The sequence below is a fragment of the Lonchura striata genome, chromosome 3 (assembly GCF_050655825.1).
Source record: "Lonchura striata isolate lonStrDom1 chromosome 3, ASM5065582v1, whole genome shotgun sequence".
Lineage (NCBI taxonomy): Eukaryota > Metazoa > Chordata > Aves > Passeriformes > Estrildidae > Lonchura > Lonchura striata.
The window spans coordinates 56,433,183-56,574,382 of NC_140705.1; the positions used below are offsets into that span (position 1 = coordinate 56,433,183).

At 42.0% G+C, this 141,200-nt stretch overlaps 7 protein-coding genes and 1 non-coding gene across 24 annotated transcripts in view; 4 read left to right on the forward strand and 4 right to left on the reverse strand.

Annotated features, from left to right (window-relative positions):
* Nucleotides 1-16,500: 16,500 nt before the first annotated feature.
* PNLDC1 (PARN like ribonuclease domain containing exonuclease 1) lies at nt 16,501-27,876 on the reverse strand. Of its 15 annotated transcripts, none has more exons than XM_085575247.1 (19): nt 27,773-27,876; nt 27,232-27,289; nt 27,042-27,115; nt 26,097-26,130; nt 25,862-25,931; nt 25,150-25,238; nt 24,767-24,870; nt 23,348-23,427; nt 22,242-22,379; nt 21,602-21,671; nt 21,264-21,349; nt 21,002-21,057; nt 19,888-19,952; nt 18,996-19,049; nt 18,744-18,786; nt 18,125-18,224; nt 17,499-17,674; nt 17,235-17,333; nt 16,501-16,699 (listed from the first exon to the last, which is right to left on the reverse strand). In XM_085575247.1, exons 1-19 carry the CDS (start codon nt 27,846-27,848, stop codon nt 16,633-16,635), a joined length of 1,539 nt encoding a protein of 512 aa, XP_085431373.1. In that variant the 5' UTR covers nt 27,849-27,876; the 3' UTR covers nt 16,501-16,632. The 15 variants fall into 15 exon arrangements, 9 of the variants coding, with proteins under 9 accessions (XP_085431373.1, XP_085431372.1, XP_021396315.2 ...); XM_085575246.1 differs by having other exon boundaries at nt 19,888-19,955; XM_021540640.3 differs by having other exon boundaries at nt 25,862-25,985.
* Nucleotides 27,877-28,757: 881 nt separating this feature from the next.
* Nucleotides 28,758-31,964, reverse strand: MRPL18 (mitochondrial ribosomal protein L18). The gene is made up of 4 exons (XM_021540546.4): nt 31,834-31,964; nt 31,225-31,405; nt 29,499-29,733; nt 28,758-29,240 (listed from the first exon to the last, which is right to left on the reverse strand). Exons 1-4 carry the CDS (start codon nt 31,883-31,885, stop codon nt 29,169-29,171), a joined length of 540 nt encoding a protein of 179 aa, XP_021396221.1. The 5' UTR covers nt 31,886-31,964; the 3' UTR covers nt 28,758-29,168.
* Nucleotides 31,965-33,940: 1,976 nt separating this feature from the next.
* TCP1 (t-complex 1) lies at nt 33,941-42,525 on the forward strand. 2 transcript variants are annotated; one of them, XM_021540636.4, is made up of 12 exons: nt 33,941-34,091; nt 35,572-35,657; nt 36,393-36,521; nt 36,901-36,998; nt 37,319-37,429; nt 38,116-38,297; nt 38,884-39,010; nt 39,343-39,518; nt 40,239-40,362; nt 41,290-41,482; nt 41,794-41,957; nt 42,221-42,525. In XM_021540636.4, the coding sequence occupies exons 1-12, from the start codon at nt 34,019-34,021 to the stop codon at nt 42,435-42,437; spliced, it is 1,680 nt and encodes a 559-aa protein (XP_021396311.1). In that variant the 5' UTR covers nt 33,941-34,018; the 3' UTR covers nt 42,438-42,525. The 2 variants fall into 2 exon arrangements, with proteins under 2 accessions (XP_021396311.1, XP_085431377.1); XM_085575251.1 differs by having other exon boundaries at nt 33,941-34,075.
* Nucleotides 34,880-35,015, forward strand: LOC116183522 (small nucleolar RNA SNORA29). The gene has a single exon (XR_004148154.1). It is a non-coding gene; the product is annotated as a small nucleolar RNA SNORA29 (small nucleolar RNA).
* Nucleotides 42,526-42,710: 185 nt separating the features above from the next.
* On the reverse strand, nt 42,711-51,108 carry ACAT2 (acetyl-CoA acetyltransferase 2). The gene is made up of 9 exons (XM_021540637.3): nt 50,996-51,108; nt 50,774-50,908; nt 49,452-49,633; nt 48,501-48,618; nt 47,619-47,762; nt 46,474-46,596; nt 45,645-45,799; nt 43,479-43,589; nt 42,711-42,962 (listed from the first exon to the last, which is right to left on the reverse strand). The coding sequence occupies exons 1-9, from the start codon at nt 51,042-51,044 to the stop codon at nt 42,795-42,797; spliced, it is 1,185 nt and encodes a 394-aa protein (XP_021396312.1). The 5' UTR covers nt 51,045-51,108; the 3' UTR covers nt 42,711-42,794.
* A 7,254-nt stretch (nt 51,109-58,362) lies between these two features.
* Nucleotides 58,363-84,207, forward strand: WTAP (WT1 associated protein). 2 transcript variants are annotated; one of them, XM_021540635.3, is made up of 8 exons: nt 58,363-58,570; nt 62,552-62,589; nt 62,673-62,728; nt 67,492-67,550; nt 69,702-69,829; nt 76,143-76,321; nt 81,024-81,178; nt 82,986-84,207. In XM_021540635.3, exons 2-8 carry the CDS (start codon nt 62,560-62,562, stop codon nt 83,567-83,569), a joined length of 1,191 nt encoding a protein of 396 aa, XP_021396310.1. In that variant the 5' UTR covers nt 58,363-58,570; nt 62,552-62,559; the 3' UTR covers nt 83,570-84,207. The 2 variants fall into 2 exon arrangements, with proteins under 2 accessions (XP_021396310.1, XP_085431378.1); XM_085575252.1 differs by lacking the exon at nt 58,363-58,570 and adding an exon at nt 58,755-58,776.
* A 3,029-nt stretch (nt 84,208-87,236) lies between these two features.
* On the forward strand, nt 87,237-94,894 carry SOD2 (superoxide dismutase 2). The gene is made up of 5 exons (XM_021540634.4): nt 87,237-87,292; nt 88,432-88,634; nt 92,137-92,253; nt 92,862-93,041; nt 94,384-94,894. Exons 1-5 carry the CDS (start codon nt 87,264-87,266, stop codon nt 94,527-94,529), a joined length of 675 nt encoding a protein of 224 aa, XP_021396309.1. The 5' UTR covers nt 87,237-87,263; the 3' UTR covers nt 94,530-94,894.
* A 44,958-nt stretch (nt 94,895-139,852) lies between these two features.
* Nucleotides 139,853-141,200, reverse strand: part of LOC146767909 (uncharacterized) — a 1,805-nt gene continuing 457 nt past the window's right edge. The window contains exon 2 of the mRNA XM_085577291.1: nt 139,853-141,200. This exon is cut by the window's right edge and continues 212 nt beyond it. Within this exon, the coding sequence (XP_085433417.1) occupies nt 139,853-141,007 (1,155 nt within the window). The 5' untranslated portion in view covers nt 141,008-141,200.

Here is a 141,200-nt window from a genome sequence, read left to right on the forward strand (position 1 = left end):
ATCACAGGTGGTGAGAAAGAAGCCAGGGTAAATTGCAGGGAGTTTCCCAAATCAGAGAGAAGATCAGCAGCAAGTGAGGAACTCCTGGTGTTGCTGTGAGCTGGGGAAAACTTAATACAAAAGAACAAGGTTTCCTGATGCCCATCTTTATCTCCTCTGTCCTTGGGTTTCAGAGGCTCCCCAACAGTCTGCATACCAACCTTCAGCCATAACATGAATAGCAGGTGGTTGTTCTTACCTTGAAGACAGGGTTCTCAGTCTTATTGCCCCCTTGGTTTGGTCAGTGATGCCACAAAATACTTGCACCAAACCCAGGGTCATCACACATCAAAGAGAAGATGCACTGCACTTGTCTGCTGGCAGCCCCAACAGCAGCCAAGCATTAGGGCCACCACTGCTATGCAATGTAAGGATACAGGAAACAGCATTTTCTCTCTACATTTTCAATTTGTATATGTAAAATAATGCAGGAAACCACTGGGTAGACAACAGGGTAAGAATGGCAGTAATAACCTGGCATATATGATTAGAATAGGCAGCTTAAACCACTTTAGCTTTAGTTGTGCAAAGCAGAAGTTACACATTAGAAAATGTGACTGAGGCATGATAGAGATGAGTCAGAGCTTCCTATGATAAAATGTTGGAAGGAAAGCTCTGAATGCTGATTAGCTAGTAGTGCATATAGAGTAAGACATTTTGTATTACTGATAAAGTTAATGAAAGAAGGGTCGATACCATGGTACTCTCTCTTTCAACCCTTGTTGTTTTTGGATGTTCCCAGCAACATATGTCCAAATTCTTCTTGAAACAGTGTTGCTTGTCAGACTAAGTTACATCTGTCAGGTCCCTGCCCTCGTAAGAAAGATTACCCTGAAATAATCTTTACTCTTGATTGTACTGTCTTTTGTCTTTTACCCCTGTTTACTTTTAATCTGTATCACATATTTATCGGCTGCATGCATTTCCAACCTATCACAGAAATTAGCCATTATTCTTTATTTGCCCTATGTACTGCAGGAATAGGTGGTTAAGTAAGATGCTTGATGCATGGTACTGTGAAACCTGTGTCTCTTTTGGTCAGTTCACTGAACACTCAGGATTTTTCACCTGAAGTCTGGTGGCTCACCTGTGTCCCTGTCCTCTGCACAGGAGAAATAACTACACTGCTGAGGATTCCTTGTACTGGAAAACTGTTTAAAAGAATGATAACTGGTGTATGGAGGCACCAGGAGTTAAAAAAAAAAAATCATGTAGATAACACAGAAATTGTTAACAGCCCTTTCTGGACACTCTTTGGAATCAGCCAGGATAGGTCTGTAACTCCTTAGGGCAACATCTTTGCAAGTCATCTAATGACATGCTGAAAATGGAACTACTGTGTAGGACTGTAGTTAGATAATAAGCAGTAAACAACAAGAGCTTTATAATGACATGCCTGAATGAAGTGTGTATTACTATGTGTGGCTGGGGTTTAAAGAAGGAATTTCCATCAGAACTGTAAAAGTGGTCTAAAGGTCTGTGAATTAATTCAATATTTTAAAAATCAAAATTCCAGTGTTGTTATGGGTGCATGTATATCACATTGTGGTTCTGCAGGGAAACTGCATCCCAGTTTTCTCATGTCTCATTTCTCCTTTTTGAACAGAACCTCCCACTGTGCACCATGGAATATGACTTCATATTACAATCCTCTTTTCTCTTGGTCTCCAGCTGGGAGCATGACTAACAGAGAAGAACCAGAGCACAGTGCATCAAAATATCATTGCAGAAGGAAAATATTTCCTCCTGCTTTAGGATTTTTTCCAAATGCTGAATTTTTAAATGAAGACTCTCAAGTAGCTAGACATTTTCTTTGAGTAAAATTCTTCTGTTAATTCTAAATTGCTTCTAATACTCATCTCTTTCCAAAGACAAAACATAGAGATAATTTTTATTTTTCAAGGTGATGCATCTTGAACAAAAGTGCAAAACAAGCTCGTGCAATAGGTTTACTACATGAAGTCAGAAGGTCATTGAGTGAAAACACTGAACTGTCTCTTCTATCAAGTGTAGATATATAGAGAGAGTGCATCTAGGGTCCTAAAATATAAAAAAGGTAATTCTATTTTCTGAAAAATGAAATTGTTAAAGTGTAGCAAGACTACAAGACAAAGACTCTGAGGGTAGAAATCATGAAGCCTGGGATTACTCTGTTTCAGACTTCCTCAACATCAGCAAAATTCCTCCTCTGCAAAATGGGAGTAGCATGGGAACACTGGGAGGCCAGCTACAAATCTGTGAGACACTTATCTAATATAGTCATATAAATACTAAAAATACAAAGAATTTACCTTCTGCTTCAACCTCACAAAAACAATAACAAATTTGTTTGATTATATTACAGGAAAAACAAGAAAACAAGGAAAACGAGGTCTTGGCTTTTTATTTATATATTTCCACCTTTTTCAACTTGCTCCTTTATACCTTCAGCAAAAAATGGGACAAGATGATAAGCTGTGGTAGTCATCACATGGAAATCCATGTAATTAAACCAGGTAATAATTCAGGCCCTACAAATGCAAAAAGGCTGCTCTTGAGGACTTCAAGTTCAGGATTTCTGTCTCTTACAGTAATGCAGTGGTACATCTTGCCAAAGTTCCAGCATGAACACCTATATTAAACATGTCATCAGTTTGCTTTCAGAAACAGCATTGACTTGTCCTCTTTTATTCATAGTTTGATTTGGTAGCAAAGAATTCACCCTGCAGAGTTGAGATAATACTAAATAAGCTGTGTAGTGGACAACAACAAACTGAATTGCAGCTGGAGATAAAGAACCTGAAATGTTCCATGTTCTAAAAAACTCTGTGTTTTTTAGGCATTCTGCTACTTCTTCCTGCATCAAAACATAAGATTCTTTCTTCCTCTGAGATGGAGAGGTTAAAGACACCACTGCTTTCTCCCTTTCCTTAACAGGAACTTCCAACAATTAAAACATATTCAGAGTCAATTGAAGTTTCAGTCTTTATTAAATAGAAAATATTTTCCTTTAATTTAGGTGTTCCAGGGACTACTGCTGCCTCTATTTCCCACTGAACACATCTCCCAGGACTACATTTTTTATTCCTGGCCATACTTTATCTTTTGATGACAAGGACCTGTGATTCTCCTTGCCCTGTGAGCAGCACACCATCATCTCTGTGTGGCTCTGGGCCATGCAATCAGTGTTGCTGATCGCAGTGGAGGCAGGTGCAGGGAGGGCTCCAGAGCATGTCCCGGGTGGGCAGCTGTGTCTGCTTGTGCACCCACGGTGGGATGGAGTGGGCCTGAGGTAGCTGTGCAGAGTAGAAATGTTCAGGTTACCACCAGCCCCCAGGCCAACACAGTCCCACAGGATGTAGCCCTGGCAACAAAGCACTTCCACTGCACTTTCACTGCTCACAAGGCACCTACATGCAAAAGACTGAAGGCTGGTGGCTCTGTATCATCCATCCTGTTTCTCTTTCTCAATATCTGTTTTTTTCCTCTCTCTCTGATCCTGGCTTAATCTTTTAATGCCTTATTGTGGTTTATATGCACCCACATTCCCACTGACGAATACACATTCTCAGGGAGGTGGAGGAGCAGAGTTTACAAGCATGACTCAGGGCACACTTAAGTACACTTAATAAGTTTTCTGCAGCTATATTGTTATGTGGATTGGTCTACTGTGGTACAAAGAGATTAGACTCTAATCTGAGACATATTCTCAGCAAAGCTACTTCCTAGTCCTCCTCCAACTATGGGTTGATGGAAGGAGATAGAGAAGTGTCAGTCACAGAGCTATACAGCTCTTCCTCATCAGGCCAAGTGTACCAATCACCCAGATTACTGTGTAGCACAAAATATGCATAATATTTATACACATATCTTTCCAAAATTAAACTTAGTACTCTCTCAGGTGAAGAAAGGCTTGGTTTCTGGCATTGGGGTATTTTTTTGAGGGACAGAGATGGGGGAAGGAAGAATCAGCAAGAGACTAGAATACAGTTGGTTGTGTAGAAGCAGTATGAGTCAGAGGAAAAAGGTAGATAAGAGATTTGTAAAACAACCTGATAATCTCTAGCTCTTTTTTTCACTGGAATGTTTTGGAGACATTGTGATAGATGAAGACCAAAATCAGAGCTGTCTTTTGGCACGGCACAGAGATGGGGTGCCAGCATTCGGAGTTGGAAGGTAACTCCAGTGACAGAGCCCTGGAGCAGAGTCTCGCGCAGCAGCACGTCAGGATGGCAGGGCAGTGGGGCTCGTCCCTCCCGTGGCACATGGGTCACTGGAGTCCGTGCCCCTTGCCCCATGGCTGTTGGTTTGGTGACTCTGCTGGGACAGAGGAGGCCATATGAGTAGCTGCTGGCCAGAATCTGCAAACATGGGACATTTTTTTGTTACTATCACCTGTGATAGTCTCAGTGGGCATCTACTAATTCTGTTTTGGCAGAGTTAAGCTACACTACCGAATATGTGAGCCCAAAACCAGGGAATGAGCCTCAGATGCTGCCTGATCCCATCTAACTAGTTTTACAAGGGCTTCTTGCATCCTCTCAGCTACTTAAGCAAGCAGCTATCTACAGGATGGGATCAGGGTGCAGGCTCTGAATACAAAGGATTTCTATACAAACCACAAACTCTTCTGAAGGGCACGCTCAAGTCAGGATGGCATGAGAACATGCCTTAAATCCACCTAAATTCTAGCTTGTGTTCAGGCACTTTATTCAAACAAGGCTTAAATTCTTCAGTCTTCACATTTTCATCAACTGGGAAGAAACACCTGAGGGTGGTGCTGCCTGTTCCATAATTGCAAATGTAAATCTTTCTCAGGATGATCATTAAAGTGTAGGTGCATGGTTCCTGAAGGAACATTGCGCCAGGCAAAACAAGGCCAGGCTTTTCAAGCATTAACCTCCTTGTGTCAGTAGTGAGACAGACTTCCCTGATGGAAAACATGTGATTGATTAAGCCTAATTATCCCTTCTGGCTTTCAAGAACAGTCTTTATGTTAATGCAAGAGGAGATGCAGTCTCTGCCCTATTCATAGACAAGAGCACTTCCCCACTGCAGTAACTGGCACTACTCATATTCTCACTTGTTCCTCACACATCTCAAATATATCATTATATCACAGGCACATCACCCCCTGGTGCTGCTCTCAGACATGGCTGTTGTAGCACCGTGAGGCAAATTACATGTTTGTGCACTTCAAAGCCTTTCTTTCCATAGAAAGTATTGCTTAAGAGTCAGAATTCTCTGGAATAGGCGCAGGTGGCCCCCCTCTTCTAGGGTTATTTCTTTCTCATATATCCAAGCCAAACTCAGATGAGGATTTGGAAACACTTCTGGGGAAAGGAGGGGAAGCATTTCTTTTTTGGGCATTTGCCCTGGTCTTTTCTCCTCTTGGATAGCTGCACAATCTGATGGCTGTAGAAGCCAGAGATGTCCTCCTGGGGCTAAGCAAAGGCCTGGGCTGCTGAATCGACTGTTTGACAGCTGATTTGAAAACAAACAGACCTTAAAATAGTATTTCTGCCATTGCATTGGCTGCAAACTTTGAGCCCTATGTCGAACTGGACCAAGCAGAAGGAACAAAATAAGCAGTACTGAAATTACTCTTCTGCCACCTTTGTCCACCATATTACTCCAATGTCCACAGTTTTGGGTATTTCTATTTCCCTCTTCCTTCTTTATGGCTTTTTCTTGGTTTTTGCTTTTTGGTTTTTTTTCCTGGTCTGTCCTTTCTCTCATCACTTCTCCCTTGAGACGTTCACTTTCTTGTTTTGAATACCTGAAGTGCCAGACAAGACTTGAGAGACTGGGAAAATGGAAAGAAGAATGATGTAAACAAAAAACTCTGAGGCAAAGAGGCATGGGACTTTTTCCTTAACTTCAGTACAGACAGAGCTGTCAAAGCATGAGTAAAACCTATATAGAGAGTGCAGAGAGTGCAGACATCTTCAGTATTTCTCTGCCACATCCTTTCTGCATTTCTACTCAGCATAATATAACCTGCTTCAGACCCTTCTCCTGTCACACCACTAGCAATTAAAGTTCTCTGTCTACATGCTCTTTTCAAACTCACTTGCTGGCTCCAGGGGGCTGCCTTCACCCCTTTTTACAATGTGCTCCTTCTGACTCAGGGAGAAAATTTATTTTTGCCCAATTATTTATGTAGAGTCTTTATTTGGTAGAGGTCTTCCAGGACACAGACATACACACAAAACATGGAACCTCAGAAGTTTCTTCTCTTTCTAATTTAGGCAGAAAAGAAAACCTTCTCTGTCACTTTAACTCTTTAAACACACTGAGCATTGAAGAAATGTTACCTTATGGGAGGCATTATGCTGTCCCTCTAGTTACATCAGCCCCAGAGCTTGTCCAAGTGTATGTGGTGACTCCCCTCAGCTTTATCTTTCACTTTCCTCCCTCATGGCTCATCTACAGACTTGGAACACCACTAACACACTTGGAAAAGAAGTCATGAGCTGAACTAGCTGGGGGTCCCCTCACCATGAGCACAGTAGCTGCCACTAAATGTCTGCAATTCTTCACATGCACAAGTACCCATTATCTGCAAGAAGTAGCATGCTGGCATTTTTCAGGATAAAAATAATTATGTCTAACACATATCTTAAACATTTTAAATACCACAGCAGCTCCCACTGAAACTTCCAGCAAAGCTCATCCCTTGGCTTGACTGAGAGCAGGACCCAGCCTGACACTTGTTTGAATGTTGACTTACAGTTTTTCTCAAAAAAAACTGAGGAAAACTGCCTGTGAAGTACACTCTTTTCCTCCAGTTAGGAAATTATATGACTACTTCTGTCGGACATTATCTAGAAGTGTCAGAGTGACTTGGCCTGCCTGACAAGAGTGCATCACCTGTAGCATGACAGTGAAACTGGGCTTGAAATGGATCTGCTGGCAGAGGACTATGGCTTCTGGACAGCCTGGAATAAGAAGAGACAGAAAATCCCGAGTACTTTCAGTAAAGAATATGATCAGTTTAAAGATGGGATTTTTTGTTTTTTCTTAATTGCAGTAACAAAAAAATCATCTTTGCAAAGGGCTCCCTTCTAGTCCTGCATTCCTTTTTGAGCACATTAATGATCTTACTTCAGTGTAGTGCAAAAAAAAAGAAGTCAGCATATTCTCCTTTGTATCTCTTCTGCCCTTGGGAATTCTGGATTCAAGCACTTTTTGTGCAGGAGTGGGACTAATAAAGTCTGTTTATTTGGCTTTAATCTAGTTCATGAGTGTGTCTGTGACTTTCCATTCCTGTATGACCAGTGGAGCTTTCAGCACCTCATTTGTTTCACTTTTCATGTCTTGCAAGCAAGAGTTGTGTGAGACAGAAGGTGGCTGTCTCCTGTGAATCCCTGGAGACCAGAGCAGCCTCAAACAACTGTAATAGCAAGAATACACCCTTATGCCCACGGTTCCTCCTTCACAGGAAACAAAAAATGCATGAGGCTGCCACAAGGCTCACTTTCAGCCCCAGCAAGGAGGACATGGGATGGGAGGTGTGGGTACCCTAAGCATAATGCAAATCTTAGCAAATGCCTCTGAGCCACTTTGCTTAAAAGAGAAGAGAAATAATTCGAATTATAGTACTGGTTGGCTTATTGTTTTAAGTCAATGCCACCTAGTTGTCATTTTTTTTCCCTGTCTTTTTAAATAAATAGAGTACACAAATAAGTATTTTAACAGCCTAAAGGGCTTCTGCCATTTCATTCAAAACTCAGCGATCAAATGCACCAAAATAACTTCATTTTTGTAATAGTCTCATTTTAAAGAGCAATGGTAGGGTTTTATTCTTATGTATATTCTCCAAAAATGCCCTTGCATATTCACTGCTAGGTCTCTAAAAGCAGACTGATAAGGCGTTTGCCTTTGTTGACAGGAGATAACCCGGGACACACTGGGGAAGGTCACAGTGACAGAGCTGAGTATTCTGCCCTTCCTCACAACAGAGGCATTGAGGCCGAGTCTCCTTGCCTTGAGACAGCCTCAGGAAGCACAAGACCAGGACACAACCAAGCTCTCCCCTTTTCTGATGGATATAGAGAGCAGATTGAATTCAGCACACCGAAGCTGGAGAGATCAGTGCTGCACCCCAGCTGGGTCCTTGGAGGCAAATTACAACAAAGTTCATGACTCGTGGAAAATGTATCACCTATTCCCACCAAATTTTGAACATTATCAGCTGCTATTACTATAAATAGGGTAAAAGGTGCTTGGTATGTTGTACTTTTCCAGGTCTGTGTAAATATGAGCAAACTATGATAGATAGCAAAAGGTAAAAGATTGAATGATACCGTGAGTTATCTTTACATTATTTTATACATTTATTTATTAACATAGTGCATTAATTACCATTTTAACACAGAGAGACAGATCACTGATCAATGACTTTGTGCTCTCTAAAAAAATTACAAACTGTTCGGTTACATAAACAAGACCTTATCCAGATGTTGATTTTTTTCTTTGATGGTAGTTAAGATTTTATCAGATTGGTTTCCACATTAAGTACTTAGTAGCTGATGAAGCACATTATAATTCAGGTATTTCCCAACATGGTTATATTTCCTGGGTCTTTATCAAAAGAGGAGAAGCATCTTTCAATACTTTGGTTTCAGAGGGATGGAGGATTTCAGGAAATGAAGGTCTCTCAAACTGTTTGCTAAGGGCTCTGGGTGCAACAATGCAATCGGTATCTTTAGTCATTAATTACCTCATTTTTAACCCACTCATAGTTCTCTCCACTTTGATCTTGTTCATTGCTGTCTAAAAGTGGCTCCAAATGAGGCTTGACCTCACCATAGTGGTCAGTGCCAGGACATTTCTAATCTTTGCTGCGCTGTCAGACTCAAACCAACAAAGGTTTCCTGCATTGCTGCTGCTCAGGCTCGTGTACATTTCTGTTTCATTCAGCATCACCACCAGCAGTGCAAAACCCCTGGCCTCCTTCTGTGTCAGGATGAAAGAAGATGAGATGTGGAGAAACCATTTAGAGAGCCCTGCAGAAAGCCTTAATGCATGGGACATGGGGAGCAAGGTGAGAACAGAAACAGAGTCAGGGTGGGTTGGAAACCCAGAGTTACACTCTCTTGAAGGGATGCACCCTGCAGGTGGATGAGTTTTTCAGATTTTGAAGACTACAAAGACAGCAAATTGCACATTGTATTACCCAAGAAGAGTCACAGTCTTCACCAGAAGTGGATTTGAGGGGAGATGATACCAGTGGCCGGTGATGGTGTCAGATTTGCAATGTGACAAAGCCAAGCATTTTGCCATTGGCAAGGGAAAGATGTTTTTGAGGGGAAAAAAGGTAAACTTTACTTTTTCTTGTTTTCAAAAATAGTCACAGTTTTTGTGATGAAAACTCCATTTGTCAATGAATTTGAGATTTCTTGGAAAAACACCAAAACCCACTAAATCTTCTAAACTTAAATGAAATATAGCATTTCACATCTCACAAAATGGACCACAAGTGGTTACAGAACTGAAAGCTGATGCTTGGGTATTGCATGAATAAGGAGCGAAGGAAGGAATGCTCAATCCACCCTACCAGGTAGGCACCCTGCTCCTCACTAGAAAATTAAAATCACTCAGGGTCCCTGCCAGAATGATTAATGGGAAATTTCCTCCCAGTGAACAAGCCAGCTGAGCAGACTAAAGGGAGCAGAGAGGCCAGCTCAGCACAGAGGGTACTGGCACCAGTCCAGGCTGGTTCCTGCGCCTGTGACAAGCTGGGTGCAGAGTAGGACAACCATGGATGTATTCAGCTTCCTGGGACACCTGCCTGACAATGAGACCTGTGAACACAGAGCCAGAACCATCCTTACACTAGAAAGAGTGTTGGTGTCATGGGAAATCCATACTTACAGAGGAAGCTGCATTCGTTTCCAAACTTCAGAGCTGCAGGAAGAGAGTAGCAGGAAAGAAACACTGACCCTTCCTGTAGGTTGGCAGGTCCACACATCCACATCTATTGCTACAGCCCTCTTGCCCATCTCTGGTGGGATCTGTGGTGAATGTGGCAGATTAGAAGGGTCAGTATACAAAACCCTGAGAGAAGTGGTAACCTTCAGCAGGACAAATTCATGTGCAACTGAAGTGCCAAAATCTCCTGTCTAAAGACTGCTTTCCCCCTGAAGATGATCATTAGCAAAGCCTTTCACATCACCTCCAGCTCCCAGTCACCTATTCCTGCCCATTCTCTTCAAATCCAACTTTTTCTCCTAGTCCCTCTTCCTTGCTAAAGAGCAAAGCCCATCTCTCTCCTGTGCTTGCTGCTCTAGGGATATGGTGGGAGCCAAAAACCGGAAGAAGAGGGGGACCAGGGCTCACAGATTCCCAGGATATTCTGAGTTGGGAGGGACCCACAAGGATTATTGAGTTCCACTCTCAAGCAAATATCCCATACAGGGACTGAACCCACAGCCTCTGTGTTATCAGTACCAGCTGAGCAGCCTCAGGGTCAGAGTCCTCTTGCCCTAGTAGCAATGAGGCTGCTGATCCTGGCATGTGTGCCAGGAGCTCATGGCCACTGCTCTAGCACAAATGCTCATAGAAATAGCTGACAGGCAAGCACATCTTCCTCAGGAACTGCCCACAGCAAGGGGATGGGGCAGTGCTGTGTGAAGCCACAGCCACTGACAGGCACTATTTGTTCTCCTGGGTGCTTCCTTCTGCAGTTACACCACTGGAGGCATGCAGTTAAGGAGGGTAAGTTCAGTAGGGAGCAGGTGTATAATCAGAGGTGCCAGCCAGACTGTACAAGTACTTGGTAGTCTAAAGATAGTGACAGGTGCCTGTGGAACTGGGAAGAGCTCTGGTTGCAGTTCTGTTGCCCCATCATCGTGCAGTACCCTTGTGTTATGGTACATTTAGGACATTTATCAATGCAAGCCATGGAGCAAGAGCATCCCCCCTTACAGGGGTGCCTCTGGCTGCAGAGAGCCCCAAGACACTCCTCACTGAGCAGCCAGACCCAGTCCGTCCCCTGTGGACTGCCCAGCTTCTGGAGGCTGTGGGACCCCAAGGGAGGCCCAGGCATGTCTCCTGTGGCACTGCTTCCCATGACCCAGTGGCCCTGTGGATCAATTACATCAAGCTGCTTCTGTCCTGCATCCCAGGGGAGGGGGTAAATTTTGAGCACTGCAGGCAGCTGTGGGAGCCTGTGGGTTTGCAAATCCTCACAGGAATGGCATATGTAGGAATGGCAAAGTCAGTTATACATGTTTCATGCACAGGACAGATGAGCTCAGAGTGAGCAAATGCCTGTTTTGGTTAGGCTGGCTGCTCTTGTAAGCAAGCATCTCATTAAATGGTGAGGAATTAAGACAGCTGTGTTGTGAATGCAGGCAAACCCGATGGGAAGAGATGATGGTGTCTCACTCAATTCAGAAGGCTGAATGATTTCTTTATTATAATTATGCTAAAATACATTAATATACTATAAAAAGGAAGATACTAAAAACTACAAACCTACTTGTTCTAACTATATCTCTAACACAACTCATGACCCTCTCGTTTGAGTCCAGACACAGGTGGATTGGATTGGCCATCAGGCTCAATCCTCACCAGAATCCAATGAAGCAATCACCCCAGGTAAACAATTCTCCAAACACATTCCACATGAGAAAAACAAGGAGCAGAAATAGAAATAGTTTTCTCTTTCTGTCTCTCTGTGCACCTCTATGAAAAATCCTGAGAGAGAGAAAAATGTGCTGCCACACAGCTGTACCTTTGTTAACCAAAAGCTGGAGGCAAAGTAGGAATTTCTAGCAGCATCTTTTCAAGCAAGGTCAGAACATATTACAGATTTGTCCAAACACTAGTGCCAAGATTTATGGGGCCAGTAAAATAGTTTGCATTACTTCAAATTTCAAATTGAGGATTGCAGATTACTCTTCCACTGCTTATAAACCCAGGTAAACTCCAGGAGTGCTTGTGGGTAGACCAGGTCCAAACTTAGAAGTACTTTAGGGTTTCCTTAATTTTTGTGCACCTGGGTGATGTTCAATAAGCTGTCTTTAAGTTTTAAATAGCACTCTTTTTTATTTTCTTTATTTAACTGGATCTGTTTCCGCCAGGGTACCATGTGTCTCCCCTGCATAGCAGCTATTACCTTTCATGACTTCCATCCCGCAGATATTTTAAAAGCCAGCCTAACCTACATCACTGACATGAGACTCTTTGCCAAGACACTTGCTGTTGCCATTTTCTTTTAAAGTTTGGCCACAGAAGGCAAATGGATTAACACAGCCATCTCCAGAAACAGGAGAATGAGTACCAATCACTCCTGAGTCTGGAGGGGGTCCTTAGCTGTCCTGAATGGGGAGAAAGGGGTGCAGGTGTCCCGTCTTCATTTTACCTTTGATGAAACATCTGTCTGTTTATGTGCTCATTTGGCTGGAGAAAGTCCAAGAGGATTCAACTACTCATCTGCTTGTTAGCATGCTGATGGGATTTGAATCCACTTTCTCTGAGGATGTCTCATTCCCCTGCCCAAGGTGCAGGGCAGAGATCTGAATGTCAGGTGGGAGTGTTCCTGCATACTGTGTCCGTGCTTAAAAGGGAGCAACCCCAGCCCAGCTACCCCTCAGACATGGGACTGTGCCAAGATCCTTCCCAGAAGGCAAGCCCAAAGGCACTCCCGTAACACTTAAGCACTGGTTTTGTTAAAACTAGTTAAAACCACAAGCTTGAACAAGGTAGTTTCTGCAGCAAGAGAAAACATTGGGCATAAACTCTCCCTCATCCTCCATGCATCCTAACTACTACAACTCTTCTCCACTTTTCGTAGCTTCCTGCCTTGCAACAAACTCACAGCTCCTCGGGGGCCTCTGGAAAAAATCTTTTCATAGCTTCTGCCTACATACATTCTCCTTCCAGTCTGTGCACCACAGCAATCCTTGGCCATGTTCTGTGCCACAAGCTCCACCTGTCTCTGAGGGCACAGGTCCTGCTTCCCTCCCCACTGCTCAGCCACAGCTCTTGTAACACAGCACTGACACACACTCATGTGGGTCGTTCTCTGCCAGTGCTCCTGGGGATGTGTGGTGACAGCTCTGCAGGACAGCCAGCACAGGTACCAGCCACGCCACACCTCCAGCAGGACCAAGGGATCAGAGGTCTGGGCTCTCCCCAGCACCGCTGGTCTGTATGGCCTTTCAGGTGGCACTGGGCTGGTGCAACATTCCTCTTCCAAGGGTCCCTTGTGTCAGACTGGGTACAGTCACCCCCTCCTCCTCAAGCATAAGGGTTGTTGAAAGAAATACACCCATGGCATTTCATGCACTGCCCTTTCGCTCAACCTTCCTTGGGGGGATTCTCCAGTGCTGGGACTACAGCAACCAGTGGAGAGGGGGCTGTTGGGATAACCCATGGGAAAAAGGGAGATAAAAACCAGAAAATAAGAGTCAGATTTGTTGCTGCATATAAAAGAACACCACAAAAACATGTTAACAGAGCAGTTGCACAGTAGGGTTTTCCCATGTCTAAAGCATATGGAAACTCTGTCAGTCTCTTCATAAGCACACCAAGTTTGGCCCAGCTGTGATGCTGCAGTACAGCCAAAGCCGTTCTGGCTTATGAAGGAACCTCCCACCAAGGGGCTGAGCACTGCTGGCACTTGGCAGCAGGCTGTTGCACTTCATTCAGCCAGCAAGACATCTGCAACCTCACTGTTCCAAGGGTTTCTGCTATGATGTCTTTTGAATGAAAACATACTGTGAAGAACTGTTGGTTCATGCCATTTGGAAACAGAACTACAAAAAATTGTCTTCTATATGGAAAAATTATATTTTCAGAGAGGTAAATCCTGCTCTCCTGTCCTCCAGTGCCAGCGGGAATCTGGCCTATTACCACTGAAGCCATGAGCAGCAGCAAGAACAAAGGAATATTTGGAGTAGTTCTGCCTTTACCATGCCTTCTCACTAGAGACGTTATATCAAAACCCACATATTTAATCTTGAACACATTAAAAAATATCAATGTATCAAAAATCAAATTGTTCTTGTAAATAAATACATTCTGATCTGCAGTGTTCCATTTTCAGGGCTGTATTTTTAGCATACACCTTCACAACTTGAATTTTAACATTTTTTTCCTTGAGGGTTGGAATTATCCTGTCAAGCCTTGCAGCTGAAGTACAATTTTCTCACAGAGCTAAGAGGCAGGTGTGCTGTAACTGCTGCTGGGGACTGCTGTGGTTTTACCACTGTCTAAGGGAGACAGATTTGATTTTCAGAACTGCCAGCCCTCAGAACACCTCAGAAGCTCTAACAGGCATCTCTTCAGGGCCAGAGTCACAAGTCAGGTTGCACCACCATGAATTGGCTCCACAATAATCTAAATTATCTCCTACTGTCAAAATTATCTCCTCCTTGCAGGAGACAGGCAAGAACAGGCATAACCTGAAATACTTTGGATGCTTCCAGGTTCAATTAGTAAAACTCCCTAGTCTGGAGTAAAAGCAATGGCTGAGGTTGGAATGGCCAGATTGATGTATTCAAGAAGATTGTGTCTTGATCAACAGCTGCTCAGAAAAACTTGCAGCTCTGTTCCCAGGGCCAAATGTCTCTCCTCTGATTTGTTCAGCTAGCCCTCAGCTAACACATTTCATTGGAAGGGACTGCCAGTGCATCTCACTGAGCCCTCTAAGAGGCTCTACGCAGTGAGTGACCACTATTAGGGAAGGCAACTTGTTTCTGTAAATTTTTTCATTGGAAGATCAGAACATACTCAACTCGCTCTGATCTCTTCATGTTCTTACTCTGCATGTAAATTTAATTGATTTATACTAGGAATATCTAATAGTTCTACAGCAATTGTCACTTCCTTCTCCCAACTCTAAAGCAGGAAAATCAAGTCTCCCGATTCACTACACCACATTGCTACATGAGGTGTGTATTGTCTCTTGGAAATGGAAAACACATAGTCAGACCCATAGGCTATTTCTCCAAAAAGGGTGAGAGGATCTCTACTTTTGTCCACAGAGAAGTGTCTTCTCTAGAGTGTGAACCACGAGAGAGAACAGCACTGCAGAGAACTGAGTCATTATGTGTCTGTACGCCACTCTGAGAAGAAAATGGGAGGAACAAAATTTAGACAGAATTTCTTTGTTCCTTCAAAGTGCATGCTCTCTTAGAAACTCCTGGGCTTCTCACAGGTAACAGCACCTGTATCTTCATGATCCCCAGGCAGTAAAGAATAGATACAAGTGAGGCTTTCTCTCCCCACATTCAAATAGCTAGCTGAAACCAGATCTCAGAGAACAAGGGTATTGTTTCCCAAGAAGAGTGTTTTTATGTGAAAACACATGCTACTGTGTGTAACATCCAGTGAAAATCTTCCTAAACCTACACAACGCAAAGAGCCTGTGCTTTCCTTGACAATAAGGGGGGTGTCTAATGATGCTAGAAGACAAGCTAACATTACATAATAAGCAGGGAGACACACCGGTACTTGAAGGAACACTGTGACAGAGAACCACGTCACTAAAGAATTATAGAAAAGGTCATCAAGTCAGTTACTTGTCTTGTAGGAGCTCATTTATGAAACAAGAGGTGTAAACCACAGCTGTGCAGAACTTGAGAACCACATCTGAAGATGTGCTGCCATCCTCCCAAGAGCAGCAGGCCCTCAGCAGCAGAGAGCACGTGATCCTCAGGCACACCGCAGTGCTGTGCTGCTGCCTTAAGGTCCCCTGCAGCAACTCCCACATTACAGTCAATTAAAGGCAGATTCTGCCTATTAGATGAGCATGGGCCCCATCCAATTAAGTCTGACTAATGACATCTAAGAACCATTATATGAAAACTCTGGGTAAACAGGTTATTTTTAAGAAGAGGAGATTAATAATAAAAAAAAAATCTCTGAAGACCAAATTCCCTGGATTGACAAATACTCCATTTGTATCAAGAGAAACTGATCCACAAACCATGTCTCATGCTACTTTGGATAAAGGACTGCTCACATGCCTAGCACTAGAAGCAAGTAGAAATGTATGCTGACTCACCTGACCTCTGTATACTCCACAAATTGGAACCTCAGCCACACTGCCACTGAAAATACCACTGCATGATACTGCACTGACAGCACTGCAAATTATTTACTATTCCCCAGAACTGTCATGAGCCCCAAGAGTGGATTCTACATCAACTCTGCATGTTTTCATTTGGTAAACAGTGACATTTCCCCTGCTTTACAACTGAAACTAAAAATAGCATCTTTAATTTCATAACTTCCTGAACTTTTACAGAAATGTGTTTTATGCAGCAAGCACCGCCACTGGGAACAAACTGAGGGTATGAATAGCTGTGAAGAACCTACACAGGACCAAAGTAAATTAGGCATTGAAACAATCATCTCTCCCTTCAGGAGGAGATGATGCTTTGAGCAGATTACAAAATACCACAAATTGCAAAGCATCACACCCCCTTCAAAAAACAGATTTCCAAGAAAACAATTCAAACAGTATTCAGTTTTGGGGTTTTTCCTGTTCTTTTTTTTTTTTTTCTCATTTTATTGAATGAAACAAAACAAAACAGACAAACACAAGAAATAACATCAGTGCTTCTCCCATCTCATTTCTACAGTAGTCCTTTAGAGTCAACAGCTGCGAGTTCCTCCAAGCACAAAGGCCAAGAGAGACCACAGTGCCACAATACCAGAGATTCTAGGAGACAAGAATAATAAAATGCTGTTAGGCTACTTATGTGTATGGCTTATTTTTTTATTTATTAAGTGCTTAAATTCTTTTTCAAACTATGTCAAGGCAGAGCATCACTGTCACCACCTCACAAGAGCGGTGCACTTTGAATACGGAATTCTCTCCCACTACCAAGCTTTCAACTCAGCTGTAGAAAAAAACCCACATCCATCCCACACCTGAGATTCTGCCTCCCTCTCATTGAGCTTATTAGAGCTGCTACTACAGCTCATTAAGACTACCACCTCTCTGCTGTGACAACACATCCGTAGTTTTGTGCTATCCTCGGGGTAACATTCCTTGGTTAACCCTAAGAGAGATAAAAGTCCAGTCACCCAGGGCTGAAAGCTCACAAGCAGCCACCCAGCACCTGCTTCTGAGTCCCCTGTTCTTCTGAGGGGCTGGCAGGAGGACACTGCAAACACGAGACAGCTGTGCCAGGGCCTCGGACCTGAAAGGAATGTTCCCCCCGCCGCCCCACTCCCGTGCTCCCACAACTCACTGCAGCAGGCAGTTCACGCTCGGCGAGTGCCTCCAGTGGCGATAGACCGAGACCTGCAGGTGAGGGTGGTGCCTGTAATCCCGCAGGACGAGCCTGACGCTGCAATGAAAGCACGGCTGGAGCTCAGCCCGCAGGCTGCTTACAGCACCCCACAGCTCAGGGCAGGAATTTCTATCCAAGAGCTGTCACAGCAGAGAGAGGGTGGGACGAAGGCCTGGATCAGAGGAAGAGAGGACTGAGAGTTAAGGCTTTCTGATCACTTACTGCTTGTATTTGTTGGAGAGCAGAATGAACTGGTTCTTTGAAAGCCGTCTGACATCAAAGCGACAATGAGCTTTAAACTCTTGGTAAATCTGTTTCTCGGTCAGCCCTGGCCAGCCTCGGACATGGACAACCAAGGCAGGGGGATGACGGCAAGGAGAATCTTCCCCAGAAAAATTCTGGAAAATGTGCAATATTGAGACATATCTGAATTTGGAAATACTATAGAGGAACTATTAATATAATCAGAAAATATGCAGAACATTATTAATAAATTGCAGGTTGTATAATACTGCTGTTGGTGTAATTTTTTTTTCCCCCTAAATTTTTTTCTCGTCTAAATATTGTTATATAAGCAAACTGTCACGAATACCATGAACAAACTCTGAGAAACAGCAATGTAAACTGGCTAATGCCATCTTACAGAACAACAGCATAAATACATTTTGCAAAGCAGAAAATCAACTCATTGGCCATTTTAAAAGGTCCACTGCATCACCTGTATGATGACAATTTCTGCCAAGGTGGGCCCCAGCACCAGTGGATTCCTCTCCTCTAAGGAAGCCACAAGGTAGGCTACTGACCTATGCACCCCACAAACAGGTCACAGACCTGCAATTCATACGCACAATGCTTGAAACACCACCTCGGATGAAATTCACTTTGTTCACATGCTCAGCTAACACGGTGAGATACTGCGAGAAAGAAGGCTCAGCCTCCACCACATCACTAAATCAGAAAACAAAAGAGAACAAAGTTTTGGTTCTCCAGTGCTCCACTGCTACACAGCGTGAAGCTCTTCAACTAGTGATAGAATAGATATTTCAGATCTTAGTATCATCCGACAGAAGTCAAAAAGCTGCAAGAAAGGGAAGGGAACTTAACTGAAGGCACTGATTCACAGAGATTTCAAAAATGGAAACTAATGGAAAATTATTTGACCCTTACCCAAGTGAACTGAACTTGAGAGAGCTTGTTCAAGAATAAAGAAGTCACAATGTCATTTCCCGACCTCTGAGCCATCACATGGCCCCTGATTTCATTTTTAAAATGTCAGCTTTGACATAAAACTACTACTTTCAGATTTATAAAATAAAAATCTAATTAGAACATGACATTTCCAATAACACTTTCTTTTGTCCAAAAGGAAGGCCAGCCTACGAAACAAAAAGAGCAAACAGAAGACAGTTTTCCATAGGAGAAACATCCTTTGTAATGCAATTTTCAGTCAATACAAACATTACTCACTCTGTGGATCTGCACAGTAGCAAATGAGCTGACATAAGAAGAACTAGAGAAAGGAATAATGAGGTGGCATTAGAAGAAAGCTAGAGAAACACTGCTAAATACATAGAAAGCAAAAATGCATTGAAGTGTAGCTAAGTTACTAAGAGCAACAGACTGTGTATAAACAAATATTTCTTAGCATCAAATAGATCTAGAGAGAAGACTGCCAAATTCCAACACAAACTCTGAAGGAGTTTTTAAGAAGCATTTTACCTGAACCACAGAGAAATGCATCATAGCCAGCCTCATGAGGAGATTTCTTCTCAGCTGTAAGTGTACAACAAAATGAGGAAGAAGTAAACACATCTAGCATGCTGTGAAAACTACTACACTGCAGAGTCCTAATTCATAAGATCCACTATTCTGCAGGTCATTTTCCCCCTCCCTCAGCTCTATTTCCTTTCTCATCCTGAAAACTTTACACTCAGTAAAGTCTGTGCTTCTAGCATGCATTTTAGAACAACACCAAAAAAGCAGCAGCAGTTACATGAATGTCTGAAAAGCTTAGCAAGACGCACATTTTAAAAAATTTAACTTTTATGAAAGTCTAAACCAAACTGTGTCTTCTATGTTATCGATGGTATGGGAACCATTTCAAAACACAGGCGGTCCTGTGCTGCAGGACACGATGCTACCAGGAGAAGACAGAAAACATCTGCCTCAAAGCCAGTATCACACCATGTCCTGGACACAACCTCCTGCACAGGCATCACTTAACCCTGCACACCAGCCACCAAGCTCCTGTTACTATGCCATTAGTTCCTTCTACCTTCCCTTCTAAGACAACTGTTTCCCATCTCCCCTTGACCTTTCAAGGGCTCCTGACTTCACAGCCCATGTCAGGTTCAGTCCAGCCCAGCACAGTGTAAATGCTGTTTGTACTGGCAGCATGAGGCAAATCTGCCCTGCATTACCCTCAGCAGCTACCAGGGACATGCAGAACACAGATCTTGGGAGCCCAGGCTCTGGGTCTGGACAAAAATGCGTATCAGCAACTCTGGGCAAATTCAGCAGACCCACTGGCATTCCCTCATGCTTTGAGGTCACCCACAGAATACAACAAACCTCTTTTCATCTGTCTCTGAAGATTTGCTTAAGAACATACCGTATCTTGAGCATCCACTTGCAAGAGATATAACAGGGCACGGTGGACCTTTGGGATTCAGGTTGCTGCTGAAGACAAGTGGATGTGTGATATTTTTGTCTTTCCTCAATATGTTAGAGAAAAGTTACTGTTCTCTAGTGAGCTGTAGCTTCATTTCAGAAAAAGCTGCTGGAGACTTTAAAATGAACTTTGGTAGGCCTCTAGGAAAAGGCCAAAATACTTGAGTAATATCTACCAGTTTTCTTCCTGAAAACTAACTCCTAAATACTTTCTTAGTCTGTTCCCTCACTCAAAACTTGTAAGCAGCAAATCTGTTCTAATTGCTTACAAAAAGCAATGTGAACAGAACTAAAACAGGAGGGAAAGAGATTTACTAGATAGTTCTATTTGAATGGGGAACCCTGGAGGTTAATCAGATATCCTGGAATGACTGAAATAAAACAAAGAACAATCAAGCAGAATATGCAGTCTGAAATTGCTAATAAACAAACCCTCAGAATCCCAGTACTGTTTTTAAAAAAATATTAATTTTGCATCTCCTTCTTGGGACTAGATGGAAACAGGAAACAGGCAAAATTTTCACTTCCTTAGCAAAATTTGCATGGAAAAAAATTAATTCACAAAAGAAGCATGACATAAGTCTCCTACCACATCATGACTAAGCTCATGATGTTGAGATACAAAACCTACTCATGTGCTCCATTTGAACATTGTCTTTAGTTACTGCTTTGGGCTCAATGCAGCTCACACTTAGGACAGGCTTTTGAAATTAGGATGTATGTTCACCAAGAACTGCATCTTACTCATTTCAGAACATGACATAAGCAACATAATTCTCAAGCTGCGTGTATGGCTGTATGCAAACCAAATTTGTAACCAATGAAATAATGGCAATTCAATGTGAGAAGTGACTCAGTCAGAACAAATAATTTACTACACAATTCCTTTATAAGAAAGATGTGCAAATCCTTTGCTCTTAAATTTAGAAAGACAAAGATCCAATTGAAAAACATTTGAAAGGAGGGAAAGTATGAACACGAGAAATGGCTGACTGTGAAATATCTTTCCAAAGAAAACACAGGGATTGCTGAAAGCTCTATTGGCCACTACCTACCTGCATAAAACTGCATATGCCTCCATAAGACTAGATACTCGAGGAAACAGAAATTTCTATAAAAGAAGAATGTATTAGAAAACCAACCATGGCAGACCTTATGGTGAGTTCAATTACCTACATTGCTAATTTGTTAAATGAGATCTAAAATTAGAGAACTGCTTGCAGTTCTATTATTATCACAGGGCACTGAGGAAAGATATCCTCTCTCTTGGGTGAAAGACAAGTTTAAACTTCAAACAAAAAAACCTGTGCATCTCACCTTCTGCACAGATTTTGTTACAGTCTTGGTGTCTATGATGACAGGAAACAGATTGTGAATATTCCTTTTAAACTCCTCATAGCTTTCTGAAAGCAAAGCACACATGAAGAAAGACATCAGGAAACTGGGGAAAATCCAATGCAACTGCAAAGTAATAGAAAAGAGAAGTGACAGCAGGCAATGATGCCCTCTCCAGCATTTAGAACTCAGAAGAGGCAACCAGCCCTGCTGATAGCTAAATCCTACAGGTGTCTGTGGTGGCAAGTTGCCACTGCACCTCCTGTTCCACCCCCAGTGCAAAGATAGCAGCCTGAGACAGCAACTACGCAAAGCAGTACCTGGGAGGGGCCTGTAGAACTTGTCATGAAGATGCATAAGGTCCATAAGCATGTTGTGTCCCACCAGGGGCTATGGGAAGAATATAAACATAACAGCCCATTGGAGCACATTTCTGAAGAGAGCTCAGAGATGAACAACACAGGCACAGTCAAGAGCTGTAACCCTTTCCTCCAGCAGACAGCATCCACACACACTTGCACAGGAGCCATTCAGACTGCAAGGCTCACAGGAGGACTACTGACTTCAGGAAATCAGACTTGTGGACTCTCTGAGAGGCTATTGTAGCAGCAGCATTCTATATTCAGTGGGCCTAAGGAGCTAAGTGGATTCAGGGTTCAGCTGAACAAGATTCCAGCCATCAGATTTATATGTTCATGCGCAAGTCCTCTAAAGCTGAAATCCATTTGATAAGCTGCATACAAAACGTAAGAATTTCCACACAAAGTCAGACCAATGGTCCACATGGTCCAATAAACTGGTCTGTTGCATGCTGAAAAGCACAGCTTGCCCAAAAGGCAAGAATCTGCTCAGCTTTCTTAGATGGTGAGTCAAACTGTAACACCAGGATTTTTAAAGTTGCATTTAACACAGCAAAATTAAAAAGAGATTAATAATAAGAGTAGGGTTAAGGCATTTTACCTTCTTGACTTTAACAAGTATTTGGAAGAGATTGGTGAAGCCCCGAGCAGACAGGAGAATTAGCTTTTTCTGACAGTGGTCATCAGAAGAGTTCTCCAGAAGCCGACGATGCTCTGGACTCACTTTTTTCACCATCACCTGAAAAGAGAAGTCAGTATCTCAGCCTCCCATGTTAGTTGTATGTACATGGCTTACTGAGGTTCAGTAATGCTGAGGTCAAGTTCAGCTTCAAGCCACTGAAGGACAGAAAAATTCCATCCCCTGGGACCTTGGGACTGTCTCAGTTCTATATGGAGATCAGTGCCCCAGTAACTTAACAGGCTTGCTGAAAGTGAGTCTTAATTGTGCTTCTCTACTTAAAATGACAAAAGTGCTTTTTTGAGCACAAATTAACCTAATTCAATTTACTTGATACCAATATGGTAAGTTCATGGTACCAAAAACCCAGAAACAAACAGCAATCATACAAGCTGAGTCCCCAAAGGCAATGCTTCAGATGAGAAGGCTGGGTAAATCTGACATTCTGGGGGCATTAGTTATCAGACCAAAGTAGGACTAATGCAAAAAAAAGATTTCTGTAAGCTAATTCTAAACAACTGACTGATATCATACCAATAACCCATAGCCCATAGTTTGAGAAGTTCACAACCATAGTTTTAATACAGAAACTATTGCACTGAATGTAAAATACTGGTAGCAAAACAGCAAATCACAGAGTAAAAGTCTTCAAAGCAGCTTCATGGCAGAAGTCAGCAAAGGAAAACCACAGAAAACACTAAAACTGTACATTCTTGTAGAGGTATTGAAGGAGGGACTAAATAAAGTCTGAAGACACAGAGAGGGTGTCTCCAGAAGTGCTCCAAGGACAAGCACTTTGATTTAAAGGGATTTTGAGGTTACAAGACAAACAGAAACCAGAGTTGCTCGGTTTTCTGTATCCCTTTTCTTAGGATCCCACAATCAACATATCCTTTGTCATTGTCTCCTCCTCCTCCTTGACCCTACCATTAAAAGTACAAGCAACATTTCAGAGTCCCTGCAAGAATGCTGGTCCTATCTGCCTAGAGAGAAATCCTCCTTTCAAAAGGTCCACATTTCCATCTCACCTTCTTGTCTTCAAGAGGCTCTGTCCAAACATTTTCAAGAGCCTGCCTCAGAACCAGCTGAACTTCAATCATATGATAGCCTATGACACACAAAAAAAAGGCCTTAGAAACTTCAGAGGTGCAGACAAGCCCATTAAGGAAAACACATCATTCCTCTAGACAGACGGACTGACTTGTCTCCCCCCCAACATACAGAAAATATTCCTCAACATATGATCCTGGTACGTTACCATACACAATGACTGAAAGAAAACAAAACAAACAAAAACACACACACACACAAAAAAAAAAAAAAAACCAACAAAAAACAACAATAACAAAACACCACTACCAAAAAAAACCCCACAAACCCACAGAAATAAACAAAACACAAAAAAAACCCCCAAAAATCACAGTGAAAAAAATCAGGAAAATGAGCTTTTGTAAGGATACTGAGGAAAGGAAAATATTAATTGAAGAGGGAGGAAGGCTACTACTCTGAAAAAGACATTCTCTGGTTTTGGACAGTTTCAGAGCAACAGACCCAGAAGCCAAGCACACAAAGAATAGCAAAGCATTTTCCCCCACAGCTGACAAGGAACTAATCCAGTCCTCTTCTGAATAGAATTAAAAGAGACATCTGAATCAGTCTTCTTGACTACTTAAATAAATGTCTTTCTTAACACGTGCTAACCAGTGCCAGACTCTTAAAGTATCAGTATCATATCTAGCTGACAAAGCAGATAAAAAGCACAGCACACCACCCCTCCTATTGCATACTCGGCAAAAAAAGCCAACAGACAAAGCCTTGACTACTCCTAACCTTTTCTATATTTTATTCCATGACCCAGAAATTTTGGGTTCTGTGAGTAAACCTACAAATTATTCCCTGCAAAAATTCCCTGTTGTTCAAGTCAGCACAGAAGTTCCTCAGCTCTGCTAAAGTGCTCCCAAATCTTAACACACAGGGAAAGTGGCCATAGTGGCATATATGTGTCCCTGTGGGGCTTCCTCTTGCTCCAATGAGAGGGACTCAACTCTGAAAGGAGAGGAAGAAAATAAAACAAAAAACTAGATCACCCAGAATTTAAAACATGTAAAACATCATCCCAATTCAGAGTAACTACAAATTCTTCAGTTCAGAAGAAGCACAGAATGGAAGTCAATTACCACAAAGCATGCTCCCAGCATCCAGACATCCGCTTCAGCTTCAGAAAAACCCACCACCCCAACAGAGCAGTGCAGAAGAGCCCAGAGATGAACTCCTGACGGGAGCTAAAGTATAAACTGGGATAAAGAGTTGTAAAGGCAGGATGGGCACTGGTGCTTTCCCTCTCAATAGAGCAATTTAACAAAGAAAGGACAATTATAGCCCCAGAGGTTCACAAGAAATTATGAACCCAGAGCCCACAGATACCAAAGAGAGGCACTGTTTCATACCATTCAGATCCTGCAGAATCATAGTATCCTCTTCTTTAGCTGCAACTATCCAAGAGGTAACTTCATCAATAACTTTCTTCAGGACATCCCTGTCCACGTTAGTGCTGGATGAGGGAAAAGAGGCAGTGTGAGAAATGCTCTTTACAGGTGAAGCCTTGTGCCTTGCTGTAGGAATGCCAAAGCTTCATTTCCCAACAAGCACCACACAATTCTCCACATAATATCCTGTGATCTCAGTCTTCCTTCAGACACCATGGCATGCTGGAACAACTGGCAGCGAGGTGTTCAGACCAACAGTTTTCAGTATTTCTACTAAATGTGATCTGAGTGAAGCTGAGCCATGAGCACAGTACTGAGGAGACACCTCTTGGAGAAGTATTCACCTGCAGACTTTCCAGGTATCGGCTAAGAGGTGCTGCCTAAGGATCTCCTCCTGTACCTCATTCATGTATGGGATTCCATCTTTGAGGAACTGAGGGGAGAAAAAATGCCAGTTTGGATACATTCCCCTGGATTTTCTCATAGCACACTAGAGAATTAGCAAGTTAAGACAAATAAACTGCAGACAATCCAACAGGTATGGAGGAAAGAAAAGAATATTTGTCAACTGTAATCAATTTTTTTTGCTCTTCTTTTACCTTTCCTTTAATAAGATGCTTCCAAGAGTCAAGAAGTCATATGCTTCCTTCCCAGAACTGCAAAACAGTACTCTTAAGGGATGATAGAGTCTGAATTTTATGGGAAAAGTGGCAATACATAGGCTGCTGGTAAACTGATACTTCTGCACCTTCATGGATAGTAAAGACACTCACCAGGGTTTGTTTAGTAAATCCTCAGTTCACCAGATATAAGGTTTTTGGGTTTTTTTGAGGGAAGAGAATCTATCTGAGGCTGCCAAGGATGTGGTTATTGCCTTTACATTAATTCAGAAAAAACAGTATTCATTACCCCTGTTTATAACAAACTGCATGATGCATTCATACTTTAGGAAGATGCTATTTACCCCAGAAACATAACATTCAGGGATACTAATCTGATTTCTTCTGCATTTGCACAGATTTCCTCTGTTCTGCACTTCTGACAGAGATTACATACCTTGTTATAGTCAAAGCCATAATGAGACAGGAACTGAATACTAGATGCAGAGACAGTGAATTCGACATCCCTTATTCCCAGTGTTGAGGGAAAGAGAAAAAAGTTGTATGAATGCACCACATACCTAAAATGAAAAGTATCTCTAGTAATTACAAGAAATAACTCTGCCCAAAGGGAATTATAAAATCTCTACTGTATTTTCCTCATTGTAACAGAAAACTGCTTTTTTACTTACTTGTCTGAATTTTCTTTTGAGAATATTGCCAGCCCTGCAAGAAAGAAACCTCTGTTGAGATGGCAGCATTTAGCTGGATGTCTACTGATAGCGTGCAAATTAGATGAGGGATGTAGGGAACCCCTCAAGAAATACATGTTTTCCATTCACATATGTCACTATGCCAATCCTAGCAGCAACTGCCAGGCCACTCCCTGGATTCCTGAGAGCTGCACAGGACAAACTTTCACTGCTATGTGGGAAAATGAGTTAAATCTGAATTAAACAACAAATAGTCGTGGCAAGAGGTGAGATGGTGATGAGTCTCTGTGCATACACAGATGAGTTTGTCAGTCCAACTACACTACAATGGTGTTTGGAACAAGCTGGGCACCACAGATGACTGAAACATGGGTTTTACTTCTCAGGGTTTTTTTTTTTGTTCTGTTAATCTCTAAAAGGCACATGAAGATACCTCAAGACTTTCAACAATATTTCAGACTGTTTTCAAGCTTGCTTCTTGAGTCTTTACTGGTTCTTAACTGCCAATAGCTCTCCTCCACAGGTCCCTTCTCATGCTGATTTGTTATTTTAGGAATAACAGAAATAGCAGCTTTTATTTTCCTCATAGTCCCCTTACTCATAATGCGCTGTATCAAATGACACAGCTTTGAACAGGAGCTGTAGTCATACGCTTCTTGCTTGCATCCTCTGTTTCAAAAGCCTTGTATTTTTAACTGTGACCTTTAAATATGGTCAACTTTAGACCCGTAAAAACTATATAGCCCACCTGACTTTATTAAAAAGCTGATAGTGTCAAACATCAGAGGGGGGAAAAACCCAACGAGCAAACGTCTCTGGAATGAGTGAATTAAGGCCAGAGCCACCTGCAGGACGAACCTGTTAGCAAAAGCAATTACCTGTATGACCTCGGGAGATTACTTTCCGTGTCAGAGCTGCACTTACCAAGCTGAACAAGAGTGAAGCGCTGAACACTCTGCCTGGCCTTCACGTACCGCTCCGCAGGGGAGTCAAACAGGCTAGGAACAAAACCAGAATTGAGGAGAGTGGACACAAGAAGGGCTGCTATGCACAGGCTGTTCTCACAGGGCTAGAGCAACAAGTCTCCCTCACATTTCAAGTCCAACAGCTTTACCTGGGCTCGTTGTTTGGCAGGGAAGTTGAATGCAAACCAGTAAACTCCATATCAAGGGCTGTTGAAGTGGAGAGAACACAAGACAATCTGAATTTGAGGCATGCACTTCACCACCACCAGCACGGGGGTCTCTCACACACTTCTCTTCTCTGTAACCTTCGTCAAACCACAGGAAGCAGGCTCAAGAGCAAAAGCTGTGGGGCTCACACCTCCAGCTGCCCCATTCCTGTGGCAGGATGAGGCAGGGACATCTCCCCCACGCCCCTCAGGAGGGGCCTGCCTCACCCTGTGCTGTGTTCGTGCCCCCACCCCGAACCCCTAACACCCTGCCCCCCCGCCCGCCAAGCCGAGGCCAGCAGGGCAGTCGGGGTTCCCTTTCCCCGTTTGAACCCCCGCGCCTCAGCGCTCGCCGTTCTGGGCGCAGCAGCGCCATGATCGGCCGCAATACCCCTCACGCCGGGCAGGTGCCAGCCGCCCCGCGCACGGCCGGCTGGGGGCCGAGGGCAGCCCGGGGGCCAGGCGAGACGCCCCCGGCGCTCACCCACGAATGCGGCGCGTTGGATGCGGCGCCTAAGGCGCGGCAGCAGCTGGGCAAAGCCCTCCGCGCCCACATCCATCGCCGCCCGGCTCGGCCCGGCCCGGCCCGGCGCGCCTGCGCTGCCCGCGGGGCGGGCCCGAGCGCGGCAAGGGATGGGAGCGGGAGCTTCGAGCGTGACCCGAGCGGTGGGAACGAAGGACGGGGAGGGTTAGGCTGGAAATCGGAGAGGCTGCGGAGCCGCCCGGCACAGCCCCCGCTCACAGGGAGCGCATGGGCAGCTCCCACTGGGCGTCTGCCGAAAATATAGATCGCACAGAGTCCGTCACCATCTGAGAGTTATTATTATGGACCAACAACTAGGTAAAAATCCAGCAAAAGTGGGGTTTTTTAATTATTATTATGCCAGTTGAATACTGAGGATTTAATACAGATGCCAGAACCGGGCCGGGCTCACCCCGCATGCTGCTGAGCACACAGCCCCGGCGTTCCCTTCTCCTGCCCCAGAGCACGCACACCAGGCAGCAGGCACAGCCCCGGCGTTCCCTTCTCCTTTCCCAGAGCACGCACACCAGGCAGCAGGCACAGCCCCGGCGTTCCCTTCTCCTGCCCCAGAGCACGCACACCAGGCAGCAGGCACAGCCCCGGCGTTCCCTTCTCCTTTCCCAGAGCACGCACACCAGGCAGCAGGCACAGCCCCGGCACACAGGCACAGGAGTTGCACTGACCAGGCTGGCCTCCCTGAACTTGCCCATCAGAGGGTTCCAACACTTTCTGTGAGGATTTCACAGCCTGGTCGTACTCGGGAGCCCTGCCGAGCCATCAGGCAGAGATGCTGACAGCACCAGCCTGTGCCAAGCAGCAGGCAGACACACAAGGGGAGAATGGGGCTTCTTGTTCCCTAAAGCAGGAATTTTTTGCAGCTTCCCTTCTTGACCTATCCATGTGGTTAAGCAGTTAGAATCTCAGGATTGCAAGGAAAGTGCAAAGATGAGTTGAGGGAGTTTAATATTTTCACTAAGACTCTGCACATTATCACAGTTATAAACATTTATGTAATGACTACATTTTGCTAGCTTAGACTGGCAGTGTACAGGGATCAAATATCAAAGCATTTCCATAGTTCAGCCTGGAACAAACAAAATCAAATATTAAAAATAAAATACATTTTTAAAACATTGAATGATTAATAAATTCTGTCAGGGTGAACTAAGTAAGTTTATTCTAGCCTTAAAGGTGTTGATCATTTTAGAATTAAGAATATGACACATTTCTATCTATTTGAAAATATTTTATTATAAGATGACACATTCCAGCTTTTTCCAGATCTGGACATTGCCTCTGTCAATACAGTAAGAAGTGATCCTTGTTCCTTGGAAAAGTCTTCCCAACTGTCTCCATTTTACCGGTAGATTCTTCGTGGCTCACGTAGAACAACACCACCCTCCTCCATAGCTTTCTCAAATTCCTGAATCTTGTTTAAAAGACAGACACAAATAAATATTAAAAAAAAAACAGCAGGACTTAAATATCAGTGGGAACATGTTATATGAGGGGCAGAAGTTAACAGCCTCATGGAAGCCTAATACCAGGAAATTCAGCTTGTCAAAGCCCTTCTGAGTGTTGCAAGGAGGGAATGTCAAGCCACATAACAAAATTAAAGGTGAAGAGAAGTAAAATTAATGCCTAAAAAGGAAAGAAGGGCCAAGGGAATAAGTAGATGGGTACTTGCCGAGTCACAATGGCGTTCCCAGGGGATAATGGCTTTAAAGTTCACAAAGTTGATTCCTGCTTCCAAACAGCGCTGTGACATTACACGGCCAAGGTTTTTGCATGCAGCTACTCCCTTGGGACTGTACAAGTGTCTCTTTATGGCCCACTCTCGGGTAGAGGCAGATACCACAACATCCCCGTTGGAGCGCTCAACAAAGGCTTCCACGTAATGCTGTGTCCGCTCAAGCCGTAATCTGAGTGCAGGAAAGAAATAACACAAGATTATAATGTCTTTTCCAGAGAACAGAGTCAAATGCTTAAATTAGTCTCTTTATGAAATAGAATTCAATGTTATTAATATATTACATTCTATTACAGTTTTGCTAATTAAGACACAAAATGGGACTCATGTTGGGAGGAAAAGGTTAAAAGCAGAAAAACAGTGAGGAGGAGTGACCTTGCAGCTGGGAATGCCAAGTCCTGGAGAATAACATTGTGGGAAACCCCACATATTATGCCTACAGTTGTTTATCCTCTGACTGTTTTGAGAAATAGAATCTCTGCATAGAGATAACATAGGTGTTTGAAGAGCCTTGGAGACACTCTCATGGACATGCTTGAGCTCCCTATTTTGAAAGAAGATCAAAGGTCAGAGATCATAAAAAGCACAGGGGAGACCATAGCATGATGGTAAACCTAAACACCCCTAATAAATGGGTGCCAACAGCAGGCTCACCACCTGCACAGACTAGGCCTAACAATGCCTGGATTCTCACCTATGTCTCCACCTGGGTGTTGCTTTAGGATCCTTCAGTTAGCAAGGTAATGAAATTAAGTGTACTGTTTGCATTTCAGCCATAGTTTTGTGGTCACTCCAACTGCCTGTGTCAACACACACAACTCCTATTGCTAGCTCAGAAGAGTGAAATTCCAAGAACAACTTCTCATCAGTTACTCAGGACCACAGTCCTACACTGCCTTGGACCAGCACCCACTCCAAACCAAGCACTGTACACCTGCACAGTGCAGAACAGATATATATGAGGGGAACTGCTCCATTAGAAATGGAATTTTAGGATCACTATGCAGTCCCTTAAAAGCTTGAGCTGACACAGTAAGTGTTGAGATCTCACAGCAACTTGTTGAGATCTGCAAGTGGTCAGAAAGTACCTCATAAGCCTCCACACATAACAGTAGAATATTTATTCGCAACTATTTCTAATTGCACTGAGATAGTATTGGCTTTCCTGGTATGAAAAAACTGGATGGGGCTCTCCCCGCAAGAACAAAATAAAGACTTTAAAATGCTAGCTTAAAATGAACTTATTTTCCAGAGAACAAATAAATTAAAACAAAACAAAACCCACAAACATAAAACAATCCCAAACAGACTATTATGGTGCCTCAAATAAAACCATGAATCATGGTAAGCACAGGAGTGAGAGAATCCTGAGTTAAAAAGCTGTTGCTGAAGCAACATTACTGTTGCCTTAACAATATATGGAAAAATCTTGATCACATATGCTTTCACATGCTACTAGTCCACTCTTCCCTGAACACAGAAGATGCCTGCTGATTAAGAAATACTAATGTGCTAACTGATTCAGAAACCCAAAATACACATTTTGTATGTGGGTTTCTGGGGTTTTTTTTGTTGTTTGTGGGGTTTTTTGGGGTTTTTGTTTTTGTTTTTTTTTCTTCTGGAGTCTTAATTTCTGGCAGTAACTTCTTGCTTCTTGACTCACCTATGCCAGAACTCACGCTTTGGCCACGTTGTCTTCCAGCCACGCTCCTTCCTAGCAAGGGCCATCTGCTCCAAGTTCCGAGGATTTCTGTTAGTGAAATTTGGGGCAACAACCTCATTTTCACTTGTGTCCACTTCAGTCTCAGTTTTGAGACTGGCTGTAGTTGATGCAAAACGAAGACCTTTGAGGGGAGAGCAGATAAAACCACCACAGATTAAAAAAAACCACGTAGTTAGGATAATGGATACAGTACAGAATAACACAGCCTACAGAAGTCTTGCATTTATTTTTTAAGCACTTAACTGATGAATGATGTCAACATGCATCCATAATTTATGAGGTGAACTGCAAGTATACTAGGGTTTCTAAACTCTATATTAAAATATAAGCTCACGCGTGACTAGGAGATCCCTAAGTCCAAAGCTTTACAAAACACTGAAAGCGAAGTACACAAGAAACCAGAGACAGCGCTACCAAATAACAAGGTATAAACCCTTCATCCGTGGCGCAGCAGCACCGCCAAGACACCGGGCCGCCGGATGGCCCCGGCAGCGCGGGGGCCGCGGAGCCGCCGCCGGGAAAGGCCGGCACGGCGAGCCCCGGGCTTACCCGCTGCACGGAGCCCGCCGGCCGCCCGCAGCAGGCGGCTGCTCAGCGCCATGGGGACCCGGAGCCGCCACGGCCGCCGCTCAGGGACACCCGGGCGCCGCCATGCGCGGGGCGGCGCTTCCCGCGGAAGCGGCCGCGGGAATTCCGCCCGCCGCCGGCGCGCTCCGGCGGGAGCGGAGCCGTGCCCCTGGGCTACGCGCGTCTCGCAAAACAGAGCAAAAAACACTGCCCCCACTCGGGGGATCATGTTTTAACTTTTCCCCGTGGAAAAAGGGCTTTAGGAAATGCCGGCCTCCAGACACTGGGTCGGCTTTTCCTGGAACGGATGTAAGGAAGAGGGACCAAGGCGCGGAAAGGGAAGGGGAGTGGATAAGAGCAATAAAAGGTGGTTCGGGAGCTACTGTCATCCTGTGTTAGGCTTCTTTCCGACCTCTCCTGCAGCACACAGGTACAGCAGAGCTCTGCCTTCTCAAAGCATCCTCCTGCAAGCATGACCGTGCAGGAACATTACTTAGGAGATAGATGCATTTAATTGATGTAGTCCTGAAAATGCTTTTAATGAGCCATCTAAGAGAAAATGGTGTTGAAAGGAGGATGAAGGCCTGATGAGACCCTGGCACCACCTGCCAGGGGAACTCTGGACACTGCCAAGGAGCCAGGCAGTTTAGGTCGCTCCTGGCCACACAAGGTATTTGTTTGTCAAAATACAAGAAGTCTTTTTACATCATGCCTTACGAGTCATTACATACTCATCCTGAGCCTTGCAGGTTCTCCATCTCCCTATCACTCTCTGAGGTTTACCCTCAGACTGTAGCAAGTTTTTCCCTTATCCTACAACCATCTCTACTTAACCCGGCCATTGAAAAGGGGTTGGATAACGGGAACAGTCAGCTCAGAGACCTTCAAACAAGGCAATGGTGCCATTATCTAGTGGAATCACATTCATGACAGCGCAAATCTCATTAAACGTGTTTTGCCGAAAGTATTAGCTTGAATCACATTTTCTCCAGTGTGAAAAATGCATATTTTATGATTGGCTTTTCACAAATACTACAGTGAATATTATATGTGTAATGTTAGAAAGTTATGCTGTATTAATTCTTTTAAGTATTGTGTTAAAAATAGTTTTAAGTTCCAACATAATGTTAAAATAGAGACTATGTATGTGGGGGGAGTTGTTTTTTTTTTTTAGGAATGAGATACTCGCTTCCAGGAATACCTAAATCTTCCAAAGAAAAGGAATTTATGGTTTTCTTATCAGAAGAAACGAATTTCTTCAGGCCTTGCTCAGACTCTAAGACACCTTGGGGATTAAAGGAAACAGTTGACATACAAGAGAGAGTTCTTTTTTTAAATAGAATGTATGCATAAGATATATGCATGTATATATGAATGTATGAAAGATATATGAATATGCAACAGGCTATTGCTTTTAAGGTTATTCCTTTGTTCACAAGGTATACTTTTTGTGACTTAGTATCCAAGAGCATCTGGACATCCATAATTCTTTGCTTTTTATTGTCTTGCAATTGTCCAAACTATAAACTTTATTACTCTAATTGCACTACTATTTTTATAACCATTTTATTATTATTTAACTTTTAAAATTTTAAAAACCAAGTGATTGGCGTTTTTCACGTCCAGGAAGCAGGTCTTCAGCTTCTTCCTTTTTTACCATCTCAGAACCCTAGATTTGTCTCGGGTCTCTTTGCAGCCTTCCCCCAGGGATCGGGTACAATCCCGAGCAATGGGTAACGTGTTTGAGAAGCACAGTTACGACCACGCATGCCGAGGTCCCCACTTGAGGAAGGCGGGTCTTTCCCAGCGCCGGGCAGCGGGCGCCATTCCGCGCCCCCGCCTTGCCCCGCGGCACTCCCCGCGCCTGCGCGCCCCGGCCCGCGACACCTTCTAGAAGCCCGTGGAAGAGCCCCGCTGGCCCCGCCCCGTCTCGCGGCTCCTTTGTTCAGCTGCGCCCGCCAATCGCGGCCCGAGGCCGGGCGGTGCCGCGCCCCGGGATTGGGCAGGCTCGGGAGGCGGCCCCGCCCCCGCGGGGCGTGCCCCGCCCCGCCGCCCCCGCGCGCCGCGGGGCGCGTTCCCAGCGTGCCTCGCGCCGCCCCGGCCATCCCGCCTCTCGGCGCGCTCCCGTCCCTTCCCTGTGCGTGTGGCGCCGCGCCCGGGCGGGGAGATGTCCGCCATGGAGGGGCCCCTGGCCGTGTTCGGCGAGCGGACCAGCGGTGACACGGTCCGCACGCAAAACGGTAACGGCGGCGCGCCCCGCCGGGGGAGCGGCGGGAGAAGGGAGGGGCGGCGGGGAGCGAACATGGCGCGGCCGTGGTCACCTCTGCCATGTGCTCACCCGCCCCGGGCTGCCCGGGGACCGCCGCTCCTCTGGACAGATTCCTTCCGTCCTGGGCCGCTGCTGGCTGCAGGGAGGGAACAAAGGAGGGATGGCGGGAGGGAGGGAGGCAGGCGGAAGAGGAGCACACGCCATCCCATTCCATGAGTCTGAGTGGCGGCGCGGTCCCGCCTCCCCCGCCCTCCGTCCCTTGGGAGCAGCGAGCACCGGGCCAGGGCGGCTGCGGCTGCTGCTCGGAGCTCGCTCTGCCCCGTCCCGACCGCGTGGCGCCAGAGCCTGCGGGCCTGCAGGGGATGCTGCTGGGGGAGGTCCCCGCTGCCCAGCAAAGTGGGGACCAGCCTCCAAATGCGTGTCTCGAACTGTGGTTCTGAAACGTCTTACTCATTGCTCAGGATTGTACCCCCAGTCCTGGGAGAAGGCTGCAAATTCTGAGACCGATCTCAGATTCTGAGTAGACAAAAGACAAAGGAAGAAGCCAAAACATGCTTCCCAATGAAACTGAGATTATTTTCTGTAGCTCTAATGGTACTTCAGGCAACTACTTAAAATTGAGCCTTGCCTTAATTCACGAGTGAGATTCCACGTGATAATGGCACCTTTGGTACAACCTTATTTCGCCCAGAAAGCTGCCGTTAATCCTCCTAAGCAGAAGAAATTGTTGTGTTGTTTGACAGTCTCTGAGTTACAACTGTTCCCATTTAACTACCACTTTTTCAATTTCTAGATTAAGTGGCTATGCTTGTGGGATAGAGAAAAACTTGCCATGGTCTGAAGGAAAAGGTTGATTGTATCTTTTTCCTATATGAAAATGGCAGAACAACCTTTAAATGAGCCAGTGTTTTAGAGGCTTTGTGTTGTTTTAGTAGTGACTCAAAAGTCATTTTTAGGTGACTTAGTCGCAGAAATAAATGTTTTGTTTTATTGACAGGCCTGATAAGGACCAAAAGATGTTTTATTAATGGATGCGTGGTGATGCCGATGTCCTCTGTCTGCCCAGAGCTGAGAACTAAATGAGAGTGAAATCTTGTGGCACTGCTTGCTGCAGTTAAAAGCAGCAGTGCTACCAACCCTCTTAATGTTAACACCACTGCAGTTCTGACCTCAGTCCTGTCCTCCATCTTCCACGGACAGCAGAGAAAGCATTCTTTTTCGGGTCAGTCAGTTTTGCCAGGTTAGCTAGCTAAACCAGATAGGAAGAAAGAGTGAGGTTTGGTGCAGATTGTATTTTTTTAGAGCAGCAAGCCTAGCAAAGTGAGGTAAAGCTTTAGGTTAGATAGGCTGAAATGTAATACTAGGTTAGATCACTTGTTGTCAAATTCCTGAGAATGATACTAAAGCTGGGAGGATAAAACTTTTTTTTTTTACTCCTTTCATTTATTCAGTTACTGCTGCATCTGCTATTGCCAATATTGTGAAGAGCTCTCTTGGGCCAGTTGGTCTGGATAAGATGTTGGTGGATGATATTGGGGTAAGTAATGTTACTTTAAGAAGTGTCAGGAGGACTTGTATTCCTATGTAAAAGTGCTTCCATTTAGTGTGCTTCATAGGCCTAATGTGCATATGCCTGTTTTATCCTGAGAGGGATAGGAGAACTGAAGTAAAATTGAGTATTGTGTAATGTATGTTACATTGTTGTAGTTTCATCTATTGTGGTGGTAATATATGTGTTACAGTTATTTAATTTCTGTAGGTAAGTCCTTGTAACCACTTAAAACATGGGTCAGATTGCAAGAGGCGAGTTTTACCATTTAAGTCAGGTTTAACGAGTGCTGACTTGTATATCCCAGTCTCCAAATCAGGAGAAATAACAAAAAAAAATCATAACAAAATTTTAAGCAGTACTTTGTATTTTAAAATATTTAAAGCAATTGAAGAAAGTTTGTAATTTTCTAGGCTGACATAATAAAATACTGTGTTGGAAGGAAGTCATTGGGTGACTACTTACCCAGTATTTGCAAAATGTTTGAGTTTCTGTAACATAAAGGCTTTTCTGATCAAAAGACGGTGCAGATTCTGTGATGGTAACATTTCTATTGCTAGAATAGGACTCCTGGTTAAAAAGAAGCAGGGATGTTTTGTTATCAGTGGTTATTTTATGGGTAATGGTAAAGAATCATTATTTTAATTTTGTATGAACATTATGAAAGCAGTGAAAGTGTAATAAAAATATACCTCATAGGCACATTTGATTTTTGAAAATTAGGACGTGACCATTACTAATGATGGTGCGACCATTCTGAAACTGCTAGAAGTGGAACATCCTGCTGCAAAAGTCCTTTGTGAGCTGGCAGACCTGCAGGACAAAGAAGTTGGTGATGGGACCACCTCAGTGGTATGTAGCAAGTTTTACATGCAGATATATCAAAAGTCAGTGTTTATAGTTGGTATTTTCCATAGATGCTAGTTTCCATATGAAAAGTGGTACTCTGGAAGGGAATTGGCTCACCTCTGTTTCATTATTGATATTTCCTATCTTGAAGGGTGGTCATAGAGGCTGAATTTAGGTTTTTAATTTTTAACAACTGAAAGACTTGAAGTACAAACAAGGATATTGTGTGTTGAAAACTTGCCTGAGACTTTAGATACCTTGGTGGAGGTTGGAATTAGGTAGCTCTCACTTCATATCATAAACTGGTTTTAGTTCTATGTTGTACAAGGTAGTTATTTTGCTTATGTGGAATGCACATATTTAGTGTTTGTATTTCAAACAGGTAATTATTGCTGCAGAACTTCTCAAAAATGCAGATGAGCTGGTGAAACAGAAAATTCATCCTACCTCCATTATTGGTGGATACAGACTTGCCTGCAAGTAAGAAACTGATACAGTTGAATTTCAGCATTTTGTGACTGCATTAATACAGATCTTTTGGTGCCAAGCCGAATATGGTGTTTTTTTGCAGGGGTTCTGGGATTTTGGTTGGTTTGGGTTGGATTTTCTCGTGGGTTTTCTATTTTTAAAATTGCATTTGTGTAATCATGTAAAGGAATGACAGCCACGTTACTGTCCTTGGAGAGCAATTGATTTTACCCCTTTGTTCTTTGAGGTAACATTTAGAAGAGCTGAAATCATGTAACTTTTTCTCTCTGTGGGGGTGGTTCTTTACCAGTGTATTTGTCTTTATTTTACAGGGAAGCTGTTCGATACATCAATGAAAATCTTGTTATTAACACAGATGAGTTGGGCAGGGAGTGCCTGATTAATGCTGCTAAAACATCAATGTCCTCGAAAATTATAGGAGTGTATCCTTTAAATTGATCAAGTGAGTGAAGTGAGAATGGATGATTAGAGAGCTTCAGTAGCTAGGCTGTAATATCCGTGGCAGCAGTTTTTATGAACGCAACACAGTATTGAAGCTGTTGTGTTTATAACAGGCATTTTACAGGTATTGTGACCTGGCATGGGAAAGCATGTTCAAACTTTTCCCAATTTATTTAAACCTGGGTTGGCACTTCATGATAGCTTTTAAAAGGGTATTGTTTCCTAACAATTGCTTTGCTTGTTAGGGAGACTAGATAAAGAGTTGTATGAAGAGAAGAATGTGTTGCAGAAGTATCTGCGAGTGAGTCAGAGGAAAGAAAGTGGAATTTTACTACATGGGCATGGGAAAAACCTTCATTTTTAGCTTTTGTGCAGACTGACCATAGGATACATATTTTTCTTTAGCAACAAAAGGTACATAAAATGCAGGTTTCATACTAGTCTGTCATAATTTCCTACTAGTGTTTCAGCTTTTAGAATAACTCTTCTTTTAAGACAGTGGTAAGGAGAGCTAGTACGTACATGCCTTTCTGAAGCTCTTTTTTGGAAACTTAGTTTGGGCACTGTCAGTTATTTCTGTTCATGGTTTGTTTTGGGTTTTTTTTTTTCCCTTAAGCATAATACTAGTTTCCTTCTTCAGTTTAAACCTTAACAAACAGCCTTTCAGTGATGGTGATTTCTTTGCTAACATGGTGGTTGATGCGGCGCTGGCAGTTAAATACACAGACCAGAAGGGTCAGGCTCGGTACCCCATCAACTCGGTTAATGTTCTGAAGGCCCACGGCCGCAGCCAGAAAGAGAGCATGCTTGTGAACGGTTACGCTCTGAACTGCGTGGTGGGCTCTCAGGGTAAGAACAGGCTGTGTTTCAGAAACCTTTTGTGTCAGCCCAGTCCTCTTCATCTTTCTGTGTCACTCTGCTTACTGGCTGTGTTCCTTGCAAGTCACGTGGGTTTTCAGTTCCAGAAAAATTAAACGAACACAAAATACTACATTTCACCAGTGTTTCTTAGACTAGAGCCTGCCAGCTCCTCCACAAAGTGTTGGTGAGTTGCTGTAGTTTCCCTAGATCAGTGTCAGCAAAGTAGCATTGTGGGCTTGTGGTACTTAAATGCTTCCCTTGTGGGGAACCACTGCCAAGTTTGTGGGGAACTGTTCGATTTAATAGAACTGTGCTGTGTTTAGGTGACTTAGAGGATATGAGGCCAATAGGTCAGATTATCATGGTCATTCACATTTTGGGGAAAGGGTATGTAAAAAGGTAACACACTAAAGTCTCGATTGGCATTTTTCTGCAGTAGGGCAGAACTGAAGATGTAGAAGCAAACAGTACAAATCTGAAAGGTGAAAGTAACATTAGTTTTAATCTCTAATGCTGACTTGATGTTCTGTTCAATCAGTTTGATGAAATCCTTCTTGCTTATTTTTCTTAACAGGTATGACCAAGAGAATAGTTAATGCAAAGATTGCATGCCTTGACTTCAGCCTGCAGAAAGCAAAAATGAAGCTTGGTGTTCAGGTTGTTATCTCAGACCCTGAGAAGCTGGACCAGATAAGGCAGAGGTGTGTGGAAGATTGAATAACTGAGGCAGTGGGGGTTTCACAGGCTTGATTTGGTCTCTTCAGTTGAGGTGCCTCAGTGTAATTTTGGCTGAGTGCAAGAGGTAAAAAACATTTTGAATGTTAACATTTCCCACCAATACCAAATAGTAATGGAAGAAGCCTTCACTTTTGGAAACAGAACTAGTATTAAGTCAGTTTTCAAGAAATGCAAGTATGTTTTTGCAGTAGTCCATTCTTGCAGAGCTCTGCATTAAAGTTTCAGGAAGTTGGCTGACAAGATGTGATGGTATATTTTTTAATACCTTTTTATAACTTTGACGTTAATCTTGCAGAGAGTCAGATATCACCAAAGAAAGAATCCAGAAGATTCTGGCCACTGGTGCCAATGTTATTCTCACCACTGGAGGTATTGATGATATGTGTCTGAAATACTTTGTTGATGCTGGAGCCATGGCAGTACGAAGAGTCATAAAAAAGGACCTTAAGCGGATTGCTAAGGCATCAGGAGGTATGTCTGTATAAGAATAACTGGTTTATAAATGTATTCTTAAAAGTAGAAGCTGTTGTTAAGGTATTTGTTAATTCATTTTTAAAATTCAACTTCCTAACATTCAAAGCCAGGGTGAGTAAAGCTGAGCCACTTCTTTTTGGCTTTACTGTTGCTTTTAGGTAACCTTTGTCAAAGTAGTAGTATTGTAAGACTTGATTGTTGAAGATTTACCGTGGGAGGAGAAGAAGCTGCCTTGAACTGTGAAGACTGGCCTTTTGTGGAAATAGGAGCCATAATCTGTCTTTATTTAGAAATCTTTATTATGCGTGCATTCATAAGCCTCTGTTTAGACAGTTAAGTACATTGTTTAGATAGTTCAAGACGAATAAAGAACTCCTAAATCACTAAATCATACTTTTAAAAAAATCTGGCCCTGTACATATTTTTATATGACAGTTTTTAAATTTGGAAGAAAATATTTTCATTGTGGTAAAGCATAGGAACTTGGCTGTGAAAAAAGAAGTGCTGTAAAAGTTAAATAAAAGGAGTAGTCAGTTCATCAGTTGCAAGCAGAAATACTGAATTGCTGCCTGAGAACTAGGAGTGTTGTTTAAGAAAAATCTATTCAACACAGCTTTTATTTCTGCTTTTCTTTCTGTACACCTATTCTGAGAAGTGGGCAAAGGACGATGTACAGGAATTGAATGTTAACTTCACTTTTTTGTTTGTTTGTTAAAGCAACCATATGTTCAACCCTTGCAAACCTTGAAGGTGAGGAGAGTTTTGAGGCATTAATGCTGGGACAGGCAGAGGAAGTGATTCAAGAGAGAATCTGTGATGATGAGCTGATTTTAATCAAGAAGTAAGGAACCTTTTAAAAATACTTTTGTATATGTTCTCTACTAAGTTTGAGATAAAATTCCATTTATTTACTTCATGCTATCTGAGTTGTTGGAGTAGTTATACATATGGAAGAATAGTTATACACAAATCCAGTGCAAATTAGAGGTAAAAGTATTTGTATTTAATCTCTTCTGCTGCAGCTGGATGAATTTTGTGAACTGCAGTATGAGACAATCAGATTGCTAGGCAGTTTTTATTTAAATTTTTGTTTATAAACAAATGTTTCTAAACTGGCTTCCCTTTCGAGATGGTAAAGGGAAATAGGTACCATCTGAGTAATTTCATCTGAATAAAGAGGTGTGAGCTAAATCTTTCCATCTGTAGTGAAAGACAGTGTTCACTTGTGCTGCTGTCACTGCTGTCTGGTACCTGAAGACTTAAACATCAATTCATTTAACGAGAGCATACATTGGATAATAACTTTTCCAATTCTTCAGTGTGCCTTCTGGGTGTTCATGTTCCTGTGGTGTCATTTGGGCTTGAATGACACACTTTGCCCATGGCACTTTTGTGTCAGCTCCATGTGACAGCCTTTTCTGTAACAGTGGCAGTCATGAACTTACTTGAGGGCAGTGCAAAAGGGGTCTTTCTTACTATCGAACTTTCCCCTCTTTGATGGGAAAACATCTTGTCACCTTACTTTGACAGGTGGCTTTCTTTTAAAAGACTGAAATTCAAACTAGATGCATGCATGTTACAAAATAAAATGCTGACTAAGTTAAAATGTATGTATCCTGCAAGGGGACATAACAATGTTAAGATTTTCTTTTAAATGTTGAAATAATGAGGCTCAACTGAACTTTGCTTTAGAAGAAAAAAATTGCCAAGAAGAATTTTAATATAGATTCCATCCAACACAGCTGACTTCTGACTGCTTTTTTTTTAGTACAAAGGCTCGTACTTCAGCATCAATTATCTTACGAGGAGCCAATGACTTCATGTGTGATGAAATGGAACGATCTATACATGATGCTCTCTGTGTTGTCAAAAGGGTTTTGGAATCCAAGTCTGTTGTTCCAGGCGGCGGTGCTGTTGAGGCAGCACTTTCAATATATCTTGAAAATTATGCAACCAGTATGGTAAGTCTTGTACAAAGAAGCCAGCAGTGTGTAGAAGTTAGACTTGAACCATGAATCTCCAAGCGTTTATTTTTATTTACTAGAAATCATTTGTGTGGTTCATGAAAACCTGATCATCTTACAGAATGTAATGGTTCTTTAAAATGAAGTATATGAGTTATTTCTCTTACAATTAAATTCTATGGTTTTTTTGACTGAAACAGAGGTTTTGCATGTGAAAACCCCTATCTATTAGTGCTGTTCTTGATTGTGGCTGTATTTTTTCCTCTTTTGTTGTAGCTATCAGTTTATAAATTACTTCCTTTTTCTAGGGATCACGTGAACAACTTGCAATAGCAGAATTTGCAAGATCTCTCTTAGTAATTCCAAATACATTGGCAGTAAATGCTGCTCAGGATGCCACAGATCTTGTTGCAAAGTTGAGAGCATTCCACAATGAGGCTCAAGTTAACCCAGATCGGAAAAATCTGAAATGGCAAGTATCTGTCTGGTACAAGGCTGGTAAAAGTTTTGTGTATTGGTGACCTAGATGAAAATTTGTTCTCCCAGTTTACTGAACTGTGATTTGCATAGCAAAAAAAAACAAAACAAAAAGTATGTTATCAGTAAACTCCTTTGCCCCTGCCCTTCAGTCAGGTGTATGTATTGCTGTAATGAAGTAGTAGTCACCCAGCATACTCCCAGCTGTCTATTTCTGCTGTTTCTCCCTCTCCATCTGACAGCATTCCTTCTTTGCAGGATTGGTCTTGACTTGATCAATGGAAAACCTCGTGATAACAAGCAAGCTGGTGTCTTTGAACCAACCATGGTCAAAACTAAGAGCCTCAAGTTTGCAACAGAAGCTGCAATTACTATTCTTCGAATTGATGATCTTATTAAACTGCACCCTGAAACTAAAGAAGAGAGAGGAGGGTGCTATGAGGATGCAGTTCAGTCTGGAGCACTTGAAGAATAACTTAGGCTTTATTTATGTTTGTTTCGCTTACACTTCCCACTCTTATAACTAAAATGTTAATAAAACAAGTGGTTGAATGTTGCTGCTATTTTCTTGTGAACAAACTTAATTTTTGGAAGCAAGCTTGGTCCTTGCAGTGAGAATTTAGGCTTTATCTAGTGTGTAGTAACTAGTATGCCTGCAGTAACCACTGACCTCTCCGTCAAGTCAGTGATTGAGTGTGAAAAAGTAATGGTGTAAGCTTATTTACTTTTAGGCAAAACAAACATAATGTGAGCTGTTAAAATGTTATAACAAGTTTATTAGTAAAATGTTTCAAAGCTAGTTCATGCTAGCTGTTCATTAATTCCCTCACATTTATCTCTCAACACACATGGCTATTCCCATTCCTCCTCCTATACAGAGAGCAGCAACACCACGTTTTCCACCAGTTCGTTCCAGTGCATATAGAAGAGTTACAAGGATGCGACAACCAGAAGCGCCCAAAGGGTGACCAAGAGCAATAGCTCCACCTTGTATATTGATCTAAAAAAAAAAAACCAACATAGACAGTCAACATTTAAGGCTTAGCTGATTTTCAACATAACTTCACTGGGATCTAGCCCTTAATTATTTGTGAGCTTGAAACCCCAAACATCACTTCATATGAGAAAAAGCATATGAATGCAATAGTTGGTAATAAGAGATGAATTTAGGGAGGGGGGAATAATACCCATTGCTTTTTTGCCATCACTGAAAAAATACTGTGGCAAATACAACTGCAGCAGCATTTTCAAATTCTGAATTAAGTATGCTTAAGCAATTGCCTAGATTTTCATAAAAATCCACTGCAACAACACTGGGACTTGTTCAGTTGGGAAACTATCTGCTAGCAAAGCCAGCAGACAGCAGTGTGAGGAAATGCCTGCAGGGGCTCCCACCCTGTTTGCTTACACCAAAGGGATTGCAAGAGAGCTGTGCTCATCCTTAGGATCCACATGCACAGTATGGGACAAGTTTGAATTACAGGAGGCAAACTAATGCCATCCTACAAATCATTACCTTTTCTGGATTTACTTTCAGTTCTTTTGCTATTGCAACAGATAATGATGCAAAGGCTTCATTAATTTCAAACAGGTCAACTTGGTCCAGAGTCCAGCCAGCTTTGTCAATCTGAGAAAACAGTGCAAATAGGACCTTATTATCTTTTAGCTCTTCCTTAGCACCAGAGGAAGCTTTTCATAAGATGTAAATTGAAGCTACCACTTTAAAAAAATTAAAGGAAAACAATTTTTATAGCCAGTGTTGATGACAGAATTCTTGAAGAGTACAGGCTTCAGTGTGAGCTAAGTCAGTACAATTAGCTGGAATAATGCTGGCTTCTCATAAAAATCTTGACTAATTTTACACATTGTAGCAGTGGTGGTGCAATTGTGAGAATCAAACTATACCTGGTGCCCTTACTACAAGAAGCACTGAATTCAGAAGCAGGCTTTAACAGATTAAAAGCAATTTTTTTAGGACATACTCTTGACTCCATTAGGGAGTCTCTATTAACAGCAACTTTTACACAGGAAATAGTGAGGTGTCAACCATTAGTGATCAGTGCCACATCTGATTTGTCCAGTCTCTCCTGCCTTTACACTGAAAGCTGGCACTTTAAGCTTTTCACAGGTGACTGTTTTGGAAGATGGTTTGGCTCATGTTTTCACTTGAGAAACTTGTGATGCAATTGCCTACTCTGGTACACGCTTAGGCATGTTTCACATATGTAAATTTGTACTTCCACTCACTTTGTTTCTAACAGTAATACTTTATCAACAGAATCATCACCATTGATGTTTCACAACCTAGGCTAGCCAGACTGGTGTACCTCTGAGGCTACAGTCAAGGAGGAGAGCCTTTTTCTACTAGATAAAATAGATAGTATGGAGTATCCCATTCTTCTGGGAAAAGCTTGAGATACACAATGTTATTGTAACATGTAATGTATACTATAGTCATTCTCTTACTATAAAGTTCTACTCTAAAATTTTGAAGTAATAAACGTAATTCATGGAGGGTGTGAACACTTGATAACACACAAAGTTTAATCACAGAATCACAAAATACTCTGAGCTGGAAGGGACCCATGAGGATCATCAAGTCCAACTCTTAAGTAAATGGCCCATAAAGGGATTGAAGCCATGACTTCAGTGTTATTAGGATCATGCTCTATGAAGTAAGTGTGCCCTTTTCATAGTATGTATATAGTTATTGGTACAGCGTGTCTGTCCCAGAGTTTATATGAAAACTGTAATGTATTACAGTTATTGCACCCTTCATTTAAAAGAACAGTTTGAGAGCTGGTAAGAAAAAGCTTTAGCATTACAGTTCTGGTTTTCTTGTCAAAAGCCACAGAGCTTGGGAGAATTCAAGTTAGACCTCCACATCACCAGGACATTTCAGAGGTGGACAAAAGAAAGCCTTTACACAGTATTAAAACAAAAAAAGGAATATTAAAACAAACCTGTTCTTAGCTCTTTTCATGCTCACTTTCATAGCTAAGCTTTAACAGATAATCAGCTGGGGTTGCCATGGGTTATGGGTGTATTAACAAGCAGTGTGGTACCAGCAGGGCTGCCCAGTGGCATGTTGAGAACCTTGTCCTGTGGACTGAACACAGCACCATCGGTGGGTGCTGTAATGCTCTGAGCATGTTAGATGTGGTTTTGGAATGCACCTTCCTGTTTAGTTACAACTGGAAGGAATCCAATTTGTAAGCTCCAAGCTCTTTGCAGGCCAAACTGGAACACGAAGGGCACCCTTCCCTCAGTGTTGTACTATTGTAAATACATTCAGGCAATGATCTGAAAATTAACCTGGCCAGACACAGCATCAGAACCAAATCACTGAATTAGGTTAGTCACACACATACCTGAAATTTGATCTTTAGCCTCCTAGGTTATCTAGGTATCCTTCCACAAACCTGACTAGTTTATGCTCTGAAGTCTATTTATACACAGATGCATTTGGGTTTTCTTTTTCCAGCAAGTAGGTACTAGCCTAGTAGCAGTAGGATTCCTAATTTGTATACTACACTATTTTGAGTCTGTTTTTCACATAGTTTACTTTGTTCCTACTAAGTTTTCTTTAGAACAGGGTAAAACCAAGACATGGCCAGAAAACAAAAAGCAATTATAACCAAGATTTTTAGCATCATGGATACATAGATAAGTGATTACTTACAGCATTCCTTATTGCTGAAATGGGCCCTACTCCCATAATAGATGGATCTATACCTGTCTGAGCCCAAGATACAATCCGAGCCAAAGGCATAAGACCTCTCCTAGCAGCTTCCGATTTCTTCATTAAAAGAACAGCTGCAGCTCCATCATTTAAACCTGTGGAATAACAACCAACTTGTATGTATTGTTTGGACATTATGGTTTTACTGTACCACTTTCTCCTGCTTGGATAAAATCACAATCTAGCCAAAACAAAAATCACATTTTACTGGTTTATGTCAGTACTGCTCATACCAGCAAGTCTGTTCTCTGCCACAAATACTAGAAACTATACTGCTGTAAATGTGACACATTTGTGATTCTATTTGGAAAGCAGCAGGTGGAATAATCAAAGCACAATCTGAAAAAGAAGTACATAAGACTTTGGCAGGCTTTGTAAGGGGAAGAATAAGGACACAGGAAGATGTTTAAAAGCTGCTTATGGCAGTCCCACAGGAGTAACATTTTCAAACATGAATCGTTAAGTTTTCCACTGTCCAAACCTGCAGAATCAGAAACCCTTAGTTTTAAAAGGAAATATTCCAACCTATCAAATGCTACTGTTATTGTCCAAACTCTTGTACTGTTTTGTAGAAAACAATGAAACAAAAGACAACTCCATAAAGAAATCCTCCACCACATCGAAAATTGAGTTCTACCTATGTTAACAAACACATTGCCATTTCCTGCAAAGCAGTGACCACACAGCAGCCACACCCCTCACAGAGACTCTGTCTTGAGCCACAAGCAGCACTGTTATTTTCCATTTCATTTAAGCCAGATGGACCAACCTGAAGCATTAGCTGCTGTTACTGTCCCAGTTCCATCTGTCAAGAAACAGGGCTTTAACTTTGCCATTGTTTCCAGGTTGCTCCCATGTCGAGGGTGTTCGTCTATTTTAACTTCTATAGGACCTGCAAAACAGAGCATTATGCTCACAAGAGTGCTTAATCACACAAACACATCTTGAACAGAAAGACAACAAAAACAACGTGCTGACTGGGAATATACACCATATTCCTTTCAAGTCATTCTTACGCTGGAGACAGCTGCCAACTCAAAGCAGTTTAACAAATGGCTGCAACCCTCCAGCTCCTTCTAGCAGGGCAGACAGCTCAGGTTTTCTATGACAAACATTAGCTATCTAGTTGTGCAAGTCACTATTGTTCTTACTGTTCCTAATGCAATACCTTCTCTTTCAGCAGAAGGCTATATTTCGAATTATACTTCTGGTAATCTTTTTATAAAGACTAGTCAAGTGTCATTGAATATTATCATCTAAACTGGTATCATGAAATAGTTTGTAGCCAGCCTAATGCCAGGACATTTTCTGCAGGGTCTGTTCAATCGAATTGTTGAAGAACTGATTCTTGATTTCGTTTTGGAATATTCAGTTTTTGCATCTACCTCACAAGGAGCTGGGGAATTCCCCTGCTCTAGAAACAAAACTTGGCTCAAGCATTTTAATAGGTCTGTTTATATCCCTCACAAATCTAAAGAGAAACACACCCATTATAAGTAACCTGGTTACATATTAACTAGTAACCCTAATTATTGTCACTCTGTATTTTACTAGGTGGGCAACGTTTGCCAGATCAATATGACTGTTTCAAGTTTGGTGCAGCAGGAGTCTTAAGAAAAGGAAAACCACTGATTTTGGTACCATATCCAAGTCCATGTTAAGTCAGTGCTTTGTCTAGGCTGTTATCTCCAATAAAATATACTATTTGCAGAATGCTACACCAAGATATTCCACATTTGCATTGTTTCTCTCTTATTTAAAATATAACCACTGAAAGCTGAAAAACAGATTAACAGGCCACATGCTTACAAAAAGGCTGTGTAAGTGGGAAACCATCCACTGATTACAGGAGACATAGCAGAAAATATATTTTTTTTTCTTTAAAATCAGCTCACACTATCCATTCACACCTACCTTTTTTAGAAGGTACAAGAACAGGAACAATTTCTTTTGTAAAATAGCCAGCTTTCTGTGCTGCCTCTGCCTTGTTTTGTGACTGTACAGCAAGTTGGTCTTGTTCCCCTCTGCTGACTTGCCACTTCTTGGCCACATTTTCAGCTGAAATGGGAACAAAATGCAAACCACCATCAGGAAATACCAAAATTTTAAATTGCAAAATTGCAAGCAGAAATGTAATCAATAATTGTTGCAGCAAGCAGCTGAGTTTGTTGAACTGTTTTCATTCCGATTTCCTCATTTTGTTTACTCATTATTTTCTACTGTATTTTCACTTGAGGGTGAAAATTTCTGTGTGGAATCACCTCCCAGATGATATTATCAAATTAAATACAAATGCAAACAAGCTTTTGTAGTTTGTTGCTTCTCTGAAGTACTATGCTCAGATCTCTCTATAGCCACTTGAAGAAAGGGAACAGATCTGAAGTCACTGTTTCATAAGCAGGTGGCTGACCATCCCAACCAGGGTGCAATAACCTGAAGCTGTAGAACCACACATATCCACAGGATACTTTATGTACACTTTTCACTGTGCTGCTGAATGCTCCAGTTACATACAGGGATTATTTTATTTCTATTTTTTATGAAATTAAATTTCTCAGATGTAGAAGAGATGCAGAGAGATTAGCTCAGACAGAAGGGAAACCCAAAGCAGCAGCTTTACAAAAAAAAAAAGGCAAATGCCTTCAATACCTTTCAGTATTACATATTCCTGTCTTTTTCTTGACTACAACATAAGGACAGCTTAAAACACGTTATCTGTAACTTTAGATTTCTGAAATTTCCTATCAGTGAATTCTTTCAGTTGACCATTTCATTTTACGGACTGTCATCACTTACCTGTTATGCCCATATGATACTGATAAAAAGCATCTGTAAGGCCATCGAGGATTATGGTGTCCTGCAAGGAAGCCTCTCCCATTCTGACCCCAGCTCGCATGTGAATGACATGAGGAGCCTGCAAAAGCGTATTTTGAAAGGAGTTACATGTTTACATCTCCAGTACACAATTCAGACCACTGCAGAGACAGAACCCTGCCTGGTGGCTGGAGGTACCCATCCCAAATCCTGGCAGTTTCTCCAGCTGCCCGCTCTGCCTGTCCCTCCAGAGCCTGCCAGCTGGCATGCCATTTGGCCCATGCACTCCCCAGATAACAGCTCACTGCACTGCAAGTGTTGTTTCCTCTCCACAGACCAAATCTATCATTCCTGGGCCACATGGCTGTAGCTCTCCCATCCTACTAGCCTGCTCCAGGTAGTTCCCAATTGCACTCTGCTGCCAGGGAATGTTAACATCACTTTCAGCACAGGCAGCTGAGCCCTGGCAGAAGAAGCCATCTGTTTCTTGGGAATCAGATCACCAGCTCAGACCTATTCCTGAGTACAGCCTTGGGATGAAGACCTTGAAATAAAAGTGCTTTGCTTTCTTTCCAAGCTCTAATTGCTTGGCAAACAATAACATTTTCAGTGGTTCCTTCTCTGGGCTCCTTGCAATACAAAAATCCTGTCTATCGTGATATGTCACGGGAAAACCATTCACCACAACAGGGCTAGATGGAAATGAAAACGGAATTTTAAATGCAGTGTGTGTTTGCAGGGCATCTTTTCAGTAGCTGCAGTATGAAGTCTTTTTTTAAAAGAAGTGTGCTACTGAAGTCAACTGTTGCACATATAAATTCATTCGCAAGCACAGCGACCCTTTCGATCTGCCTCCTGGAAACACAGGGTTTCAACATCGGGCTCTTTGCTCCCAGGACGTCACTGCAATGTGAGTCTAACCCTCTGCTTTACCTTGCTCATGCTTTCCATGCCCCCTGCGACCACGATGCTGGAGTCTCCCATCAGTATGGACTGAGCAGCCAGACACACTGCCTTCAAGCCCGACCCGCAGATCATCTGGCAGCTCCAGGCAGGCACGGAGTATGGGATTCCTGCAGCCACGCTGGCCTGCCGGACGGGGTTCTGGCCAGCACCTGTGAGAACAAAAAGCATTTTGCTTTTGTCTGCTCTTAAAAACACAAACGTCTGCTATGGCACTGTTCATAATATCCCGATTCCACAAAAATTTAGAGCACACTCCTACTTTTAGCTGGTGGGTAGAAAAGTCCCCAGCAGTCATCTATAAAAGATAACCTCTCTCATTTAGATCAATCAAAAAATACCTGCTACTGATAGTTTTACATCTACAACTCTGCTTTTGATGCCAGGTCAGAGGAAACACTACTTCAGATCAGCCCTAGCCTGATGTATGTGTAGGATGAGAAATCATTTAAATTGCTACTTTCTGAAGAGTTTCTTTTTGATATTTTCTGTACATCACCAGCAGTTAGCTTTCCCTGAAAATTCATATGGAAACCAAAAGCACAACTATGCAGATGGACCTGAAAGCTTCCAGTCTTTGTTGTGATCTTGATGGAGATAATAGGAGCACTATATTCAAAGAATACAGTCTTCATCTGCATCTCCCAAGGCCAAGGCTCTTTATACACAAAGAAAAGGACAAGGAGAGCACATCATTCAGCAAGCTGAAAATACAGAGGAATCTGAATCATCTTTAAGACAAAAATATATATTTCCTTCCTCCATGTTTAAAATACAAAGCTGCTTATGATTCTACTGATTAAACATTACCCTGGAAAAAGTGGGAGCAAGTTCAAAATAAGCAATTCCCTGCCAGTTACATTTTCATTAAAACCAAATATTTGTCTCCAAACAAATGGCATAAAAAAATCTTGCAGGTCCTGCAGATAAACACAAATGCAGGCCTAGCCCTTAAAATCTCAGTTATCATTACTTAGGATGTTAAATTTAGCAGCTGAGATGATCAAGGGGAGAAGGATGCTGTAACAAAGAAAAGAAACTGACATTCATACATACACTGTTGGCTAATTTAGGGATTTAGAAAAAAAACCAAACTATCTCCTACAACATGCTTTCCAAAAGCCCATCCTTTCGGTCACCCAGAGAGAAGATGCCTCTCAAGTCCTTTGTTAAGGAACCGTGCTCCCCAATGGCAAGGTGTAACGCCCTGGAAGGCGGAAGCTGAGCCGTTTCAAAGGGACACCCCGAAGGGATGCTGCCGCGGGGAGGGAGCGCCCGGCCGCGGGCCGTACCTGCGGTGAGGACCTGCCCCAGGATCACCTCCGACACCTCCTCGGGGGCCAGCCCGGCCCGGCGCAGCACCTCGCGGATGGCGGCGGCGCCCAGCTCGTGCGCGGGGAGCGACGACAGCCCGCCGTTGAAGGACCCTGGGAGGGGGGACACAGAGAGAGCGGCTCAGCACCCGGACACCGCCCGGCGCCCCGAGAGCATCCGCCACCGCCGCCGCCTCTCACCCACGGCGGTCCTGGCGGCGGACACGAAGACGACGGGATCCGCGCTCATGGCGGCAGCAGCGGCGGTGGGCGCGGAGCGGAGCGGAGCGGAGCGGCGAGAGCCCGAGCGGAGCGGCGGCCGCGGGCGGAGCGACAGCGGAGCCGGCGCCGGGCCCGCCCCTCGCCCGCCGCCGGGCGGGGCCGGAGCGCGGAGCCCGAGCCGGGATTCGTCGCTGGGCACCTGAGGACAGCGCGGGGGCCGGGCGGGCGGTGGCGTGGCCGGGCCGCCCCCTGGCGCGATCGATGCGTGGCCTTGGCTGATTCCTTCCCAGCCCCTTGCCTGCCTTCCCCTTTCCTTCCCCGGAGAGAGGAGGGCTCCGCCCGGCAGGCCGGGGCTGCCGGGGTCGGGCGCTCTCCCGTGCCCGCCGCCCGCACACCCGGTGCCTGCGCAGCGCCGGCTGCCAGCCCCGTCTGGATTATCTGTCTGCAAAATACAGCGTGCGGGTCAGGTGCTCTCTTGTCACATTGTGGCTTTAAGGACAGTCTGTTTATTTCATGACGGCATTTCTTAGGATCTGCGTGAACAGGGACAAAGAATAATAATTTGAATAAAACTCTACAAAACTGCCTATCGCTGGTTTGATCTGCTCCGCAACTGATGCGCAGAGATTACCAACACCCTTTTAATATTTTTTAATATTTTAATATTAAAATTTATAATTTAATATTTTTCATATTTGTCCTAATTTCAGCAGAAGTCTGACATGTATATATATATATATATATATATATATATATATATATATATATATATATATATATATATATATATTAGTATAGGCAGTGCTCGGCCGCTGGCCCAGAAGCTGTTCCTGCCTGGCTTGACGAAAGAGGCAAGCAGGGGGCTGTTCCCAGGCTGCTCGTGGGAAGCGATGCTGCAAGGCATCACTCGATGAAAGGTGAGGTAGGCTGGAAGGAGGTGGCGCTGGCCGCAGGAGTTCCTGGCAGCCAGGGCACTAGAAGCAGAGGAGGCGGCTGCAGCAGCGGCCGCAACCCACAGCCGGACGGGCAGGCAGGAATGTTTCTCTGCGGGGAAATGTAGGTGGGAAGCAATAATATTAAGATATCTGGAGGAATAAGGGAGAGAATAAAGGGAGGAACCAAGAAAGTCAAAGCAACTAACAAGAGTTAAAAATTTACACGGGCTGAAATAGCTGTTCTATTGCACAGCCTTGATTTTCAGTCCTTGCTCCTTCCTTCCTCATTCACGGATACCTGGCCTAAGGGACATGCCAGCCAAAGCACTGCATTGAATTTGCATCTGAAAGCCAAGAAGATGGTTATAAAATGTGCTATTGCTCCTACCTTAGCTACAAAGTCGGGAGACATTTTTTTCCTATCCAGGTAGTAAAATTCTGTAGGTTTTCACAGAGAGAACAGATGCACAAATTAAGTCGTATAAAAGCACATAGCATGTGATGACAAACACCCACAAACATAAATGTGGTTATATATGCAGTGAATGCGCCAGTACACCTGTGGTCACATCCTGCATGTTGGCTAATCTGAATTAGGCATTATTAAATCTGCATCCACAAAATGCATCTGAACCTTCTGTGTGGGCACAATGAGCAGCAGGAGCACTATGATACCTGAATTGGATTATTCTGACTCCTATCAGCCTCTATTCTTGCTTTAAAATGTAAAAAACCTTCATTAGTAAAAATGCTGTAAAAAAACAGCATTACTAGAGAGGGAAAAAATCCTACTTCAGCTATGGAAAGCAAGAGTGGCCTAGATTTCACCAATAACTCTGTTAAATCATGCTGTGGGATTCCAACACTCAAAATACATCCCTCCTTTTATGTATTTTGGTCTTTGTGAAGGATAAGGCCAAAGCAGAAAACCATGTGCTCTTCAGTTACTTTGGGGTTTCCAGCTTTCAGCAAGAGATGAAGCCCCTCAGATATCTTCAGGAAAGGAAATTGCTGGAAAACCCCCCAGCCAGCTAAATGCTTAGGCAGACTGATGTACCAGTCTCCTAAAGTGATGCATTAAAAAATGCATTAATTGGCAACATGCGTGCACCACTGCTTTTCTTTAATGATCCTGTGCACTCAGAGCAGCGGATAACACTTACAAAAGTATAAGATTAAATCTGTAGGGGAAAACATGTTTTGTGTCTTTTCAAAAGGCTATCACTAAGCAAGTAGTAGAACTAACATATAAGTAAAACACAGGAATGTAGGATTTGAAGCAATACAGTGATTGTTTTAAAAAAATATTGTACAGTTCCTGAGCAACCCTGCATGACTGAATGTAGTCTTCTGCACATTTTCAAAATTCAGTAGAGAGTGAGTAAGAGACATATGAGGGTAGCACCAAGTAACCTTGTTTATCAACTGTACCATATACCAATATGCCATTCTTAATGCAACATTTGACTGATTACAACTTAAGGCCATTGTTGGAAATACAAAGTCAATAACATGAGATGAGCTCAGATTAAATGTCGGCAGGTGTTCAAAGTCCACAGCTGATACTACACCCGAAGTAAGCCTTATGAACAGGATTCTCTTGAATTTAAAAGTTTACAAATATTGGATTGAACATAAAGTGAGGCTTCAGCCCCTTCCCTCCCCACAGTTCACTAGCAGACAGAAAAAGTTAAAATATGAAGCAGCCTTAGGGCCTTCAGGCTCACCCCAGTGAGCTGACCTGCTGTACCTTTGCTCTCAGCCCCAACCAGCAGAACAGTTTTGCAGTTCAACATTAGTGACAAACCAGGCTGTGAGGTTGGAGCACCCAAAACCAACAGAGAATAATTTTATCTTGGTATGTCTATCAGGCTTGCAGTATTCTATTTAACTCTGCTTGGATGGTGTCCAGGGTTGAGATCCAAATGGACAAAAGGGGCATGTGACATAGCAAAATGACGCAGCAATCGCACAAAGGCAAATAATTATGAAATATGCATGATACAGATCAAAGTTAAGTCATTGAAATGCAGAAAAAAACATTCCTGAATGGTAGTAGGCAGCTGTGCTTTTTAAATTCAATGTAGTTAATGAGCAGCACAATACTCAATAACAAACTACTGCCCTATGCTGGTACATTTTGCCATTTCTCAGAAATCTAAACTCTGGGAAATGAAGTCATGAATTCAGAACAGAAATCTTACCTGCCATCTATTGCACAAAGTTTATTTACTACTTTGCTATGAACACAATCAAATGGACAAGTGCCTTCCATGAAATATTCAAGGTGCAAAGATTTTTGCATTTTCATTTTCTAATGGTGGCTCAGTTTTATTAGAAATAGATGAAAAGTTAAAGGATTTCATTGTTCACTGATTTACTCTCCTGCTAAATAACTTTTTTCTAAATCTGACTTTTTAAAAGATCAGTATTGTTACCATAAAGCAAAGCTGTTGATTTTTTTTTTCTTAAATCTGACACTTGGTCAATGAATATTTGCAAAAACAGGTTTGTTGGGTATGTGATTTTAATAAAAACGAAGCTGCACCTCTTAAAGGAAAAAGAACCAAACAAAATCCAATTACTTTAAATAAATAAATCTCAAGATGAGATAATTCTATTTTTTAATAGGTTTCACAACTTTCCTGTAACAGCAAATTCTTTAGTCTATAAAGTCTTATACACATATTGGTACTGCTGAATTCCCATCTGCTATGGGATGCCTTTCCCATCTTTCTGGATGCCTTTAGTACTTTAAGACCTTTCTTCATGTGTAGAAAGACAGTTCTTTTTCCAGATTTTCTTAGCAGTGGACTAACATTCAGCTGTTTATGAGTAGCTTCAGCACATAAGGCATGTTTTAAAAACTGACAGACACACTGTTTTCCCAGTGAGGTAAAGAGCTACATTTTCTTTCTAAAATTTCTCAATCCCCCACCTGACTGACAGGGTCCTTGGAAATCAAGACAATGAAATGTCCTTGTCTGTGTTAAGAACAATCTCTGTTTTCCTTGAATCCATTTTTCTAAGGGAATGTTTGTAATCTAATTGGTGATTAATTAAAAAATGTTGTTTTCCCCTCAGACAGGAAAACGTTTGCACTACTGAAACTCTCTTGGCCTTTCTATGGTTTAAAAAAAAATTATAGTAAACACCTGGGCTTATATCCTTAGCAACTATATGTACACCTGTACTCCAAAAGCAAGCTTGCAGTATTTATCAAGCATTCCCAAAAACGAATTTAACATGAGTCACCATTTGGTTTTAATTGTATCTGGATGGATTATCGTTCTGGGAATGTCTTCAGGACAGGCTCTGGACAGGACAGGACAGACTCACTATATATATATATATATATATATATATATATATATATATATAGTTGCTGTTAAATAAAATGTAATTATTGCAAGAGCTTTCTGAAGAAGTTAATTTACTTCTTGCTATGAAGATGTAAGAAAAATAGAGGAAAATTCCACTGAGACCCATAAAAGGATGTTAGCAGGGGATATAAAGACAGCATTAAGCCTGCAGCCTAGCATTCAGGGAGCTTCTCTAAAAGAGAGTCCTCTGATGTCAAATTTGGACTTTCTGCAGCCTAGATCTTTACCTAGTAGTTACCTGAAGGATCTCTCTGCAACACTTTCCTCTCAGTGCAATCCATAGATTTTATCTTTCTCCTACACCTGTAGGCTGCAGCAGCCTTTTCCAGTGCTCATTCTCTGCTGCAGATGTACCACAGGTTTGCCTTGCTCCATCTCCTGCCCTTGCAAGTCAAGGACAGCCTTTGCAAGAGCTGACTGGCCTTTCTTTAGTTCTTGATATTTCAAGGTCCTTTAAAATGCCAAGAGGATGTATGGTAGTCCAAACATTATTTCTTTTTTGCTTTTGAAAAAGGCTTTATGTCATTTCCCCCCTAATCCTCACTTTTCTCACCTGCAGACTGATTTTTTGAATGAATGTTTTACACTAGGAAGCGTTTTCCCTCACAGCCTGCCTTCCTCAGAGACAAATAGCATCCCTCAGAGCTGGGAAACATTGTAGTATTTGTGTTGGTCCACAGGGTTTCCTTGTGAAACCAAGGGGTGGAATAGAAACCCAGAACTGAGCCTGTAAAACCAAGGAGGAGCCATCCAGTTAATGGATAATTAAGTTAATGAGTAACACACCATCATTCAAGGAACCTAAAACCCAGTGAGCTGTGCTGCCCACTCATTCATAATCTGGTTCATGTTCCATTTTATCATTATAGGTGAATCAATATATGGATTTGGTTTTTGTGTTGATGCTTGGACAGATCATGATGTGCCTTCTCATCCAAAGAACAATGCTGCTGCTGGGGGTTATGATACCACCTATTACTTGAAAAGCTAATTTACTCCAGTTACCACACTGTAAACACAACCCAAGGCGGGTGTCGACATGTTTGATCCAGCAGCACTAAAAAGTCCCAGATTAGTTCTCACTGTGTAACGTGATGTGCAAACAGATCAAAAGAGTATTTCAGTTAAATGTCCTCTTCCCAAAGGTATCAGAGGAATGGTTGCCAAATTGTTAACATTATTTCCCTAAACAAAAATTATAGGTGTAATCTGATAATACACTTACCAGCTTGAAAGTATGGAAGGAAGGCAGCCCAGAATATTAAGCTCTGCAGGCTGCTTCCACTTATCTCTACATGTCTCTGGCTGCCTGCTTCTTGCTCAGCTAGCATGTTTCCCACAATTGTAATCTACACTTGTAAAGATAAATTTAAAATAACTAGGTGCTGACAAGGGGTAAAAAATGCAGGAATACTTTCTACATGCTCATGAACACAAACAATTGTGGAAGGTTTACCATCCCATACCTTAGAGGGTATGTGAGCTAGACCTTTATCTGTACCACTAAGAAGACACAAAGGAGGTTTGGTTTCTGAACATAATAAAAAGTGGCCAAACTCTAGACAAAGTACTGGGAGATCTTGAGTTAAATCACCACTGATACACAGAAAGTGTTAGGTATGTTATACACAGAATAGAAGCTGCCCTGCGTGTATGTCAGCATCTATTTTATGTAGAAAAAGTTTTGATTTCTTCTTCTGCTTGGTTTATATGCATTTTTAGTATTGTGATGTTTATGTTTGCACATGAGAAAATCAAGTCAATTTGCTACATTAATGTTCTTATTAAGGCCTACACTAACGTGCATCTCTCATGCTGCCATATCCCGGGATGGCTTCATCTGTTAATTGGTATCTTGAATGCTTAAAACAAGTATCTTGAAGAAAATCAGGAGCAGGTAACTGTACACTAATCACAGTGTGTCTCTTTTCACTTTCAAATGAGGTAAGATTCCAAAGGCATTTATTCAGGTTCTTTCTCCTTGTGGTCACCTTACCACCCTACCTCAGGTAGCTATGTCAAATCAGTTACAGTGTGGTTTTTAAACGTTTTAAGTTCTCAGTGAAAAATCTGTGTATTCATGTATATGCGTACATGTGTGTATGGGACCACGTGTACTGGGTTCTATTCTGTAGTGATTATATTGTTTTTGCTACCAGTAAGAATCAGGAGAGATTTCTGGATCACGTCTAGCACTGACATAGTGAGTGACAATCAATTTAATCTGTGCAAGTCAGGTGTCAGACTGATTTAGTCTGCAGCAGCTTTACGACTTTGCCAACAAAAAGGCAAAAGTATTTACCCAACAGCACAGCTTGTGAAAACAGAGAGAGTAAGAAGGATAAACTTTATTTTAAAGCACCAGCTCGGAGGTAGACCGCAACGAAGAACAAACTTCATTGGTTTTTATTCCGCAGCACTGACACTGATGTTTCACTTTGGAAGCAGCTGGAATTTAAATCTTGTATCTGTCATTAGTGGCTGAGGACACTGACTCGCACCGAGGCCGCCGAGCGGCGGGCAGGCAGCGCCGGCAGTCGCTCCGAGAAGCCTGGCACCCATCCTGCACTCTATGAACTGCTGCACGCAGTTTTCCCTCCCAGGGATCCCATCTTCTCCAGCAGCCTTCCGGGAAGGCGCCAAGCGCTCTTCCCAGGAGGCGCCGGGCCCGCTCCCTCAGCCGCTTTGGCGGGAGACGGGCGGCGCTGCCCCTCCCGCCGAGCAGCGGCTCCCCCCGCCGGCAGGAGGCCGCGCGGCGCCCCAGCGATACGAGCGCTGCGCCGCCCGTTCGCCCACGGGCTTTAAACCGGCGCTCGAGTAACCCGCGGGAGCCTCCGCTTCCCAGCTGGACGGGCGGCGGTGCCCTGCATCAGCCGCCCCACGGGCGGGCCGAGGCGCCGCGCCGCGGCCCTGCCCCGCTGCGGAGCGTCTCCTCGTCTCCGCCGCCGCCCCTCCACGCCAGGTGCGCGCGCAGCCTCCGAGCGCGGGGCGGGGCGGGCGCTCATTTCCTCCCTGGGCGCCATTTTGTAGCGCAGAGAACCCGCAAATAAAGAGCGGGCGGGAGCGGCGTGCGGGGGAGCTCGGGCGGGGGTGGGGGGGCACGGCCGTCCTGGCCGCGGTGCTGGTGGCGGCAGGCGTGGAGGTGGCGGCGTTTTTCCCCTGCTCGATGTGAGGCGGAGCGCGGCCCAGGCGAGCGGCGTGCGAGGGGCGCGGGGCCTCCGCGCCGCAGGCGGGAGGTGAGTGGCCGTGCGGGCGCTCCGCCCCAGCGGGACGGACTGACGGACCGGGCAGCCCGCAGTCCCGGGGTGCCGAACCCCAGAGGCGCCTCCGTGCCTCGCTTCGGGCACGGCGGGGGGAGGAGCGGAAGCACTTAGAGCCATTTTGTACGAGGCCCCAAAGCCCGGCCTGGCTGCGCGGCCGGGATCCTCCTGCCCTGCCTTGGGTGCGTTTGTCGCTTCCCCCGTGGGCGCGGAGCGAGGGCGGGGGGCGGCCGCAGCAGCTGGGTCTGTCGAACACCTGCGGCTGCGGCCCCGGGGGGCGGGACCCCCGCGGTGGCTGAGGCGAGTGTGAGGGCTGGCCATTTACGGGGATACTGTGAAGCTTCTCATTCTAAGCGCCAGAAGGCTCCTTAGTACAGGAAAGACAAGGGGGTACTGGAGGTGGTCCGAGGGAGGGTCACAAAGATGATTTGGGGTCTGGAATGTTTCTGTTGTAAGGAAACACTGCGTGAGCTGGGCCTGTTTACTCTAGGAGAGAGAGAAGACTGAGAGGGGCTGTCATCAGTACATACAAATATCCTAAAGGCAGGCGCTGTCTTAAAGTGAAGGGTGCCAGACTCTTCTCAATGGTACCCAGGGGCAGGACGAGGGTCAGTGGCCATAAACTAAAACATAAGAAGTTTCACCTCAACATGAGGAAGAACTTTGCATTGAGGGCGGCAGAATACTGGAACAGGCTACTGTGGTGGTGCATTCCCCCTTAACCTCCTTCCAGGCTGCAGTGTTGTGATCTGAGAAACTTTTGAGCAATCTCAGGCACACGCATTCGGGACAGCTGCCCAGGCAGGTCATGGAGTCTCCCTCTCTGACGACATTCAGAACCCACCTGGACACGTTCCTGTGTCACCTGCCTTGGTGGGGACGGGGATGTTGGACTGTAATCTCCAGAGGTGCCTTCCAGCTCTAACGATTCTGTAAATTACATGTTTGTATATATATGCACACACGTATGTACTTTGGGAGCTGGGAGCCCATACTGGGGTTTTCCCCACAGAACTCTTTCTCGGTATCATTAAAATAACTTTCAGTTTGCATATAACAAGTAAAACCTCATACCTGATTCAATTACTTTTGCTCATTGAAGTTTTCAAAAAAGTTTTTAAGTCCTGTGTTTTATAAACACTGTAGAGAAAGGTATGGAGGCCTGTATCAGAGTTACTAAAATTAAAATGTACTTTCCTCATTTTACATTTCTTTTAATTGAAACTGCCATAGAAGCCTAAAACATAGAGTTTTTCTAAAAATTCTTTTAGTGTCTGTGACAACGTTATTCTAAGTATGGAATGTGATTTTGTGTTGCTTGTTGCCAGGAGCAGATATGCAGGAGTGGTGTGTGGCTACTACTGTTTCTGCAAAATCATGAAAGTGCTTAGGATAGTACAGTTAAACTGTTCATGATATAAATCACAAAATACAATTGTGTTAATTCCAGTCAGTTGTGCAGGAATGTTTACATTGATTCTTGTAGAAAGTGATACTTCATCTTGTTCTTGCAAGATATTTCTGATATGGGTAGTAGAGAGATGATCTCTTCTAGAGGAGAGCCGAGTGATAAGAAGCATCTCTTGACGCACAGTGCTTGAGAAGTTACTGTAGTAGATTCAAAGAATGAACGTTTCCGTTGCGGTTGTTGCCTGTAGCACACGGGTTCACCTGTTGGTAACAGAAAACTGAGGCGAATCACCGTGACAGCTGCTGCTGTTTCTGAGGAACATGGAGTACAACGATAGCAGTATACTGCAGTAATAAATGTTTCAGCTTCTGCTAAGTTAGTCCAGGTTCCCAAAAAGCTGTTGCAGGTCAATAGCAAAGTGAAATTAATATTTGTGGAAAGAGCACTAAGTGTTTACCTGTAAATATTATCAACTTAACTTGTCCAGAATAATCTATAAAATAAAATACTTTTGGTGCATGTGTGGTTCTATCATAGCAAGTAATAATAGGTGGCAGTAAGGCAGTGACTTCTGTAATGCAGTGGCCCATAACTTCAGTTTTTTGTGCTCATCTGAAAGCAAGAGGTGGTTTTGTAAATGGTGATGTGCTGGGTGTAGAGGTTAGAGCAGCCTGGTCTGGTGCTGGAATTTTGTGTGAGGTCTGGAAAAGCAGCGTTTGACTACCTTTGGATGGAGCATTTACCTTTGATTTCTTGTAGTCGTGATTGTGGCAGCAATCATATGTTTATAATTGCTGCATGCTGCAGCAGGAGCTACAAGCCAGGTGTCTGGGGGGAATTCACATTTTTTGGTATTTGTATGCTTCTGGTACATGTTTGGGGAACACACATGTAATGACTCTGTGTGCACCATTTAATCAGTGTTAGCTGTAGTTGTGCGAGACATCTGAAAAGGATGTTTCTCTCTGTTAGGAACTTCACACTAGCTGGGATCTTCAATACTACCAACCTTCAGAGGAGTTAAAAACTCTAAAAATCTTTGGAAAAATTACAGTGGGGAAAGTAGGCAGCCTAAATACAGGGGTCACAAGCATTCCCTCTGTAATCTCAAGTTACTCTGATTGAATTGGCTACTGGCAATTTGTATCGGCAGCCTCTTATGCTTGTATTTTATATTTGAGGTATGTTTTTGGTAAAACAGTTTCAAATAAGGAGCTGCATGCAGAAATTCAAGCAAAATACTCCTTGTGAGGGGGAGTGAAGGGGGTGTGACTTAGTTCAGGGAAGCACTTAGCTGCCTGTGTGTTACTAAGCCTAACAGGAAGCTGCCATTCATTAGTGACATACTTCTACTGAATGTTTTCTTTCTGTGGGCTCTAATGTCAGTATTTATTATAGGAAGGGAGTGTGAGTGCTGGTTTGTCTGTTGCTAACCTGGACCTTGTTTGGTAGAGTGCTGTGTAAATTGTCAGTGGTGTCAGTTAGTGGGGGTTGAAAACACTCTTTCATTGGAATGTATTTGCTTGTCTTACTGACCAACATTTTTAGGATATGGAAAAGTTAAATTGGTTCATTGAGTGTCATTGTGAAAATACTAAGGTAATCCATAAAAATAATTGAGAAAATAGAATATTTACTCTTTAAGAGCATTCTTTCTTTAAAGCCAAGTGTTCTCAACTGAGGACTTGACACATGCTTTCTCTGGTACATGTGTAGTAGTAGCTTTACAAGCTTGTCAACTCTTAATATTATTTGAACCTTTTCCACTGGAAAGTATATTGCAAATATGCATGCCTCCTGCAAACCTTGCATTCATTGTTACTTGCATGCTTGTAAGATTTAGGAAATTCAGTATTTCTTGCATAATCATAGTTGTAGAAAATACTATGTATTACTCTTTAGAGATAAGGAAGCATGTTCTGTAACTCATGGAAGTGTGAATATTTAACAAAATGCAGTCCTCTTGTGCTATGTATGCACTGGAGGAATTCAGTTTGATGGCCTAAGCCATTTGTTTTGCATCCTACTTTCCTTGAGAATATTTGCATGAGTTTTAAAATAACAGTACTTCTGTTTATTTGAATCTTAAGAGAATAAATACTTGCAAGAACATGTTGTAATGTTCACAAATTAATCTCTTTTATTCTGAAGAGGCGGAGCAGTAGTATAAATTGCTTTTGTCAAACCCTGATTATCCTTTACCTTGTAAAATACAATGTTAGGTAGATGTAGACACATACTAAATGTCAGTTTGATACAAAGTTGTGTGGTTTTGATTAGTTAAATAGGAAGGATTGATTGGCTTTTTAGATATAGATAGAAAGTTTGAGGTAACTTTTAGAAAAAATACATCTGACTATATCTAGATTACTGGAGCAAACATGTCATAGAGTTATTTTATACTCTGGTGCTGCATTGTGTGGAACCAATATTTCAGTGGTGTAATATTGCAAACCAAAACAATTAAGGCTAGAAGTATAAGTTTCTGACTAATTCAGTGTTCTGTTTACACTAAATAAAACTCCTTTTTTTTCCTCTCCCTTCAGAGTTCACAATGACGAATGAAGAACCTCTCCCAAAGAAGGTATGTGTAAAATTATTTATGACTTCACCCTTCCAGGTAATCAGGACAGCTTGATAAATTATGCTTTTCTTTTCGCTTCATAGGTTCGCCTTAGCGAAGCAGATTTTAAGGTTTTACCTAGAGATGAGCTTATCCTAAGGTAATGTAAAAAGTCATTTTTCCATCTCAACATTTTAGTGAACTTCCAGTGGAAGATGTGTGAATTTACTCTTTATTGTCTTTTAGCATTCTTGTTCTGAAAAAGTTTTATTTGTTTCATAATGCATCTTTTCTGTAAAGTTCTCCTCTTGTCTCACATATTTGTACTTTGGGAGGGAATACTTTTTCCCAAGAGGAAAAATCCTTACTAGTATTTTTTAGAACATGAGTGCAAGAATTTTTTTCTTCACTTGTAACTGTAGAAGATATGATTGCTTACATTCCTTAATAGATAGCAAGTTATTTTAAACATCAGAAAAACATCAACTCTTTACTTCTTTATTTTTTACACTTTCTCAGTCCATGCAGTTGTCTTCTCAGCATGTTCAGATATTAAGAGAAAAATGTTAAAATATAAGTTTTCATTGCCTAGAACTTTGATAGGGAAGAACCTGGCCATCTTTTTAACTTTTTAGAAAGCTTAAGTGTCACCACAGGAACAACTATAGGGAATCCTGTTGCCCAGACCACGTGCTAAAAGAAACCACCCCAGGCCACTTGTCCCTGTATGCCTGAATTTCCTAATTCTTAAGCCAGGAGTCATCCAAACTAGCCTTCTGTGGGATATCTGTTTATCTGCTGGAGTAGTCTGTATATTTTGGTAAACATTAGTTCTTGGCTTCTTGTACACTGAGTTATTAGCATTATTAGGGTCTCAAGGTAAATTTTGCTGCTTTGTAGAACAAAGATTAAATTGTGTAGAAACATGGGGTTACATATGGAACATTCAGTGTACATGGTGATCAGCTACCCTCCCTTCTGGGTAACCTATCCTGCCAGCTACTTTTGGGGTGGCAGTTTTTTTTTTTCAGGGAGTAAATAGTCTGGCTCCATGTGTTTAAAACTGGTTTCTGTCTGCCTCTGAGTATCCAGTCTTTTGGGTTGTAAAGAAAAAAGTATTGAAACAGTAAGAAAAAGTGCTTCTTTCATAAGTGGTTTTGGCCCTGTGGTCCTTTTTATAGAAAACTCCTAAGTCTCCAAAGCTGTGCCCTTAACTTCTGCGATAAAATTCATGTGAAAGTACCAAAGCGTAGATTCCATGCCACTTGCTTTCTGACTGATAGTGTGAAAACAAAAAAAGGCTGTCAGTTGTAATCAGCTTCTGTAACTTGCAATGATTAGTTGCTACCATAGAAGAGATGAATTTCCATCACATATGATGGAATACACCCAAGGAGGTACAGCATGTCAGCAGCTCACCTGTGTTAATGAAGAGGCAGAAGGGAGCTTGCTAATGACAGCTGTGTTGTTATTGAATCATCTTCTTAGTGTGTAGAAAAACTAGCATGCTCTCAAAAAGGGCGCTTGATAGATTTAAGGAGAATAACTGTTCAATATACCCAGAAATGGAAATTTAAATTCCATTTTGGTTATGTCCATTTAATTAGTTTACATAGATCAGTCTTTCAAATGCTTTTTTTGTATGGGGGTCAAATTATGGATTTCTAGTAAGTTCACCTCTAATTGTGATTTCATGTAAAGCTAGCAATTATTGCACTGACTGCTGGCTTCACTTGTAGGCTGGATTAAAATATTATTATTTGACATATATTTAAGTCAATGGCATTTCTATTACTTTGAGATGTAGAAAAACATGTGTTGACCTCTAGATTGCCTTAAGATTTGGAATTTTTTTTTTTTTATCTGTGCTTTGGTGGGGCAAATGCTTTTTCAGACAGACATGTGTAATAACCTTTTTGTCTTTAGATAATAAAGTCACCATTGCTGTACAGTTGCAGTCATGAAATACATATGTAGAAAAAATGGGGGGCTTTGTCAATTTCTGTGCCATGAGTCCCAATTTTACTGTTCTTTTCCATGAAGTGCATAGTTTAGGTTTGTTCATTATAACTTTTTGTTGACTAAACATGAGCAGGACCAACATAGAGCCTTTAGACCTGACCTTGAATTTCTGCTTGTTTCATGACTCGTTGCTCTGGACTCATCTTAAACTTTCCCCTCTTTAATGCAGTAGTTCACTTAACTGTAGGAGCTTCTGAGAGAAGGAAGAGCCAGGAATATGGTAAAGAAATACTTTGTGGATCATAGCTAAAAATCTGATCAGTATTGCCCTGATAGTTAAGCTGAGTGGGTACCTAGTAAAACACTGAACCATTCCAATATACAGAAGCATTTTTGGGGAAATACAGTGCTTTTACTAGACTTCAGTCAACAGGGACTTAGAGCCAATTATTTCTGGAATGGCCTGGGTTCAGTGTGTGTCTTATCCCCTAACTGTTTATCATTTGATGTGAACCCCAAAGCTCAGCATAAGAAATGGGTGCTTCAAGAACAAGTATTTAGGACTTCATAGCTTCAAATTACCTCTATAAAGTCTGCTAAATATTTTTGGAGGAATAAGGGAATTATGCTGCTTAGTTACCTTCCAGTTCTTGTGAGACTGTAAACAATCCCTTGAACAGAGAACAGATTCAGGAGTGTCCTCCCAGTTTTCCTGTGTCTGTTCTTGAATGCTTTTCCAAGTAGCACTTCAGTGAAGCTCTTCAGGTTATTAATTTTGAACCATCAGATTATGGACATAAACTACTATATTGAGTGGAAAGCAAACTGATGGGAGGAAAAAATCTGCCTTTAGCCTTTGTCATTCTTCCCCCACTCAGGTTCAGAAATGAGCCGCCTTAGTCTGCTACAGGTGTGCTGGAAGATGTAATCTGGGGCAGGGCAAGGAGGTCAAGGGTCTGGCTGTGTTCCCTCCCAAGATCTTGCCCATTCCTGGCCTGCTGGTGAGGAGGGAATGTTGGAAAACGTGCCTTGATGATTCGTGAGCACTTAGAGCAGTGGCAGAAACACTGGTATGTTACCAACACCATTCTAGCTATGAGTGTAAAAGCATAGTGCTGTGAGGGCTGCTGTGGAGAAAATGATCTCTGTCTCAGCCAGACCAAATGAACAGTTTGAACAGCAAGGTTTTTGACAAAATGCTACATCTGAATAGTTACATTTACTAGAAGTGTTGGTAGGCATATGACTTGAAATCCATTACATGGCCTAGTGCCGTCTTAAGTTTTCTTTTCCAGGAGTTAGGTTCTTGCCTAAATACTAGCAGTTGAGAGATGACTTAGAGCTGTTATCTACAATATTCTTGGTGACTGTAGGTGTAAGCTACCTGTTTTGTTTGTGGGTGGTTATTTTGGGAGTTCTTTTCCTTTTTTTTCAGCTAGTGCTCTGGCATGTCTACTTAACTTGGGTAATGTCCTCATTTCACTTGCTCTGTATATTGTTGCTGTTAGGGGAGTCTCATGATTTTGATAGAATTACTGGGTTTGGGCTGTGAGGTTAACTTAAGTGAAGTAGTCCTGTATATTTGAAGACCAACTGTTTATTGCATGTCACTTTTTAAATGTAAAATTAGGTTCTTTCTTTCTAGATTTGCTGTTTAGTAGGCCATTTCAGTTTTACTTCTGGGAGATTGAAATCTCCTGAACTAACATAGAATTTTTAATGTTGAAATAGTGAAACTTGTTAGAGCAGAGAGATTAGTTTAAGGGTTAAGTAGGAATACTGCTGTTCCCTTTTACAGAGCTTTGAGAGTTCGTTCATACTGTTGCCATGTTCAGCTGAAGAGATGTAAAATTTTTTTGTTCCTTGAAGGAAGAGATCTCGTGCTTCTGTTTTCCTTTTCCCAGTGATGTGGTCTTGCTGTTACAGATCTCTGATGCTTTTTAGACCCTTTAATATGCTGTTTGATTTCATTAAATGGTCTAAATTACCTAGAGGTAGATTTTATAGTTTCAATTAAAGTAGTAGTGTAGTTTAGAGAGTTAAAATGGAGCAGTTGTGATGAGTCTGGCATAAAATATGCATCAGGTAGAGAAGGTAATTGGGAGGAGGGAACAGACACCTTCTTCTATAGTGGTAAGCTATTAGATAAATTTTCTTTAAAATGTGCTGTTGTACCATTAGGAAGAACATGCATAGTTAGGGGCAGAGTACTACTAAAAAATCCCAGACCACTGTGCTGCAAACTTTTTCATAAAGCGTTTCATGCAAACTTTGCAGCAGACTTTATTTGCTACAGATTTGATGGTTTGTATAAAATACAGTGCTGTTTTTAAGTGATGTTTTTTTGACTGAGGATGAATTTCCTAAATAACATGTTTTCAAAGAGTTATTAAACTGTCTGGCTTATGGATGATGAATGTAATCAGAGAATGGTCTTAACCTGAATGAGCTGATACAACTGCTTAACCTAGACTGCCATTTCTAGTGTTGTGATACACCTCTGGTTGTCCTGTTCACTTGGTAACATACTTAATGTTATATTTGTATTGCACTTGCTGTTACAGAATTTTGTTTGGATTGCTCTGCTATGAGAATAAGATGTATATTTTTTACATCTTATTTTTACTTATTTTTGCATCTTACGTTTATTTTACAAAGATAACAAAATAAGTAGTGTTTGATCCTAATGTTTGTCTAAAATACTGAACTTTAAGATGTCACTTTTAAGTGTTGTAACACACAACTACCATTTTGTTCCTCTGAGATACAAAGCAGATGTAACTATTTCCCTGATGAAAGGCTCCCTTTTTAAAACCGGAATTGTATTTTGTGCAGTTGCATAATTCCCCCTTGATATTTTCTGATTATGGTATCAGTGTGTGCTCTGAAAGCTTAGAGATGCCTTGATTTAATAAACAGAGCTTCAGAAATTCTTTTTTTTTCTCTTTATATCTGTGACAGGTGGAAACAATATGAAGCATACGTGCAAGCTCTGGAGGGCAAGTACACAGACCTTAATTGTAAGTTTGACAGGTTTCAAAATGGTGCAGATGATCAGAATGTGTAGAGCAGAGTGATCAAGTAATATGTGTCCTTTCTAGAGAAGTGCTAGAACATCTAGTAAGATATAATAATCTGTTACATTAGTCAGTTTTTAGGAAAAGAGCCCCTGTTAAAGGCTGCCCTGGACAGACTCCAGCAGGGCAACCTGCTGCTGGCTGGTCTACAGGTGCCTGTTAGCATAGTGTAATAAAATCTCCACCAAAAGATGGAAGGACTCTTGAGCCACTGGGATCCATGTGGGTTTATTGAAGGTAAAGCAAAGACAAGGAAGAGGGGAGCAGGAACAGGGAGACAACTGCACTCAGGGGGAGGGGGGCTACAAGAGTAACTGGGGGAGGATGGACCTGGGTATCTAACTGAGGAAGGGAAGGAGTGACTAGGGTACAGCTGTCCAATGGGGAAGGGGTATAGGGGAGGAGCAGGGACGGGGTGACATAAACTGGACTGATGAGGGAGAAGGAAAGGAGTGGTTTTATAGAGAGAACCAATGGGGGTAACAAGAACTAGGAACTTTCCAGAACCTGGGGAGATGATACACATGTGCTCATCTGCATGGGGAAGCAGAGGACTCTGGGGAAATGCCCTATCCTACACAAATGCAGTTTCCCATGGCATCCCCAAACTGCCTTCCCCAGGAGCACATCCCACACCCTGTTTTTTTACTGTAAAAAGAAAGCCTCTCCCAGCTTTCTAACCAACTTCTTCTCCACTTGCAAATTTATCCCACCATCTAAAAAGTCTTTATTTTTGCATCTATAGGGGGCAGACTGCTTGGCAGGGGAAAGCTTTAAAGTAGAACCGCATAAATTGGTGTACTTTACGACTTTACCATTAGAAAAGGAAACTCCACCTACTAAAATACTCCAGGAATGTCTGTGCTTTTAGTAGTCTTGCAGGATTGTAAGGCTGGGAGGGGGAGCAGTGTTTAGAGGTAAATGTCTAAAATGAGTCCCCAAGGATTACTTGATCTGATTAGGCAAATTTAATTGTCATTCTTACATGAACATTAAAACTTTGTCTTTTGGAAGGTAATATGGGGAAAGCATGCTCCTGTGAAATGATAAAATATGAATACATTCTGGGAGTGACTGAACAGCCAATCCTTAGTAACTTTTATAAGTTATCTTGCCAGCTAGAGATGGTATATTTCCTGTTTTCAGTCACCTTTTCAGTCTAAATACTTAAAGATGTAGAACCACTGAGTTTGAAGGGTGTTTTTCTGTCAGTCCAAATGGATGTCCTCTGTTCTGCTGTTGTTACGTCCTCCTTCTACTGCTGTCTCATAATATTTTGGATTTTGGAGAGAATGAAATATAGCAAATGGAAACAGGTGATTTCATTCACATCTTAGACTGATTAAACAAAGATAAATAAGTTGTTTCAGGATTCCAAATTTCTCAATTTTGAAACAGTACAGGCCCTAGTAGTCAGTGTTAATGAATTATCTGCAAAGATTTATTTAGAAATCATTGTCCTGAAGCAACTTGTGATGTTCAGGTTATATTTACAACTGATTATTCTCCAGAAATTAGGAAAAAATTAAATTCTAAGTTTTTCAAGTTTTTAATTGTCTTACATATGACAAGTAGCAGAGTGAATGTATGCAGTTGATATCGAGCTGCTTGCATGTGTTTCTGTTTGAGCAATTTGGAAATGTGCTGCTTTCTCTTGTATTTTATATATAATTTTTCATAAACGTCCATGGATCAGAATTCCAGTTGTGACAGAATGTTCTTGAACATCTTACTATTTGCTCATGGAGTGTTGAGGCCAGTTTGAGGATTGCCCATAAACAGCAGTGTTTTACAGGCTGCAGATTGGCTTTTGCAGCACAGTGATTTCCTATATAAACATGGAAACATGTTGAAAATTTTAGTAAGTCTTAAGGAAGGACCAGAAATATGGCTTTAAAGCCACCTGTTGTTAAGCTTTTACAGTACTTAATGACATTCTGTTTTTTGTTTATGCTAGTTATAAACATGCCTGCAAAAAGTGTAACTGACTTCTGTTTATGAATTTGGTTTTTACATTCTTTTAGCTATCTCTTAAAAACTTCCTATGAGAGGGTACTATAAAATATGCTTTCTCTATGTTGTTGCTTGTGTTAGCTAATGATGTGACGGGGCTGAGAGAATCTGAAGAGAAGCTGAAACAGCAACAGCAAGAGTCTGCCCGAAGAGAAAATATTCTGGTGATGAGGCTGGCAACGAAGGAACAGGAGATGCAAGAGTGTACTGTAAGTATTTAGAAAGGATAAGTGTGTTCAAACTGTTGCATCAACATCAGCTGTTGAACCAGTAACTGTATGCTATGCTATGTTTTTTGTGTATCTACATCATTGCATTTTCTGTGTTTAAAGACACAGCAGGGTAGTTTGAATTAGTCAAGATCACACCTTAAAAGTTCAGAGGTTTTTTTAGTATTAGTTATTGCAGCAGTTTTGATTGAAACTTGGTTTACTTCAAACCAAGCTAATTCTTGCATGTGCCATGCTTACTCTCTTCTAGCATTTATCTGTGGTGCATATCTACAAAAATGTTACTTCTGAGAATCAATAGAGTCAGGAACAAATAAAAATGCAAGGATATGATTGAGTTTCTTTTAATTTAGGAGTTTTTAGGCTGACACTTATATTGCATTTGGATAACAGTGTAAGCCTATTTATAAGCCGCTGGATAGGTGAAGTTGCTACTGACTTGTTCAAAACTCTTGAAATTTGGCAGATCTGCTTAATTTCTGCTGTTCTGAATACATATTTTGTTTTTCTTTGTTTCTCGTTCCTTCATTTCTGTGACTTTTACATCTGTGTCTAGTTTTGGTTTCTTGGAAACTATCTCATATTGGGTTACCTTAACATAAGTTTCATTCTGCTTGAATCTGGCAGTTTCTGAAAGGATTGTAAAAAGCTTATTGATAGTTTTGGTAATATACTCTTCAGAGCTCCTCTTACGAAAAATACAAGCTCTGTGCAAAACTAATAACTAGTGTTGTAGCTTTCCTTTGCTTTTTAAATCTTCCTTTCTTTTTTGCCTGAAGTTTTTCAGAGCAGTCAGGTATAGTAGTATGAATGAATTCAGTACAGTGTTATCACTGCTCTTAAGACCATAAGATCACTTTAGTTAATAGTGTTATAAACAGGAAAAAAATAAAGGGAATTAAGCTTACTTTGCAGTGGCAGAAAACAAAGCCCAGAATCATTAAGGTTGGAAGAGACTTGTAGTTTCTAGTTCAGCCTGCCTGTTCACAGCAGGGTCAGTTGGACCAGGTTACTCAGGACTGCACACTACTGGCTTTTGAGCATCTCCTGAAAATGGAAACTGCAAAACTCTTTGGTGACCTCTGCCAGTGTTGAACCACTGACACAGCAGAATGTGTGTTCTTACTTTTAAGTGGAACTTCCTGTGTTTCAGTTTGTGCCTATCACTTTCTATGCTTTCAGTGGGCACCATTGACTTTGCTTTCTTTAATCCCCATCAGATGTTTATGCACATTGGTAACATCTCCTGATCTTTCTCTTCTCCAGATTGAGCAGCCCTAATACTCTCAGCCTCTGCTTGTGTGTCACGTGTTCCAGCCCCTTAATCAGCCTCACAGCTCTTCATTGGTCTCACCCCGATATGTGTGTCTCTCTTGTACTGAGGTGTCCAGACCTGGACCCAGTACTCGAGATACCTCACCCCAGTGTCAAGTGAGAGGAGGGGTCACCTCCCTCAGCCTGTTGGCAGCACTCTGCTAATGCAGGCCAGGATGCCACTGAAGGTCTGTTCTGCTACAGTACTGCAACACTTCCCTAGTTGTAAGGCTACTGTATTGGTCTTGCTTCACTTGTGAAGTTTTACTGATGAATTCTGCTCTTTGGATTTTTTTTTTGAACTTCTTAGCAGATAGCTAAAGCAGTAAATAGTAAAAATAAATCAATACAAAGAAATACAAGTTTTTCACCAAAATCAAATTGTGTGTAGTATATCTGCCTTTCTTCCTCCCTTGATGTTACAAACTTCAAGTATTTAATGCTTTGAATTTGACTATCATGAATGATTTCAATATCATGAAGACTATAGGGGTGTTGGCTGCACTTTGATAGCTGCATAATCTTTCCAAAACATCTGTTTAGAAGAACTTCTGATGAGCTTTTCTTTTCAGTGTACTTGAAAAAAGAAAAAAGAGTGGGTAACAACCTACCAAAAAGAAAAACAGACATATGCCCACACACTCAGGTGGCTTATATTTCTTCTGCTCTTGACTCAAGAATTACACTGAGGATGTAATCTCTGCAGTATGTGGAGATTGGAAGATGCATCCTTGAAGAAGAGTTCTAAAATGGATACACTGGAGGTGTATATTGTAGACATGGGCACCTTTAGGTGTTTTGAAATTTAAAAATGTGTACAGTTTCAAGAAGGTCTGAAGGATTGCTTGGCTTTATATTACTAGAGAGTATTTTTTTCACTACAGTAACAGTAGAAAAATGTCATGTTGGATAAAATGCAAAGCTAAGCTACAGGTTGCTAAATCATTTAAGCTGTTCATCATGTGGTGTTACTTGATGTGCCTGATTTTAATCAATAAAATAATTTTTCAATTTTTTATTATAGTTAACAATTTTTTGTAATCCATACTTACATGTGAAATATACCAGTAACACTTATATGTAAGCCTTCAGTGTTTCCTGTCACATTTTAATTAGAGGGACTGAGCATTTATGGTGTCTAGTTTCTTGAAAAACTACAGATGTGTTTTGGGGACATTTTATTCTTACAAACTTAACTGCTTTCAAATTTAAATAGTTTAAAACTTAATACCATACCATATTCAACTGCTAATAGTTGGCAAAGACTGAGTTTTCTGATCACTTGCGTAGAACACCTTGTTTACTAAAGTAAACTAGCTCTGTTTTAAAATAGGATGTGATGAATTCTATTTTGGTGTTTTGATTTTCACCCTTTTTTAAAATAGAAGCTTTTAAATTTGTTTTCAGCTTAGGAAAGTCACCAGTTGTCATCTTGAAAGTGTAGGTGTGCATATCAGAGTAGCAGTAGCAGAATCATTGCCCTTCTTGTGTGTCAGTGCTGTTTTTGAAGAAACAAGATGGGAGGGGAGTACATAGCTCCATTCTCTCTAGTGCTCTGTGCTGAGTCTAGCAGGAGAATATATGGATTTCTTCAGAGCCAGCAGCTTAGTATAAATCTGTGGCAGGTGCTGCGAAGTTACTCTGTGGTTTTAGGGTCACTACGGGCTACCTTGAAGTTCAGGCATTTAACAGTCTGTGTGCCCTGTTGTCAGCAGCAGCCTCAAGCTACCTTTCCCCTGGAACAACCTCTAGAAGAGGTTGCTGCTCTTAGTGAAGTGTGGGTAAGGTATTGGCTATGGTTTATTTCTGACAGAGGTGCTGGTCACGTTAATGCCCCTTCAGGGAAAGGACTTAACTTCCTTCCAGGATACTGCACAGTTACTGATAGTCAGTAAGTGGGTAGACATTTGGAAATATTTGCTGCTCAAGTATGTATTTCATGGAACAGATAACAATGAGTGGAACTTTCTGTAGGTGCAATTGGGCTGTTGTAGCATAGGTAGTCATTACTCTTGTGGTTTAGGTTACAGCTGTGTTGTGTTTTTTCCCTTCTTAGTTGTGCATTTTATACCTTCCTTATAAGAAGGATATACAGTTGATCTGACTTAGGTTGCTCACACTTTTTCTCAGGCACCTCTGATCTCTTTTTCCTAAATTCGTTATGTTCAGGGTGTCTGTTCTTTGTAGCTATATTTGGATGATTTCAGCTGAAAGCATGCAATTGTTTCCAAGGGGGATTGAAAATGTTGTCTGTCTCTAACAAAATAATAAAAATTCACATGAACAAAACTTCACACAGCCCAGTGTCCTCTAAATAGACTGCTTCCACTGCTGCCTTGCGTTGGAACAGAGAGAGAGCTGGTAGCAAGATTTTTATTCTGTTTGTGAAAATTACCTCTACTTGTCCATCTGATGGGCTTTTGAAAAATACCAGCTGGTGTGTGCTTTCATGTTTGGGAATACTGTAGGATTTCAGGTGATAGATTGGGAATTCCCCTGGGGCTGGCATTGGACATGACTATTCCTGTATGTTCAGCTGTAGCCTGAAGTTGGTCCTGACTGTAGGCAAACTCTCCTGCTCCCTAACCCTTACCACCTGGAATATCAATGGGAGGTGAGTCACACCAGAAAGTGATTAGAGGGAGGAAGAATGTGAGGTTTGGACTGGCTGAGCAGGAAGACAAACATTATTATGAAATTGTCAGAAAGGGGAAGACATTTGGGCTTGCTCTGGAAGCAGGTCATACTGGGTGGAGGTTGTTAGGTCTTCATGGATGAAAAGCCTGATGGATGAGAACTGTGGAGTTAACTGGTGAAAGCATTTTGGAGGAATTGAGAAGATTTAAGTTGGGAAAAGTGGACAGAAAGAATGATCTTTCAAGTCTGGGGAGGGAATGAGCAAAGATTGTTAAGCTTAAGTAAGTTTTTTATTTTTCTGCATGACTGCTTTAGAAATGATGGTTGAGCTGAAGTCCTGTGCAGGCGCCATCTGCTGGGCTCAGGAGTGTGAGCTGGAGTGACCCCAGTGAGATTGTGCAATGCCAGTTATTTGACAGCATTGGCTGGGTCCTGCAGAGTGTTTAAGTGCATTTCTGTGACTGAGGAGCAGCGGCAGCAATTCCATGTGCTAGTGATCCAGGGAATCTGTTACGTTTTTATATTTACAGTGGAAGGAATCTGAGCCTTGGTAAGACCACATGGCCTTTTTTTTTTTTTTTTTTTTTCTTCAGTTAGTGATGGCTCTTTAAAAATGGATTTGGAACAATGTTGCTGTATCATGATTATATTTCTGAAATAGGTTGCTGGTGACGTCCATTTTACTGTCTACTAGCTCTAGCCATCACAAAGAATTGACAGGTTGTTGAAATACTTCAGTAGCAGAAGAATAAAAACACTGAGTTGAAACAAAATATGCATCAATAACAATGAATAAAATTTATCATTATTCAGTGAACAATATATTTTGCATTCAGTGAGGCAAAGGACCTGAGAGGTAAAATGCCGTCCAAGAAACATTAGCATAACCTTAATCTAGGTTTCCTGTTTCTAGGTGCATTACCCACATATGGGTTTTTGAATTCTTTATTTCTTGAAAATATTTATGTGCAGTGCTTTATTCCTTTTATATTTCTTTCTGTGTACATAGAACTTTGTCTATTTAGAATTTAAAGTAGGGTGATACAGTTTTAAGTAGCTAAGTATTTTTATTTTTATAATATCAATTAATGTTGCAAAGGAAATACTTCAGTTATTCCAGTACCTTTGAAACCACTTACCTGAAATAAAATCCAGAATTTTTTACTGTTTAACAATATATAAATTAAAACATACTCAATTTAGAAGTGCCTGAGATTGCTATTGCATACTGCATATACATAGGACTTCTGTACTTCCTCTTCACCACTGTTGTATAAAGACCCCGTCAGAGTGTAATTGCATGTACAGGAATATGGTTAAGCTGTCAGTGCTGCTGGCTGTGCTGTGTGTCCCAAGGAAATGAAAGAGTGCAGGAGGTTTCTTTCTCTTTAGGGTTTGTCAGTTAAACTCTTGCTCTCAAGTCTGATTGTAGGACTGCCTGCATGGGAAGCAAACCACCTGATTTGCAGTTAATGTATTTCAACATTGTGTGTTCTTGCTGATGAAGAAATGTGTGTGATATAGGGAGCATAATAAGTTGAATTTAATAATTAACACATTCTGTACAGGCTGATGAAGTATTGGTGATTAACAGAGTTCTAAACACGTACTTTTCATACAATTTAAGATATGTCTGTTGTGATGGGATTGAAATTGAAGAAACTTTTAAAGTTAATATTTATTTACATTTGTTTTGAGCAATCAACACTATATTTAAAAGAAAACCTCTCAGTTACTACTTTTGAAATTTTGACTCTTGCAAGTGTTTTAAACATATAAAATTGTAACTCCTTTGGTTTGTGCTTTTTGCAAAGAGAATAAAATCCAACCAAGATCTGTTTAAATTCCTGTTAATATTTCTAAATTATTTTTAGAGATACACAATTTTGCATCATAAGTGACTATTGCAGTCGCAAAAAACCTTAGAAGGGTCTAAAAACCTTTTTATTTGCCTGTAAATATTTGTCAGTTTTTGCTGTAATGTTCCTTAATAACTTCCACTGAACTTAAGTGGGAATTAACTGTCTGTTTTAAGCAGATAATTCTTTCCATATGCTCTTTGTTCCTCAGGAGGAGTGCAGGCAGATACAGAAGAAAGGGAGCATTCTAATGCTCCAGATACTGCTCTGACAAATAGAAATTGACATGTAGAAAATAATCTTGGGATCTGGAGGGCAATCTGTGTGCACAAGTGATTTTTATCCTGGGTTTTTCAGGTTACAGTGTGAAAGAAAGCAATATGCCTTGATGTTAATTTTGGAGTAAATACTGGTATTGAAATTACTTAAAATTTGTTTTTACTATTGTATAAATAACAGTATTTTTGTCTTATTTTATGCAGAATCAGATTCAGTACCTCAAGCAAGTCCAGCAGCCCAGTGTTGCCCAACTGCGATCAACAATGGTAGACCCAGCCATCAACTTGTTTTTCCTAAAAATGAAAGGTGAACTGGAACAGACTAAAGACAAACTGGAACAAGCCCAAAATGAACTGAGTGCCTGGAAATTTACGCCTGATAGGTAAACAAAACAAATACTCCCCAGTCAAGACTTCCCTGACAGTCCCACTACGAGAATGCTATGGTGGGACAGCCAAGTACTCGTTTCCACACCAAGACTCAGACGTTTTGAGGCAAAAGCCACATTTTTATACTGTCCAGCTTGTAATGCTTAATGTAAAACTTACCAGATGAGCCTTGTGTTTCAGCTTTTTTCTCCCCTTTGCTTCAGAGGGCTGACAGCGTCGGACTGTTCTGAAGAAATGGCCATCTTCGAAAAAAATCTTTCTAGAACATGTAGACATTTGCAAAATTGTTCTATTTGAAGAAAATAGAGGGAGAAACAGAAGTCTTAAGTCTGTGGCACACTGTGTCTACAGACAGTTTGGAGGAGAGAGAACCTAGAGATTATAAATCATGAATTGAACATGTAAAATTCCCGTAAAATGTAGAAGTGGAATATGCTTCGCTCTTAACCTTGAGCCTAGTGACTTAGAGACACTGTAAGTCAGTTTTGCCAATAAGACTGTGGACTTCCTGCTTGTTCACTGAACTGCTGGGTCAAAACTCGATGAGGTGAATTTTGCATTAAAGAGTTTACTTGCTAACCAGTTTTGAATAGCCACAAGAGTGCTATTTGATATCACAACAGTGGTAGTGTACATATTTGACTGTTTAGCCTTTGGGCGCTCTAGCACTTGATGCAGCCTTAAGTCACTGTTGCTAAATAATGAACTGTTTTCTGGATGGTTGGTAATACTGTGGATGCCTCAAAATTAGGACTGTACAAAAATGTACGTTCCATCTAAATGCAGGTTTAAAATTGTTTGAAGCAATACATATTTGATCACAACTAGCATGTATAAGAAAAACTGGTTGTGATAAGAATTTCACTGCATGTTTTCATGCAGAAATGAGAATTTTTCAATCTTCATTCTAAGCACTGATCTCAAATGCTTAATACAGAAGGCACATGATGGCAACTGTCTTCAGTGTTGGTGGGGTGTTTTTATTCCGTTGTACACCTGGGGTTTTTGTATTGTGCTTCTCTATAAAATGTGCCTTGAAATAGCTGTAACACCTAGTTTAAGGAACACTTCTGATTATACTGTTGTATCTTGGAACTCCTGGGATGAACGAGAATTGAACAGGTTGATAATTCTGCATTGTCTCGTTCACTGAAAAATAAGTCAGTATTTTAACAAACCAAAAAACCTTAAATGCATGCTGGTGGATTCAGTTGAAGGAGTTTTTGCTATTCTCTTGATGCATCTGTTCTGTTGTCCCAAGTTACTTGTAAGAGTAGCGATATGGGACAGTTGGGAGTGCACGTCTAAGGTCTGTAAAAGCATTTGTGTGTTTGTTTTTTCCCGTAGCAAATAGAATTCTATTTAGTAATCTGAGGTGTTGATTTTTCAAAACAGTTGGGCAACGTTTTACAACTCAATTTAAAAATGAATTTTTTAAACTAAAAAGAGACATTCAGCTGTCACAGAGGTGATGTATTCTAACAGTTTTGCTGATTTTAAGATTACATTACATAATTTTGACTTGGAAGTATCTTTAACTGTTTATGCTTCAGATTATTAATACGGGAACAAAGAGTAGTATACTTATGCAGGTTTATTTTTTTTTTGCATGAGTAGTGACTTAACACCAAAAGAAAAATCCACAGAAAAACTTTACCTTTTAAAAGTGATACATCTGGAATGATTTTGCTATAGCAGTATATAAGATTTTATTGATCTAGCATCAAAACAGAGGTAAGACTTACATTAATAAATTATTAATGTATTACCAAGCCATTTGTAAAGCTCACTGCCATGTGTTGAAAGAGGCATGCCATGTGGATCGCTTGTTTCTAACTTGACGTTCAGAAAGTTGTTTAATACATTTAGATACAGGTTGGTTGTTTTCTAAAGTCCTCAGGCTCTGAATGTGTGAGTATAGCTGAGGAGAGACAAGTAACTTGCCACTTCCTTTCAAACCCAAGTGTCAAATGAAAATGTTATTTCTGTAGCTACAACATACCCTAATTTGCATCATAGAATTTTAAGTCAGTGGTGTGAATGCGCATAATTTATACATGCAGTGGCTGGAATATAGAAAGTTAGCTATTTCCTGGTAAATAACCAAGGGTTTGTTAACTGGGTTAAAATTTTACTGGTTTTTATTTCTTGAAAGGTGAAGAAATTGGCTCATGTAAAATATTTGTAGGGTTGTTTTTTTTTTTTTTCATTCTCCTTGCATCTTGGGCGCTTCCCCCCGATTGTTTTAATTATCTATCCTTGTACACAACTACTCAATTCCTGGCATCTGGCCTAGTTTTTCAAAGAGGCAATGGCTCTATTCAGATTTTAAACTGGTGTTCTTGGGGTGGTTAACACATTAACTGCAGCCCTAAGCAGAGATAGTTCTGGACCTTAATGTAGATAAGGTTGTTCAGCATAAACATTGCTGATGTCTGAAGGGGGAAATAAAAGGGCATGTAATCAAAGGAATGGCTATACTAAGCCATTTTAACCATCATTAAGCAGGGTATAAACCTGGAATAAAAATTAGTTGAAATGTCATTTTGCAGTAAGCCTAGTACAACAAACTTTAGTCTTCTGAAATTTAACCACTTACATTCTTACAGGTTTTGTTGCATGTATGTTCAAGAGGATTTGTGAAAACAATGCTGAACTGAGTTTTACAGTTCATAGGAATTATTTTAGTAGTTAATGTATTTAATGTTCTTGAATGTGTTGTCTTTTTTGTAAATTGCAAGGATTATTTTCTGCTAGTTCAGAACATCTGGAAAAGTTTTGATGGAAAGAAATAGCATTATAGGTAACTATGCAAATTTCTATACAGGTAATAAATATTTTACATTTTGGCAGAAGTTAACCTGAAGATATTAATGGGATTCTAAAATTGTCCCAATTTCAAGGTAACCGGAACTTGCTGATTCTTCAGTTGATGTTGGTTTGTGAAGAGAAAAGCGTTTAATGACTCAAGCATTGTAAGCTTTTTCCATTTGTAGTGATGATGAATACAGTAACAGGAATTTGCAAATGGCTAAAAATCATGTCTGCCTAATAACTTTTGGGATCTGTCACATTGGTTATCTCCAAAGTGGTCCTGCTTTGCACAGAATGAACATCTCTAAGGAAACTTGCATCTTAAATGTGCGACTTGGACTGTATTAGGTCGGCACAATTTAAACTTCAAGGACCTGGCATTGGACATCACATCAAGAACGAAAACAGGCTGCTGCCTTTAGCAGATTTTCAGGCCTCCAGGACTTTACACAGCCAGATTCCTTCTGGAGCAGCCCATCTGAAAGATTTGGGAAAGTCAGTTGAAAAATGTTAAATGGGGCAGAGTTGACAGAGAACTTAAAAGTTGTTTAAGGCTTGAGTGCTCAGAAGGTAGTTGATAAGGAAATTGCTGTTTTAAATTCTTGTATTTTGGTTGCAGGAGAGAACTGTGGCTGTGATTGTAGTGGATATTTCCTCCTCTACTTTTTTAATCCTCAGGTTTTTTTCAGTATTTGTCATTTGTTTAAAAGCATACAAAAAATTAAATGACCACCTTGGTCTTGAGAAGTAATGCAAGTCTTGCTATTGAATTCACAATAAAACTTTTCAATTTTGGGGGTTTTGGCAGAGCTTGCACTTCTGTAGAAAAGAAGACAGCTTCATTATGGTGCTGAGCCTATTAAAAGAACTGTTTGAGGATGCTATTCTGACTTGGCAGACTGAGTCCTAAAGGACTTTAATTTTTCTCTTTCATTGAGTCAGCTGTATTGCCTATATATTAATTTGCATACTACTTCCTATAATGCTTTACAATGAGATTTTTATCATGAAGATTAAAGATGTGTAATCTTACCAATTTAGTAAAGAAACTCTTGTCAGTTCCTACCTGTTTCACATTTCTTTCAGAAATGGAATGTCCTAATGATCATTACTTATGATCTGAAATTTGTAATTTTAAAGGAAGTACGTAACAGTATGCCCCTTCCTTAATGTCCTTCCAGTGTTCAGCTGCATTTTCATTCCTCTTCACCATACAAGATGTACTTAAGAAATGCTGACCATAGAAATTATGAAGCAGACTGTGCATGTGACTGTCAAACATACAAGTTGAGATGAAAAATAGACATCTCATTTTTAAATGAGTACCTGGACAGCATTTAAATGAATGTTTAAACCTCTTAAAGAAAAAGTCATCAGTATGAAAAATGTACATGAGATTTATTATTTCCCCCAAGCAACTTTTCTTCACCCAAATTCAGTTATTAAATTTCATTACTTCAACAAATGGGAAATTCTTTTGCTTATAATTTGCTTGTGTAGTTTCTATGCAGTCCTTGATATTTTGAATTGCAAAACACATCTTTAATCAAATATTTAACTCCATTAAGAATTGGCACATGCAAAATTGTGCATACTGATAATCCAGATGTTGGTATTAAAAAAGTACAATATGCTTATTCATATTTTCAGTAATAAAACTTGCCTTCCACTTTGTGGGACAGCGACAGAAGATCAACTGGCGTTGGAACAGCATGTGGTAACTATTGGGAGACTTTCTGCTATGACGATTATGTTGAGGAATAATGTTCCTTGAATTGTGACATGCAGAAATCGTATCTCCTTTTTGTCTGTAATTGTGGTTGAGGAAGATAACTGAAGGTTTTATATTCATTTTGTGATAGATGGCTCTTTCCTTTGCAGCCAAACAGGGAAAAAGTTAATGGCGAAGTGTCGAATGCTTATCCAGGAGAATCAAGAGCTTGGAAGGCAGCTGTCCCAAGGACGTATTGCACAGCTTGAGGCAGAATTGGCTTTACAGAAGAAATATAGTGAGGAACTTAAAAGCAGTCAGGATGGTAAGGGATTTTTTAACAAAAATAGAAGTTGCCTTGCACTTCTGCAAGTTTAATTTTGTGATGATACTCATAATACAAAATCACCTTTGCCAGAATGAAAGGGCAGTATTGAGTAAAATATGACAATAGTAAGTATTAATTGGTAGTCTTAGTTAAAAACAAACAAAATCCTTAACTTTGGGGGAACTGGTGGGATTCGCAGCTCCAGTAATGCAGTGTTTGAAATTGAGATTTTTGTACTGTAAGTCTTGCAATTTAATAGCAAATGTTTAGACTGCACACATTACTGGTAAATTGGCAAGATGAAATCTTAACATAAAGCCTAGGCATGCACTGAGAACAGAAAGCTTCTTGTTAACTGACTCATTTGGAATTAATTTTAAAAAATCGTCTAAGAATATGAAAAACTGATTTCTTTTTTCCCTTTGGTAACTCAGATGAATGAACATGTCTCATCGTATTTATAGTCTAAATTTTGTGATCCTGCAAACCTAAATTGAAATTATCTAAAAACTCTGACCTCTTGTGTAATTTAAATGGAGGGGAAAATGCAGGTTTAAGTCTTCAATCTTGAATTCTGTGTAGTGTCAGTGGCTCTTCATAGAATGTTAGATTAGATTATCTGAATATAACCTATAGGTTATCCTTGGGGGAGATAATCTATATAGGCATCACATAGACCTGAATATATTTTTGTTTTAAATCTGAAGATTGTAAGATACCAGAAACTTGATATGGCATCCCATCCAAGTCTGAGATGTCCTTCATTTTTAAGACTAGATCTTCCCCCAGTTATATTTCCATCTCTTTGAGAAAGTAGCAGTATAAAATAACTGGAACTCTTAAAGTAAATAATTGTATAGTGTCATTTTGTGGGAATAGTAACTATTGTTTTGATAATTCACTTCAACAAAATTTGCCAAGTACATAATTGAAGTAAGTGTAGACTTTCATTAAAGACTACTGGTTTTGAATGTGGTAATCTCTAGCATTAAGTTGCTTCTTCCCCATATGAATCAAGATTATGATATTCCTGCCGTAAGAGTTTTCCTAATGATTGTTTTCTGTAGTAACAAGAACACTTTAAAAAATTTTTTGCAATATTAATCAGTTTACATTTTATTTCCTCTGGCATACTGATGGTGCAGTTGAACTGAAGACTGAATCAGTGTTTCTTATACTATTTTGGTGTCAAATTTGTTTTGTTCCAGAATGCAATACTAATTGTAAAAACTTACTTCTGATACATAAATATTAAAACACACTGTGAAATTAGTTAATACTCTGTTGGTAAGAAGGTCTTTTTGTGTCCTCTCTTGAAGGATTTAAAGGATTAAACACAGTAAGAATTGAAACTTCTTTGAAATATGATGAAAAACTACTACTTTTGGCTACTGAATAGAGTTTTGCAGTAACTCGGATTTGTTACATATGGATATGGTTCATCTTCAATTTTACAGTATTTCTGCCAGCAATTAATACTTGAGTAAAAATAGACACAATAGGATCTACTTGCAAAATACTAATTACTGCAGTTGAGCTTTTTCCAATATCTTCCTTTCTTGCATAGAAGTTAGTTTTCTCACATATTTTCAATAGCAGTACAGAAAATAGGGAGATGCCACAGTTGTTAAGCATTTTCTCCTTCAGAGGCAGAGTATTAAAACCAGTGCATACCTGATGGCTGAGAAATAGTTAATTGAAAAATTCCGGTATAAAACGCTGAGTTAAAGGATTTTGATTTCTTGTCTGAGATTTAAACTATGGGCTATTAAGTGTTTGCAACAAATGTGTTTTCTTTACATAGAATTGAATGACTTCATCATCCAGCTTGATGAGGAGGTAGAGGGTATGCAGAGTACCATTCTAGTTCTTCAGCAGCAGTTGAAGGAGACTCGCCAGCAGTTGGCACAATACCAGCAGCAGCAGCCCCAGGCCTCCAACCCAGGCACCAGCAGGACTCCATCCTCTGAGCCCACAGAGCAGGGAGAGGCTGCAGGCAAAGACTGCAGCCGCCTGGCAAACGGACCAAGCAATGGCAGCTCCTCCCACCAGCGGACATCTGGGCCTGGATTTTATAGGGAGGGTAGCAGCACGGAAGATGACTTCCCGGCTTCTCCAGGGAATGGTAATAAGCTATCCAACCACTCTGAAGATAGAACTGGTAGAGGAAGTGGTAGCTACATAAACCAGCTCAGTACTGGGTATGAAAGTGTAGACTCTCCCACTGGCAGTGAAAACTCTCTCACTCACCACTCAAATGACACAGACTCCAATCATGATCCTCAAGAGGAGAAAACAGTGAGCATGAAAGGTAACAGAACTGTGGGTTCTCGTCATGTCCAGAATGGTTTGGACTCCAGTGTAAATGTGCAGGGTTCAGTTTTGTAACATTTTTTCTGCAAAATTTTTATACAGTGTCATTGAATTTGGGAGAGGATACTGTCCAGAAGCTGTTTAAATTAGTGCATACTTGTCACAATTTTGCCTTTTTGTGGGTTTCTTTTTGCTTCAATACCTCTGCCACTTTGGAAATTTTAACAGTTAATTACGTTGAATGTTGCTAAAAGGATGTTTGTGTAGCTCAAGTTATTTTTATATGAGTTAATGTGAAGTTGAAATGGAAATTATTTCCATAAAGTATAACATAAATGATGTCTGTACAAATCTCTGTATATCTAGAAACCTGTGCTGTGTAAGGGCATTCTTACTCATACTGTTATACTTAACACCACCTTCAAGACTTGTCATAATAGATGTGGGTTTGACTGCCAAGTTTGCCCAGTACAGTAGTTTTATCACTAAAAAGATGGACTTACTGAAGGAGTCCTGTAGTAGTTTCAGTGTTACAGTTTTTCCCACCATACATCTGTGCATTTTCTCCTTAGGTGACCGAATGTTTCTGAATTGTGTGCATAGTTACTCAGTTTTTAAGAACTGTTGTATCCTGTTGATGCATATTGCTCTGTGACTCCAATATTATCTTACCTGTACTGACCAAACCTAAATAAAAACTTTTAATAATGTAATTTCCTCATTGTTCTGCATTGGCTTACGTGGCTTATTTGTATGCGGTGTATTTATAGTCCTTGCTTTTGAGTTGAGCTTGTATCTGTGTCAATCCTCTCTGATACAGCATATGCCCAATATATGAAGTTGTAGGTGTGTACTAGTACTAATTTCAAGACAGCCTGATAGTGCTTGTTCCAGAGGTTTTGTCCTTATTGGCAGAAAAAGGGTGGGGATGGAGGGTGGGGGAGATGGAAAGGAGAAGTTAATAAAAGTAAACTGTGGAGTTTGAACCTGGTTTTATTAATGATCACAAAAAACTCAAAAGACAAAATAAACCCAAAAGCTTGAAGTACCTAACAGATAAATGCACAAATTAAACAAAAAACATACGGAATTAGCAGTTCATCCTTTCGAACAGGATAACTTTGTTTTTAAATGCCCGCCTGAGAAAACTGATTTCTTTACAGGTACAGATAATGAAAGAATTCCCTTTAATTCAACATACTTTTATTGCTCAGTAGCAATGAGCTGTGAATTTCAGAACCTGGATTTCTGGTGTTTATTTTCCCTCTACTAGTTTAGTGTTGGTAGCACATGAGCAAGAAGATGAAAAAGCACTGTTCAAGGTAAGAAAAAAGTACTTAGTGGTATATTTTAGGGTGGACTTAAGTCCAGTGTAAATATTTTTCTACTTAAGAGTCTTGTAACTACCAGGTGACTAATAAAATTAATGCATAGGTAGCTACTGAAATAATAAGAAATAGCTTAACTGCTTTGCAGTTTGCTGTGGAAGCAGACTTGTTTGAAAGGAGTATTTCTCAAAAGTTCTAGAACACACTTTTAAAATTTACAGTTACAGTAAATTCTTATAGAAGGGCTTCTGTGGTAGCATTTTTAAGTGGCATAAATTAGTATCTGCAGTAATACTGTCAAAGACAAATGGATGTAATTAAAATGCTACCAGGTATGCTTGTTTGTATTAGAAACATGCTAGCCCATAGGTAGTACCACTGCTATTTTAATTTCATAGGATTCACATCGATGTTCTAAAATCACTTGGTAGTGGTCACTGGAAGTATAAATTCTGTTGTGATACCTCGTTGCTATTTGATTGTTGCTCCTGGCCTTATTGCTTGAAAAAATGGTAGTTGAGTGGTTGAATGCATGAAAGGGAAGTGGCAAGCACCTATACAAAATGGTACTGGCAGCTGGCACCCAAAGGAATTTTTAGATCACAGAAGTCCCTGATCATGATGAATTTTGTTTGATCTTAACATCATATTGCTTATGTAACATGTAGATCTATGTACCTTCTGGATCCTGTACATGGTAAAAAAAATACAGTATTTTGTAAGATGCTTCAAATGTTGATAATATAGTGATCAGATGGTAAAAAGCCTTGTGAGGAAATCTGTGGTTATTAAAAGGCATAGCTCTCAGGTGGTGATGTTTTACTTAAATCAGTCAAATATTACAGGACATTTATGACTTTATCTTCACATGAGGTTTTTATTTTCTAAAGTGGTATGTTGCTTTTAAAGAGTAAATCAGAAATACAAATGATGCCATTAGATTTTTAATTTTTTGGAAAAAAACGGGTAAGACAAGCCATACCCTTTGTCATTCTCTGCTTAGAAGGTGTCTTCTAAATAAGCAGGCTGGGGTGCTTTGTGTTATTTTTTTTTTTTTTCCCTGAAATGAAAGCAACCCAGCAACTGCCAGTCAATGATAAAAGTAATAATATAATTACATAATTGACTTGCTTTCATGTAACACTTGCTACAAGCATGGGTGCACTGCAGTGTAATACTGTATATGCTAATGCTAATTCCAAAAAGCCTGTTATATTCCTGTTTTTGCCTGGCAATGTGTGTATTATGACACTTAATAATCCTGAATGTAGTTTGTTTTAACAAAAAAAATGACATTTCATTGATCCAATAAATACAATATATTCATCTTTAAAATTAGTTATAATCTATATACCTTGCTGAATGTATTTTCAGTAGTCAGGGATGAAGACACAACTTGCTGATTTTGGACAATTTGCCTTATATCTTAGCTGCTGCTAAAGCACCTATTCTCACTGCTCAGATTCCTGCAGGAGCACTGCTGGCTCATCAGAGAAACTAAACTGCTGTCCTTTTCTAGGATGCCTGGAGAAGTGAGGGATGGAAGCACTGTGTCTTCTAGGGCCCGAGATGCCCTTTGTGGGTCTTTCCAGGTCGAGTTCTTCACAATTGGCAAGATGAGGTTATTTATTCTCAACAAAATTGTTCAGGTTTAGCCCCCACTGAGTTTTTGTCATTTGAATTTTTATAGGCTGGTAAATGTGGGTGCTGTAATATCTTGAGGCTATATGTATTTATTTAGAAAGACAAAGTATGAAGAACTAAAGGTTTTGTGGTAGGAGAGATTAATTCCGCACAATTTAAATTCTACCTGATGGTTTGTCTTGTCTGCAGGGTGCCTCCTAACTGTGAGGGATGAGCTTCTCCTCCCTGACCTCGCTGGAGAGCCAGTTTTTAATGGGTCTTTGGACTCATTTGATTTAAATTGGGTAAAGGACTTTCATGAGCAACAGAGGACGCTGAATTGCTACATGCAGGAAAGCACGTGTTTGGGGAAAACAAGATGTCCAAAAAATGGGTAAAAGAACAGAAACGAACCCCCAAAAGCAAAGCCGTAGACAAAGCCGGGAGCGGCAGCGCTGGCGGTGCCGGAGCCGTGTGAGCGCTCGGCAGGCTTTGGGAGCGAGCTCTGCTGCGCTGCTGTGTCCCGTCGGGCACGGGCACCGCGCGGCATTCTGGCTGTTCCGCCGGGGCGCTGAGGCAGCCCCGCCTCGGCTCGAACTACGGCGGGCCTGAGTTTTGCGATTAGGGTTCCAGAGCCGTTCCGTTCGCAAGGACGAGCTACACCCACTTCTTGAAATGGCATTTCCCCGAATTCGAAGGGCGCGGGGGGCGCGGGGCGCGCCGCCGGCGCCTCGGCCGGGCTCAGCCCCCGCGGCCGGGGCGGGGGCGGGCGGGCCGCGCCTGCGCCGTGCGGGTCGCGCCCGGCTGCAGACGCCGCCATGTTGCGCCGCTTTGCCGCCGCGAGCAGGTGAGCGCCGCGCCGCGCCGCGCGGGGAAGGCGCGGGGCTGGGCACGGCCCACGGCGGGAGGCGGTGGCCGCGCCGCCCTCGCCCTCCGCCGCCGAGCCGGGGCAGGACGGCGGGAGCGGGGGAGGCGGCGGGAGGGTCGTCTTCTCGCCCTTCGGTGTGTGCCCCCGCCATTTCACGCGCAGGGAGGTCGCGCTGCTGCCCGCTGCCCCGCCGGGTCGGCGCCGCCCTTGCGGGGGCTCCTGGCGCTCATCCTTGGGCGCTTTTGCCGCCCGCCGGGGAGCTCAGGCGGCCTGACACGGTGCTGCCAAACCCTCCTGGGTTTGGTGGCCGGGGTCGGGCACCCGGCCGCTCTTCAGGGTCCCGAGGGCTTTGCCGGCCGTGTGTCCCTGGCTGATGGCAAGGTCACCCGCGGTACGACGGCGGGCCTCAGGCTGAGCGTCCTGCCGGTCCGGCGATTCTCCTCTCGGCGTGGCCCTTGTGTCGCATGACAAGTGCCAGGTGTTAAAATAGGGAAGGGTAACACAACCTACGCGGTGTCCGTGCCGGGCATCGCCGTGTGACGCCCCGTGTGGTTTCCCGGTGCCCCTGTGGGGATCGGGAACACATGTCCATGCGAATGCTGGAGAGAGTCAGTCCTGGGAACCCGGTGACTGTGCAGCTTTTATACCTCCTACAGTCTTTACTTCCCAGTGCACGGACCTTGTCGATAGCGAGGGAAGGACGCTTAGGCGACATCTTTGCTTCTATTTTTAATCAATAAAGATTAGGTGAAGCTTTGAATGTCATCAGGTTACCATCATTGCTATCCCTGCTTTTTCCTCACGTGCGTGCTTGGGAGGATACATGAGTCTTTGCGGTGGCCTGCAGGCTGGGTTTGAGAAGCAACAGCCTCACAGTGTAAAGCCCTGTATATGTGACCTTTGTGTGAATTCATCTTTGCAGTTAAGCTGCAGAGCATGCTTGCTTTAAACTCTTGAGAAATGGAAATTTGATTTCTTTGGTTATCACCCCACGTACTTAAAGCAGCTGATCAGAATAGAAGTGTATGTAGTCTATTTCACTGGTAAAGCCCAAGTTTTACTGAGTAAGACTAATTCTGGTTTTTTTTGTTTGTTTGTTTTTTTGTTTTGTTTTCTAGAAGTGGTGCCAAGTTGGTAGCACCCTTGGGGTGCTTGGTTTCTAGGCAAAAGCACACTCTTCCCGACTTGCCATATGACTATGGTGCTCTGGAACCTCATATTAATGCAGAGATCATGCAGCTGCACCACAGCAAGCATCATGCCACCTACGTGAACAACCTGAACGTTGCTGAGGAGAAGTACAAAGAGGCACTGGCAAAAGGTTTGTATCTCCACAATCTGCAGGTGAAATGGAATCTAGTTGGCGTAGATGATACAGAAGAACAAAATAAAAAAAGAAGTGAGATACATTCTTTTAAAAGTTTTGGGTTATGTCATTGCAGTATTGTTAGGGGATGATCATTTATTGAAGCTTCAGTGGTGCCGATAATTGGAAATAAAATGTAAGTAAAAAGCATGAATTTTGTTCTCTGTAGTGCTGTAAAACTAGACGATTTATTGATTGTTGTGGATTTAGTCCATACTCCATACTTGAACCGAATAAAGACTGAGTCAGTAGGAAATCGCAGTCATTTTGTTGAACAAGTACTTTGCAATAAAAAGTTATTAGCAAAATTAGATGAAGTGAAATTTGCGTGCCTTGATAGTTTTCACATCACATGCTCTGCTCAGTCTTGGTAAATAATCTCAGTTGCCTACAAGTTGAGGTAAGACAAACATGCAGTTAATACATAGAACACACAGTGCAGAGGCCTGAATTTGGGTGTCAGTTATATCACTGGGTCAAATTAAGGGGTTTTGTAAGTAACAAGCCCATGTGAGACACAAAAATATGCAGGAAATCATTGTGGAATTTTTTTTTATGATCCCAGAATTTGAGGTACACTGCCTTTTGCAAAAACTTTGCAGATGTAGCAGAGCTACGTTGAAACATGAGATGTGTTTTTTCCAAACTTTGAGTCTTTCAGTTGGACTAATAAAAGTGTGTGAAACAACTTGTATGCCTTTTTAAGAAGGTGGAATATTTTCTGTTTTTTTCTGCTGTTGTGATGATCCATGATCTTCTTAAAAGGTATCAATTTATCTCAAAGAAATGATTACTGTATAGACTCATTTCTTTCTGCTTGCAAGGTGGCTTCACAGTGGAATTTAACTGCTTGGACTTCGGTGAAAGTGCGAATTGCTGATATCTGAGAAAACCTGAACCATGTGTTCTTTGATAATTAATTGCCAGTGTATTTGATTAGAGAATGGGGCTTTTCAAGTACTTCAGTGAACCTAAAAATAACTTGTATAGTCTGAACTAATGAACTAATGAGATTCGATTAAGAATCAGGTGATCAAGAGTGACTTCCCTGCCAGTTGCAGATCAGGAAAGGTGTATTCTGGAGATGTAATTAATGCAAACACAACGGGGAGGGAGCCTGAAGTGTAAGAAGATAGTGTGTCTGCTGCTTCTGTTCCTGATGCTATTAAATGACGTAAGGTTCAGCCACTAGTGGAGGCAGAATTTCTGGTTATCAGAAGCATCTGCAGTGTTGTGGATCCTTTGAGTTATTTTTTAGGAATTACAGCCTTTGATAGCATCTCATCACTTGCTGTTGAATGTTTTGTACTTAGAGGTAGAGATTAATTTTTCCTCAAGGATTCTGCAAAGATTATTTTCCAAATTGATTACTTATTGGTTGTGGTCATTCACACCAAAGCAGACAAGTAAGTACTTGGAATATTCATGATTGTGCAGTTTGTTAATTTGTTTTTTTCTTAATTGGTATCTCAGTACACTATGTGCAGTATTTTCACCCTCATTAGAAAAGATTCTAAGTCTGCAGTGCTACCTCATTCTGTCAATATTGTCATTATTTTTTCATACTGAAACTGAGCACAGTTAAAAATCCTGGGCTGTGTATCAGTGTTGGGTTACATAGCACATCTGATCACTATCTAATAACTTTTCTGGACAGCAGAAAATGTCTCTTGTTCAGCAACAGAAAGTAATGTATTCTCTTCAGATTATCTTTGACATGTTCTTCAGTAATCTATATTTGCATAGAGAACTCAAAGCCATCCTGTTGTCTTACATTGTCAGTTCATTTGAAAATTAATTTACATTTCTGTGACAGTGCAGGACTTTGTTTCAACATAATCTGGTCCTGACACTGGCCCATCAAAATGTGTAAGATTTTCTAACTGAAGGATATGAACTTGAATCTTATTTTTGTTGAAAGCTTGTTCCTACCATAGTTTTCCCTGCTCTTTTTTGACCATCATGCAACCTGTGATTGCACTTTTACAAGGAAACAAATGACTTTAGCTGAGAAACTGAGCTGACTGCTCTCTTGAGCACCTTTGAGCTTCTTGTCTTGGTTTACTGACTTGTCCATGGATTCTATACCAATAAATTCCAGTATACTTTTGCTGTAGCTTAAGGGTAATTTACCCCTTTTCTATTGCTTTTTTTTTTTTTTTCCAGTGCAAAGTTCAGCAGCCCAAATACTGTTTAAGGCCAATGGTGAAATGCCAACTCTGGTTTCTAATGGTCCTGAGGAGTGGATTCTTCTAAGGAGTGGTGGAATAAAGAGCTATGAACACATTAAAGTCTTTCTAAGTTACCTTTTGATTTCTGGCTTGCTATATGTTGTATGCTCTGGATGAACTTTAAAGTGTCATTAAGGCATGCAAAATTCAGAGCAGATGTCTCAAAGATACCATCTGAAGGACCATGAGAGACTTCTTATGCTTAACCTGATACCTTAATCCAGCAAATAATATCTTTACAAACAAAGCATTGGATGCTTTGTTTCAGTGCTGTTCCCCTCTATGAAGGTTGTGAGGAAATGCTGACAACATGGAATCCTGAATTAAAGCCTTAGTAACAGCTGTGCTACTGCTTTGAGGTGTACTACTTCTTTGAGGATTGTCTTCACGTCTTTGTTGTTGAGGTGACTCAGAAAATTTCTACAACTTAGTCCTGAGAGTGGAGAAAACAGGTCCCCCACTGATTCCTTACTAAAGAATGTACTGGAGTGGTGGAAAAAGCTTTAAAAACGTTTGAAATGCTTCAGTGTTTTTAAAAGCCAAAATAGTAATGAAAAGACTTGTTTTGAAGTGGTGCAACACTGTTCAGAGACACAAAGCACCAGTGAATTCGTTAAGGAATACAGCATTTTGTGGAGGGAAAGGAAGTACAGAGCTGTTTGATCTTGGTTTCAGATGCAGAATTCTGTCATGTATAGTAAAATGACGTGGATCACTTTTCTGTGAGTACCTCCTTCCAAAAAAACCCCAAATGAAACAAAAGGTAGGAAGGAGAAGAACATTTTGTGTATGTGCTCACTGTACTTAATGACTTTTCTCAAGCAGAAGCTGTTTGCCCTATAAATTGTTTGAAGAAGTTTAAAAATGCTTAGTTTTCAAATTTACATTCGCTGGGTCCTCAAAAAGTTCTGGCTGTCCTTGTTGCTTTATTCTGCTGTAGAATGGCAGTAGGTCTTAATTGTGTAGTATGGGCTGCCTGATAGCTGCAATATTGCAGATCACATTACAGCGTAAAAAAGGTCAAAGATAATAGGTAGTAAATTTTTAATAGGGTTTGTCTGTGACTGTCTAAAATGTGGATAACAGTACAAACCTTATGTTTTCCATTTGTACATTATATGTTGTAGAAAGATTTTGGATATCAGTGGAGGCCTAGTAGGAACTTCCTGCCTGTTATGGTGATGATAATGTTTTTACTTGTGTAGTTTTATTTTCTGTATCCTTAGGTGATGTTACCACTCAGGTATCACTTCAACCTGCACTGAAGTTCAATGGTGGGGGTCATATCAATCACACCATCTTCTGGACAAACCTTTCTCCTAATGGAGGAGGGGAACCCAAAGGTTAGTGCATGTTACAGTGGTTTATTGCATTAGTTTTAATTAACAGGTGGAATTGATGATCTTTTCTCTCTTTAAAGGAGTCTAAAGGATCTTTATTTTTCAGAGTTAATTCACATTTCTATGTGACAATTATCAAAATTCTGAGGTATTGGCGGGGGAGGGGGGGATGGAGGTAAGCCAAAAGAATAAAAAATGAGTAATGTACAAAGTATTTTTAATTTCTAGAACTGATTATGTATACATTGCAAAATACCTGGCTACTGCTGTATATACCCTTGCCACCTTCATAAGAGAAAATAGTTGCACAAAGCCATACTGATTAAATTGCCATATGTACTTGGTTCACAGAAAGGGAAGAAATGTGCTGCAGACCCACTCAGCCTAGTGGCTGGAGTTAGTCTCCAGTTTGGATAGGGATAGTTTAGCAGTTAAAGCCTGAAAGAAGGAATCCCCTTGGGGAGGATGGAGTACTGATTACCTAAAGTGACCTGCAATTGAAGGTAAAGGCCCTTTAGTACAGATATTACAAAAGCTGTTGTGATAAACTTGGGAGGTGTTGATTGAGGTTTATATACCTGTGATCTTTCTGTGCTTTTTTTCTGTTAAAGGAGAACTGATGGAAGCCATCAAGCGTGACTTTGGTTCCTTTGCAAACTTCAAGGAGAAGCTAACAGCTGTATCAGTTGGTGTTCAAGGATCAGGCTGGGGGTGGCTTGGCTATAACAAGGAACAGGGGCGCCTACAGATAGCAGCTTGTGCAAATCAAGACCCTTTGCAAGGAACAACAGGTCAGGTTTCTTTCCTTCCCCTCTGCCTTCTGTATGTAGATTTGATCGGCAAGTGGATGACATCTGAAAAGTGGTTTGTGAACAATGTTGAGAAGAAATTGATGGATAAATTGATTGGAAAAACGAAATGTCTCTTCTAGCAGAAGTGAAAATTCAGTTTTTAGAGCAGCATTTGTAAAGCAGGACTTAAAAACTGTGAAGAGCAGAAGCATTGTGTCCTTCTAATCCAAGGAAAGAAAGATGTGCCATATTGTGAAAGTGCTTTTTGCTTGCAGAATATTTTAGCTTCAGCTTCCTTGGAATTCTGAGTAACTGGAATAGCTTGAACATATCAAGCAACATTAAGCCTCTTGTCTTCAGATTTTTTTTTCTCTGGCAGATGAGCTCTTCACAGTGTTGTCAGTGGGGACCAAACAACACGAGATGGGAAGATGAACATCATAACTCTTGTTCCTATCTAGACTGAGTTTAAAATGGAGCCTTATAATTTTCTTCCTTTATAAGAGTAATGAGTGTTAACCAAATTAGTCTATGATGTGGTTAAGTGTTACAGCTGGACAAGCAGCATAGTACTGGCAGTGATCTCTTTCCAAGATATTCTTAACTTTCTTAGAGAGACATGGAAGTGGTAGTGGCATGTTGGACACCCTTCACAGAGAGAAGAGCTCATGACCAGTAAGAATCTGCCTGTAGTGTCACTTTGTCCAAATTTTGCAGATACCTTTAAAACACGTTTAGCAGAATTCATAGAGAAGGGCAAGGAATTTAATGTATTGCCAGCAGACTTGTGTATTGCCTATCAGCAGGGTGAAAAGAAATTATAGATTTAGTATAGGGACATAGATTATAATGTGGGTGAATTTCACCCTCTCTCCTGTGAAAATTTACCATTAAAAATTCAGTGACAAAGGTATTACAGCAAAAAAACAAGGAGGTAATTAGGCACTTAACAAATAGCCTGTAATTAAAGTATTGGAAGCAAGCTGGCATAGCAAGAAACCTTTATAACATAATTTTTCGTGAATGTGCTTCCAATATGTATGCAAAAGATAGAAACCTTTCAAAAATTACTTAATCTGGTTTCGACTATGTCTTCAAGACTGTTCCAGAATATTTATAGATGTGTTTACCCAAGGCTGCTCTTTAGAGTTTGTGGTGTGTGGGTGTGTGTGTGTGCGCACAGTTTTGTAAAATATTGCAATAAGGACCAGTTTGCTGCAGAGCTTTGTCTTCCTGCAGAGTAATATTCAAAAACTGGGTACTAATTGAAGATGTAATGTAAAACTTTACATGTAAAGTGTGTTTTCATACATTTACAAAATTTATCCCCTTTTTTTCACAGGTCTCATTCCTTTGCTAGGCATTGATGTATGGGAACATGCTTATTATCTTCAATATAAAAATGTTCGACCTGATTATTTGAAAGCCATCTGGAATGTGATCAACTGGGAGAATGTATCTTCAAGATATGCAACTTGCAAAAAGTAGAGTGGAATTCTTGCACAGACTACTAAAATGTCACCAGTTCTACTCTGATACCACTCTTGTAGTGCCTGTGGCTTACAAATGAATTGTTCTACCGCAGAAAGCACTTCACTCATCCAACAAAAGCATTTCATAATCAAGCAAAGTGTCTGCTTGTTTAATTCTGTGAAAGGTATTTACTTACAGTTCTGAAGCTTTAAACTGTTGGGCAACAAAGGGAGGCACTTTAATCTGCTCCATTGCATATAGAAACATAGGTCACCTTGCTGAAGCTTAATGGATTTCCTTGTTGCACTAAAATACCTAAGTGGAAATATGTGCTATTGTTACTATAAACAAATAAAACTCAAAAGAAGAATCTTCTATAACTGTCTACAAGAGACTCATTTTCAGTAATATCTGGTCTAATTACTTGATTTTAAAAAAGTTGGAAGAGAAAAATTACTTTCGTAATTTGTTGTATTACAGACTGCAGAGCTTCCACAGAGGTTAAAAAGATAAATTATAAAGGGGAAATAGGTGCTGCTATGCCTGCCTGATTGACTGTCTTCAGTCATCCCTACCCCTTCCTGCATTTCTTATGTGAGGTCTTCTATCACACTGATGCACCAGTGTTGGAAGCATTACTCTGGGCAGAGATTACTGTACTGGCTCAGGCAAATTGTTCACATAGGGCCTGAATGACAGCATGTGATACTCATTTCATACTAACTGTTCAGGTATGTCTTAAACCATCCTTTAACTAAAGGGACTGATTGCATGTATATATCAAGTATGAGTTGTCTCTGCACAGCCATGTTGCTGAAGCAGTAGTAACAAATTAAACCTGATGCTTGAAGCAGGAAGGAAGTAACCTATATGGTGTAACAGAGCATGCCCATGGTCTTGAAATAGTTGGTCTGTTGTACTTACTGTGCTGAAGGAAACTGGAGTTTTTTCCTTTTTCCATACGGTGAAGTACCACATAGGAGAGATGAAAAACAAACCGGTGGAGTGCTGCTCAATGTGAGTGACTGCTGAGGCAGGGCTTTGTTGGCAAGTGCTGTAGTGTGTGTGCTGGACATCCTGGTGCTGCACATTCCAAAGGAGCAGCAGGAAGATATGCCTGTAGACTGGTACTCTGGAAAGGAGTGCTTGAGCTATGGAAGAAGCTTGAGTGAGCTCCAGGTGGTGAGGCTTTAAACCACGGAGGGCTCCTCAAGCACAGCCAACATTTGCTGAGGTTCTAAAAGCAGTAGTGTGAGACCCAGCACATGCTGGTAGGGCTCAGTTTCTGCTGTGCACCAACTTAAGAAAAAGTTAATTCATCTCCTGCTTCCAGTCATCTGGTGAGTCAGTCCTGCTACCTTGTGTCCTCTCTAGGTCTGAATGTGCAAAGTCCTCAGCTCTATACAAAAAGGAAGGGGAAGATGAGAATCTAGTAACTGTTGGAGGCAAATAGTAGGGACAGTGAAGCAGTGAAAGGTATTTAATGCATGTTCTGGTGGACAACTGATCCACCAGAAAGGACAAAGATTTCTTACGTGGAAGTAAGAAGTAACAGCTTGCTTAAACGGTCTTAATTCCATACTGCTGTGAAATCTGGAAAAAGTTCTTGTGGCACTATGAGGTGGAGTATGTGCCTGTAATTTAGCAACTGTGCTAGCAAAGCTGTTGATTGGGCAATGAGAGTGCATAAGCCTCTTACTGATTTGTGTTAGGCAGTAAACTCAGAATTTTTGCTGAGAAGTAGCACTTAAGTGTTAGAGTGGTTGCTGTGGAGGTTCGTAGGTCTGTCTCTCCCTACATGAATTGAGAAACAGGAAGGGAAAGCCTTACAGCTGATCTCAAATGGCCTCTGTGGACAAGTCTGAGACCCATTAGTCAAACATGAAATTATCAGTTTGTTCTATCTATTCCTAACGCCAGTGGTAAAAATAGCTGTGTTTAGTCATCTCCAACCAGAACTGTGCAGAGTATCATCAATGAGCATGGGATTATGTGCAGACTTGATCTGCGTGACAGGAGCAATGAGTTTGCAAATTTCAGTGCTGGATTAGTCTTTGACCTGGACCAAACAGAAGAGTTGCAAAATTGTATCCTGACAGACCCCAGGGCTTAGCCACCTCACTGATGAAGATGCTGTGTTTGTAGACACAGTTAATTTGTGCATAGGCCACATTATGTTAAAATAAAAACTTGAAATAATTTTCAAGGGGAAAAAAAGTGCAGAACCTAACCCAAAACCTAGGAAATGATAATGTGTCATGAGCTGAAAGAACAGGGTGCATCAGGGAATCTCATGATAAATACTTCCAGGTACACACAGAGACTGGCTTGCACAGTGCAGATTTTGGTGGCCGAATGTTTTTCAGAAACATGCAGTTGGGTCCAAAAGGGCAATACGCTGCTGAGAAATGGCAGTGCACGTTTGTGACTTTTGCTCACCCATAAAAAGATATTTGAAGGCTAATACGAATCACAAAGTGTGTGTATCTCATTCTGTACCAGAAGAGATTAAAGTAATTCAAGGCCAGCCAAACCAGCTTTCCTGCCAGCCCCTGTAGCAGGCCATGGGGGTGATACCAGGACCAGCCCCAGTGAGCCCTCAGGATGGCACCTTCATCCTGCTGGGAAACAGCAGGGGTCTGTGGGTGCCTTTACTGAGCATGCAGAAGTGGAAATACATCCAAGAGACTTTTCCCATCCAGCTTCTGATTGCCATTGCCACCTTACAATTTTTTTTATTTTACCCTTATCTACAGCATGGATTAAAAACCCCCCAAAGTAGTAAACCCCTAAACTGTCTCCAGAAAATACTGACAGTGACACAACTTGTGAGTTGGTATGTTCTAGATATTAAAGCCTCTTTTTTTACTGAAGACTTACTTGTCTTTATTTCGCATTCAAGAATTTAGTTGTCTCTAGGTAGCAAAGTAGGTTTAAAATGCCACAGTGCCATTCTGCTAATATTTTACATGCCTGTTGGATTGACCTTGCAGAAGTTAATCATTACACTACTATAAAGTGAAAGAGTTGTGTTTGCAGTCATGTCTAATACTGAAGAGATAAAAGTACTGGTAACTTAGTAGGCTTAACCTGCCTTTTTCTTTTGCTTAATAATTAAAAATAATGTTCTCATGTTTCGTCATAGCTGTTACTCTTGTTGATTCAGAAAGCAAAGAGTTCTGTGGTGGGAGCATGTGAGTGCAGAGCTGAAGCAGCTCCAGTTCCAGAGACCCAGAGCTGTGCCTTCCCCACTAGGTGGGAGTGTCTGTCTGTCTTACTCCACTGACTTCCGAGTTGAATTTCCGAGAGTCAAGTTAGGAACTTGGCTGGGTGTTCTCACTGTTCAGGAGGGGATCTCTTTGGATTTCCACTTTCTAAATAAAGTGACCCTCTTCAGTGAACAGTGCAGAAGGAAGTTTATGGTAATACATACAGTCAAATACAGAATTTACTGTAACTAGAGCCAGGCAGGCAGAGGCTAGAGGGAGGTGCTCTTAATTAAAATGAAGATGCTTCTAAGTGTGTTTGTGTAGGGACACACTGTACATGACATCCTGAATGGTCTTTCAAGTCCAGAGACCACAGATTTTACTGCAGAGAATGAAGCCTGTCCATTGCTGTAACAATTAAGCCAAGTCTGCAGGGATCACACAACCTGAGGCACGGAGCTTTGCAGTTACAGCTGTGCTGCTTTATAGGGCTGCTGCTGCTGCTTGATCTTCTCACCTGAAGAGATGGATAGACCAATTAGCACAAATTGGTAAACCCACTGCCTGCACCTGCCAGAGCTGGTGGTGGAGCCACACAGCCTTGTGACCCCACAGAAGCAGCTTTGATGTGTCCTACAGCAGTGTTTTAAAGCATGTCTGCATTGATGGAAAATCCCTGGAGCTCAGAGAACTCCCTATAACAGAGTACTTGGGAAGTCTTGACTTTAGGGCTGTGTGAAGTGACCAGCAGTGCCCATAGTTATGGCTCCTGTTGCATATAAATTTGAAGAAGAAATGACAGTTTTCCGAAAGTATTTATTTCTGTTGAACTGTGCAGAAACATAGAAAAGTTGCTGGTTATTGCACGTGATATTTGCAGACAAATTGGAGGCTTTCAGAATCTGTCTTCTTGTAAGGGAGTTTTGTCCCAGTTGGAAAGGTAAAATTTTAAGAAGTCCTGGTCTGTCCAGTTAGACTGTGATTCCTTAGTCCTTTCTTGTTTTCATCGCCCTTTTTTCTGTTCTCCCTACCTCTCCTGAGTTCCCTTATTGAGCTCCACTTTCTTTGGAATGTGCTCTGCAGTTCTGTTCCTTGCAGCTGTGTTCCTTCTCACCCGCTGCTCCATAGTGCTGCATCTTAAGGGCTTGTCCTTTATGCTACTGGCACTAGGACTGTAGCTCTAAAAGGTCACATCTAGAAGCAAGTAGCATGGTGATGCAGCTTTGAAACACTAAGAATATCGCTGCACAGGAATTACAGTTTTGCCTTGTTTTTGTACGAGAAAGAAGTTTTTACGGAGTTAATACAAAAAATACCACTGACACATTAAAGGTCTGCAAATCAGAAGGCAAGAGAAAAGAATATCTGTTCATTTAAACATCATGATTTGAAGGTAATCTCACAATTCGGAGAAGGACTAATTTTTACTATTTCAATATTTGAACTTGACAGGAAATGGTGATGTTGCAACCCTTGTTTTGCCTCTAGAAGTTCAGACCTGAGGTAGTTAAAAGCAAAGTTTTCAGGAATTTTGAAATTTGGCTGTGGTCAAAACTGGATAGAATTGACAACTTGTCAGTGTTTCCAGGAATCCAGAAGCTCCCCAGGCCCTACAGCTGTCAGGGAAGTCTGGTGTCTTGTCTGCCAGGGCAGCTGTTGTGGGCTTAAGGCCTCAGACTTCTCTGAAGGTCATTCACATAGAGCTGTTTCAACCAAAACATTTTAGGCTCAGAAAGGAATTGTTAAAGAAAGCTCTCTGTCTATGTACCTGTCTTCTGACTAAATGCTTCACTGGGTATTTCCAGCCACTCTAGCAGAAATAGGGAGGAGAGGGAATGCAGTCTTTCAAAGGAAACATCATCAAGCTGTCTTTGATTTCTCCCTCCTGTAAAAGATGCACACAAGCCTGGCCAGCCTTCCTGGAGAAGAGCTTGACTCTTGGGCTCCTTGAGTGTTTGAGTTTGTTTCGCAAGTCATTGAGAGGAATGAACTTGTGTCAGAAAGACTCTAACTTTTTCTTCCATCTGGGCTCCCCCAGCTCTTCCTGGGTTTAATTGCAATAGGTTCTACTGGTATTTGCCATTAAATGCATTCATTAATTTCTGTTTATTTATTTTTCTTATGAAAGAATAAGGGTCACAAAACTAAAGCTCTCACATGGGCTTTTTGGGGATGAAGGGATATTATCTATAAAAGTTTAAGTGTAGGACTTGGTGCTTTTTTGCATAACTAAATAAAATGGGAACAATCAACTGGAATTAGCCTGTCTGAGGGTCAAATGCTCCAATGGGAGTTTTCACTTGCCTTCATGAGATCCAGGTCAGTTAAAAGCAGCTCAGGGCCAGAATTGCTGCTTTTTTGTATTACCTAGCTGGGAATTAGAGTTGTTCCTGGATTTTGTTTCACTAGAATGTAAGCCATAGCAGTTAAATTTTGGTTGTTGGCCATCTACTGATATTCCTTTCTGTCCCAAATGCTGTCTTTCCAGCTTGTGTGAGACTATGCAGTGCACAGAGTATGTGAGTGGCAAACCCATGTCTTGTATAGGGAAAAGCACAGGATATTAAGTGGAACTAAATGTTTTTTGTTTCACATATGGCTGTCTGGCATAGATACTGTGGAAAGGATAGAGGTGTGGGCTAATGATGAGGGGTCAGCCTTGAAGCTGATCCTTGAAACCAACATCTGCATCTACTGATTCTGAGCTGACCTGCCCAAATTTCTCTCCAGCAGGCTCTGATGTCAGCTTCATTAGAAAGCAGCATGTTTCCATTGCCTCAGAGAAGTATCCAACAGCTAGATCATGTTGGAATGCAGAACTATCCCAACAAAGCCTTCTTTCCTTTGCCTGAGCATTTTGCATCAGCAGCAGTATGTCACAACAATGCAGTGATCTTCCTGCTGTATTTTTTTATTCCAAATCTCAAGCAGTTCACTGTAAGGAAGTTATGCATGGGTAGAAAAAAAGCAAAGCTTCCTATGTCCAGCTGATGAGCTGTCCCCAGGTACTGCATCCAGGAGCACATTTTTTAAGCAGTTGCAAAGGGATTCTGTGGATTGCACTCTTGGGCTGATCCTGACATCAGGACAGCAATACGGAGTAGTCCTAGTCTGGCTGTTACTCACTTGGAGCTTCTTGCAGAGTCTAGGCTGGACCTGGCATCTGAAAATCCTAGTCCTGCCTGTAATCTTTAAGCATTACAGTTTTGAGGGAGCTAATATGTGTATGTGTCTAAATATACAAATATGATTACAAACTTATCTCTGTGTGTGTCATTCTGTTAACCTCTTCTGAATGCTTGGATAAAAAAATGGCAGAAAAACCATCTGGTTGCACTCACTCTTGCAAGCCAACATCTGGCTGCCAGACCTGAGAGGCTGTGTAATCCCTGCTCATGTGGTTTCCATGCTTTGATTCCCCACTACAACTGAGTGCTGCAGAGGAACTTGCCCCTTGTGGCAGAGTGTGATCTGACAATGTGTTGGAAGCCCAGAAGGAAGTCTACCATTAGATTTGTTTACATGGAAGTGTTTCCAGGTTAGTCCAAGTGGTAGTTTTTGTGTATGGCTTTCCTAGTGCTTCATCACTAAAGCCTTGGCCTTAAAAAGCTCTTTCTTGGGCTGGAACTGTGCTTGCAGTTACCCAGATATATTGTAGAGGTGAAAAGTCAGTCCTGCACGATGAATGTGATAAAAGTGAATAGTTCCAGTTAGCCTCTGAACTGAAAGTCAGGAAAAATATGCTTTGCTTTCCTTACATACCACACACACGTGCAAGGAAATGAGACCTTGTGTATTGCCTCTTAGATTTATTTGTGGATGGATGAATGAAAAGGATGGGATGATAGTGCAGTTCATGCAAAGAAGAAGGATGTAGGTGCTGGAGTGTTGCCTCTGCTCTATGGGTAGGCACTTCGGACTCTCCAAAATTCAGGAGAAGAGCATGGAATTCTTCCTCTGCTGGCATGGGCCTGAACATGTATCTCCCACTGGTGTGTCCTGTCTGCCATGGCAGGAGCATTTCAGAGGTGATGTATTTTGAGTTCCTGCAGCCAAAATGACTGAACTGCTTGATCGCTGAGGTAGTCAGGCAAAGGTGACCCCCTCCAGACCAGTGCCCAAGGTACTCCCCTAACAAGGAGAACCTGTATATCAAAAAAATACTATGGGCAGAATCCTGACTGCTTAAGGGGAAACATCTGGCCTCAGCATGATCTTGTTCCACTAACTGAGCCCCACATCCTCTTTTCAGCTCCAAGCATTTGGTGACTTTGGATGAATTGGCAAGACATTTTGAATCAAACAACACCCCATATTCAGTAAATAAGTTATTTGTTTCTCCCAGTCTTGCCCAAAGCATTTTTCAGTTGCATGAAACTATTTTCTATTAGCTTGAAAGGGGAAGGGGAATGAAATAAATTTGTTGACTGAATCAGAGAATATGTAACAGCAGCTAAACAAGAACTCTGATTTTCTGATTTTTGTCACGATCAAATTTAGACTCCATCTTCCACAGATATTCAGTCTGTGGAATGTTTTTTTCCCAAAAGAATTCACAGCAAATTTGTTCATCTCAAGTCAGAAAGTCAGAATGACTGTCCTGGTGGCAGTTGGCAGTAACATTTGGGTAATGTTAATGAGAGCAAAATTAAATATAGTGCAAAACTAAATTTAGCACAAAGTAGGAACTAGTAACATGTAAAATAAGTGAAAAAGAAGAAAGAACTACCTCTCAGACTGCAGATCACAGGGAGAAAATTATTGGAAAGTCCCAACACTAGTTTAGATTTTTTTTCAAGGGAAAAAAATACAATAGCCTGAAAACTGCAATAATGCTTTTCTTTTTTGAAGCCACATTACTTCACCTTCTGTTGGAGGAACAATCAAGTTTTATCCTTTACCTTGACACTAAAAGAAAATGCAGTGGAAGAGACAGAGAGGGGAAAAAGGCTCTGTTTTTGTCTTTCGTACTAATTTGCAACATTCTTGAAAACTTTTCTTAGAAAAAATTTGTAAAACTTTTCTTAGAAAAAAGCCCAAACAAAGGAATCAGAAAAATAATATAACTGGAAAAAACCAAAACAAAACAAAAAAGGTGCTTGTAGAAAGCCAGTATGACGGTTATCTGTTGCAGGATATTTTTGGTGGTGATTTAAAGCTGCCCAGAGAAGTTAGTAGTAATACCACCATCCACTCAAAACAATCCATCATCTCTGTTGCCATCATCTGTCAAATTCTCAGGTTGCAGTTAAGGCTTATCAAGCATGCCCCAACCTTGTTAGCAGTAATCTTTAAGTAAAATATGTCAAATAACAGAGAGGCCCCACTTAGACCAGACGATACCCTATTGCCACATTATTTCCACTCTCAAATTGAACTACCATGAAACTTGCCAGCATTAATGTATGTAGGGATCCTCTGCTCTCTTTAGAGGTAGCTGCTCATTATCACCAGAGGAAAACCTCCTGGAAGAGCCTATAGCTGCTTTTGGGGTTTACTATCTAATGTGTCAACATTCCAGCTTCCAACATCAACCTTTCCTGAGTGACAGCAGTTGCACAGCCCAGATCCTTATGACTCAAGCAGAACAGGCAGCTGGATGAATCCATCAGACAGCTGCATGTTAAGCCACAGAGTACACAAGCAGAGAAGAGCACTTCCAGCAGGAGATGGTATTTATTTCCATAGAAATAAAATAATCCATTTTATGTCACTGTCGTTGCCACGTGGCAAAAGAGAGAAGAGACAATGGTAACCCCATCTGCTTCTTGTGCTCTCTCGTATGTCAGTGTGTAGAGGTCTAAATTGTGAACAAATACATTTCTCTCAGATTTATGTTAAATTGTTCACATGTGGTGTTCATAGCCAAGATTAATGGAGTAAAAAGCCTGCTGCGTTTCAGAGACCTCTCTATCAGGCAAGTCTCAACACATCTCTAGAGCTGCTGAAGTCCTTGAGGTCATGCCTGTCCTGCATCGTCAGCATGTAAAACTTTCATTCTTAACAAGTCCTGCAGGAAACTTAATTGCAATTTCCTTAAGACATAGGACATCAGTACATTTCAGAAGGAACATAAGCAGCAGAGACCAAAAAAAAGCTGCTGCTTTCTGAAAACACATCAGATTTGTATGCATTTGGAGAGGGCTGGAGTGTCTTGAGAAGTGTTTTGTATTTTTTCGTTGGGAACTGCTCAAGTCCTTAGGAGCCCCAGCAGCATGACAGTGGTCCCTGAATGTCTGATTGCTAAGGCTGGATTAGAGCAGCTCTGACCTTGTGGCTTCTCCCTCTTCTTTCAGTACCACTTAGCAGATTAAGGATATGAAATTTAATCTGGCATAACAGTCCAAGCAATTATTGCTGGGGCTGTGGTGGTGTATAGAAGATCATTGCCTGAACCCTTGGCCTGTGATAAAATTAGTATTAAAAGAGCCCTCTGTGTAAGCAGGGTCCAGGAACTGCTGGCTGTGTGTGGGAGGGATGATGCTGTCTGCTTGATCCCCTGAGGCACAGCCATAAATACTGCTGTGATAATAAGAGCTTGCAGAAAAATCTGAGACAGTTCTTCCTCAGAGGGATGCTGACTTAGAAGTAGTTTGAATAGCAATATATGTTCTCTAACAAAGGTTAGAGGTTTGGGAAATCCCATATTCTTCTGAGATTCCCTAGTGAATATATTAACCATATCTGAGGTATTTTTGCACAAGTTCATATCCAGCATCTGGAACAGGATATAGGAATATATTCCCAAAATGTGAATGGGTGATACAGGTAAAATACTGCTATATTAGCATAAAAGTAAGGGTTTTTTTCTGAAAACACCTGTAATTACAGCTGTAGAAAAACTAACCACCTATTTATTTGGAGGTAATCAATCATGTTGTGGCCTGGTTTATGCAGAAATTTATGCAAAATGGATGATCACAGTGTCTCTTTGTGTTTTAAAGTCTGTAAATTTAATCTTTTTCTTCCCTTTCTCATTTTCTACATCATTTGTTTACCTTGTCTTTCTCCTTGATGAGAAGGTGAGTTCTCTCTCCTTGCTTTGATCAAATTCTTGCCTTCCTCTTTCTAATATGTATAATCCAGTAGAGAAGGATGTCTGTGGCTAGTCTGAGCCTCTGCACTGAAGTGTATGGAATAACCAGGTTTTCCAAGGCCAAACAATTCTGTGTGATACAAGAGAGCCTCAAAAAAAAAAAGATTAAGATATCTTATTTTACAGGCAACAATAACTAATCTCCCTCTCAATCACACTGATGTAATATAATTTTTTTTTTCTGCAGAAGAAAGAGTTTGGATAGGAAAGTTTCAGGGAGAGCTAAGGAGCTGTACTACTAATGTAGGCAGGAGACCTGGATTGCCAAGAGGGTAGGTTATACATGGTGAGAAATAGGTTTTTATGTGGACTAAAAGCTTAAGATGTTCACAAATCAGTTTTGTGTTCCCATGCTTTGCTTTGTTTAACTGAGCTCTCTTTCATGCTCTGTCACCAATTGTATGAACATGGTCTCCAGCCAAAGATGAGATTTTTCTTGCAGCAGATCTATGAACCCGCTTTATTTGCACCATCCCTTTGAATGAATGGTCATTAGCCTGGTACTTAACATCTCTCCTTGTCCTGCTTTCACCAGGGCTGTGTGCAGAGGGTAAAATCACCTCTGGGTGATGCATAATATCCTGTTAATTTATCACTGCATCCCATTAACTCTGTGGAGAATCTCAGGCTGTGAAAAGCCACAAAGTGTACCCTTTAAAGTAAGAAACCTTGCCTAGGAAAAACTCCACTGCCATAGAGGGATGGCTGAAATGACAGATGGGTTTTCCTCTCTAGTACAGTGAATTTCTCCTCTAGTATGCTGGGAAGGGAATTGTATCACCAAAACACTGCCCTCCTTCCACCCCAGGGCATGAGGCCTGGCTGTTTCCTTGCATCAGCCTGCCATACAGGAAGCCAGGCTGTAGCCTTCCCCTGTGCTTGATAGGTTTTTAATCCAGGCAATGTCTTTGGGCCATTGGGGAAGTTGCAGCTGCTGCTGATTCAGCTGATGGCTCTGTCAGAATCCATAGCAGGGAGAAGCGCTGGCCTGAGTGCATCCTTCTGCAGATCTGAGAGCATCATTGCAGCAGGTGGTCTCCTCTTGTGATTCCTGGGATCAAACCTTCTTAAGTGAGGCCATGCAACTTATTTTGCAGCCTTTCAGGCTACTTTCTCCTTGAGCTTGTGGTGTGCTATTTCTAATACCATGGCCTGTGTTCAGATCCCTTACAACAGCTGCCATGCTTCAGAATCACATCTGTCCCTCTCCAGTGGTATGAGAAGAGCCAAAGGCTGGCAGTGCCAGAGGATTTGTTGCCCTGGTTGTGTGTCCTGCCTGGATACAGGGCAGCCACAGGGTACCAGTTAGGCCTTCCCTAGGTGCCCACTCATCCATAGCCCCAGGCTGCTGTTGCTGACTCTTCCTGAAGGCAGAGTAACACAGGGGGACCCTTCCTAGAGAAGGGGCAGCAGCTGCATTTAAATCCCTTATCCATGGGGCCATCTTTTCCAGTACTGTAGTGATTTTGGTACAGCTAGGAGGATCAAATTCCAGCTGTGTGTGTTGCTTGTGACTCTCAGGGACACAGAATATAGGTGTATCTTAGACTATTACTTAGACACTCAGGAATCGCTGTCCCTGAATTCAGCAATGCTGTGCTGTCAACATAGTGCTGGAGAGGAGTGTGCTTAGAAGAAAATTATTTATCAAACTGTGTTTTTCTGACTTGAAGCCCTAGAACGGCCAAACACTTCAGCAAGTATTTGATTATAAACAGAGGAACACTTGCTAGATTAAGAGCAACTGAGCATGGTTTTCTAGATGGGCAGTGCTATTAAAAGGGCAGCAGCTGGCCAGTTGTGCCCTTCAAAAACAACACAGGACTCTTGGTGTAAAATTACCATTTTGGCCAACATTTGGTCATGTATGGCACTGCTTCTCTCTGATAGACAGAGCTGACTGGAAGAAAAACTCTGAAAACCTAGAGAGATGAAATGAGGGGGGAATCTAACAAGTGTAGACCTAAATCTCTAATACTCCTACTTCTGCAATGGAGTGACTATCAGTAAAAAACTTTGCATGAAAGCTGAAATTTCATTTTGGATTCATTAGAAGATTCTCAGGCTTCTGAGGGGAAAAAAAAAGAGAAAATTGCACTCCCTTATGAATTGCCAAGGGATCGCACAATTGCTGCATTTATTTTATTAGCCTTCTGACCTTTCCCTTCTCTGGTGAGGTTTCTTTTTCCTATTAGCTCTATTAGAGCGTCTACTGAGATGGCAACAAAACAGACACTGTTATTGTTGGCTAACTTGTTCTTTTAGCAGGGAACAGGGACGCACAGGCCATGAGCAGACACTGGCCTTGCACATGCAGTCTGTGGTAGGCGTGGGAGCCACACCATGCCTGGGACACCAGCTCTGGTAGGAAGTTCTCACTGTGGACACCACCGTGCTGAGAATGCTGCATCTATTTTCATGAAGTGCTTCAAGTCATTCTTGACTTGTAGCCTGGGAGTGATTTATTTGTCTCCAATGGAGGAGCATTATTTTGTTTTGTACCATTCATGTATTTTTGCACAGATATTGGGGGTTTCCCCCCACTCTTTTTTATGAGTGCCCCCCAAAAACCTCTTCTCTGGTGCTCATCAGTGTTAGACTATGTGGTGATGGCTGGATGCTTTCTGCCCCCATGGGTTCTAGGGCAGGTTGGTTTGCAACAAAGAATTGCAGCTTCTGGAGAGATGGATGTGATTATTGTAGCAGCACTTTCCCAAAGCACTATGTGGATTTTGTGTCCTTAATTTAACTGGCTGCTCCGCATCAACGGAACTGAGGGTTTCAAGAATTTATATCAAGCAGTAAGGGTCGACTGTCATGCTGGCATGGAGCAGGACTATGGAATTTTTGGACTTATATGGAAGTTTGAGAAAACTTCAGAAATAATTCTGGAATATGCCCAGCAGACTGCATGGTAACAGAGGAGTTGGCTGAGGAACTTATAGCTGCGGGGAGAGAATAATCATCCTTTTTCTAAAGAAAGTTTGATCCCGAGAGGGGAAAAAACAACTCAGAAGACTAGTGGAGAATTTGTCAATTATCTTTTCCTTCGTGGGTAACTTATCTGGGACCTATATATAAAAATCATAGTAATAACACAAACACTACTGAATTTAGCAGAAGCATTTAGGGAGAATTTGGGGATAGGATCTCACCAGCTTTCCCGAATGCCAAAACTGTAGTCCTGTGTTATTCTAATATTAGTCACTTCCAGCAGATAAGATTGCGTAAAACCCTCAGCCCATCTCCAGTTTCAGGAGGGCTGAACCAAGCCAGTTGGGAACAGTTAAATTGCTAGTTCTTGAACATAAGTGGCAGCATGATAAATGTGACCTGTTAACTACAGGAAAGTGCAGCCAATCTTTCTTTAGTTTAGCCTTAGGGAAAAAGCATATTAAAACTTTGTGTGTTGGCATTTGAAGTCTTCTATCTTTAGACAAATGGCACCACAACTCTAGAGTTTAAGGAGAAAGGCTGAATCAATTGCTGTTGTATGTTTACTCCATATAATTACTTTGTTCTCCAAATTAATTTCCTTATATTTTATCACTTAGTAGACTTAGGTATTTTCTATAATCCATGGTACTAGACACTCTTTAAATACACATCAATGCCAAAAAACTCCCACCTTTCTGACTTTCTGTGGCTGTCTAGGTACTGGGAAAATGTTTACAGTAGCTGTATTTCTTGTTGCACACCAGGGGTGTTTGAAGTATTGCATCAGCCTGGCAAAGAGGCAGCTGGAAGCAACCTTGACACCCCAAAATGAGTTGTGCTTGTCTTTAGAAAAAAAGGGATAATTGCTGACTCTCTCAGGGAAGTCATACATCTAAAAGTGAGCAAATGATTAACTGTGCTATTAGAGGAGATGTAATAAAAAGGAGACACCTCAGACAGTGGGGAGAATAGAGAGTAATAAGGTCAGGGCCCATTCATAAAATAGGCCCTTGTGGTACTTTGAGATCATGCACCACCTCAGGATACAGTTATACTAGCCCTTTGCTGACAGTCATCAGATGATCTGGTACCCTAGATTCTCAACACAAACAATCAGGAGTTGGGACTGTGGTATTGCAATTAAAATAGTAACAGCTGCACTGTCACAAGGGCTTGCTCACAGCATGAACAAGTGTTCACCTCTGCGATTTCACACTGATCCCACCTCACCAGCCATTTGAGTATCCTGTGATTTTCCACAAAGCGATTCATGACAGGGAGAACAGTAGAGACTGTGAGGCTCTTCTGGGTCCCATGGCACAAGGAGTTAAGTCAGGACCAGGGGGAACACAGTATAGAAACATAGGTATGAATTAGAAACTACCTTCTAGCTTAGATTCTTACTATATTTTTCAAATTTTTTTGGGGCACAGATGTTCCCATTAAAAGACAGAAGGAATTAACAATACCTGGGCCTCACTTAGACTCAGGCAGTATCTCTAGTTATCCAGTCTGAGCCACAGAGTATGTCAAGAATGTATGTACAATTATGAACTGGGAAGATGTGTGCTCCATAAACTCCAGAGCCTTGATTGCCTCAGCTAGAAATATCTCTAAATTAATATTGCCAGAGTATGGTTTTCAACTGGCAGTTAGTATTTTAATATGTTTTTGATCAGAACTAGTCAGGAGAATAATGGAGTCAAAGAAATTCCAACCCAATGCATTCATGGCATCATGTTTAATTGCAGTGAACTAAATAGTGCAAATTACCCTAATGATCACTTTCAATTTAATTGCTGGGCTACCTCTGTATTTTTCAAATAACTGAGATTGTAAAGTTTTCTACTTCTTAACTAAGTTGTTTTTTGGTGTCAGTTAATGTTATGCCTTATTAAGTTAATACGGTTGTTTCCTGCCAGTTTTATTTCATGTTTAACAGACAAGCCATCTCTATAGGGTACTGTTAGAAATTATGTTATAACATTTCATGTCTATTTGCTAACCACAAACAGTCTCTCTGGTGAAAAAAAAAGCATTCAACTATCTTTATTTTTGCTAATTTCACTTTTCTATTCAAAGTCCCTTCTGATGTGGAGAGCACAGCTGTGCAGGGTGAAGCCAAGAGGAGCCCAGAGAGAAAACAGTGGTGCTGGCAGGAGCCACTGGATGGGGACGGCACTGCTCCTGGAAACCCAGGCTGTGGGAAAGGCTCTGCTCCCCTCTCCCTGTGTCTGGGGTGGGGACACTGCTCCGCCTCCACCGGCTTCTGCCCCGCTGCTCCAGAGCTGCAGCCGGGGGAGGCCACGGCGCCTGTCCCTCCTGCAGGTGCCGGGGGCATGGATGGAGCATGAAGCACCATCCCTCGGCACCAGCAGGCTCCTGGCAGCCTGCCCGCAGAGGCTGCGCTCGTGCTCTGGAGCAGCAGGCACTGAGCAGGGAGTTACACAAAGCGGTGCCAACAAAAAATCTGCTCTTGCTCTTCGTGGGTAGATGGGCACAGTCCTGCTCTTTGTGATGAGCCCAGGAGGCTTTCAATGCTTTATTTTCTTGAGCACAAGGACGGCTTGAATGTGTTGACCTGGTAAAGCTGGTTGCTTTGACCTCAGGGTATATATTGCTTGTAGTGTTAGGAGGCTGGTTAACATCAAACTGGGATTATGAAGGGAATTGTTTTCTGTTTGGAGATTTGTTTGGGATACAAGTCTTTACCAACTCCTTCTGCACGAAATAAATAAAAATCAGCTGCTTTTAATACTGTATTTTTGAAGCTTTAATATTTTAATATGATTCTTTGCAATATATTTTCCATATGATTTTGTTTCACACATCAAGTATGGCCTTATGGCCAGAAGAGTTTCTCATCTCTGCAGACACGTGCACGTAAAATAACCCTCACAAGGTTCAAGCTCTGAATGGTGTGCAAGGTTGAATCATTTTACTGGAAGCAGGGACAGACAAATGGAAAGAACAATTTTAAGCACATTCTGTCACTTCAAGGAGTGAAGTATGTGTTGGGTATAATTCCTATTTATACTTGTATTCTGAAACAGTCCAAAATCCAAGTTAGGTTTGATCTCCTTACTGCAGTGGAACAAAGTGCTCATCCCATATTGGGGCTGGATGCCTCGAAGGCATTCTGTTATTCCAAGCAGCCTTTCCAGGGAAAAGGTGTCTCTCCAGCTCCTCAGATCTGAGGCGTGAGTGCAGAGCATCGATGCTGCAGTATTTCAACCCCCAACAACCAGAGAAGGGTTTGCTGGAACCCTGTGGCATGAAGACCCTAACATTTTATCACCTCTATATAGTCTCTCATAAATTTCTGTCCACAACTGCAGCTGTGGTTTCATGGTGCTGAACAAAGCATGCCCAAGGAACTGCAAGAAAGGCCTGTTCTCCATGCAAAATATCAGGGATTAATTAACATTTTAGCTGGTGTGGCTATATAAGAGAGCACAGATGTAGGCTACTGGGGGTAAAGAGTGATTTATTCTGATTTATTTTCAATTGATGGAAATTTAAAAAAAGTTCAAAGTTAAAATAGAGTATTGCAGCATTTTGTGCCTGTGTATAAGCTTTCATTGGCTCAATCAGACTAATTAAAACACTTAAGAGCTACTACACTGATGCAAACTACAGTATAGGTAACATCTGATATGCTCTTTCATGGCAGGAAGATCTCAGAGGAGGTGTGGAAATGATCTACCAGAAATTTACCAGACTTGTCATAAAATGCATCTTACAGGAACATAAGACCAACCAAGTGGTCACAACAGAGGCTTACCCAGCCCAGCAAGATGAGCCCTGCCACTACTCACACACTCACACTCAAAGCCAGGGAATGGTGTAAGAATGGGGCAAATACACAAGAATGCTTCCCTATCCTCCAGAAATTTGTGTATAAGCTAGAAGTGAGTATGTAATAGCTCTTGATGTATTTCTGGCTCATGAATATGTGAAGTCGTCACTTGAACCCAAGTAGACTTTCATACCTGCAGCATCCTGTGCCAAGTTTGTTTGAGATGGAAAGATATTGATGGAGGAGTCATCATGTCATGAGCAGAATTAAAGGTTTTATCTGCCTTGCCACAGTTGTCGGCAGTGAGATCCAGAGAGCTGCTCAGTCATCTTGCAAACATTTTCTATAACCAGATGTTGCAAGTGACCTGTGATGAAATATTTAGTAACAGTATTAGTATATGCCAAGCTTCTGACACATGGTGTCTGTAACTACGTCTGCCTTCCGTGGTCCAGGTATACCAGAAGAGCCATATTTCTTGCTGTAGTAATCCACGCTGCATTTCTGTGCTGTGATTTTCCCATCTGGCATCTTTGATTCATAGCAGCAGCTCTTCTCTTCCAAGATTCTGTTTGTTTTTACTTGGTTCTTTTTCCTTTGAGATTTCTCACCAGTTCAAGGAAGATAAATAGATATGGAGACAGTGTTGCACAGGGTGAGAGGGAGCAAGCATCTGTTGTCATCGGCTTTTCTGATTTTGTTGGAGCTCTTGTGCTTTTCTTTAGCTGTCTTCATGCAACAAAAGCCCCGGAAAACAACAGAGCATAGGGCTCATCATCTGTACACAGGTGCTACCACAGTGCTGATGCTGGGCTGTGCAGTCTCAAACTTTTTATTCAGGATGCAAAATTTTCAGGCACCAGAGGGGAAAATCTATGTGTTATTTCCTAAAGAAGCTTTAATGTGCTGCAGCCACCATCTGCCTACAGCTCATAAATAAAAACCAATTAACTGTACAAGACACTTCGAGTCACTGCTTCCCGCTGACATGCCTCCTCCCTCTTGCCTGGTACAGTCAAGCCATGAGAAGGCAGCTCTTCTGGTAGGAAAAAACTCAAACTAGCAACAAAACCCAAACTCCAACTCTCCAAAAGTGAAAGAGAAAAAAAAAAATCGGGCAAACAAATAGAAACACAGAAAGACAAGTCTTGTGACCCATTAGCTCTCTCATTTACAGCATAAATCATTCTGTTATAATCACAAATTTTGGGACATAATTGGACTACATGTCTAAATCTATTGCCAGTGATTACAGGCAAAATGCCCTGAGCAGTGAGGCCTGCAATCCAGCCCTGTGCAGTTCAGGGGGAGGCTTTGGGGAGGGAGAAGAGAGTCTTTGCCATCACCAGAGTATTTTCCATGAGCAGTTCTGTAGCTGGAAACAGATGCTCCATGCTGCCGTCCAGCCAGCAAAGTAATGTAAAAAACATTACAAATCTACCCTTCAAAGCAGTCTTCACTTTGCTGGTTGTCCAGTACTGGCTTGACCTCCTCCTTGCTCCTCACTGAAAACCCATGTGGGTATCCCGAGTATGCCTCTTCCCCATCCCTCTGAGAAGGGGAGAACAGCCCCCAAAGCTGCAGCAGCTCTCTCTTTTGTGGTTGAAGATGGGTAGCACTGCCATTTCCTAGTCTCAATCCTGGCTGACCACGAGAACCACTGAAGGGCTTTTGGATTCCCTTGGCAATTTTTCCTGAGCAAATGTGAATGCTGTGGCTTCTGGAATGAAAGGTTAAACTAATTTCCTGCCCAGCCATCTACCTGGGCACCGGTTATCCTTCAGAGGGAGGATGTCCCACCAAGACCCTTTGAGCTCTGCATTTACAAACTCTGTTGCAAGCCTGTGAAAAACACACAGATGATTAAGGGTGAATTTTTCTCTGCTCTTGACACCTCTCCCTTGTGTGTGTTCCTGCACATTCTGCCCGTAAGTGTGTTGATTCTCCGGGGCATTCCCCATGTGCTGGACACATGGCAACTTGAAAGCAAACTCAGATGGACAGAGATTGTTTACTGCTGGCTGCAGCGCAGGTACTCTGTAATGTAACTTCTAAGTCTGCATGTGACCTTAGGACCATGTTTCTGCCTCTGCTCTTCCATAACCAAAATAGCCAAGATGAGGTAATGCTGCTGTGGAGATGCCAAATGGGAGGTAAGACTGCACAATGATAGGCTGTTGCTCCATTGGGGTAGGGTTGTGTTTGCTTTCTTTGTAATAATTTTTGACTTGAAAAAAAAATCTCCCTTTTATTCCTAGCTTGCATGCTTTCTGCAGCAGATCTTTAATGGTGTTTCAGGTGCTGCACCCCAAAACCTGCACAGCTGCTCTTCCAACCCCAAAGAGCTCGGTTTGCTTTCCAATTCTGGTGTCTGGACATGCCTGCTACCTGCATTGTGAAGACATTTTTCCTGTTCCCTATGTTATCTTTACATGTAGCATTTTGAGCATCTAGGGCTTTCATGAAGCAGAAATACAATGATTTTTTGGTCTATGGAGCGGCATTCCCTATGTTGATAAGCTTTTGATCTTCAAACTGAAATTACTGTTCTTCCTCCTGTGGCATTTCCTGCTCTTTCAGTAGCATTCTTAAGGAACTTCCATGTCTAATTATATCTTACATAGAAAAACATCGTTTTCCACTTGTGTGCTGGGCTTTTAGATTTTAAATATTCCTTAGAAAGTGAGAGCGCTAGGATTTCTTAACCATCACTTCTTTCATAATCACTTTTACCTATGTCTTTCAAATAGTTTTTTACTAGATTTGCATAGCACGCAATACTTTTCTTTCACAGAACTTGCATTTCACTCTATTAACACAGTATTTGCAGTCATCATCAAACATCCCTAATTCTCAAATGGAGAGGAGAGGAGAGGAGAGGAGAGGAGAGGAGAGGAGAGGAGAGGAGAGGAGAGGAGAGGAGAGGAGAGGAGAGGAGAGGAGAGGAGAGGAGAGGAGAGGAGAGGAGAGGAGAGGAGAGGAGAGGAGAGGAGAGGAGAGGAGAGGAGCCACAAATATTTTTTTAAGGGAGCTCTTAAAACATTATGACTTATTTCAGAGCTGCTCTAAGAAAGTGAAGACAAAAGATGAGCATTAAAAATGAAAAGAGAGCATGTTCTAGCACATGGAGCACAATTAATGCTTTTCAAAATGGGCTCTCTGCTGACTCCCAGCAGCACCTGAGAAGTTTTCTCTAGGGAAGGCTGGCATAATCACTCATGGGAAATTCACTTTTTCCAGGATGAGGATATAATGAAATCTCCTGACACAGGCAGGAGATAAACCCTGAAGGTCACCTAGTTCAGCCCTACTCTCTACTGACACCAGACTAGATAAGTCCTTGGGAAACCCCCAAGGAAGGGAAGCACACCCTGTACCTGGGACTTGCTCCAGCACTGCACTGCCTCCTGAGGAGAAGATTTTTCCAAATATTAAGAAAAACCTCCCAAGTCAAAATCTGTGGTTCTTGTCCTCTTCTATATGACTTGGCACCCATGGGACCAGCTTGGCTCACAGCTCCATGGCCTCTGTTTTCTCACAGCTTTCTGCCAGGGCAGCTGATGGTTTTTGTGGCTCAGGCGACACCCAGCACCATTCGAGGGCTCAGGCCAAGACCACTGTTTGGAGAGGGAATGCTGGGGGTGGTGAGGCCACACAGCCACATGGATTTGTTTCTTGTTTCCACTGCTGGATTTCCTTTGAAATCAAGTTGTTGGGGCTAAATCAAGATGCTGGAGGCTCAATGCAGGACACATGTGAGCACAGAGGAGGAGAAGCAGCCCTGTTCTTCCCACCTCCTTGGGCTCAGGCTCACTTTGAGTTCTCAGTGAGTAGAGAGGGCAGGAAAATCTGTGAAGGTACCAACCTCTTTCATGGAATGTAGAGTGGAGAATGTGACTTGCTTGAGTGAGGTGTCTAAGTTACAGACAGTATGTCCAGATGAGGTGACACTCATGTTTTTTCTGAACCTTTCTAACCATGTGGTTTAGAAAGACAGTGTGTTTATAAAAAACGAAAGTTTAGATTTTCATCTAATCCATATGCTTTCAGGAGTGGGGACTTCATTAAAAAGTTCAGTATTAGGAATAATGATACAATTGCAAGTTGGCAGTGTCAATTTCTGTTTGCCAGTGTTTTTAGAAGCCAAATTGTGCAATTAACAGTGGCAGAAACTGCAACATTTCCCCCATTTTAGAAATGGTTGTAACTCTCTGTAATGTCTGTTACAAACATTCTTTGGGAGCCTCTTCTGATAGATTACTTTACATGAGCAGTTAACTGCTCTCTCTGGATGAGTTCTGGTTTATTGATGACAAATTCAGAGCAGAAAACAGCTATCAGTGCCCACAAAAGAAAAACAAAGAAGCCAAATTATATGCAATTTACAATAAGATGAAATATTTAGTTCTGTTGAACATATGTTAGTGATGAAGGCAGTGGATGTTAGGTTTAATTGAATCCAGAAAAATTATGAGTATTAGTCCCTCGGGAATTAATCCTGATGAATCTCCAGGAAAATTCACAAGTATTTTAATAAATTAAAAGCAAATGATTAAAAAAAACAAAAGGAAAGGAAAAAAATAAACCAATTTCTTCTTTTCATCTCAAAGATTCCAGTTTCAGATCCTCACAGTAACACAGATAATGCTCTAGCATGCTGCATTCAAACAAACAAAAATAATGTCCAATGACAGCAGTGATGTCCTCTAGGTCTCTAAGATGCTAGAATTTATCTCTAGAATTCTTCAATGTTTTGGTTAACCAGGACCAGCTGGATTGCTGGGCTAAGGCTCAGCTCTCAGATGCAGAAAGACAGCACCTGCCACAAATTAGCTGCAGGCTCTGCTGAGGGTTTCCAAAGGGGCTGTGCAGCCACAGCTGCCAGAGCAGACCCCTTTGGGGAGCCAAGGGGTTTCTGCATGTCAGCTGCTTGTCCCAGCAGAGTCTATGAATTGTCCTTCATCCTCATAGCACTCCAGTCCAGGGATTTCTCCCACTTTGCAAGCTAATGGTATTAAGTCCAGTTTGTCAACCTTTTGCTGGTGTGAATGACATCCTTCTCTTTGGGCAGTTCTTCCTCCCTGTTCTTTGCCCAGGATAGAACTGTTTTATCCTGTCCATACTTCACATTTTCAAATTAGTGAAGTCAATTGCTTGTAGTATATAAACTCACTTGAGGAAATCAAAGTCTGTTTTTCTAATCTTCCTGTATTTGCATGCAAACCAAATCATTTAGCATTTTTTAAAGTATGTGTTTTGACAGATGCAAGGGAAGGTTTACTCGTTGTTCTCTGTTTCAAGACAGATTAACAAGACAGATTTTCATGCCTCTCACATCTTTGGAAAAAGAGGTTGTGTTTCTTTATACTGATAGTCTGGAGCTAAAACACTAACAGTTTCCCTAGCAGCTGTGAACATTCTGGTGGCTTTCTTTATGAAACATGAGAAAATTCCAGCTAAAAGCTGAGCTGTTGAGAAGACCTGGGGATAATTTTTTCATCTTAAAGCAGATATTCACTGTTCTTATCAGGAACTGGCTGTAAATTAAGAGTTACTTGGGGAGCTATGCCCATTGAGCATGAGAAAACAGCTTTTGGGCCCTCACAATCAATTTTCATAATTTTCTTTCTCTTCAGAATAGGGAACTGAACAAGTACTCTGTTAATGCAACAGAGATGTGTAAAGAATTAGCCACTCTGTGATGTCCAGAGAACACGACATGCAGTGAGTGCATTTTGTTTTTTACTGCTTGAGAAAAATGAGCCTAAGAATAGGTAAGTAAATGGAGAGAGCACACGGTGGGCTGTTAGAGAGAGCAGCAAAAGACTGTGGCATGTACATGGCAGAAGAGAAACAAGGTGACAAGGGGAAGAGCAAGTGAAGATTCCAGAGTGGTCATGTCTGGTGTGTGGTGCAGATGAGTTTTGGGGCAGTGGAAAAAATGCTTTGTTACAATGCAAGAATCAAAGGAATTTCTGCCTAGATTTGGGCTGCTTCAGGAGAAGATGGGGTGGAGGTCTTCTTTCTGACATTGCACCAGTGCCAAGAAGCAGAGGAGCCTACAACAGTCAAGAGAAGAGGCATTTGCTAAAGCAGAGGCATTTCTCTGTTCTACACTGAACAAACCAGTGGATCAAAACCTGACAGTATTGCAAAGAGATTAATGTTCCTGCTCGAACACCTTTCTATGAAATGGTAGGTCACTGAGGGGCCAGTTGCTTGTGGTGGGATAAAGGAAGAGATTTTAAGAGTGAGCAGATGGTGACATATTTTAAAGATATATAAAAGGGTGATCCTCAGGGCAGATGTTTTCTCAAAGACACTGGAAAACAGCACTGCAATGACAAGAAAATATGCAGAAAATGTGTGGCTGTTAGAGGATGGCAGTAGCCAGATGGTTCAGATTAACTCGGCAATGACTGCTAACACGAAAGTGCAGCAGCAGGTGGGACAGGCCTCAAAGGAGCTGCAGCTGTGCAGCAGCAATCCTCCATCCTCTTTACAACAGTGGAAACATCTGGCCATGCAACTTCATAGAATCATAGAATGGTTTGGGTTGGAAGGAACCTTAAGGGTCATCTAGTTCCAATTCCCCTGCCATGGGCAGGGACCCCTTCCACTGGTTCAGGTTGCTGAAAGTGCCATCCAGCCTGACCTCCCCAAGACTTTGAGGAATTGGGATCTGCAACTCCACTGGGCAACCTAATCCAGTGCTTCACCACCCTCCCATGAAAGAATTTCTTGCCTATATGTGATGTAAACTTGCCTGTTTTTGGTTTAAAGCTGTTCCCCCTTGTCCTGTCACTACACACCCTTGTAAAAAGTTCCTCTCCAAGTCTCCTGTAGGCCCCTTCAGGTATGGGAAGGCTGCTCAAGAGTCACCCTAGAGCCTTCTCTCCTCCAGAACGAACAATCTCAAATCTGTCAGCCTGTCTTCAAAGGAGAGGTGGTCCAACCCTCTAATCATCTTTATGGCCCTCCTCTGGACTCATTCCTATAGATCCATCTCTTTCCTGTGGTGAGAACCCCAGAGCACTGCAGGTGGGGTCTGACGAGAGCAGAGCACAGCTGGAGAATCCCCTGCCTTGCCCTGCTGGTCACACTTCTTTTGATGTGACCTCACACTCTTCACTGCATGATGTTAAACTCTTTAAGAAGCTCTGCTTTGAAGACTTAGGATAAATGTAAGCCTTGTTGTGAGAGAAATTGGTTCTGGTTGCATGAGAAAATGATGAAAAACTTGCAATTTCAGCTGGTTCATGGAAGCAGATGCACCTTGGCAGATTTGACATGTGTCAGCCAGTAAAAAGAGCAGGATGACACAATCTTCCTAGCAGCCAGACAAAGGTTCATGCATAATGAAGTTTTTTGATGGAGCAGCTAAGACCTGGATAGTGTTTGAGCTCATACAGTCACAGCACAGTGGCTCGGAGGCCTGTGACAGAAGGAAAGAGAAGGTTTAGACTCACTGAAGGAGTAGGAAGGAGGATAAGCTTGAAGATATATTTTTTTCTAAAGACCCCTCAGGATGATAGGGAAGGGAAGAAATTGTTCAGAGAAAGGACAACACAGCCTCTGGCCCTGTCACAGAAAAGATGATGGTGCTGGCTGCCAAGTGCATCTGGAGGGAGTGCAGGCTCTTAGGACACCCACATAAACAGTGTAAGCATTCAGGGTTTTGCCAAGCCCAGCACTGCCCTGTGGTTTGGGCAACAGGAGCTGAAGCAGAGCAGGTTCCTGAAGTCTGCTAGACTATTAGTTTGGCTCCACTCAGGAAGATCTGTTTTATAAGTTTTCCTCCTGTACAGTGCAATTTTATCTTTTGTTTTTACTGTATAGGAACTATCTGCACATTTTGGAGAGGATGCTTGCCAAGAACAATTATTCCTGTTGCTTCAAAACATATGAGACTTAGAAAAGCCTAATACATTTCTTAGCTCTGGTGCTGAAAATGTGGCACTTCTGCAGAGGAGATGTCCTCTCTGGACACAGAGGCGTGGGGGTGTGAGCATTTCAGCAAGCAACTGGACTTCTTGGGCTTTCTCTTTGCAAGATCATCAACAGGACCTGCTTTGCATGAAACATTTCCCATCTATTACTATTAATTATTAGTGACTGGCCAATAACTTTTTTATTGGGTTGGCTGAGGCTTAGCTGAAAGTTCACTCGGGCAAAGGGCTTAGGAATGTGTTTTTAGGAAAAGGTTTTATTCTAGAGATTTAAAAGTGCGTACACTCTAATCCCTGTTTGAGGATGAAAAGTGAACTTTAGATGAAATAAAACATTTGAACATGAATGCATATAATTGACACAACAAACTTGTTTGTAACCTGCTGCCAAAGTGTTGGAATGAGATGTATTTTTTGACTTAAGAGCATCTGCTGACTGATGTTTTACAACTATGCTCAGTGGCTGAAACAGGAATTCAGAAACATTAATATAATGAAATCCTAATAGGGATATTTTGAAATCCTGTTATAAGGCTCATTCACCTGCCTCCCCTTGGAGACTGTGTATGTTGTTTTTTCCACTACTGTTCACCTTGCAATTTATTTCCATTTAACATGCACCTTTGTGGTACGTCTGCTACTCCTGAGCCAGGTTCTCTACATCCATCTGCATTTATCCCTCAGGTATTTTCTGGTAAAATCTCACAGTGTGTCCATTGGTTCTTAGCAAGTTCAGCTTCTTTTGTTTACCTTTTCTGTTTAGAGAATTATACTGCAGCAATCTCATGGTTTGAGATTGATCATAAATTCCATTGATGGTGTTTTCTGAGGGGAATTTTGTCCCCATCTTTTTTTAAGAGTCCTAGTTGAAGATTTGGACTGTAACAATCAAGCAGGCAAAAAATTTTACTAGTGTTTTGGGCTGTATCATCTTGAATTACCAAAGGCAAAATGTGGGTTTGTCATCTTTCATTGTTACCAAAACCAAACTCTTCCCTGACTCACAGAGAAAATATTCTCCTGTTTGATTAGCTGCAGTGGACAAATAATTTAATAAGAATTGAAGTAATTGCACTGAAAGCAGGGCATTCAGGAGCATGGTTGGAAGCCTCTGCCTGTCATTTTAATTCAGAGAGCTGGCTGTCATCTCCTGTCCATGTAGCCTGATGGTGGCTTGCAGGAAAAAATAAAAGCTCTGTTGGTGTGCTCCCAAGGAATGTGGAGTGTGAGGAAGGGAAGACCTGAACTCGAAGCAACAACTCCCAAGGTGTTTCTCCATTTTTACCTGCCAGGTTTGTGCTTGCTGAAGGTAAACTGAACAGCTGGAAAGTTTTCCTGGGTCCAGGCCACTGCAGAGAGACCTTTTGTTACTGGGTTCTTTTGGATTCATTAGATTCCTGGCCTTGCTGGTCTCTCATGTAGCTTTCTGTGGGAGGAGGAAGGGGCACAATACTTCTTACAGATACTTCTGTTGATCCCATTAGGGAAAAATTCACCTCTGTACAAGCATGTTTTCATGGTGATGCTATGACAATGATTAAGGAAGTTAAAGGAATTGGCATATTTACCCTTCACGTGGGACCTCTGAATATTTCAGTATTCTTCAACTGAAGGAGGAAAACCCAGCCTGTCACTTCAGCCTACAGGTTGGAAAAATAATGTTCTGCTTCTTTATAGATAATGTAATCTGAGCCAAGGTCTTAGTGTGCTCCAACAGTAGGACTGCTCACTGATGGGTTTGCCATGTACAGAGTTCTCTTCTATATACACAGGGATATAGTTAGGTACATGTAGGTATATTTATATATACATATATGATTGTGTATAATCATGCGTATTTGCCCATGCTTACAGCTCTATACCTGATTAGGAAGTCCTGAAGATAACTCATGCCATCCTCCTCACTGTCACCTCCCACCCTAAAATCAGGTCTTGGTAAGCTGGAGAGCCATGAACAAGACCTTTGTCTTCAGGTTTAGCTTTGTTGTCTGAGCCTGTCACTCAACTCTGCAGCTGTAGGACAAACATCTCCTGCCTCAGCTGCACTTTCCCCAAATGCTGCCTTGCTGCAGGGCCATGGAAAGAGAAGGAGAGGAGATTTTTGGAACTGCTGTTTGGGTAAATCAGAGTGACTTTGCAAAGAGGACTGGAGCATTTGTTTTGGTCTCTGGCATATCTGAAAAGAGATGGTCTTTCAAACCATTGTCTCATCCCAGGTGCCCATGAGATGTCAGACACCACACAAAGGTTCATCATGGAATAAGGATGAGACAAGCCCAAGGCAAGCAGCATTTGGAATAACAGTCCTTGCCAATAAATTTGGGGTCCAGGGATAGACTTTGTCCACTCTTGTCACTTCTTCAAAGACAGGAGGAGTCAAGAGGATTGTGCTCATCATCTGGCCCTCTCCTTGCACTTGAACTGTTAGTGGTATGGGTCATGGCTGTGCTTTTTGTTCTTCATGAGGCTAAGCCAGATGAAGTGAAAAAATTATTTGGCTTTGGATTGAAGTAATGAAAAAAGGAAGTCTGGTTTCTCACCCAGTGAAGCAGAATCAAATGAAGTCTACGCAGCTTGGCAGGAAATACCTCTTCTGACTCCAGATTAAATGTTTTTCCAGATTAATCTCCAGATTAAAAGTATTTCAATAACTTTCAAGAAAAGAAAGGAAATGAACAACTACAAGCAAAATGCCTGAAAGGAAGGCAAATGGATCCCTACTTTTTTCTGACTCTAAGGAGGTGAGAGTGCCATATTCACAAGCATTTCCATCCCTGGAGCCACCCACCTGCATCTGCTGAGAGGGTGACCGGGTGACAGACATTTTGCACCTGTAAAGTGCTCTTAGACTCTCCTCCAACACTGGTCACTTTGTATAAATGTCTTTATTAAATCCCACTTGCCTCAGTTGCATCGCAAAATATCACAGAAAGAAGAATTTTTGCTCAGATGTCTCAGACTGATGATCTTACAGTATGTTTAAGTATTACTCATAACTGTCAGTGAGTGGAAAGGTTTTTCAAATAAATCATTACTATGAGTATCAAATTTTCCTGTTATTAAAGAAAAGGGAATGCTATCATCATTTTGAAGAAGCTCTATTATTTTTTGAAACCCACTGGGAGGGCAAGAAATAGTAATGGAAAACTAAGAACAACAGTTGGATTCATCTTTGAAAGAGCAGCTGACGTGTAGGCACAGGCAGAAATGCACACCTGCATCTTGTTTTCATGAGTATCCTTCTGCAAGTGAAGCAGTGTTACAGAAATTGCATTTCTTCTACTATGTTTAAATATTCTCATTAAAGTGAATGACCAAAAGATGGGTGCAAGATGTTTCACTGAGCAAAGGGAGGGGTGAGGGGAGGGAAGGGGAAGGGAGGGGAGGAAGGAAGGAAGGAAGGAAGGAAGGAAGGAAGGAAGGAAGGAAGGAAGGAAGGAAGGAAGGAAGGAAGGAAGGAAGGAAGGAAGGAAGGAAGAGGAAGGAAGGAAGGAAGGAAGGGATTTTTCTTCAGAACAGCTGTGTAAATCAGTAGCAACTCTGCATTCCTCTGAGAGTGTTTTAAGCCACCATCACCTGACTATGATGTACAGCTTATATAAAGTACAGTGGTCAAACCTGGGCTTTGTTGCAGTCACACAGGTCAGAAGAAATTCCCAAGCTGGGAGCTGTGTGTGGATCTGCACTACCTCTGGGATTGGTGTCTAAATTACAATGCACTTTTTCTGAAAGTGGAGTTCTAGGCAAGGAAGATGGAAATGTGCTGTCATTCTTGCATGAACAGCCATTGGCACAGAGAAGTCCAGCAAAGGTATCATCAGCCCTGGAGTTGGAAAAGCAAGGAGATAATGCGCAGGGAATTCAGCAGCCTATATTGACCCGGCACAACCATTCCTATGCTTAATTCTGATGTTTAATTCAAAATTACATTCACAGTCTTTAATCAATCAAGGTACTAAGGTAGCCATAACTTTGGCAGTACCTTAAGGTATTAGTTTTATAAGTATAAACAGTTCTTTCAAACATACAAGAGCACCTTGAGGTTCAGGTCCTTTGGCATCTTTCCGTGTGGCTGAGTTCAGACGTATTGTGAAAAATAACAATAAACCTGAATTTATTCTTTATTTGAAGAGTGCAGGGGTAAATGTGGTGGGGTGAGCCCAGTACACAAGAGCAGCAGTAGGGATCAGGATTCAGTCTGGAAAGGGAAGCAGAACATGTATTCCTCCTGCCCCACACTTGGCAGACATCAGCCCCACACCTACAGCTACATCTGTCCTGCAAACTCCTTGTAAATGTGGAAAAGTCATAAATGCAAGGTACCACAGGAAAAGAGGAGGGATCAGGGCACTAACACTAGGTCCCCACAGTGGTTTTTCTATACAAAGATAATTTAGGGATTGCTGAAGACTGTAAGTTCAGGTTCTGCCTCAGATAAGCATCTTCCTCTCCCTAGGACAGTCCCTTTGGGCTGGATGCACTATGCTAGGACTGCTGACAGGGCTTGTCACATTTGCTTTGGAGTGTTTGAGGGTTCTCACATTTTTGCACTCACATTGCAAGTTAAATGTTTCTTTTAACTTGCCAATCAAACTGAGGCAATATATTGCAACAGAGATGAACATGTTCTTGAGTGTTCCTTTTTCATGTAGTGGTCAACTGCTCTTTGACCTTGGCTAAGCATGGGTTTTTGCTATGTCCTATGAGATATAAATACTCAGATACTGACAGCAGTATTTTAAATAAAAAAATAAAGATACTTATTTGGGGACATACCTTATCTTTGTCCTCCTACATGTCTCCTGAATTGTATTTCAATCTTCTCTACAGTGCTGCATTTACATGAAAGCAGTCCTAAAATTCAAAGTGACACCTCCTCCCCTATGATGTTTATCTGGATAAAAGGGACACTTATCTGTCTGATGGTTTCAGCAGAGCTAAAGGCTCAAGACTGTAGTGAGTGTATTTATATGAAGCAAAGGAGATATTCTATGGGACTGGTTTCTCAAAACTTGCAAGTGCTATCCCTTCAGGGTAGCATTATTTCTCTTACAGCATATGTAATAGAGTTGCACTGAAACTATATCCTAATCCCTATGTTAAATCCTACAGGATTTATAGATTTGGATAAACAGCGTTTGATATCCCTTTGTAGCAGATTCACAGGGCATTTAATGAGAAATAACAAGTGGGCTCATATTCCTTCTCTAGAAAATTTTGATCCATGTCATAGAGTTGGCTAGGAGTACAGAAAGCAGGAGATTTATGGATGATAAAAAGGATGACATCATGTTTCTGGACCGTTCTCCACGTCACTGCTGTCTGTAAAGAAGTGTGTTTTAGGCAGAACTGCTCTTCTGCCTATTTCCATGCCCTTGCCTGCATCCAAGGAGGGGATGGATCACAACCAAATCCAAGCCCTGGGACACTTTATTCCCCTAGTGCACAGCTTTCCCCTCCATGCTGGCAGGGCTGGGCACAGGACAGCCTGGAATAGCCACTCCTCCATCTGAAAGCTGGCAGTGTTTGGGAAGGGGTCAGGCTTTAAGTGTTTGCTGAGATAGCTGTCACTGAGTACTTGCCAAGTTCTAGTAACCCTTCCTACAGCTGGGCTTCACCTTCCAGCTTTGCTGACGTGTCCCGTGGTTACAGGGTGCTTGTGGAAACAGTGAGCAGGATCTTCCCAGGATTCTGAGTTGGCCTTTGGCCGGCTGAGGGGGCCAAGGTGACCAAGGTGTGAAGGAGGAGGAGGAGGAGGGAGAAGAAAGGCTCTTCTGCTGCTCCTGGACCCCACAGCAAGGCCACAAAGCTTTGCACAAAGAATTGCCATAGCAAGGGCCCTGTCCTCAAGGGTGGCATCAACTTGGTGGCATCAACTTAGTGGCATGCATTGCCCAGAAACAAGACTGTCTTGCACTGTCATTGTGCATTTAGCAATTTCTTGCTGCCAGATCTCACCAACACGTGCAGTAACCACTGATAAGCAGGTACTGACTGGTTTGTACAAGCAACCAGAGAGATTGTGGAGCACAAGTCAAGCAAGTCACTGCAGAGTCCCAGTGCTCAGCCCCAGCTCTACTGGTACGTAGGGGGAATGTGTGTCAAGATACAATTTTAATCTAAATAACTTTGTGTTCCAGGCTTATAATATAGGGCGCTTGCTGCTTGTGCTCACAGGACACTCTGCCTGTGACTGTTGGTATTGTCAGAAAATGTAAAAATTGTCAATATGCTCAGAATCTCTATGTCTGTTCTCCTGACAGAGAGGGTGTTTCTTGTGTCAGAAGGAGTTTCACACCTTGAGAAGCTTTGAAACCAGGGGTAGCTGGTGGTCACTAGGGGTTGGGACTTTCAGGCTCCAGAAAAAAAAAAAAAAAAAAAAAAAAAAAAAAAAAAAAAAAGCCAGTTAGCTTCTATTAATTCTCCTTTCTAAATTAATGTCCAGCTTGTGCAGACTTCTCTGAGTGCATCAGCCTTTGGGAAATGATACTGTTACTTCACCCTTTTATCATCTAACACTTCTCTTCCAGTGTTTTTCGTATCATGATGGCTGCTTTAAAGTATTTGTGGTAGCAAAAAAGAAAAATCTCACAGAGAACACATTTAGAAACTTGAATGTCACATATATTAAACTCAGACAGTGAAACCCATGGAATGCAGGGTTCTCCAAGAGAAAAATGTGGCATGAGCTATGGAAAATGAGTTTTCTTCCAGCTCTCATAAGTTCTGCAGCAACCTTTGTAAATCTGCAGACTGCTCAGTGTATGACTGGCTATCTACAGAAAGTCCCAAGAAGGCTTGCCACAGAAATTCCAGGCATTTCTGAGAGAACTGAATGAAAAAAGCATCTGTCTGAGCTAGTGCATAATCTCTTTTGATCTGAATTCAGATATGAGGTTTTGTAGTGGTTTATGTCAATCACAGTATGAAACTATCATAAAACATATCAGTAGATAATAGTAAATTTATTACATCAAAGTCAATAGCATATAATGACTTAACTCTGTGGGCCTGCATCAAGACCTACTCAAATATTTTTAGCACTTATAAAGGAAACAGACTTCAGGGTGGATCCCTTCTCTGCTATGTATTTATGTCTGCTTTTATGTTTTGGAGGCAAAAGTGGTGAACTTTGTCCTCTTGCAGGACATTTAAAATATCAATAGGACTAGATGAGATATCCAGTCAAATATTAATGTATCAGTGTGACGTATCAAAAATATCAACATGACCCTGTAAAAGGACACACAGGCTTTGCCTGTCAAAGCTTTTGATCACTGAACTGGAGCTGCTTCAGAGACAAAACAAAAGTGCCAGCCTTTCAGCAGATGTAGGTCAGCACTTCTCTATCAGCATCATAAGCTGCTGGGTTCTTAATAATGGAGGGATGTCAGGTGGTGAGCTGTACTATGTCTTATAGCACCTGCTCAGGTGTTTCTTCTAGAGGGGTTTCATATTATGGAAATGACTTGGTGAACCCCAGTCATTATAAATGCATCCTCCCCTGGTCCCCCTCCCTGTGCCACCTGTACAGACCTCCTCTGCAGGGGTGGCCTTGCTCCCACTCCCACATCAGTGACCGGGACTACTTCTTTGTCCCAGGAGGCCTGAGCATATTGGAGTGGAAGTTGGTGTGAAAGAGGAAGATCAGGAAAATAATTTTTCATCCCACAAGTGTTGCAGCCATCCCTGTAGAGGAAGGTTTGTCCATATTGTTTCCAAGCCTCATATTCCCTCAGAAAAGTAACTTAAAGATTGGAGAATCACCAAGTCTAAATAGCATTACCTACCATGGTGTGGATGCTTGGTCATAGTTCTGTGTGAAAGAAAAGAGACCTAATCATCGTCTAAAGACTTAGTAGCTTCATCTCACTTAAAAGCTTTGTTCACAGAAGAGAAGCTGTTCTGTCCTATGGACAGACATAGAGCAGAATGGGCAGAGATGCTCATTGCATGGATTTCTGTGTTCATCTCTAGGGTGGGTTATGCTTAAACAAGCCTGATGCACATTGCAGTTTCCACTGCTGCAACTTTTTTCCATACTGTTAGCCTAGTGAAACACGAGTCAAGGCTCTCAATTGTTTTCCAGGGTAAACAGCTCACAACATTTTCTACAGGAAGTACAGTTTTTTAAGATTTTGTTTTATTTATCTGGTACTTGTAAAGATGTAATTTGTTTTTCTATTGTTTATAAGATTTCTTGTTAAGAAGGAAAATGTTTTTATTTACACATTTGCTTATTTGACTGAATGCCAAGGGAAGGCACAAGGAATTTATTAGCAACTATGATGCAGTATAATTTCAACAAGCTGAAGGTCTTTCTAACAAAGACCTTTGAGCAGGCCAGTAAGTGAAATAGATACTGGGTGCAAAGCCTCATCGTTCAGGACTTTAGGAGGAGAAGTAACTTACACTACAGAAAGTTAACTCTCTGCTTGGCCCTGGAGTAACTTACCATTTAGGAGAGGACTTTTTATCAATTTCAGAAAATTATACAAATCTCAAGTTTTCAAATAATATGACATAGGCTAACAAATAGACTTTCTGGGGAAATTTCTCTAGGCATGATTCCTCTGGCAGCTGAATTCCTATCTTTCATCTGCAGGAAGCTCCTTTCTAGTTAGCTTTCTGACAGAATGTGTGTAATAAAGACTCACACTAGGACAGCCGTGGTAGAAGCACAATGGTGGTGGTAGATCCAGAGGTGTGAGTCCAATGTAGGTTTGAAGTAGAGACTTCCCTTTAATGACCTGACTGCAGGTGAATATTTGATCATTTGAGCAGCTGATAAAGGATAGGAGATGCTGATTTAGATAGGTACATTGATTGATTGATTGATTGATTGATTGAGTTTTTTGTCTTTCTACACACAAGATATTGTTTACAGAGAGGATCTGTAGATTTATTTTGAAAGAGATGCCCCAGGGTATTGGACCTATTCCTGCTGCATGAAATCCTGTTCTGACTGGTGCAGGGAATGTAACAGGATGAGATGTTAAACTCAGGTTTCTGCACAGAAGAGCTCTGCCAGCACAGCCACATTTGGGGGTTCTGAAGAAGTAGCACACCATGGAGCAGTAGTTTTAGGCAGGCAGCGCTGACCATGCCAGCCACCAAGGCAGCCCAGTGCTCCATCTGGGGAGCAGGGTCCCACTGTCCCAACAACTGGTAGTGTTGTACTTCCATCAGCAGCACCTGACATCCTTACACTGGGATACATTCCCAGGGCACGTCTAATTGAAAGGGCAATTCTTTATGCTGCTGAAATTATCTGGGATCCTCTGGCTAAATAAGGCTTCAGAGGAGAAGTACAGAGGAAACTGATCTACATACAGTAATGAGAGTAAGGGTCACAGGATGGCTCTTGTTGGGTAGTCAAGCTTCATTGCCTTTGCCTCTGCAGGATCTCCTTTTTCCAGTTTCTGTGTTTCCCAGTATGCCCACCATTACTGGGTGAGAAGATGTGGGCAAAACAGAAAGAACACATCTGTGAAATTAAGGACCCTAATAAATTAAAAGGGTAGCAGAAATGGAAATGCTGATAGCAGTATCCAATGAACATCCACTCTGCTGGACACACACCATCATTGCTGGATGTTGAGAAAATCTGCAAGGCCACCCAGTGACCATGGCTTGTGCACATGGAGACCCACTCAAAGACTAACCAAGGCTGGGAGTTGCTTCCTTTATCCACATATACCAGCTCCTGCTACCGCTGACAGTGCTACAGAAATTTCAGGGCTTTTCCTATGCATAGTGTATTCATTCTATATTTTTCTTCCTCTGCAACACTGTGGGGAATAGATTATTCCTGTTTTGGTTTTGGCTTGCTCTGAACAGATGGAGTGTTTTTGCTTTGGAAGGAATACTGTATCTTCTGTTTTCTTTGATTGTTAACATAAGAATTAAGTCTGCAAGCAGGCTGCTTTTCATTAACCCCAGTGCTTCCTTCCCTGTCTTTTATGTCTGCCCGCTGGTGACTCACCCAGAGCAGAGGAATGATGGAGGTGAGTCGCAGGATCTCATGTAAAACATGTATTGGGGATTTCTAAACACATCCTATCTTTTCCATCCATTTGCAAATTATTAGATGAAATGTAGGACATTTCCTTACAAAATAAAATAACATCGAAATAAATCCCAGATGAGTCATAAATTTCATTTCCATTAAAAAAAAAAAAAAAAGAAAAAGAAGAAAGACTTTGAAGAGGTATTCAGGGCTGTCTGTGCTATTTGTGTCAGGCACCCTTGTTGAATGCCCATTTGCTGCATATAGGCTACCCTTAATTTAACCATTTGATTTTCAGGTATTTCTAACCATTGCTGGATCTCTATTATTCCACCTCTGGTGGATGCCCCTTTGCATCCTTCCTGACCAGCACATCATGTGCAGCTTTCTTCTTCCACCCTCCCTGTTCCTTCCAAGAATTCCTTTCAAGCAGTCTTCTGTTCTCTCCTTTAGCCAAAAACAGTCACAAGCTTTGGGCTTGGTTTGAAAAGCTCAAGCACAGCTGCTTTGGGTGGGGTTGGAACCTAATGACCTCTACAGTGAAGAGCTACAGTTCAGAGGTAACTTTTTCCCTACTGCATCTTAGCCTCCTGTCCCTCTCCCTCTCCCTCATCTCCTTCTGCTGAAAACAACTAGTAGAATCAGAGGATCAGACTTTGCTTTAAGCCTACATACCTCTCCCAAACCTTCCTTCATAGCTATCTGCAGGAAATCTTGTCACTTAAGGACCATTTTTATTGACTTGGGAGTTTTGTGCAGTTTACCTTTCTTTTTAAAAAAGGTCTATTCCATCTGTGGTGTGTTTAAACTGATACAGCTTTAAAGAGCAATTGCACATATTCAGCCTTATTTTTCTGTTCTTCTTGTGTAGAATAACTTCCCTGGTCAATTGATCCCCCCAGGAACCATGCTTAGCACTACTCTAATTTCATTTACTCTTTACAAAAAATTGTGCACAGCAGTACAAATTAGGTGTCACAAGAACTTTGTGTTCACACGAATCTTCTCTGATTCATGAGCCCTTGTATTCAAAATATCTGTTTCATCTTGTGGTCACATCTGCTGTTCTTATGGATGCATCACTTTTTTGGCTTGACATCACCCTAAATAATACACTCCAGTCTGTCTCCTCCATCATCTCACACAAACAAACTCCTGGGATATAGCAAAAATCCTTCCCATTAGACATTAAGTATATGACTTTGTACTTTTAATTTAATTTCTACTGTTCCAGACTTCAAGGTCATCCAGTTTTTCCCAAATGACATTGCAGTTCTTGCCTCTTGGCAATTCCTTTCTATGTTGCATTAGCAAAAATTTCATTAACACATGAAAAACTGTAAAAGGTCATTCAGGACATTTCTGAAAGTGTTGCTATGTGATCCAGTACTTTCCACTGGATGAACTTCACCAATCCTTTCCAATACAGTCTGTTCTCTGCTTTTAGGCCACTTGCAGCTATCCTGACAAGAAATGCAGTGGGAAATGTTTTAGTCACGGTCAAAAAGAACAGGTCTTTTGAATTTTCTTCTTCCAGAAAGCAGTTGTCTTGTACCCCAAAATGTTAGCCCTATTAAAATGCACTTTAGGTTTCATTGCCTTTTCTGCTTGTCACAGTGCCCTTAGTTACTATGGCTTCACCCTTTTCCAGTTGCAGGTTCTCCAGGGTTATGGGGGAAGGAATGTATGTGCCATTGGCATTTCATGCATTATCTTATTTCAAATTTACTTACATCCCAGTTTTGGGAACCTGCTCTCTCCAGCTAGTGTAAACTATTACATCTTTGTTCCCATGTTCGAGATCATCATCTTCAATAAAAACTCAAGTTGTAGGAATTGTCTAATAATCCCTCACTTCAACCTTCTCCATTTTGCACATCAGCCACACTTTTCAGTTCTTCTGCCTTCTATACATGGTAGAAAAAAAAATAATTTCTTTACAACTACTTGCCTTTTAAATTTCTATACTTGTGAACTTTTAACCATAAGATTCTCTACTGACTAATTCATCTTTCCCAGCCCTACAAACTGTGCTTGCTTGTGCTTACCCTTTTTTATGGAAATACTAATTTTTGTGCTAGCATTTTATTCAGTTAGATATGCAGTCCTTCTGTATAACTTTTAAAATTTAAAACATTGTCTGAGAGTAGGTTTTGTACCTATGTCAAAAAACCTTCAAACCTATGTCTAGAATACTTTTAATTTTACTTCATTTCTTCATTTTGTAAAAACAAATCTTCATCCTTTTTTATGGTTTGAGACTCACTGTTCTTCACACCAGTTTTGGCTGGTGTCTTAGAGTAACACTGACATGCAAATGCAATAAGTATCAGTTAAGTGCAGCTTAACTGAACTGGTCAGATGACCATTTATAAGTAAGGTATGGAGGTAAATGTGATTTTGTAGAAGGTAATTAGGGTTGCCATACCGCATGCTTGTTTCACTGCTCAGTCCTTTGATAGAGAGGGACTTAAGATGGCAAGTATTTTGGCATACATTACTATTGTGGCTTACTAAAATGATCTAATCTTAAAGTCAGACCTCCTTTGTGAAGCATTGCATGTGTCTGTTCAATTTTCACACAAATTCTCTCTTAGTGTGGTATTTTTTGTCCTCCTAGGGAAAACATATTAAAAAAGCATTCATTCTGGGCCTCCTGCCCTTGTCAAGTTTGGTGAGCACCTTTGATGGCCAGTGTGGTGGCCAGTGCAGAGCCCTGTCTGGCACATCTCTGAGGTGGTATCAGAGCTGGTGGCCTTGGCATCCCAAGGAGATTGGTCCAGAGCCAGGTGCCCCCAGCAGCAAATAGCTTTGCTGGTGCCAGCACTTGGAAGGTGCTGGGTGCCTCACTGTGAGCACAGGGTGCTTGGGGATGGAGGGGGAACTCCTCCTTCTCTCTGGGTGGGATGGCACAGCAGCTTTACTGGTGGTTTTCCCCCTTGGTCAGCCTTAGTGGCACCCAGACCAACATCTGTGGGAATGGAGCACTCCTTCCTGACACCCCAGCAGTGGGATGAGATCCAGCAGTCCCATGGGCTGCCCCACTATAGGACCTGCATCCAGCAGGGCTCTCCTCTGGCTCATTCAGCTCCCTGTATGGGGTAGCAGAGGAGGCATCTGGTGCCACAGAGCTTCCACCAGACTGCCCTGATACGGGGAATCATGGGCACTCTTGGCAGTTTTTGGCTACAGTAGTTTGAGCTGTCACTTTTGTCCTTGTCACTGTGGTTTAGCCCCTGATTTCTTCTGTGCATGCTTAGGAGGAAGAAGAATAAATGTCTGACAGGCAACCTTGTTATCTATTGCACATCAAGGGTGGGATTTCTGTAAGGCAAGAACCCTGCAACGGACTTGATTTCTGCATATTTGCTCAGATAGTGCAAGCACTTTTTCTAAGTCTTCTAGCTTATAGTAACTTTTCATTTACTTCAGATCCCACAGGGGACAAAGTGCTTTGATAAGGAGGCTGAATAATACAAAATTAAAGTGACTCAGTTGGAACAACAAAACTGAAAAATCCGAAGGCCACAGAAGTATTTATATTGAAAGCAATAGGATGTTCCTTCAGCTTACAAAGCTGCTGTTCTTTGTAAGGGCATAAAGAAGGGGAACTACACCTGAAGGATAATGGAAAGCCAAGCTGTGGCTTGGTGTAACTGAGTATGTCTAGAAATCAGCCCAAGATATGAAATGAAGGGAAGGAGCAAAAAGGACCCTTTTTCTGCCCATTTATGTTTGTCACATGCCAAAGGGGTCCTAGCACTGTGTGATGCTTGTGGTTTTTCTCCAAAGGCATTGTGTCAGTACAGACAATCCCAGCTGACTGCTGCCAGTGTGCACTTTTGTTTTCCAACATAACCTCCTTGGAAAAAGTGATGTTACAGTGTTGGCCAGTCCAAACAGTCAGTCTGTCACTCTTGGTTGGTGTCTCCTGTAGTAATATGAAGAACAAATTGTGGGGGGTTGGTTTTGGTTTGTTTTTTGTTTGTTTGTTTGTTTTGGTGGTTTTTGTTTGGTTGTGTGGTTTTGTTTGGTTTTTTGGCTGGGTGGGAGGAAATGGTGAGGTGTTGGAGGGGTCTTTTTGTTAGTTTTCCATCAGCTTTCAGAAAAATTAGTCTATGAATGTTGACTTTCTCCTGAAGCTTTGCATCCCATTGGTATATCCTTTCTGCTGGACCAATTCATCCCTCTTTCCAAGCAGTTCTCAGCATTCCCTGCAGAGCTACATCCCTGGTTTTTGTCAGTTTCTTCTCCTCCAGACTACACAGAATATCAGACTTTCTTACAAACATAAATAGATCAATTTCATAATAATCCTGTCAGATATGGAAGAATTATCACCCCTCCTTTATACCAAAAGCATGGGAGCTTTTCTAGTGCCAAGAAATATGCAGTTGCCAAAGCCCAGCTGATTTCTCTAGTATACATCATGTTTTTGTCTGAAGGAGATGGCTTGTTTCTGAGTGGGGTGGAGATGTCTCCACTGACACAGGGTGTGGCAAAGGGACTATGGGGAGAACTGCTAATTTTGCTGATTGATTGGAAGGGACATTCCCATTCAACGTTTGGTGAGCAAGTGCAGGATTAGCTTAATAAACTACAACAATTTTTTTATTTAAATTAAACAAAGGGAGAGATGTGTTCAGTTTGTAAACACAAATGCAAACACATTTGGTAACTAAGCAGTTTGGCCAGCACCCTGCTTGTAAAAGCTGAATTTTGCAGTTAGACTTTGAAATAATAGCATATAACAGTACACTGAGTATTTGTAATGAAGTGATTTCATCTTTTCTGTTAATGCAGTCTACCCAGTGCTGAGACTGATGTTTTTAAAAGTCAGATGTGACAAAGGAAAAAGTTAATCCTTTGGAGAAAGAATAACATGCTGACTAGCTTCATTATGAAGACTTATATGAATATGCATTTATAATGTTGGATTGAATATCTCAAGGCTTGAGTGCAGGTTGTCACAAAAATAATCTCTTAAGAATGCAGGAAATGTTTTTGTTTTAAATCTAAAATAAACATTTTCAGTGATTTTATGACCAAGAGCTTTTAATATTAAAATTTAAAGATAAAAAAAATTGAAATAGCTTGTGGCAGTTGATACTGTATGTTTACATATTACATTCTTTTTCAGTTTAGACACTGAAAATAGATGAAGTGGTTCCTGAGTTTGTTTCTAGAAAATGTCAGCTTTGCATTCCCATTAACACATTGCTAAAGCTTTGGCCAACTATGTCTAAAACAAATTTGCTACCATGGAAGGAGCACCATCACAGTTTGAGGTATAAAATTGCTGCAAAGATACAGAGTTAACACCTGAAGAAGAGATATCCTGCAAGGCACAGCCAGAGGAGGAAATCCAGAAACGAGAGAACCAGTCCCCCTCCTCCTAAAGCCTGGTGCTCCAACAGATGGATCTCTACTGAGCCCAAGGGCACAACCACAGTTAATTAACCAAGCCACAGCATGGATCTGATGGATCTCTACTGAGCCCAAGGGCACAACCACAGTTAATTAACCAAGCCACAGCATGGATCTGATGGATCTCTACTGAGCCCAAGGGCACAACCACAGTTAATTAACCAAGCCACAGCATGGATCTGATGGATCTCTACTGAGCCCAAGGGCACAACCACAGTTAATTAACCAAGCCACAGCATGGATCTGATGGATCTCTACTGAGCCCAAGGGCACAACCACAGTTAATTAACCAAGCCACAGCATGGATCTGATGGATCTCTACTGAGCCCAAGGGCACAACCACAGTTAATTAACCAAGCCACAGCATGGATCTGATAATAACATGGGTAAGAGGGTCTTGTTAGTGAAAGCACATAAAGTAGGAGTGACTGTAAAGCTGGATCCCAGTGGCCACCATCTCAGAATGGGATACTGGCTCCAGGATGGTGCATGGTGTCAGGAAGGGAAAAGGCTTTGCACGAGGAAGAGCTGAGATGTTCAAATGTAGTGGCTCCATATCCAGCTTTAAGGCATCACAGGTGCTATGGATCCAAGCAAGAAGGAGTATGCTCAAGTGTCATGGTGAAGAAAAGTTTCTGAACTGCTGGTACCCTCTCATAGCCTTGCAGCCTGCATTGACAAGGTAGCAACATAAGAAACAGCAGAAATTAGAAACACTCTGCTTTAAGGGTCAGGAGGGTCATGACTCTCCTTTTTCCAATGCCAATGAAGAATTATTGGGAGCTCTTTATGACCTTGATTGGGGAACCCTGGAGAAGTACTGCCTAACAGCATCATCCCTCTATACCTTCATCCATCAACCACAATGCAACAAACAACACCTCTGTCTAACAGAAATAACTCCCCTCAGTGCAAGGTGATTTTTTGAAAGACTGTAATAGTATTTTAAAGACTTGCTGATCTAAGCAATACACAAAACAAACTAGTAATATAACCATATATGTTGTTTTTTATTGACACAACACTTTATCTGTATATTTGTGGGTGTAGAAGGCTATTTTTGTATCTGATACAATTAAAAAATTTCCCTCCTCCAATTTATGTCTATAAATGTCTTTATGCCATCACTGCTCTAAAAAAAATTAACCCAAATCCTTACTAACAGTTTAAAAATATTTAACTGGTTGCTCTACTTACCAAAATCTTCATTTATTCAAGTCTAATTTGCATGTTATTGCTGCTTCCATGTTGTTTTGTTTCTGGGACAGATTCAAGTAGTGTTTTGAACCAAGACCTCCAAAATGCCTTAATGGATCAGAAATAGTGTTTCTACTGTAACTTAATTAATCTCTTGATAATTTGTCTTTTCATTAATGAAGAGTCTGAATTAGTTGTTCCAGCTCAGCCTTTAATGCTAAACATGTTTTTGTGGTTTGACATGTAAAGAGTGGGTGCTCAGGGGCAGAGGTTCATGTGGTGTAAATTCCCATTGTTCTCTGAAAGCCATTTCTGAGGAAAACAATGCTAATTCCTGCATAGGGGTATCCATTTACAGCAGCTGTTTATTTTTCTGATCTGCTGTAATTTGAGGATAAATATTTTTACTTTATATTACAGAATCACAGAATCATTAATGTTGGAAAAGACCTCAAGGTTCATCAAGTCCAACCATTAACTTGACACTGACAGGTCCACCCCAAAACCATAGTTCTAAGCACCACATCTATATGGTTTTTGAACTTTTCCAAGGAGGGTATCCACCACCTCCCTGGGCTGCCTATTCCAGTGCCTGATAACTCTTCCAGTGAAGAATTTTTTCCTATGACTGAGGAAGCTTTTTAGTGAAGAAATATTTCATGGCTACAGAGTCTGTAACAGAAGTGCTTCCAATGCTCATTTCAGGCCAAAACATAAATTGTGTTTTGAAAATTTGTTTTTATTTTTGCTGAATGTAGCAACTGGATGGTTGGCACTGGCTGGAGGCAGTGAGAAGCTAGTTTCTTTCCCTAGTTCTGCTCCTGCAGTGACACAGAGGCCAGGATCCCACTTAATGTCTCCTTACCTGTTTTTTGGTGGCTGTTTACCAAAGATGTACAAGCAGTCTGGTGAACATTTCCTGATTTGTGGTGTGCTTTGGAGCAGTGCATCTACACTCTGCTAGAAGGCAAGAAGAAGTGCTTTTAAATGCCTTGGGATTTTTTTTGGAAAAACTTACCCTAGGTTTTACAGATTAGTAAAATCTCCTTCCAAAACCTGGTGTAATTGGTTACTCTGAACACAGAGAGCTGAGATTCAAGAGCAAAGAGTCCATGAAAGGGCTCCAGCAGTTTCTGACCTAGTGAGCCTAGTGTGTGCCAGCAAACATGTGCTTCAGCAGGGTAATTGTCCTCACAGGGACAAAAGTAGCAGTGCTGTGAACTCCCTCAACCTCCTTGTACAACTTCTGCCCCCATACTCATGCCTGCAGCCTCCTTCCATGTGTGCATGGAGGTAATGAAGTCAGAATTGGGTTGGTAGCATGTGCATCCTCAGAAGGTAATAAAGAGAATAAAGTGGATTTTACTCATTTCCTCTGATTTGACATTTAATGTTTCAGTATTTCTTTCTTTTAGTATTCCTTAAATTGGTAAAATGTGGGCTTTCATTGTAAGGTTTTCATCTCAGCAACGAAAATAATATATATTAAGCAGAGTTCAAATAGACTTTTATTTTGTGAGAGACCAGCTTTATAACTAGTTGGATAGTTGCATTGGAAGAGAGCACTATATCACTGCATGCAGCAGAGTTCGGCCCCACTCTCTCAGGAGGCAGAAAGTTTTCTTGCTGGTGTGTTCTGTGTGAACTCTCTGTGCTCCCCAGGCGAGTGCAGTGAGCAGGACATGGGCACAGAAACACTGCTGCCAAACAAACTGAGCATGAGCTTCCAACAGATCAGTTCTCTGATAACTGATTTAATGACCCTTTCCAGCTTGCAGGACAGATTTTTTCCTCTGATCCTGTTGTGGTAACTCCCTCAAAAGTCTCTTTGGATGCCTTTGATCCTTGTAACAAATGGCTGCCCCAGTCCCATAGAAAGGGCAGCATCTGCTACCTCCTGACTGAGCTATTTACCTTGTGCTGGCCAAAAGGCTTTCTCTTGTATTGTTTATCTTCAAGATGGGGATGGCCTCAGCTATTATTTCCCTTTTTTACTTCCTCAGTTTCCTATTGTTTTAAACTCTTTGTTCTCTTTAGGTTTTCTTTCCTTCTTCTCTCTACTTAGTCATTGTCCTCCTTCCTTATTTTTAATTTTCTGCCTGTTTTTCACTATTATAAGGGGTTTTCCCTGCTGCTCTCTTCCACTGCCTTCTCTCCCATTTCTTTGCTCCCTATTGTCTTTCTTCTGTCTGGCTCTTTCTGCTCATCAATCACATTATGACAGCAGGGAGCAGAAAAAAGCAGCTGGGTTAAGTCCTGGTAAGAGCACATGCTGCTGGTGACAGGACCCAGAAGATGGAGCAGCGATGCCTCCAAACTGTTTTGGATTTGAACACATGATCCAGATAGGGAAGAAGAGGGGATTTTTCACTATCCCTGCTCTGTTTATGTAACTCTGCACACATGGGACAAGATTACACTGCCATAGGCACTGGCACAGCCAGGGAAGGTAGCAGCAAGAGGACAGTCTCTGTATGCAGGATGAAAGGAAATCACTAGAGGAGTTATAGCTTTGCTATGAAAGGCAACATGCCAAGGAGAATAATTTGAGAGGAAGGCAGAGTTCTCTGCTGCACATGTCACTCTGACCTTGAGGAGGGTTTTATATATGGGAAACAAGCAAATATTGAGCATGGCCCTGCTCCTGGTTATGCTTCCCAGGAGAAGGCTCCCTGGCTTGCTTCTCATCCTGTATCTGCCATTGGCCTCTCAAACAGAACAGGCAGTGGGAACCCATGCACTCCATGCAGGAGTGTGGGACAGCTTGTGTGCATCCGAGGAACTCACAGAGGTGGTGCTGGGGCTTAAAGAGCAGCATTAATGGAATCAACTGCCAGTGTAAGGCTGTTCCGAATTAGCACCACCAGGAGCAGCATTTTCGAATGCCCACAAGCCATCAGCAGTGTGACATGATTTATTTGTTGCTGGTGGTAATGGCATCCATTTATAAACCCTTGCACTGACTTTCTTCTTCCTCTCATGGATCTAAGATATCAAAGAGCCTGTGATATCCTAGGGTGAAAAGAAAAGGAAAGGAAAGGCAGACTGAAGTACATTTGGTGCTTGATATTACACTACTTGGTGTGGGAAAGTGACAAGAAGTGCTGGGACTTGGCTCACGGGCTCCATTGAGCAGGATGGAGCAGCACAGGGAGGCTGCTGGAGGGAGGCCACTGAGAATGCTGAAGTCCAGGGAGGGTTTTAGCATGTGTGAGTAAGGGAGAGCATGTGCATATCCCGAGGTCTGCAATGCAATGGCACGCTTAGGCTAATCTCTTGTTGCTAAGGGGCCCTACACATGTTTGGTGTTGGCTGGAGTTACCCTTCCTCAGGTGGCCTCCCCCTCTCGCAGTGAGGTCCATCTGTTTGGCCTGGAAGCCCGTGAGTTTTGGCTCTGAAGCGCACGGCCCATCATGAAGGAAAGGCCCCGATCGTGCCTTTCCCAGCCCCGGGGCAGGCTCTGTGCCTTTCCCAGCCCGGGGCAGGCTCTGTGCCTCTCCCAGCCCGGGGCAGGCTCTGTGCCTTTCCCAGCCCGGGGCAGGCTCTGTGCCTCTCCCAGCCCGGGGCAGGCTCTGTGCCTCTCCCAGCCCGGGGCAGGCTCTGTGCTCTCCCAGCCCGGGGCAGGCTCTGTGCTCTCCCAGCCCGGGCAGGCTCTGTGCCTTTCCCAGCCCCGGGCAGGCTCTGTGCTCTCCCAGCCCGGGGCAGGCTCTGTGCCTCACCCAGCCCGGGGCAGGCTCTGTGCCTTTCCCAAACCCGGGCAGGCTCTGTGCCTTTCCCAGCCCGGGCAGGCTCTGTGCCTTTCCCAGCCCGGGGCAGGCTCTGTGCCCGTGCCTCTCCCAGCCCGGGGCAGGCTCTGTGCTCTCCCAGCCCGGGGCAGGCTCTGTGCTTTTCCCAGCCCGGGGCAGGCTCTGTGCCTTTCCCAAACCCGGGCAGGCTCTGTGCTCTCCCAGCCCGGGGCAGGCTCTGTGCCTTTCCCAGCCCGGGGCAGGCTCTGTGCCTTTCCCAGCCCGGGGCAGGCTCTGTGCCTCTCCCAGCCCGGGCAGGCTCTGTGCCTTTCCCAGCCCGGGGCAGGCTCTGTGCTCTCCCAGCCCGGGGCAGGCTCTGTGCCTTTCCCAGCCCGGGCAGGCTCTGTGCTCTCCCAGCCCTGGGGCAGGCTCTGTGCCTTTCCCAAACCCGGGCAGGCTCTGTGCTCTCCCAGCCCGGGGCAGGCTCTGTGCTCTCCCAGCCCGAGGCAGGCTCTGTGCCTTTCCCAGCCCGGGGCAGGCTCTGTGCCTCTCCCAGCCCCGGGGCAGGCTCTGTGCCTTTCCCAGCCCCGGGGCAGGCTCTGTGCCTCTCCCAGCCCCGGGGCAGGCTCTGTGCCTTTCCCAGCCCGGGGCAGGCTCTGTGCCTTTCCCAGCCCGGGGCAGGCTCTGTGCCTCTCCCAGCCCCGGGGCAGGCTCTGTGCCTTTCCCAGCCCGGGGCAGGCTCTGTGCCTCTCCCAGCCCCGGGGCAGGCTCTGTGCCTCTCCCAGCCCTGGGGCAGGCTCTGTGCCTCTCCCAGCCCTGGGGCAGGCTCTGTGCCTTTCCCAGCCCGGGGCAGGCTCTGTGCTCTCCCAGCCCGGGGCAGGCTCTGTGCTCTCCCAGCCCGGGGCAGGCTCTGTGCATCTCCCAGCCCGGGGCAGGCTCTGTGCTCTCCCAGCCCGGGGCAGGCTCTGTGCCTTTCCCAGCCCGGGGCAGGCTCTGTGCTCTCCCAGCCCGGGGCAGGCTCTGTGCCTCTCCCAGCCCGGGCAGGCTCTGTGCCTTTCCCAGCCCCGCGTGAGCCGCATCTCCGCCGGCGCTGTCCCTCGGAGCAGCCGTGGGCAGGAAGACGCCTCTGCCTCCTGCACAGTCATTGCTCTCGTGGAAAAAGCTGCTAGACGCTGCTAAAACAGCAGCAGTGAGTGAGGCTGGGGGAGGTGTGCCTGGAGGTCTGCTCCATGCTGGCTTTCTAACCTTTGGCTAGTTAAAACGGGGGGTAAATGCACACCACACGCTGCTAGATTGGATTTGTACAAGCAATGGGAAAAGCTGGGTACTTGGCCTTGG

Bases quoted from the DNA above. Each gene is read 5' to 3' on its own strand.
- PNLDC1 (XM_085575242.1), bottom strand. From the start codon at position 27,848: ATGGATGTGGGCGCGGAGGGCTTTGCCCAGCTGCTGCCGCGCCTTAGG. The intron at 24,871-25,149 runs GTGAATACTTCT...TCCCTCATCCAG, and splicing joins GATACCTGGAAAGTCTGCAG to CACTAACGTGGACAGGGATG. The intron at 17,675-18,124 runs GTGCGTATGAAT...CACATTTTCCAG, and splicing joins GAGGTGGTGTTTCAAGCATT to AATTTTTCTGGGGAAGATTC.
- TCP1 (XM_021540636.4), top strand. From the start codon at position 34,019: ATGTCCGCCATGGAGGGGCCCCTGGCCGTGTTCGGCGAGCGGACCAGC. The intron at 36,522-36,900 runs GTATGTAGCAAG...TATTTCAAACAG, and splicing joins GTGATGGGACCACCTCAGTG to GTAATTATTGCTGCAGAACT. The intron at 38,298-38,883 runs GTAAGAACAGGC...TTTTCTTAACAG, and splicing joins CTGCGTGGTGGGCTCTCAGG to GTATGACCAAGAGAATAGTT.
- ACAT2 (XM_021540637.3), bottom strand. From the start codon at position 51,044: ATGAGCGCGGATCCCGTCGTCTTCGTGTCCGCCGCCAGGACCGCCGTG. The intron at 47,763-48,500 runs GTAAGTGATGAC...TTCCCATTTCAG, and splicing joins GTATCATATGGGCATAACAG to CTGAAAATGTGGCCAAGAAG. The intron at 46,597-47,618 runs GTAGGTGTGAAT...TCTGTTTTGCAG, and splicing joins TCTTGTACCTTCTAAAAAAG to GTCCTATAGAAGTTAAAATA.
- MRPL18 (XM_021540546.4), bottom strand. From the start codon at position 31,885: ATGGCGCTGAGCAGCCGCCTGCTGCGGGCGGCCGGCGGGCTCCGTGCA. The intron at 31,406-31,833 runs GTAAGCCCGGGG...CTCCCCTCAAAG, and splicing joins CGGCGGGCTCCGTGCAGCGG to GTCTTCGTTTTGCATCAACT. The intron at 29,734-31,224 runs GTGAGTCAAGAA...TCCTGCACTCAG, and splicing joins AAGCGTGAGTTCTGGCATAG to ATTACGGCTTGAGCGGACAC.
- SOD2 (XM_021540634.4), top strand. From the start codon at position 87,264: ATGTTGCGCCGCTTTGCCGCCGCGAGCAG. The intron at 87,293-88,431 runs GTGAGCGCCGCG...TTTGTTTTCTAG, and splicing joins CGCTTTGCCGCCGCGAGCAG to AAGTGGTGCCAAGTTGGTAG. The intron at 93,042-94,383 runs GTCAGGTTTCTT...TTTTTTTCACAG, and splicing joins CCCTTTGCAAGGAACAACAG to GTCTCATTCCTTTGCTAGGC.
- WTAP (XM_021540635.3), top strand. From the start codon at position 62,560: ATGACGAATGAAGAACCTCTCCCAAAGAAG. The intron at 62,590-62,672 runs GTATGTGTAAAA...TTCGCTTCATAG, and splicing joins AAGAACCTCTCCCAAAGAAG to GTTCGCCTTAGCGAAGCAGA. The intron at 62,729-67,491 runs GTAATGTAAAAA...TATCTGTGACAG, and splicing joins AGAGATGAGCTTATCCTAAG to GTGGAAACAATATGAAGCAT.